At 35.0% G+C, this 139,320-nt stretch overlaps 3 protein-coding genes and 1 long non-coding RNA gene across 6 annotated transcripts; all 4 read right to left on the bottom strand.

The window, feature by feature from the left end:
- Nucleotides 1–17,957: 17,957 nt before the first annotated feature.
- Nucleotides 17,958–21,499, bottom strand: LOC143247500 (uncharacterized). The gene is made up of 2 exons (XR_013026587.1): nt 20,160–21,499; nt 17,958–19,960 (listed from the first exon to the last, which is right to left on the bottom strand). It is a non-coding gene; the product is annotated as an uncharacterized LOC143247500 (long non-coding RNA).
- A 5,333-nt stretch (nt 21,500–26,832) lies between these two features.
- LOC143247499 (uncharacterized) lies at nt 26,833–65,522 on the bottom strand. Of its 2 annotated transcripts, none has more exons than XM_076495737.1 (7): nt 65,153–65,522; nt 60,918–61,031; nt 44,732–44,834; nt 42,672–42,864; nt 29,854–29,982; nt 28,467–28,762; nt 26,833–27,844 (listed from the first exon to the last, which is right to left on the bottom strand). In XM_076495737.1, exons 2-4 carry the CDS (start codon nt 60,981–60,983, stop codon nt 42,674–42,676), a joined length of 360 nt encoding a protein of 119 aa, XP_076351852.1. In that variant the 5' UTR covers nt 60,984–61,031; nt 65,153–65,522; the 3' UTR covers nt 26,833–27,844; nt 28,467–28,762; nt 29,854–29,982; nt 42,672–42,673. The 2 variants fall into 2 exon arrangements, with proteins under 2 accessions (XP_076351852.1, XP_076351853.1); XM_076495738.1 differs by having other exon boundaries at nt 28,467–28,546.
- A 1,333-nt stretch (nt 65,523–66,855) lies between these two features.
- On the bottom strand, nt 66,856–96,344 carry LOC143247498 (fatty acid hydroxylase domain-containing protein 2-like). 2 transcript variants are annotated; one of them, XM_076495735.1, is made up of 6 exons: nt 95,797–96,344; nt 87,405–87,508; nt 83,537–83,664; nt 71,919–72,124; nt 70,012–70,284; nt 66,856–67,549 (listed from the first exon to the last, which is right to left on the bottom strand). In XM_076495735.1, the coding sequence occupies exons 1-6, from the start codon at nt 95,805–95,807 to the stop codon at nt 67,429–67,431; spliced, it is 843 nt and encodes a 280-aa protein (XP_076351850.1). In that variant the 5' UTR covers nt 95,808–96,344; the 3' UTR covers nt 66,856–67,428. The 2 variants fall into 2 exon arrangements, with proteins under 2 accessions (XP_076351850.1, XP_076351851.1); XM_076495736.1 differs by having other exon boundaries at nt 83,537–84,389; nt 95,797–96,341.
- A 4,046-nt stretch (nt 96,345–100,390) lies between these two features.
- On the bottom strand, nt 100,391–116,510 carry LOC143246137 (uncharacterized). Its single transcript, XM_076492349.1, has 3 exons — nt 116,300–116,510; nt 110,042–110,325; nt 100,391–100,659 (listed from the first exon to the last, which is right to left on the bottom strand). The coding sequence occupies exons 1-3, from the start codon at nt 116,441–116,443 to the stop codon at nt 100,440–100,442; spliced, it is 648 nt and encodes a 215-aa protein (XP_076348464.1). The 5' UTR covers nt 116,444–116,510; the 3' UTR covers nt 100,391–100,439.
- Between the last annotated feature and the right edge of the window lie 22,810 nt (nt 116,511–139,320).

The following is a 139,320-nucleotide window of genomic DNA, read 5'->3' as shown; positions in this document are numbered from 1 at the left end:
TTTTATTTACAATAGCTGGAAAAAAACAACAACGTATAATTGTTATGTAACGCTAGAAGTAAACTGGTTCAAAATATCCAGAATAATTGAAATGAATCCCACGCCCAGAGGTCAGCCTTAAAGTTAAGGTCTTTTAATGCAAAACATCGGAGTTCAATTTCTGTACTGAGCATATTAAGCAAATTTTCCGCTTAAGAAACACCAAAAGAAAGGTTCTATAATTATACACATTAGAAGAGCAGAGAAAGTCAAATATAATTACAAAATTGAGTGAAAAAAATACAATGTACGTTTCACAGAATTTCACATTTGTGAAGTGAGCACTTGTCTTACTTGTACTCAGTTACTGTAATTACTGAGTTTCATCAAGTTCCAACAGTTACAAGTATTAATTATATCAATTATAATTACATGTGTAGGTGAACTGGGGACGTTGTTATTGATTCACGAAACAACGTAAAATAACCTGCTAAAAACACACACACACAACGTCGGAAAAACGAATTTATTTGTATTTATAACTGTGTATGCAGCAACCGGAAGACCCGGCATGGCCGGATGGTTAAGGCACTCGACTCATAATCTGAGGGTCGCGTGTTCGAATCCCCATCACACCAAACATTCTCGCCTTTTCAACTGTGGGGACGTTATAATGTGACGGTCAATCCCACTAATCGTTGGTAAAAGAGTAGACCAAGAGTTGGCGGTGGGTGGTGATAACTAGTTGCCTTCCCTCGTGTAGCTTTGCGCGAAATTCAAAGCAACAGGAGAGTCATCAGTTTAACCACACTTATAGGAAGTTAAAGGCAAGACAACTTGCTTAGTTAAATCTTTTTACCGTTTTTTAATTGAAGAAGAACATTTGTAAAACATTTGTAGTGATTTGAAAAATATACACCCTTGTGCAAATTAATTGAAACAAACGGTCATTTTACAATATTTTCAGCATGGCGGCCGGTGTAGGCTCTTTGGACCCGCTGATTTCCTTTAATAGTCATTTTTACACAGACGGCGTAGTACGGTCGATCTATTTTTGGGATATATGACGAAATTTTAAGGAATATTACGTCATTTGAAATTGCATTAGAAGGGCAAGGAGATCTGTCAAAAAACAACTTCTTACCAATTCAATGAAGAAAAAATGGTATCAATAGGGTCTGAAATACAAGAACTGGACGCAAGAACAATGGAGGAAGGTGCTATTCAGTGACGAGACTCATTTCTTCGTACAGGGTAAAAGAAGTCTGCATGTTCGTAGATCTCCAAGAGAGAAACTTCGAGAATCTCACATCAATCAGTTTGTAAAACATCCCTTAAAGAAGATGTTTTGGGGCTTTTTCAGCTACTATGGCATCGGAGGCTTACACATCATAGAAGGTATGATGCGAGGACCACAGTACATCGAAGTTTTGCAGAGAAGAGTCGTTTTAGAATTGAAAAAGATTTCCAGATGGATCTGGCATTTTTCAGCAAGATCTGGCTCTGTGCCACACATCGAAACTTGTGAAGAAGTTTATGACTACAACCCGAATAAAGGTGCTGGACTGGCCTGGAAACTCTCCGGACGTAAATCCTATTGAAAATCTTTGGGCGATTTGTAAAGAAGGACTTAGGGGAAAAGACTGTACTACGAAAGATAAGTTAATTGAGGCCATAATTGAGGTGTGGTAGCGTGATGCAAAAATTAGTGAAGATTGCAGTCAACTCGTGGATTCGATGCCAAAGTGGAGTAGTGATCTTCTGAAAAATAAAGGCAGTCATATCATGTATTAATTTGTGAGTAATGTTTGGATTCTCAGAAATAAAACGCAAAAAAATTGTAATTTTCCGTTTTGTTTCAATTAATTTGCCCAAGGGTGTATATAAAATGTGGTAATACGACAGAAATCAGGCGTATTTAATTAGAGGATAATTGAAAATCTGTTCGCACATGCAACAATGAGGAAAAAACAACTGTGATTACATCAGTAACAACAGAAGGACACTTGTAATAACGGAAAAACAGTATAATTACATTTGTAACAATGGAAAGAAGCTATGTTAGTTATATCTATAACTAGAAGGAAACTAATGTAAGTGCATTTCTAACAATGGGAGGAAACTGCTGATTAGTGTTTGGTTTGTTTTGAATTTTGCACTAGCCGGCCCTAATTTAGCAGTGTAAGACTAGAGGGAAGGCAGCTAGTCATAACCACCCACCGCCAAATCTTGGGCTACTCTTTGGCCGTCACCTTATAACAACCCCACGGTTGAAAGAGCGAGAATGGTTGGTGTAACGGGGATTCGAATCCGCGACCCTCAAATTACGAACGGATTGGGTTAACCACCTGGCTATGCCGGGCCATTAATTAAGTGCAGTTATATCTGTAAAAACGGAAGATAGCTAGTATAATTATATTTATAACAACTATAACTTTGAGGAGAAACGAGTAATTATAACTGTATCAATTAGAACTAAACCGATGTAATTACATTTCTAGTAATTTGAAGAAAAATGGTTTAATTTCGTGTGTAATAATAAGGGGAAGATGGAGTAATTATCCTGTTACTACTGTTAGAAAACCAATATAATTGTATTTATGGCACGAGAAATATAAAAGTAGATTTTCTTTTATATCATTTAATACTCTTAAAGTCGGGATTTTGTTATAATATGTTTTGTTGGATGTGGAAAGAATCCAATATGATTGTTTGCAAGGACACAGGACAACACACTGCATAAAGCCATTAAATTGTAATGTAATTACGTAATATTTTAGCGGCAGTAAGGCAAAAGAGCTGTTAAAAATAATTATATTAACCTATGCAATTCGTTGTTATTCATATCAGGCTTACGATCTAAAATGCAAGTCTTTGATTATTCAGCCTGCCCTATGATTAATAAGTTGGCTTTACGTTTGTACAGTTCATGACATTTCAGTATGTCTGTTTATAATTAAGCACAAAGCTACACAATGGGCAATCTGTACTCTGCCCATCACGGGTATCGAAACCAAGTTTTTAGCGATGTGAGTCCAGAGACATTCCGCTGTGCCACTTGGGGGCTCATGTCAATATGAAGCACACTCACCACGAACAAGAACTACGTGACACCGATGCTAAAATCGAAAATGTTATTAAGGTCATAAGATTACGTTATTTAAAACGTTATTAATGTCATAACCTAGAATCCATTTCACGAGAAATTACTTGCCTCCCCCCCTTAAGATCCTATTATATGTGATCGAGTGGAATAAAGTTTAGCCAGCATGGAAGGCAATCTAAGTAGTCACTTCCTTCTTTTACAAGAATCCTTTCAATTACTTTAGCATGTTGTGGATAGGCATTACCATTGGTTAGGCAAACATCAGGACCAATTACACCAACGTAGACAGCAAAAGGAAAAATGAAGTCCCAAAGATTTACAATGTCACTAATAGTATCATCTCACAAGATATAGAACATGACGTTTACACAAATACTTATTTGTGCCCACACCACATTCTACCAAGTGGATAATTGTCTGTAAAAACAAAATTCATATTGCTGTACACACCGTTGGTTCCGCTGAAGATTGTCTTGGAACTCGATCACCCTTTTCTTTCATCTATTGAGCGTCTATCATTCAGGTCGTAATTGTTTAAGTTTGCTTTTATAACCACCTGCTCACTAGGATTTGAATTCAGAGGGAACAAACCATTATAGTTGTAAGAATTCATTGTAAAATCGCTCCTTTTATTAGGAATGTATATTAAAATGTTCCTGTTGTAGAGTGTTTAAGGACATGTGTGTGTTTTCTTATAGCAAAGCCACATCGGGCTATCTGCTGAGCCCACCGAGGGAATCGAACCCCTGATCTTAGCGTCATAAATCCGGAGACATACCTCTGTAATAGCGGAGGACGTTCAAGGACCTCCGTAGATTTAAAGATAACTTATAACAGTTTTACCACTTCATATTGTTCATGTAGGCCTACCTCACTGTATACCTATTTTTCGACATTACATTTGAATCAATTTTCTGAATTAACATACATTGTGATGTCATCAAATAATCAAAATAAGATATTTCATAGGCCCCCGGACCCCTCGCCTCATATGGGCTGTGAAAATGAACTACACTTGATAACTTTAGATAACTCAAGCTTTGCTCCACACAGCACCAGTTGAGTCTTTAAATATCTAATTCATTTTCGAAACAGGTACCCTACAACCGTCGAAAGCAATATAATAGTCGTCTCTTTTGTGGATGATGTTGTCTGAGTAATTGTTTGGAAGTGGTTCCTCAATCTGCTAATGAGATAGCTAAAGCCACCCACGTGTCATGCACTCAGACATCTTACTAGGGACTAGTCGTGATTCACGAACCATGAAAACACTTCAAATCCTGTGGTTTATTTCAAAGCAATAAATAAAGTGAGAATTCCTGAGACGTCTTCATGTAGAATGAATGGCTAATTATTCACAACTTAAAAACTACGATTAATCAGCAGATGCTTGATTTAAATAGAAATAAAATGGCATTATTTTAAAACAATATCTTTGGACTTATAATTACTGCAATATTACAAATGAATTTGCGGCTTTAATCGCTGGGAAAAATCAAAGGAATATAAGAACTTTGCAATAATGTACACAGGTTGCAGGTTAGCGTTACATACGCAACAACGGAAAACAAACTCATGTAATTACTTGTAGCAAAAACAATGAAACCTAATGTTTCGGAAGATTTTTTGTTTGTTTTCGAATTTCGCGCAAAGCTACTCGAGGGCTATCTGCACTAACCGTCCCTAATTTAGCAGTGTGAGACTAGAGGGAAGGCAGCTAGTCATCACCACCCACCGCCAACTCTTGGGCTACTCTTTTACCAACGAATAGTGGGATTGACCGTCACATTATAATGCCCCCATGGCTGAAAGGGCGAACATATTTGGTGCGACTGGGATTCGAACCCGCGACCCTTGGATTACGAGTCGAACGCCTTAACCCACCTGGCCATGTTTCGGAAGAATAATATATAAATAAGTGTGGTTACAGTTTCAGAATCATTAACAAATAATCAAGAACCAGAAATAAAGAATAATAGTCTCAGTTATAGGAACCAGGAATATGTGAACATTATTACCTTTGTAGGAACCAGGAACAAAATAGCATAGATACGGTGATAAGAACCAGGAATAAGGAGCAATACTACCCTTGTAGAAATCAAGAATAAACTAGCATTGCTACAATTATAGGAACCAGGAATAAGGAGCAATATTACCCTTGTAGGAACCAGGAACAAAACAGCATGGGTTCAGTCGTAAAGAAATATTACTTCAGTTGTAAAAAAGCAAGAAAAAGTATAATTTCCAGTTATATCAACCATGACTAAGAAAGCATTACTACAGTTGTAATATCCAGAATTAAAGAAGCATTACTACAGTTGTAATACCCAGAATTAAAGAAGCATTACTACAGTTGTAATACCCAGAATTAAAGAAGCATTACTACAGTTGTAATACCCAGAATTAAAGAAGCATTACTACAGTTGTAATACCCAGAATTAAAGAAGCATTACTACAGTTGTAATACCCAGAATTGAAGAAGCATTACTACAGTTGTAATACCCAGAATTAAAGAAGCATTACTACAGTTGTAATACCCAGAATTGAAGAAGCATTACTACAGTTGTAATACCCAAATGAAGAAGCATTACCAGAATACCAAAGAAGCATTACTACAGTTGTAATACCCAGAATTGAAGAAGCATTACTACAGTTGTAATACCCAGAATTAAAGAAGCATTACTACAGTTGAAATACCCAGAATTAAAGAAGCATTACTACAATTGTAATACCCAGAATTAAAGAAGCATTACTACAGTTGTAATACCCAGAATTGAAGAAGCATTACTACAATTGTAATACCCAGAATTGAAGAAGCATTACTACAGTTGTAATACCCAGAATAAAAGAAGCATTACTACAGTTGTAACACCCAGAACTAAATAAGTATAGAAACGTTTTGTTTTTAATATAAGAGAACAACTAAAGTTACGGAAAACTGAAGAAAGTGTTACAACGACAGCGCTAATCAGAGGAAACACAATACATTTTTTAACAGCAGAGAAGGCAGTAAGAATATATAACTCGATAAAACACAAACAGAATTTTTATTCTTGAAAGAATAATGTAATTAAATCAAAACAGTGAACTAACTCAAGAAGTAGTGTTCTTATGTAGGTTGACCAAAAGAACAACGATTTTATAAATTCTCATCCTGCATCACAAAGAATAGATCCGGATTTTATTTTTTATTGCTATTTCATTCTGAAAAAAAAAAAAAGTTTAACTTCTACTCCATATCAGAACCCATTAGTCTGAAGTCTGCCAAATGAGTTGTTTGGGCAAAAAAGATTTCACTTTACTGACCACTAAAAGCCTAACGTAGAAGTCATATTTTCTCGCACCGTTAATTTCGGACCAACAGCATAACTGTCCTTAAGAATTAATGAATGAATGGCCAAGCGGATGTGACTTGTTTGGACGGTGTGACAGCATAACGTTAGGCCCGCCGAAACCATTTATTTCCTGACAAATTGGACGTCATCATTTAGACACGAAACGTTCATGGTGGTGAGAATTCTCATACGTTCACGTGTGGCGCGATATTGAAGACTCAAAGCAGAGTTCACCTCGAGTTGTGATAAATTCGTGATTAAACGACAGGAAAAGCTATCACGATAAAAAAAGAGAGAAAAAATACACCTCAGAGGTAAAGCATAACTGACAAAGTTCAAATAATAATAATAATATATATATTTATTTAACCATCACATCACCAGCAAGTTTCATACCACTGAGATGCATACTATAATCCTCAAATTACTTGCATGATTTTACACCGATCAGTACAAATGGGATCCATACTTTAATAATATTTAACCCTCAAACCAACGACATGTTCATATATCATTCAATACCAGTGTGATCCACACATGAATAATTCTTAATCCTCAAATTAGATTCATTTTTTCTTACCGTTCTGTGCCAGTGAGATTCGCACTTAAATAATTTTTAACCCTTAAATTATTGATTAATTTTTATATTAGTGGAATCACACTCGAGTAATTTCATCTTACAACACTCTATGCACAGAACTGACCAAATTCAAGTAAATCAAATCTTTCATTTTCTGTTTGAAATACTAAAGGGGATCCTAGCAATAAATAGGTGAGATTCATTGAAATACTGATGTTACTTTCAGTCTTTTTAATGTTATAACCAATGAAATCATGGATCCACAAACAGTGTGGTGTAATTATAAGTTAAAAATACGATAGTTTTAGGGTTAAAAAGACACTTCGTTACTTCTATCAAACAAACAAATGATGTAACTTTCTGCACAGCAATATTTTAACTTCAAAACACAGAACTGTTTATCCGTCCTTTTTCACCAGTTCTACCTTATTAAAAAAAAAAAAAAAAAAGTAGGCTGAATTTGTATTTAATGCCATTACGAGTGCGAGTGGTTAACCAGCACTAAATTGGAATGGCGAGGTGGTTAAGGCACTTGTCTCGTAATTAGACGGTCGCGGGTTCGAATCCCAGTCACATCAAACATACTCGTGAGGACGTTATAAAGTAACGGCCAATCCCACTATTCGTTGGTAAAAAAGTAGCCCAAGAGTTGGTGGTGGATAGTGGTGACTAGCTGCCTTCCCTCTAATTTTACACTGTTATATCAGGGACGGCTAGCGCAGATAGCCCTCGTGCAGCTTTGCGCGAAATTCAAAACAAACCAAGCACTAAATTTCGTCTCCAATTTTTACTCAACAAACTTTTCAACATAAAAATGTCTTATTCTGAATGTTTATCATTTGCAATGTCATGTGTTTCCGAAAACTTGACTAATGGGAAAATATTCCATGAATCTGTATTGCTGTGGAAAGGTTGTTCGCACATAGCCGTCTCTAAAGTCCTACTGATAGAGTAGAAAAAAAAGCAACTAGTCAAAAACATCTGCGCACCAAGTGAAAACAATTCTAACCTGACCGTATAGTGGGATTTGAACATTACTCTTATAACGCACCCAAGGCATCTAAATGTGTATCGCGTTTTCATTGCAAAGGCATTAAAACGAGGATCTTTAGATTTATTGTCTAGACATGTTAAACCTTTCGGCCACACCCGGCTCTCGTCTTTGGAAAGAATACATAATACTTAATAAGAAAGCCGAGACATATAAACTTATTCAACCAGCATCGAAAAACTAATTCGTTCTCTAATATCATTTGAAAAGACCCATATTCACACATTTTCAAGCTTCCTTTGTTGTTTTTTTCTTTTCAGAAATCTTTATTGCTACTTGCCCAACGTATCGATTTACTAAGCTGCTTAGATATTAATCAGATAACTTTATTGGCCATTATTCGCTGAATTATTATTACAAATGTGAGAGAAACTGGATAATTTCCGGTTTTCTGATCAGGTAATCAAATACTGTTATCAGTTACAACAATTAGGAGGTCATAAAATGGCTCCCGACGTCAAATGTATTAGCATATAAAGAAACATTAACACGTGAATGTAACCAAAAACAAAACCCAAACTCCTAGATAAAGCATCTTCAACAAAAGCTGTGGCATCACTTCAGTTAGAGAACCATTAACTAATGAAATTACATTTCAGGCAACTCTAATTAAATTTGAATCATATAATAAAATCATTCCACACGAGCGCTCTTAATGCAGACTAGCTGAAAACTAATTTATTAAATGTTATAAACATATATTTTTAAACCACTGACAAAGATTTTACAAAAAAATTGTAATTTGAAAACGGTATCTATTATAAAATGTAAAATTCTTAATGCAGAAGAAATAGACTTGAACAACATAATGCACGTTCCTTTACTAGTATTCTCCCATTTCAAGCAACATTCACAGGTCAACAAGTTCTTAGAGAAATCAGAAGAATCTTTGTTGTCATAAAGTTTTTGTTTGCACAATGTGCTGTCTGCACTCTGTCTACGGCAAAGAACCGGATCGTGAATTTTAGTATTGCAAGTCCACAGGATGTAAAATAATATAAACATTCAAAAGAGGTATGGCGCACTGGCTTTTATAATATGGTGAACAGGGTGTAGAAATATGGTGCACTGGCTTTTATAATATGGTGAACAGGGTGTAGAAATATGGTGCACTGGCTTTTATAATATGGTGAACAGGGTGTAGAAATATGGTGCACTGGCTTTTATAATATGGTGAACAGGGTTTTGCAACTGGCTTTATAATATGGTGGACAGGGTGTAGGAATATGGTGCACTGGCTTTTATAATATGGTGAACAGGGTGTAGAAATATGGTGAAACTGGTGCAACTTTATAATATGGTGAACAGGGTGTAGGAATATGGTGAACAGGGTGTAGGAATATGGTGCACTGGCTTTTATAATACGATGGACAAGGTGTAGGAATATGGTGCACTAGCTTTTAGAATATGATGGACAGGGTGTAGGAATATTGTGCACTGGCTTTTATTGAACATAGAAAATACTGGTTATAATATGGGAACAGGGTAGTGGCGCACTGGCTTTATAATATGGTGAACACTGGCTGGCTTTATAATACGATGGACAAGGTGTAGGAATATGGTGCAAGAATATGATGGACAGGGTGTAGGAATATTGTGCACTGGAATACGGCAGACAAGGTCTAGGAATATGGTGCACTAGCTTTTAGAATATCATGGACAGGGTGTAGAAATATGGTACACAACTTGTAATGGTGTGGTAAGTATTACAAGAAAGGTTTGTGGAACGCGGTATGCAAGGTGTTAAGTATGCGGTAATGGAGGTTAATTATATAGTATTAACGAATGATACCGAGAATTCAGCTGTCTACCCGCAAATTAATCAACGTTTGAAAAGGCAAACCAGTAGGTGGTGGGACGTGGTTTTAAATAAAGTAACCTGCTTGGACACTTACGTATATAATAATAATTAATTATTTTACAAACCACACTCGGGATCTCAGGTGAGTGAACAACAGTAAGGACAACTGTTAAACAAAATAACATGGCTGTTACCGTAGCTGGTAAAATAAAGCACTGTAATACAAGAGCTGGGAATTAGTCAAGAGCTCAGGAACTGTGGCAACTGATGGAGAAGATAAAGAAATGGTTATATATATGTAGACCACACATGACGATATGTTTTGAATGGAAGATTCGCACCACAAGTTAGTACAAAAAACAATCATAAACAGAGAAACAATACTTTGTGGCACTAGAATTGGTGCAAAGAAAGAAGAAAAAGACAGCCAATCAGAACGTTATATCTTGCAGGGCAACAGATCCCACAATACACACAACATACAATGCCGGCATGAGGGATAAGACGTAATTCTGTTTTTCCTTGTTCGGATCGTCTTCCAGTAGCTATACAACAGACGCTAGACCTCAGATTTATCATTCTCATTTAAATATTGGAATAGATAACACTGAATGTGGAATAACATTATAACACAGAATCATCCAGGTAGGTTAATGGTACCTATGTGCACCGAGTATATATGGTAAACAGGATTAAGAAAATTTTACATACTAGGCTAAGAATATGATAGTGGAGTTGCAATAACACAGTGGAAAGATTTTAAGAATATAATAGCATAAGAATAAAAAAGAAAGGCCGCGGGGATATATGAAGCATGTTTCATATGGTTTACAGGTTTGTAATTACGGTGTACAGATTATAAGAATATCATTTAAAAGAAGTGAAATAAGACGGGTAATAGACTAGGCTGTCCTAATACAGAAAGCGTGATTAGTCAATACTACTAAATCTAAACTGCGAAGTGAAACGTGGGATAAAATATCTCACGATCCAAAAAGTGTTCTCCTTATAAATTCGGTTATTTATCATTATTTGTTCACATCTTACATTCTTGAACATTGTAAATAAATTACCTTTATTTAGGTTTTAATAAAAGCGTAACATGTTCCTGAGATGCCAACTATTTCAAATGAATTAGCGTAATGATTGTATACAGAGCCCATACAGATATCGTACAACCACTGGATACATTTTTGAGTCATCCATGTCTGTGGATCCATCTGTGGCTAAACTGTAAACACTGTTAGTAAGTATGCTTGAAATCATTTTGTCATCTTCACAACCCAACATTTGTACAATGGCTGTAGTTTTGGTTCTAGCACAGCCATATTTTTTCGCTATATCAGAGTCTGAGAACGTTTTTCTGAATAGATGTCCTGCATGATCGGCTACAGCTAAGGGTAAATTATGAGCAATGACGAATTGCGTGAACATCACTTCATATTCTGAATTCGTACTCATAAATGTCGTTCTCTGCATCGTTTTTGTCTTCGCCTCAGCCTTTTGTTGGTGAGATGCAGATTTTGTATGTCTGGAACAATCGTTTATCCCACCATGCGCTACAGAAAAATCGATGTGACAAATTGTATAAAACGCATGACTGTCACTGACTTTTGATGCAATGACTGTATATTTTGCACTATACTCTTACCTAAATTTTTGATTCACAGTTTTAGTCCTTTTAGGTTTGCTAGAAACAAGACAATCTGGTGAACGAGGCCTCTTTTTTTCCAACTTGTGAACGCTCACATTGGTGTTTCTATGCCGCTTAGAAAACGAGAAATACCCATCCACGCGAGCGCTGATTGGCTGTCAAGCACTGATGACGTAACTATGGATTCTCCCACGTACCCAGTGTGGAGAAGTACCGCACTCAAACTATTGGTAGATGTCAGAGATACAAATAATTTTTATTATTTCAAGCACAAACATAATTATCGCAAGTAGCCGTTTGGATTATGTTTTTTTTTATTTATAATCAAAATTTATTTGTATCTCACTAGAAATTTATCACTTTATTGTATAGGCCTATATAATATATAATAATTCAGCGGAACGAATTTTTACACTGATTTAAATGTTCACATCATACAGGCTTTCTTCAGTTTTATGTTCTTTATCAGAAATATTTTACGCTGTTACTTTATTTATGAAAAACAGTTGTTGCAAAAAATAGCTTATACAAGTTTTAAATAAGCAAGTTGTTATTGTTGTTTTTTGCCTTTTTGGGGGCCCGGCATGGCCAAGCGTGTTAAAGCGTGCGACTCGTAATCTGAGGGTCGCGAGTTCGTATCCCCGTGGCGCCAAACATGCTCCCCCTTTCAGCCGTCGGGCGTTATAATGTTACGTTCAATCCCACTATTCGTTGGTAAAAGAGTAGCCCAAAAGTTGGCAGTGGCTGGTGATGACTAGTTGCCTTCCCTCTAGTCTTACACTGCTAAATTATGGACGGCTAGCAAAGATAGCCCTCGAGTAGCTTTTGCGAAATTCCAAAATAAACAATATTTTTTGTCTTTCATCTGTTGAACTTGAAAGGTTAGGCCTAAACCTACAACACGCTTTTCGTTTGTTTTAAGCTTACGAGTAGTATTCTAAATATCAAGTTAAATATTTTAGATAAAAGTATCCGATACATTTTATTGTATAATATAATTAATTTATCTGAATATTGTGTTCAGTTTCTTTACAGAAAATCTGATCTTTTCAACATACCAGTAAATTTACTGTGTATAAGATGTCGTCATGCCGTGTCGGTGTATGTTATAATAACAAGGTTTAGATACGTAATTTTACTCTCGATCCATATCTTTAAGAACTGCATAAATTCAAGTAGCTATATTATTTTAAAATATGATAAATATATAATAAATTTTCCAAAACTTTGCTCAGCATTTTAAAAAATGTAACTGGAGAAGACGCTATTTTTTACAAAGTTTATTATTTTGTATTTCAATATCTGGTTACAATTTAACAAGTCAGTAGAGTAAATTACATCGCTGGTCGAGGTATTTTTTGCTAAATACACTATTTTTATTAACAAGTCTCTTTTGTCGTAAATTCAAGAGTGCTTTGTTCAAGTTCTCCTTTTTTTATTTGTAGGGTTAACGGGTTGTCTCTGTTATTGCTTTTTACGAGGTGGTAAAGCTGACACACACACACATAACGTCTATAGAGTCAGGTACATAAACGAAATAGAAGATGGGTTTTTCTTTATTGCAAGTTATACAACGCAAGGTGAAGAACTAAGCTGTCGTAAAAATAAAACTTTCAAAATGTGTGCTTATTAAGTACGGCAAAAATAAACAAGAACCAATTTATATATCAAAGTCAAACTTGGTTAGTATAAACTAACTTGTTGAAGAAGAATGGATTACAGATTAATTTTGTTGATAAATTACAACTCAAATGTGAATGAATATAAAGTCAGCTGTTGGAACGCTGCATACAACGATACTTCAAAAAATAAACCAGTGAGGAAAAATGTTTTCTATAACAAAATATATTAGCTATAACATATATACTATATATATGCATACAAGTAGATTGTCTTATGGTTAATACTGCGTTTGTTTATGTTTCAAGTTCGCACAAAGTTACACTAGGGCAATCTGTGCTTGCCGTCCCTCATTTAGCAGTGTAAAACTAGAGGGAAGGCAGCTAGTAATCACCACCCACCACCAACTCTTGGGCTACTCTTTTACCAACAAATAGTGGGATTAACCGTCACATTATAAAGTCCCTAAGGCTGGAAGGCCGAACATGTTTGGTGTAACGGCGATTCGAACCTGTGGCCTTTAGATTATGTTTTACTCCAACTACGATTTCGAGTTTTTTTCGAGTTTATAATTTAATAATTTTAGAATAATTCTATAATCTGCACATGCACTGGTTTTTCAATATTATTTTTATTACATTGGTTACAAAATTAACTCATACTACAAATTGTATTTGTAAAATGTTCGCTTACATGTAGTCATTTAAAATTGTAAGACTATTTAGGTTACAAATCCCACGGGGTTCTACTTGACTTATAATGTGAGAGTCGCGGGTTCGAATCCCTGTAAAAACAAACATGGTCTCCCTTTCAGCCGTGGGGGTGTTATAAATTACGGTTAGTTCCACTATTCGTTGGTAAAAGAGTAGCCCAAGAGTTGGCGGTGGGTGATGATGACTAGCTTGCCTTCCATCTAGTCTTACTTTGCTAAATTATGAACGGCTAGCGCAGATAGCTCTCATGTAACTTTGCCCGAAATTAAAAAAAAAAACAGTAACTTTGTTTTGGTGAAGATAACAAGAATTTTTGCTTAATCTATATATATTCCCGTTCCTCTTTTCATTACTAGTTTCATGTTATACTTTTTCCAAGTAATTCTCTTGTCTGATTTCTGCTACATTAGTTTTTCTTGCGATCGTACTTACTACATGTTAGGTGCTTAAATCGACTTAGTTTCTAAGAATTTTGGGCCAACAATTTTTTAATTATTTCTTTCTTTGTTTTTATTTTTAAAATATTTCTATAATCCTCCCCTATTTTAATTTGTTTACATCCACACACTTCCTTCATCCCTCATTTCTCCTTCCTTTACATTCAAAATTCCCACTCGTGCCACGTCGTAGTTGATAATTCCGTTTCATAAAGTCACAATTATACAGCAAGCCATTACTTCCTGACTTCATCGGCCGTCATAAAGAAATATCTTCTAATCGAAAACGTTTCTGCTGGCTAATATCTTTGCTTCCATTTAATTTTATGCGCTTCCAGTGTAGCTTCAACTTGAAATGTGAGTACCATTGTAGTAAAAAACAATAGATGGTTTTAAAATTCAGTTTTTAGAAACTAAAAACAATAGCTTACTTATTTATCTTTTTTTTTTTTCGTGTATGTGTGTACATAGACCAATTTTGAAAGAAAATAGTACCAACAGATTGTTAATACCTTGGAGACAGATTCTTCCTTCCATTAGTTAAACCATATTTACGGCGCCATCTATAGGCGATTGTGTTAATCAACTATTTTCATTAAACATTTTAGCAAACTTTTAACGCGAAGTAAATTTACAACATATGTCAGGAAATATAACTTTAACAACGATTAGCTTATGACATTTTAAACCCGTTTCGACTAATATTAGTATAAGAGGTGTAGCTATGTACTGAACGTAAAATATTTTCGGCGTTTCAGTATGATCATGTTTTTCTATTCAGATTTCTCAAGATACCAACTGGAGGCATTGTAAAGTAGAATTGGGGCACGGGCCTCGAGTGCTTGTGCCTAACGATGGTTCTGATTAGTATTAACTTTCATCTCTCATTGAAAATAAATGCACTAAAAGATAATAATTCTGAAGCAGCGAAACATAGTAAGAACAAGCACATGTAACTCATTATTAAAATGTAAAATTTTTTTTTCTTCCACTCTGAAGTGAAAACAAGACGAAAAAAAAACAGTGATTCTCAAGCACTAATGAGTGCTTTGAATTTTTAAGTTGATATTTATATGGTTGACTCATATTTATTTTTATATTTACTTCAAATTCGAAATATATTAAAAGAAGTTTGTAGGAAGAAGGTATGGTCGGACATGCATGCCTGAACAGTTAATACGAATTATATATAGTTCGTGTCCATGTCTGAGCTGTTAATATAAGTTATCGATCGCAGCCCGTTCCCGTAAAACCCCCTTCAAACTTTAGGGCCGTAGATTCACTCTAACAGTGATGGCCAAATCCCATTATTTGGTTAAATAATAATAGCTCATAGGTTGGCGATGACCAATCGCCATTCCCCAAGTCTATAAGTTCAAAATTAGGGACGGGTAGCTCTTATGTGGATTTCTGCACAACTTTTGAAACAAACATGAAGAAGGTACTTAATAAACACTGTTCAAGCACTGTATAGAAAATGTCCAGTCAGAGAGCTTAGGTGCTGCCTATTTAGTGCTGACCTGCGAACTTTTAATAGTGGTTTATGAAAGCATGCAGTCGTAACACATCTATTATGTATTTACGTGATACCCACGTGACACACCAGGTCGATTTCTGTTTCTGAAATAGTTTCTATTTTATTTACGCTTAAGTTGATTGTTTTCAAGTGAATATTACAATGGTTTAAGAATCTCTGGGTCTTTGGTTTTCAAAGCCTTAACTCTAGTGATCTGAAATAACCAATCTTGTTGAGAGGTTGTTGTGAAAGTTAAAACACACGTTTGGAAATTATAAACGTTCTGTATTTTTGACAGGTTAAACCTGGCAAAGAGCAAATGTGCAAAACGTAGCTAGTAATTTTTATTATTATTACAGACATGGGTTTTAATTTTTCATAATGTCTCTTTCCACATACTGCAGTCTACTTTATAATATTCTACAACACTGCCAAACTGCTTGTCAAACCTAATAATTTACTTACTTTATTTTTAGCTGTAACAAACTTAACTTTAACTAACGAAGACACAATTGAGGAGAGAATCCTTCGTATATTTTTAAGTTCCATTTGAAAGGTTTATTTGAGTTTACTTTCACTTATGAACATATTTTAATATGCGTTTTGTTAAAAATAAATGTAACGAACTTAACATACTACAATTGAGCTAGCACTCTTTCACTGTTTTTGTGCACATGAACCAACTTTTTAAAGAAAATAGCACAAAAATATTTCAACAACAATAAAAGCATTCAATTTAAACCAGCAAAATGAAAACAACAGCGGCTACAAATGTTTCTTCAAGGTCAAGCTACTGCAAAGAAACAGTTTAACACTAGAGGTATTCAGTGCAACATATACTGTTAGATACGCATGACAGCAGAGTTTTGAAATCTTGTCAAAGGATACTAGCCAGTATTGCCTCCAGATAGCGTGGCGCCGTCCATAATATCGATGAAACAACTAACGTAAGACAACCTCCTACCATATTTTATACGTTATTTATTAGTTTATTTAGCTGTATTTGATAATCTATGAAGTGTAATTTTCCCATTTTTTTAAAGATTAAAATAAAAATGCTAAACATCTCTGCCAATATAATATGATACTTAGCAAGTAGGCCTGGCATGGCCAAGCGCGTAAGGCGTGCGACTCGTAATCCGAGGGTCGGGGTTCGCGCCCGCGTCGCGCTAAACATGCTCGCCCTTTCAGCCGTGGGGGCGTATAATTTTACGGTCAATCCCACTATTCGTTGGTAAAAGAGTAGCCCAAGAGTTGGCGGTGGGTGGTGATGACTAGCTGCCTTCCCTCTAGTCTTACACTGCTAAATTAGGGACTGCTAGCTCAGATAGCCCTCGAGTAGCTTTGTGCGAAATTCCAAAAAAACAAAACAAACTTAGCAAGTTTTGGTTGTATATCATTATTCAGGATTGATAGAAATGTATAAGGGCCCGGCTTGGTCAGTAGGATAAGACATTCGACGCGCAATTTGAGGGTCGCAGATTCGAATCGCCGTCACACCAAACATGCTTGCCCTTTCAGCCGTGGAAGCGTTATAATGTGACGGTCAATCCCACTATTCGTTGGTAAAAAAAGTAGTCCAAGAGTTGGCGGTGGCTGGTTATGATTTCCCTCTAGCCTTTCATTGCTAAATTAAGTATGACTAGCACAAATAGCCTTCACGTGCATTTGCAGGAAATTCAAACAAATAAACTCTTTAGTATAAAATACACCTTAGTAATTCAAACTCCCAAGTTGGTCAAATTTAAAATAAATCGGAAAAGTGGACTTTACACTGTCGATAATAGTATATTTCTGACGTAGTGATCAACAAGCCTTTCAATAAAAGCAAACTACAAGTAGCAACAAAGTTAAGGTGTATCACTGAAACAGTCGACCACTGAAAATATGCAAAGTGGCCTTCACTGTGTTAGATATGCATGTATGACAACAAAATTAACGTTCTTATTGGACAGTACGCTGTGTCTCACCATCCATGCTTCTAGTATAAGCTTCCAAACTGTTATTCTAACAAAGAAATATATATATAAAAAATTTCTACTTCTCGGCTGTTTAAGAAATAAAGCGTTAATTTCATATGAAACTTGTTTTATAATACATATTTATATATTGAAAAATTGAGGTGTATTTAATATTAACGTTCACTTCTGGTACAATATGAAAAGATTTCTGAATAATTATTTTATTTGATATCAGCCTTTCAACAAAATGCAATATTGAGTACATAGTTTATAAACTGTTAACCTGACCTTTTAACTAAGTAAAATATAGAACACGCACTTAATCAATGGTCATTATGACCTTTCAACTAAATAATAAAATAAAGAATACACAAATAATTAACGGTCAGGCTGGCCTTTCAGCTGAATAAAATACAGAATATATAACTCATCTAGGTTAATCTGATATACAGAAACTTAAACGCACAACCTACAAACTGCAAGAAAACATCTTCAAAACACATCAGGTTCCGGCACTTGTTTCATGGCTGAATGTCTTCGTTACGAACTTGCATACTGTTTTTAACATAAAGAATGTTTTTAGTTAAATTTTTAAATCCCAAAAAATGAAAGCGTGAAACATGTAATTTAAATTCTAGTTTTAAATCGCTAAAACTAATTACCAATTCTTTCTTTAAAATGATTATCTCGCAGGATGAACGTCAGAGTTTCATTCCATGATTTATGTGCCTAATGATAAATATTTCACACGTGGCAATTGTTAAACGACAAAAACACTAATAGCAATCATTATCCACATCTTGCCGTTGTCGTTTAAAAACTGTAATAAGCAAGTACAACTGACACTGGCATACAGACGGGTCGATGTTTGTAATGTAATTTAAAAGTAAGGAAAATCTAGCGTCAAATCATGTGTATAATTTTGGATAGATTACATTTGTTAACTATTATCAATTCACTTATGATTGGCGAAAATGAGATCAGTTAATATGTTTTTTAATATTCGAAGGATTTTGAAACATAAAGACATTAATAAAAACTTTAAATATATTTAAAGATCATCAGTTATTTAAGAAAATTAAATGCCTGAGAACTTGATATACCTTTTAAAATGAAACGAATGATAATTACCCAGAACGACTTACGATATTCATAAGTAATGTTTTATATATATAAAAAAAGTAAGTTTGATAACAGATACGTTAAAACATTATCCAAGAGAACTACAACTTCATATGTGATCAAGAAATTATTCTATTTACTGCTGGCCCAAGAAATGTTTTAGTTGTTGTTAAGCACAAAGCTGTACCATAAGGTACTTGTGCTCTGCCCAACACGAGTATTGAAATCCGAAATTTAATGTCGTATCCCTAGAGACTTGCCACTTGGTGACGAGTAAGCGACTTGCAGAAACTTTTGAACTTTAGAAATTTTTAAGAGGTACACACATAAAACTTTTGGGATAAATAATGCCAATAGATGGCTGTCACTGTATTATGGATTAATAGATTAATGCGAAATCTACCATTTAGTTGGAAACAGAAAATTATGCAGCCCTACCTATATACAAAACTTACCACAAAATATTGTTTTAACGTGTACAGAAACCTAAATACAAATAAATATGCCATCACTTTAAGTATTACGGTGCACTGCTTTAATAATGATACTTTGTACTCAATATCTAGGGGTCAGCTAAGACACACAGAAGATCCGAACTCATTAAAATTTGAAACTTTCCAGGTTAGAGATTTGTGAAAATTATTGGTGCATCCACGTTAAAATATTTGTTATAGAGATTAAGCGTTTTGCTTTAACATATATTATTTAAAATAATCTGGCCATAAGATATTATATATATATACTACAATATACATACATTTAAAATTCCATCTGAAAACACTTATAAAAATCATAAAAAAAACTATAATTACTTTTCTGTTTTTATTTCAAATATCAATCCGTATAATTTAATTTAAAAACAAGCACAAACTGTTTCACACTTCTAATTTTTGACTTTTTCTTTGTTATAAACTCTCACCCAGCCAGTGTCATCACAGGTCAGAAATAATTTAAAACATCTGAAGCACAAATATTAAATATGCATACAGTCTGCAGCTTCCGGAGTATCCGAAGTGCAGCAACTTTCCTGGAGTGTGCATCACATCAACAACGTAACGTTCTGATAATGTGTACGGCTTTTCATCCTAAAATATTACACCAAAGTAAGTTCAACACTTTGTATTAAAAAATAAGTCAATAAAATATTTGCCAAATTTCATGTTAAAGCTTATGATAGAAACTTCCTATAAAACACAAATTTCATTTGAATGTTTAATTACATACTTCATCGATGCCTGTTCCAGTACATGAATGTAACTCAAATACAATATTGAACTTTCATACCTAATTCGTCAGGCCCAGCACGGCCAGGTAGGTTAAGGCGTTCGACTCATAATCTGAGGGTCGCAGGTTCGAATCCCGGTCGCACCTAACATGTTCGCCCTTTCAGCCGTGGGGGTGTTATAATGTTACGGTCAATCCCACTATTCGTTGGTAAAAGAGTAGCCCAAGAGTTGGCGGTGGGTGGTGATGACTATCTGTCTTCCCTCTAGTCTTACACTGCTAAATTAGGAACGGCTAGCGCAGATAGCCTTCGACTAGCTTTGCGCGAGATTCTAAAAACAAACAAACTTAATTTGTCACTTAAAATATGTCGAATATTCTCTCAAATACCACATCGTAAGACATAAGTTTACCTTTTCCAATAATCCATCTTCTATTACATCGGCGGAAAAACAGCAATTTTCTAATAGTTTTAGGTCTTTATTAAATAATACCATCTCTGATAACCAGTACTCGATGACTGACTCAATGTAACTCATAAAAATATCACACTGAAAAAGGAATTCAAAGAATAACCAACAGTGTAGATATAGAGGTATTGTTAACTCAAAGAATGATTTTATCTATCAGATAGTACTAAGAGAATGAAATTTTAAATTTGTAACCTTCTAATTACTAGTTAGTCATTGGACTGTTCTTGGAGCTTTAAACCGGCATAACTTATAGATTAAAAACATTAAATATTGAGATATCATTTTATAAGCTATTAACAAATCAACAGTTTTTAAAATTATTTACATATCTTAAAAAAAAAAAAAACTTAAACACAAGAACATAAATATTCTTCATTTCTATAGTAAATTACGAAACCCCAAACAATAAAATTGTACTTTATAACATTTAAAACTTGAACTGACATACTTTAATTTTCTACTGAAATGAAACGAGATAACATTTTAGAACAGAGCGATTTAATAGATCACCTTTGAACACTGATTTAATTAATTAGTATCTTATAAACTAATCCAAATTAGTTTACGATTATTACTTTTTATTACAATAACTGACTAATAAAAAAAAATTATTCCAATTATTACATTTCTGATTATTCCAACAATCGATTAATCCAAATTAAGAACAAATCAACTGTCACGAAATTAGGATTTCAGGTTGTTTACTATTTTCGATTATTCCAGCTATCCAAATAATTAAATACTGCCATTTTGTTTTGCTTGTTAAGAACAAAGGGGGACACACCTTATACCTTGAAAAATGACTGTTTATTTGTAATAAAGTACAAAGCTACACAATGGGCTATCTGTAGTTTGCTCACTTCGGGTACCGAAACCTGGTTTACAGCGATGTGCCACTGAATAGCAGAATAGCTAATCCGATATAAATGTTTCAATATTAAATGTTTCGGGCTGGGACGCCCTTCCTCTGGTGAGTTTAAACTGTAATGGAAAAGAAAGTTTGATACCACAAGGAATATCAAACATTGAACGTTCGAAATTAACATGTGAAATACTGGCAAAACAATGCTTTTATAATAGAACAATAATACATGTGTTTGTGTATATATATATATATAACATTATAAATGAAAATAAGATTTAAAATAAGAATGATAAAAAATATGTGTGAATTATATTTTAATGTATTTGACAAAATGTCAGTATCCTGGACCTCAGTCGACAGTCAAGAAAAAAAAAAAAACACAGGATGACTTATAAATTAATATATCGGCTTTATAGCATTCACCCAAAGGGAATAAATTAAATATTTTCTTTTCTATAACTCTGCCTATGTTAGTGTGTGTCTATGTGCTTGCATATGTTTATACACGCTTGCTCGACTAACTAACATTTCATTCAACTTTCCTTGATAGACCTGAGAGCACAAGCTATTTTTCGAACTGTAGAAACGTGACTTTGTTGTTCTTCCAGTGTAAAACACCTGATTTTTAAACTTATTCCCGTTTAGACTATTAGTTTCATTTATAATGATATATATTATTCTATTGTACAAATATTGTTTTGCCAATGCTTCACGTGTATGCTACGTTAGATCAGTTGCATTATGTTAATCTCCAACACGCTTTGTTTGATGATCCTTGTAATATGAAACATTCTATTCCTTTACAGTTTAAAATCACAAGAGGAAGTGACGTCCCAGAACAAAACGTTGACAATTTTAAAACATCTGTTTCATATTAAACGTTTCTCTTGGCCCAATTTTTTTTTCATTTCTTTGTTTTCGATTTCATCAACTGATTTTATGGCACATTTTTCTTCTTACACAATGATGTTGTTGTTGTTTTGAATTAAGCACAAAGCTACACAAAGGGCTATCTGTGCTCTGACCACCACTGGTATCGAAACCCGGATTTTAGCATTATAAGTCCGCAAGCATACTGCTGAGCCACTGGGGGCCTTACACAATGAGGGGGCTTGACTAGCGATATGGGGGCCTCTGGTTTGATTCCCCTTACTGATAAACTTCTTCACCCAAACACGTTGGAATAAAGCTACTCAGACTACCTGCTGCTGTCATTAATTTTGAACTGTTAATTAGAGGGAAAACAAATGACAAGCAGCACCCACCGTCCACTCTCTAGTTACTTGAGTATTAAATAAAGTGTAAATTTATTGTGTGTGTTTTTACATTGAGTTATGTTTTCAATTTACAATTTGTTACGTATTTTAATTTATTTCGGACGAGTCTCCGATTAATTATGTTACGTACATTACTTATTACGATTTGAAATAGCCGAAAATTTTAATTTAGAAGCTAATTAAATGCTAATGTCTGTCAAATTTATTATATTTGTCAAGAAGATCGATACATACAATTTTCTTTCTCAACATAAATATATATTAATATACAAAAAAATAAAAACTGTACACTTCTCTTGACCGCTAGCTCGCTTGAAGCACCTTTTAAGTTTTCAACGACAGCATCGTCATCCTCAGATCGGCTCATTATCCATCTTGGCTCAGCAGGAACTTTACTCCCAGCCAAATTGTTTTCCAACAATAATAATACACCCTTTAAGTAGCAGAGTGTGTCTTACGCAAGAACAACTGGTCCCAAAATTAAGTCTGTTGCTAAACAAATGTTATGAAGAAAACATTAAACCTCTCTCAATACAACTGAGAAATAATAGACTCACCAGAGGTAGAACTCGAATCTAAAGCCAATATAAAATTTAACAATAATGATTAAGTCGTCCCAGTATGACGTAAAATACGTAGGGGTATGGGATTAGCAGTGTTATTTGTCAGACACCAAAAGGTCTGAATTCCTTTCTAATTACATCAGCTTTTTTTATCAGTGGCTAAATGAACAACATCATGTCATCTGGTGAAAGTACGTTCAAATGTGGAAAATAATGGATTGAGTGTTGCTTTATTTTGTTATTCAGACACCAACAAACATGACCAAGGTTTTTACAAAAATTGGAGACAGGCTTTGATATTGATGAAGTTTTACCCCGTCTGTAAGAAGATTCTGAAATGGAGAAGTTCGATTTTATAGAAGAATCCTGAACTTTACTGAACATGTACAGAAGTTTGCTGAGCTGGCAATAATTTTTTACGAAAGGTGATTTTAAATTTTAAAAGTGTAATCATAGGAAAGAGCAGCTGCTTCCTGTAACGTTTCAACCTTATTTTCATCCAAGTTTCAGGTCGTCACTTGTATAGTGTTTAATTTCCTTAATCAGACATAATTGTTCTAGTCGGTTGAAACTGTTGCCAATATACATATAATTACACCATCGATCAAAACAAACCTCTTTTTCGTGAAAGAATTCCATACAAGTTTGAATATCTTGCTTGTAATAACCTCGAATCTTTGGCGATAAGCTTCTGGTACTAACTTGTATGCTTTGAGGACACAGATGCTTTAACCTTTCAATAATCCATACAATCCTACAGAAAGATATCAACCTAGGCGTGTTGAGGTTTACCAGTCAAGCAATCTGTAATAATAATGCTCACTTTCCAGTGAGCCATTCCACAGTTTGGGCAACTTTCTCAAAATGCTGAAAATATTTATAAACTTCATTTTCTTAAATGGTGGTACTTTAATACGTCAATTCAGTTCAAAGTTGTCATTTTACTGTGGTGGATTGGAGTTTAGTCTAATTTCCATTTCTTTCAGCCTAATTCCTTTTTCGACTTGGATGTGGATATGTTCAGCCTCAAGATGTTTACTTTCTCATTTCTCAACATTCAATAATGTTGGAAAACACGCTAGCGGTTTCGTAAAACAAATATTGTTGATTCTTACTTTCAAGAATCTTTCACAAATTTAGAAAACAGGCGGGCTTGTGCAATACACATCCAACAATATACGTCACATGCATCAAGCTGAAACAAACGTAGCTATTAAAATAAATGTATAACAGTAAATACGTTACAAATTGCAAAACCTTAACATTATATAAGCATGCACGTCTCTAGGGGAGGAGGCCTAGAGACTTGGAATCCCTACTTTATTCTGTAATGAACAAGCTTTACTAAATATTGTATAAGCAGGCAAGAATATATGGAAGGTGTCAAGAATGGCTAAACCCTTTTCTTTAGTTTATTCAGGTTGGTTGTTTGGCATTTATTGGTGCAAAGCAGCAAGGCTATCCGCACCAAACAATCGGTAAAAACGAAATATGAAAGAATTATAAAAGGTTAAAAAACTCAAGTTAAAACAAGACTATACAAAAAAATTGAACGAAGGATTTAAACAGAATTAAAAAGGTCAATGGCTCCTAAAATGTTAAAAAATCGGCAAGTTCAACAGTGTTACAATCGCCAATGACTCTGTCCAACGTCAGAGGTAAGTCAATTAAAAAAAACCGTACAAAATTGTGCCGTCGCTCAACAACGTAACGACGGCACGACAATAAAACGTGGACTATTGTGATTGAGTGTCACAAAGGTCACATACTGCTTGATCAGACCCAGATAAAATAAAACGAGTTAAAAACTGTGATCAATGCGAAGCCTAATTACGATAACTTCCTGCTTCCAATCATTACGAAAACAAAAGAACGAAGAACAGAAGCTTTGATCTGGAAAACGATTGTTAAGACGTTGCTCACTTTTTGGAATCACCTATCAAGTAAAAAGTTCCAGATAAAAATGGGTTAATGGCAACCCATAGGAGTGGAAGTCCCGCAAAATGTCATACCTCCAAGTAGTGTCGTAAGTCTTCTCAAGTTCAAAGAACTCGGAAACAAGATGATATAATGAAAATAACTCAATGTCAAGAGCACCCAAAATATAATAATTTAGTTATTTCTTTCTTAATATTTTTACAGGCCTAATCACTTGTACACATCTCTAACTTGTATTTTTTTTCAGTTTCGTTAATTACACCTAACTAACGGAAAGAATAAACTTACTTGTATTAGTTCACAGCAGAAATGAAAATTTACTATCTTTCTCTTAAATATCTTCTTTTTATGGTTCACTGAGCCCCATGTATATAATATACTAGAAAACTTCACATCAATACTTTAAAACTTTCCATTCCTAGCCTAGTACCATCATCTTGACATTCAGCTCCCTTTAGCTATCAAACAAATTACAACATTATAAACATATAGGTTATAAAGTCCATTGAACAATCCTAATATAAAAGTAAAATACTAAACTGTTCATTCACCAAGTATTTTTAGTGGTTTTCTCTTGGGACTTCTTATCAGATTGAAGTTCTGGTCTGAAGTCCTCTAGAGTTAGCAAGGTAGCCATTCTCTTGTTGACCTATTTCTAAAGATTGTTGCTGTAGATGACTTTCAGATTGGATCACCTGTTTTACTGGATTTTGTACAGCACATAACTGATTCTTTTCAACACAATGTACACCCCCTCCAAGCACCTGCTTATCTTTGGTGCTCATTCCACTTAATGGTGGGGATTATACACCCGTACTATATCACTTTAACAGAATCCAGCCTTATCAACATTAAAATCACAGCAAAGTTTCTTTTTATCACCAGCTGACTTGTGTCATTCCTGTGCAATGCCATTTGTGACATAGATGGTGTTTTTCAATTACAATCCTGTGTTTTCTAATGCTCAGTCATATACACAGATAACTGATTTAAGAGTATAATTGTATCTCTCCATGATGCTATCATAGAATGGATTAATGCTATCATTCTGGTCTTTTTTTTTTTAATCACAAGGATCTGACATATTTCCACAAACAAGTCTGATTCAAAGTCCTATGGCTGATGGGAGTGGAGTTACATTGGCTCACCAAATGTTGAGAGAAATTCATTAACAGGTTTCCTTACTAAAGTTTCTGCTTCTTGATTAGGAACAGAATATACATCTGGTTGTATCATGTAATAGCTCACTATAACCAAGATATATCTATTCCCATTATTAGTCTGTGGTAGAAGACTAAACAACTGGCATCAAACAGTACTGTTGTAACTGCCTCTTCTGTTTTTTTTCATGGACCTTTCTGTTCACAATTGAGTTTGCATGTTTTACACCAATTCTCCACATACTCAAGGCACAAACCCAGTAGAAGCGTGCTAAAAAATTTTTTTTTTTATTTTCACTTTTCTTATTTTCATCTTTAGAAGCTCTATTCAAATAAGTGGTTGAGTCTAACTACACAAAATGCATATTTTTCCTTATGTTCATTGGCCATAAGATTTTGGCCAGCAGTGCATATATATATATATATATATATATATATAATTTATTTTCAATAAGAACTATATACATACTTGGAAGAAGCCACCAAGTGCTAGTATTTCATTTCAAGCCATACCATAAGTTCCTCCAACCAGTGAGCACAGGAGTAAAACTTTACTTACATCTGTATACACATAATATACTCATCTGTACATCAAGTGGAAGTAAATACACATAGCATGATGTAATGCTCTTTAAATAGGTAGCTAAAGAAAAGACGTATTACAGCTTTTTAATACATATAAGAACATCAGAAAAACAGCAACTCTAATAAGAATGAACAAACCAAACATTTAAAAAATAACCTTTTACCTTTAATACTTTTAACCTGACAAATATTCAATTTACAACTTAAAATGAATAGGTTTTGATTCACCTATTTAAAGAAGTACCTGTTAACCTGTATCTAATTTACATTCTTACACAATAACTTTGTGGCCCAAAAAACATTAAACAGAATATCTGGCAGAAAAAAAATGTTCCACATGCTTAAATGTCCTATTATAAACAAGGAGAAGTTTTGCAAATAAAGTCTAATACTTAAAAAAACATTAAAACTTTGATGGTTGTCACATATAATGATTATATAAATATTGCATTGGGCATTAAGTTATCTAATAAATGCTTTTTTAACAAAATAAGCTGCCTGAAGCCTAAACATGTAATCAAAGAACATATTCAAACTCCATGTATGTGTGAAGAATAAAGTTCAAGTAAGAATGAAAATATCTCAATAAAAGATACAACATCTTTTTAACATTTTAATTTATTGTATACATCATAGGTACATTATTTTTAAATGCATGTAGCAAATAATTAAATGATAAGTGGCATCCATTAGAATCAACAAACCCTTGTTCATAACATTTGTGATGTTAGAAAACCTACTGTGCTAACACCTGTAGCTGAGATTTCATGTCAGGAGCTGAATCCATCAAGTTTTCCACGTGATGAACAAAAGTATGAAGATGGGGATCTGATGGAAGATCAGTGACAGTGAGATCCATTACTGAACCAGGTGGGCTGGATGGTCTATGGAAACATTATACAAGGAAATAAAAGAAATGTACAACCCTTTCACATTACATCCAATTTGTTGAACTCCTTCGGTCTGACTCAAAACTCATTTCATAGTTTTTAAAAAAATAAATCAACTTTCACTAATTCAGTCTTACAGTTGTACCAAATAAAGTTATTAGTAAATATAAGCATGCTACATGTTAACAGTTGTTTATATTTGTTCAATCAAAGAACAAATCAAGAAGGAGGTATTTAATTTTGAAACCATTAGGTACACACACATTCTTGTATCATTGTGCAGTTTGGTTTTCATCTTAGGTGAAACCTGTTGTATTTTTCTCACTAGACAATGACACATTTGCTCCAGAACTAAGGATCAAAACATGCAACATTTTTTCCAAAACAGAAATACTAAACATTCAAGAGGTACTTATTAAATTTCAACATCAATAAGTCACTTTTCTTAGAGAAATATCGCATGCTAATATTAAAACTGGTATTCACATCAAAAACCTATATCAAAAAGTAATATTATCTGGTTAAGAATAAATTGTACAGAATTGCTTCAAACAAACTAGTTTAAATATGAAACTTATCAAAAGCTATATACGTGCAGAATGAATCATATTCTTACTTTGATGTACAATGAGGAAGTGAAGGAGAGATGGTTGTGTTCACAATCAAAACAGGCCATCTTGCATCAATGGCCTGGACCTGTAATATTTTAAAGTACCAAACGTTTCTCCTATTCTCATAGCTCCAGTATCATAAAAACCATCATAAATGTTATCACTTGGCTCTAAAACACCAAGAAATGCATACTTGGCTGAAAGGTGGTGAGACAAAATATTTTCTAATGCCTTGTTGGCAGCCTCACATAACTCTAGACAGGACCTATCCTCAATTAGTTTTTGAAGTTTGCCGACAGCACTGTTTAAAATAAAATTAAAATCTATTACAAGCAAATTAAAAATTTTTACAGTTACAAGATGAAACCTATTTAGAATGTATACTATTAAACCATTAACTGCACAAGAAATGGGCAATAAAGAACTCATGGTTTGATATTTACTATTTGGTCTATGTCATTTAAATGTTGCATTTAGTAAGCTTCAGTATTTATGTACACTATTACATCTATTTTAAATAAAACAATGTTCAGAGTAAGCAGGTGTGGTAAAAAAATATCCTTTAGAATAATATTTTTTTTAACTTAGGCAATACTTGATACAACCACTTTTTGCCAGATGAAAATCTCAGTTTAATTCTGATGAGAGATTGCATGAAATGTAACCTGGATAAAAAATATTTTTTCACAGGTGAAATTATTATATGTATTATAATTGGTGTGTTTCAGTGTTTCTGCAGAAGTTTGCTGGTACCTTTATGTGACTAGGAAATTTACTTTTGGTGATTAAAAGAAATCAAAAAGTATGGTTAACAGTTATGAACACAGCCATTAAAATAGATCATAATTATCAGTGTAATTACAAGGAAATTTCTCACTATTTTATATCCTTTCACTAAAAGGCCTCTATGTTACAATTGACTGAAAGTGAGCTACAACAAGTTTACAATTCTGTAATTTCTAAAAACTGAGCTTTCACACAATTATGGCTATACCTGTTTGTCAAGGTCTAAAAAAATATATCAATAACAATGATGAATATTGGTCATAAAGTTTCATAATATTAAAATAAAAAATAAACCATGTCTTGAACTGTGACACAGAATCCTGAAAGAACATGAATATATATATATTTGGACTTCCTTTTCATAGTAAAGTGTGAAAAAAAAACACCTTTAAATACCAGGTAATTATAAGAGAACTTTTATTTTAGCTAATATTTTGCCTTTGTGGTTTCTCCAGTTCTATGTACTAGCCATGTTTAAAGGTTGTTTTTATCTAACTTTATTACTGAAATGTGTGAATCTCTCCAATATGCATTACAAATTCCAAAAGATAAAAGAAAATTGGAGTTTTCGTTGTTAATTTTAATGTTCTAGTGGTACTACCATACCTAAACTCTTGAGCCACCACTGGAAGAGATTGCTGCTGACTGGATCAGCCAACAGAGAACAACAAAAGGATTCCATGAAGACAGTAAATTAAGTAATGTTGAACTGGAAGAAGATTCTTCATCAAGAAGCTAAAAATTTAAATGAAAACAAAATTTTGGTCGTAGTTATCGTATTATTATTACCAGCTAGACTGGAATAACGCGTCTCATCATAGTTAAATTCAAAGTTTTACATTTCAATTTTTAAATAATTTAAAACAGATTTCTAAAGTTCAAACAGCATACATACTAGATGAACCTAGATTGATCAACTGGGTAATGTTTTCAAATAATCAGCAGTGTCATCTAAATGCTAAACTAACACTATTTCTCAATCTGCTGTGCCACTGACATTTAAAACTATTTTCTCTCAGACATTTCCAACTTGGCACTATCTTTTCCATAACTTTCCAGTTTTAAAACACAGAGAAATTATGTATTCTTTGCAGCATTTATTCTTACAGAAAACTTTCACTCATATCAGACCAGCTATTCTAAGAACATACGAGTGAAAGTAAAAATAATGTATAACAAACCCGTCAGCCAAGTCATATCTGCCATATTCATATCTGGCTGATATAAGACAAACACAATACTACTGAGATGTTATCTACACAACATAACACTGAACAGGACTAGGAATGTGTGAAAACAGTTTATTTTATTAACTATGTTTTTTATTAGCTAGTTAAATTACCAAACTGCAAGGGCAATGACCATTATGATGCAAACCATATAAATTGGTGAAGTGTAATTATCATCAATTTTTATGAGTCATTTAAAAACCAAAATTAGGCTGTTAGGCTAAGGATTAATGACACAATATTATTTATTTACTTATTTTCAACATCAATTATTTGTTATTGCTATTTATTTTCACTTGAATTAACTCATAATAAGCAAGATGTGTGAATTTGATAAGAATTTAAAAAGTTCTTAAAGATAATACTAGATCAATGCATACTAACTATATACATGTACAAAAACTATGTTTTAATATTTCACAATATCTATAAGAAGATATGCATAAATAAAATAACAAATACCCTCAATCTCTCACATTATTGGGTAAATGGGTTTGGATGACATCATCATCATAATTACCTAAAGACCAGCTAGGTACAGTCACAATCGTATTGGTATTAATTACACTATGTAACAAAATTTTACGTTTTCTCGTTCCTGGGCAGAAAGTGTTATTTCCCAATTGCTTATGCCTAAAGTAAATGGGAAAGACCTATTTTTCTCTTCAAACTTTGCTTTTGTGACCTGGGAGTGCATAACAAAAACATGACAGGAGACTATATTTGGGAGTTGATAGGCGAAAGTCACAAATCTCGAAAAACTTCTAACTTCTGAACATTTTTGTGTAACTTTAGTATAAATACATGTAAATCTCTATTCATATGTTGTTTTATTCAGACCTTAGGTAAATGAAAATGTGCAAATTTGCCCATTTTTACATAGAAAATAGGTTAATTTCTAAATTTCATTATGCAGGTCACAAAAGCAAAGTTTGAAGGGAATAATGGTCATTTTCTGTACTTTTACAACATAAGCAATTAAGAAATAGCACATACTATCCAGGAACACAATTTGTGTTACATAGTGTAATAGCACATACTATCCAGGAACACAATTTGTGTTACATAGTGTAATAGCACATACTATCCAGGAACACAATTTGTGTTACATAGTGTAATAGCACATACTATCCAGGTACACAATTTGTGTTACATAGTGTAATAACACATACTATCCAGGAACACAATTTGTGTTACATAGTGTAATAACACATACTATCCAGGAACACAATTTGTGTTACATAGTGTTATTGTCATATTTTTACCCTTTTCAACTGGAAACAATTCAGTAATTTTCCTAAGTATCAATTCTGGTTATGCATATATGTAGTGTTTTCCAAGTAAACATATTAAGAGGTTGTTTTGTCATACATAATCCTATAGTTAAGTAAAGACTGCAATTGCACAGAAGCTTGTACCAGCTTTGAGTACCTCTCTGTTTTCCTCTGAAGTTATATTCATTTCAAGAGGTGATACACTGACTTGTACCAGTTAGCATTTTCTCTCTTATATATACTTAAAATGTTTGTTGACAAAGGTAATCTAAAGATTGTATGTACAGTTCCACCTATCCTTGTTCTGTGTAGAAATGTTCTGAAATCTTTTCTCCATCCTCATAACCTCTGTAAGTTTATTATAATATAGAAGCCAGTCAGGCGGTAAAACTCATACACCTATCATGTATATACTGTTTAATTTCTTATCATTTACTATTTGTGCTCAAACATTTTTCTTCATAATAATTTCCAGAACCTGCATATTTCCTAATACTAGATTTCTCACCAGTTAATACCACAGATTATCTGAATAGCTTTAGTTTTAGGTTTACATGCAACAAGTGTCAAACTTAGTAAACAAACTTTTGAATAGATGACAACTGTTTGTTTTGAAGTTGAGCACAAACCTGCACAATGGCCTATCTGTGCTCTGCCAACCATGGGTATTGAAACCCGGTTTCTATAACTGTAAGCCCACAGACAAACTACTGTCACTTGAAGGCTAACAGATGATAAAATAGTTGTATAATTACTTTTGTTTTACAAGAACTCCAGTATAATAAAACAATATAATAAGAATGGGTTAAGTTGGTAGTTTTCTTTTCATTTTTTAAACAGAGATAGCTGTATATAGTAAATATTGTTATATTTTAATTATACATAAACAAGACTGCAAAGTTACAGATGAAAATGTTAAGCTTATTATTATGATAGTTCAGAGCCGCTTTGTTTTAACTATGTATAAGGAATAAATCAGAAATATTTTCTTTGTAAACCAAAATAAATAACAGATACATGAAAAACTTCAACTCTCCTTAATCAATACATGTGCATATAGAAAGACTACATAATGAGCCATCTGTGTTCTATCCATCAAGGGGGAGACAAATCCTGGATCTTAGAATTATAAGTCTGTGAACTAAGCACAGACCCCCTGGGAGACCTCCAATTTTACTAAACTGTATTAAATATGTTTTCCAAAATTAATAATTTGTATGAGACAACTTACTAAAACTTTAAATAAAACATTACAATTAATAATTAGTCTTAATCATGACTTACAAACCCCTTTCGACCACTTTGCCTCAGATAAATTAATAATTAGTCTTAATCATGACTGACAAACCCCCTACAATGACACTGCCGTAAATTAATAATTAGTCTTAATCATGACTGACAAACCCCTACGATGACACTGCCTTAAATTAATAATTAGTCTTAATCATGACTGACAAACCCCCTACAACAACTTTGCCTTAGATAATCAGTTAGATATCCTCTTTTTTTGAGGCCAGTTGGAAATTAAATGCAATTACATTTAGGCACAATATTATAAAGCATTTATTTACATACAGAATCATGGATGTTTGGACAAAACATTCCCATCATGCTGATGAAGCTAAATCTGTAGGATCCTTCAAGAAGCAACTTAATGAGCAGGTTGAGCCAAATGGACTACTTGTACCTGTAACGTTTCTTATATTCTTCGTTGGTAGTCTTAATATGGTCAATAACTGAGTTAATACTTAGGACTTTGTTGAACCTGCTGGTAACTCCCAATCATTTAGTGAAAGTAATCCTACTTGTTCAGTACTTTTATTAAAATAAAAAAATAATATAAAATTTATAACAAGTAAAATGGGCAAAATTAATAATTTTTATCCCAGAATTCTTTTCAGTGTGATTGAAAAAATTATAATTCAAATAAGGAAAAACTCCCCCCCATAAAAAAAAAAAAAACAAACGAAAACAAAGTGGAGGAAGGTGGCTGCACGTGGGGATTTTAAACAAATTTTTTTAAACTTGGCCTGAAGGAAAATTGACAGATATGATGTCTTCCAACTAGTAATTCATTATAAATTTGTTCTATGATGTTTATATGCAAGTAATACAAGAAATATTCCTTTTAACTATATGTGAATTTCCCAAAATGTAAGATCATCTATAAATAGAAAACTCCAGCCCCTACAAATCACTACAGACTGTTTACACATTATCACTTCAAAAATAATTCACTTAAGATGTAGACTGGGCTATAGATCTTATTGCACTTCAAAAGAACAGGTGATATATTAATGTTTGTAATGAAGAAAGTTGCATGACCTTCTGGAGGTGTGTGCTCACACTTAACTTTGTCCTTAAGTTAACCATCTATTCACAACCTGTATTTGTGAAGCTCTACAGAATACTGTGAACTATACTTCTAAACCACCATGTGTATTGTTACAAAATTTTACAAAACATACACAACTGTTCAAAAGTGTTAGGACAAAGTCAAAAATTAGATTTCAGGCTACTTTCAAAGAACAACAAATGATAAATCACAAGTGAAACATCAAAATTTTATTAATATTCATATTTAGTGCAACAGTGACCCAGTTGAAGTGCAAACACTTAAAACTTGTGCATCCCCCTTCTGCTTTAATAACTGCAGACAGTCTTTCAGACATTGTAACATATTCAATCAAAGCGTTGTTTGGAATTTTACTCCAGATGCCTCTCATATATTCCCATAAAGTTTCTTTGGAAGTAACTTTTGATTTGTTAACTTCTCGATCTGTCAAATCCCAGATCTGCTCAACTGGATTGAGATGGGGCTCTTTGGAGACCATTGCATCACTTGAATGACTCCAGCAGTTTCTTTCTTAGCTAGATAATTTCTGCACAGGTTTACAAATAATATGCAAACAACTGAGTATATCATAACTGACCAGTATCTGATGGTACTTGTCTGGTCTATTATTCTATCTACTTTGCATATATCTTAGTGGTAAAACACTGCCTCCCCATGATCCATGGCAGGTGTTATGCATTGAGGTAAGTATCTTTCATCCTTCTTACACTGGATGTACAACCTATGCTTTAAACCAAATATTCCAAACTTGGACTCATCCATCTATAACCTCCTTGTTCATTTCCAATTTTCAAATTTACCTCTCTCGGTTTCATGATCTAGGGTGTAACTGACAATGTTTGGGAAACATTTTAAGTCTGTAGTAATTGTTGGAGAGTCCAACCAGCATGACAAAGCTTTTATGTGAGCTCTCCACTCTACTGACAATTCTCTATCATGTTTAGGCTGTGGCATGAGAACAAAACTTGATATACAGTGTTAAACAGTGTTTTTGTGCTATTAAATTAATATCTTCTAGCATATACTGATATCATATGCTAGCTTCTTTCCATATAGTTAAGACATTGCATAGGACACTATGAAAGTTATTTCAGACCCTAAATTTGATAAGTCTGTTCATTCTAGCAAAATCCTTATGACATGTCTTTGGTACAAGTATATGGGAATTCTATGAACTGATAAGTATCTTCACCTTGGTCCATTCAGTTGTCAAGAGGGATCAGTGAAATATTATCAAAGTGTTTAAATTTACATTCTGTAATGACTTGGAAGAATTAACCCCATAAAATGGAAAGAATGGCAAAATATTCTCTTTCCTTTACATTTTTGCATAGTGCCGCATAGTTTGTTTTCAAATAGTTAGAAACCACAGCAGCCATTTTTGAAGTTATATATTAAAGCTCACATATATCACACAATACATAAAACTGATAAACATTTAATTAAGCCTGTTTTACATAAAAAAATCAGATTTTTTAAATTTTATTAAAGACTTGTCTGTGAACTACAAACTTTTATGTATCAGTTTTAATGAGTTTTTTTTCATGTTAAGAATATAATTATTCTTTCATTTTACACTTTTTATATTTCACCTGCATGTCTTCTAGAACCCCTAAATGAAAGATTAATATTTATCTTAACAGCTTCAACTGTTAACCTGCTTTTATTGCTGTACTTGGAAGGACTAGGGAAGTAATCTTCCATCAAAAACATATATCACAATGGGAGCCCATTAGCTGTTTCCCATTGTGAGATTTTATGTTGCACATGCAGTGCAACTCACGGAATTTTAACATTTTAATAAAGCTTTGTTAGGTTAAGATGAGAAGTTTATAATTTTATCTTTCTGTTAGTTTTGTTCAATAATATATTGATAAACCCCAAATTTACACAGAAACAAACACTGGTATCACTTTTTTCTCTTCACATTCCACACACTTCTTTTCTAAATCCCAAGTCTTACAAAATAAGTAATTCATGTAGTTTTCAAATATGCATTTAAAACAAAACAAATAGATTAATTACTAGAATAGAAAGTCCCACAACTGCTATAATTTATTCAGCTTTCTAAGTAGGTTAAAAACATTCTGTTATCCACTTAAAGCAAAAACACAATGATTATTAATGAAGAAATTATTATCACGTAAATATTATACACATCAAAACAGAAAAAAGCAATAAGTTTCATGCTCTATCTATTAGCTATAAAAATGTAAGTTTGATTAACAAACAGTCTTGAAAGTCAGAGATATGAAGAGGAGGGGGCTTCTCTGGTGGGTTTGATAAATGTTATATTTGCAAGTCAAGAATTTAGAATATCCAAGTTTTAGCTTATTGCTTTTAATTATGAATATTTTTGTTATTAAATTGTCAGAAATTTGTAACAACCTATTTCTGAAGTGGAGAAATCAGAGCTCAGATGCATCACACAACACGGGAAACTTGTATACTATAAAAGTTTTGAATTACAAACTACGTTTTCTCACAGTTCATTGACAAACACTGAAAACAAAACTGTTTAATTAAATATTGGGTATAACATTGTAAAAATTGTTACATGAGCAAATGGTCCCTAATGTACTCATATGCAGTGAAAGTAAACTTTTCACCTTGATGCAAATTACAGTGACAATATCTATGAAGATTCAACAGTAAGAAAACATTGTTCATCACTAAATGTGATGAAGACACAAAGATTAGAACATTAAGATAAATTACAATATATACCTAACTGAAAACATTTTATTATAATATATGAAGGTTTAAGATAAAAAGTACTTTCAAAGCAACAAATGAAAGATTAATAAGGTTGACCTAGTGCAAAAAAAGGAGAATAAAGTATTGTAACAAAAACAAGAAACAGTAGTTACAGATTTTATTGCAAATAAATTAGTTGTTTTTCATATTCTTTAAGAGTTATTTCAAACCAAGACAGGAGGCTATGAAAGCTAACTGTACATTTATACCATTTTCTAGATAAAGCAAGTGCAGTGGCAACAGTGGAGCAGTTTTATAGTTGATTTACTTGTTTCTTAAAGAAAAACACTGCCCTATAGTCTCCTCAAATTCTCTTGTTCTTACATTTACAGATAAATATTTCTGATGTAAAAAAGGTTTAAATATAATACCTCAAACACTTTAGAGCATGTATTTTTTTTATATACTAACAGAATTTACGGTTAGTATATTAATGGCTTTTATAACTTTATACAGAATATACCTCAACATCAAGGAAAAATGCACTAAATGCCTGACATGATTTAATCAATGGCATCATTCTTAACAAGAACAAAAAGACACATTAGTGAAAAATGTATTTACTGAGCCACAGATTTAAGTTTTTTTTAAATCAGATTTCAACATGGCACCTCTAAAATACTTCCATTTACCTATATGTCCATTTACAGTTTAAAACAATCTGCTTTGGTTCGATATTTTTTACACTCAAACAAACAGAACTATTATACTTGTAACTGTTAATTATTTGCAACATACGTAAGAACCAGAAGATTAATTTGAACACCAGCATATTGTTTTTGGTAGACAGAACTTTCACAACTGTCTTCTAAAGTCATTCCATTTTTTCATTTAATTTTCACAGACAATTAACCTCTTCAGTGCCATAGATGAGGTAACTCGTCCAAGCCGATCGGTAACACAGTGCCACAGACGAGTTAATTCGTTCTCAATAATGCCTAACATCAACGCTAGATGTCAGCACCATACATGCATTTGACCTACTTACAAATTGTTTCACTTTCGATCCAAAATGGCGTCACGAACAAAGTTACAAAATGAAAAAGCATAGCAGCTGCCATAGCAGCTGAAATACTTGGCAGTCAACAGGTTAAAGAAGGTAATAATACTTAGTTCAAAATAGGGGTCAAATCCTACCAGCATGGATTAACAGAACTTACTGTTTAAAGTGACAATAGATTTAGACTTATCTGAGCTGCTTTACTGCTTTTAATGTTTGTGCATATATTTTCTTCTTCTTTTTCAAAGACAGGTCAACTCCATCCAGCTGAGCGCTTCTAGGTTTTTTTTGGGGTTTTTAAAATTTCACTGCTGCTTAAAAAGCACGATTCTTTCTGCATAATTAGCTTACTGATTACTTAAGATGTGATATTATTGAACTTTCAGCATAATATAAAATAAAGCTTGCAAGAAAGTTATCAATATAAACTGTTCCAAAAGAATTATGTTTCATTATGACATAGACCTGTGATATATATAAAACATATTAACCTTCTTGCAAACAGTTAAGGAATTTACAAAGTACAAGAATCACCCCCAACACTGGACAGCTTTTTCTCTTGTTAGGTAATATATGCCAAGGTTTCTCAAACAAGTCAAAGACAATTATATAATTTCATCACACACATCTGTTTTAAGCACTTCTACTAAAGATGTCATTCCTCCAGTTTCAAATAAAGCCCTAAAAAAAATGAAGGATAGAATGATGATGGTACACAATAGCATGATCTCTTTATCAGTTGTCTGTGGAAAACTGATTGTATACAATGTATTATGCAAGAGAGGTGTGATCTGTTTATGAGTTGTTTGTGGGAAATTGTATCACAATCAGAATAACAATAATTTTTGTCAAAACCTATCTGTACTGGCCCTATCCATCTCAGTACAAATAAGTTAATGGTTTTTCAACTGTACCCCCTTATGTAATACATGCTGCTGTAGACTAGGCTCTTTTACTCAGTACTAGAGCTATGAAAAATAATGCTGAATCATTTTAAAAAAAGGGTCTGTTAAAAAGAATTATCAGTCTTACAAAAGCAATAAGTTTGACTATTAAGTAGCATTACGGAACTTCAAATGACCAATATGGAAAACTAAGTTCTGCTTAGATTATTTTACTGAATAATGATCAGACAATTATATGAACTATTACAATACAACTTATATGTATTATACTAATACACACATAAAGATCAACTAACAACCAAAGACTTCAAGACTGATTCTTGTATAACATTGGAGGTTGTTATACAAATCAAATAAGTTATACCTTTTTGTAGCTACTTTCTCTTCTTCCTTTTAATTTTCATCCTAATTCAACCACTAACATGGTTCAAGCTTCTATTGTTTCCAGCCTTTGATATGGAACAACTTTTCAGAGTTAGTCACACTTTATAAGAACATTACTTCAGGTCCTACGATGGCCTTCACACTATTTCCTCCTTTGTTAATTGTACTCAATATTGTTACTAAGGTTACACACTACACAGTTTAGGACAATGCATTTTGATCATAACAGGCTTCTGCAAGGGATGAAAAGATCATCATTATATATCTTGATAAACACTACACAGTATATAATGTTGATTTTCAAGATTAAGTTTAACCACACCGGAGGAACAGAAGTCCACTAAAAACCAATAGGGAACATGCCAGGCATGTAGTAAATGCAGGTTGTACACCCATCTTTCACAAGAAAATAGCTGATAAATTCAAGATGCGACTGAAATATTGTGAGGCTTTATCAACTTCATATCCTTCTTCATCAGGACATTAGTGGTCCTAGAAGATATGCCAAGCTTCAGAGCAGTGTATGTTTTGTAACTGAAGGTTCTTTTTTCATTTATTTCATAACTTTCACTTTATAGACAGTGAAGCTGCTCTGGACCAGCCTTCTCTAAGGCTCTCCATTTTTCAAAATGTTGCATGCTCCAGTTCTGTATCTTTTACAAAATTTCACTGTGCAAATAACCCTTCTTAGAAAGGACTGAGAAATATTCCTTCAGCCATAAAACTACTGTACTGTTGCACTATTACCTTGTTGGGAATTCATGGTGAACCAAGCATTAAAGTGTTTAACATGTCAGCCACGATGCCATAGCTCACGTGTCTTAATATGCTACAATTTTAAAATAAGCAAATGGTACTGATATGGTGTGAACTACTTATTCTCTATAAGTTCAAACTATGAAGATAAATTAGCAATATATATTTAAAACTGTCAGTGTTTTCCTGAGGATGCTTTTCTGGTGCACTCTCTTATCTTACAAAACTGATGACTGCACTAAAAAAGTTCACTTTAACGGTAAACTTTTGATCCAAACACACATCTGTGTCTGTAATAACTGTGAGAATAATAATGTTAATAATGATTTAAAATAGAAGTTTGGTGCCTTTTCTGACACACATAAAAAAAGCAACTTGTCCTTAACACAACAGTGCTTATTCTTAGATTTAAAAAAAAAGAGCAGTTTTGGTACACGTAATGGACTGTAATAATATATAGAGATTTCACTTTGGTTTCATATTTAATTAGTTCACTCGCATCATTGGTTCGTCTATGAAGATTGCATTAACGATATTTTCAGCTTTAATGTAGTGTACATAGCAGTGGGCTACAGAATCATCTGTGCTTTCAACAGGTTTAGTACAACTGTTAGCTCACCTTCCTACAAAGACTTCGGTGATGCTGATTTAAGAACAGATAATAATGTGATTAAAGCTTGCAGAAAGTTCACATCATCACAATTAGATTTCTGCAGAAGAGTTGAAAGCTGGTTAACAGTACCTGAATAGTAGGAAAGCAGACTATAAATGTTAGCCCAGAATAACTGTAAGATACTTGCGTAACTTTCTCTGTTAGATGAGAAATTCAGATATGTACATTTACAATACCTGCTCTTATGATATTACATTTTATTTTCAAAATATGTTTGTTAGAGCAGTTACTGAAAAGAAAATACAAAAAAGGCTTTTTTAAATAATTACTCACTAAATTCACATATGAAACTATGCATAAAAACATCAAATGCTAAGGTTTCTTAAGATCATTTATTGAAATAGATGTGTAGATGTAAAAAAACTATATCACCAACTCAGAAGTTATAATGTTTTTTAGAACCAGACATTATAAAATATTTCATGAATTTGACAAAGGTCAAGAAAATCTCATGCAGAGGTTAAAGTACCTTTAAAAAGGAACCAATGAAGAAAACTCAGAATGATAACACCACAACTATAAATCTACCATTTTTACAAACTGAATATAACTTTCAATGCACACTGATTTCTTATATAATTACTCTAAATAGATACTCCAACTGAAATAATGTCATATGTAGCAAGCCAAGACTACAAAAACTGGATACAAATTCCACTTTCAACTTGTCTAATGAAAAAGCATACAAGAGGACGATGTCAGTGCTAATCTCTTAGTCAAATAGAAAAAAAGTAAATAATTAACATAAGCCAAATAATTAACGTTTGTATTACAGAAGCTACAAGAAAAGATGCTATACCATAAACATCTCTGACAAGAAAGATGACTATAATAACAATTTCAGATATGAGCTGATAACATAATTAGAACAGAAAACACTGCCAATCATTTGTACGTGGTCTTGTATTAAAAAATTGGAAGTAATTGAAAAATTAATATTGTATCACATGATGTCCTACAAGATACAATCACCAGATGGATACATGATAGATGTTTTACAAGATTACAGCTTGTATGAGGTGGGAATGTGATAGATTAATTTCCATAAAATTCCATCATTTTTACTTATTTATTTCAAATCGTATTTCCATGCTTTAAGTTGTAAAGACCCCATAAGAATAGTTCATAAAAGCTGGTATGTTAATTACTGGACAAAAGATTCAGCCTTAATTCCAGATAGGAACCAGTCTGTTAGTGATTCAAGTCCAGCTAATGGAACAAAATTTTACTACCCCTCCCCCTTTTTTATGAACATACACACCACATACACAAAAATATATATAAAATATACATATTAATATGAACAGAAGTGATTAAAAGTTCAAGCTTAAAGAAAAACCCTTGAACAAAGTTCAAAGGTTTTGTTTCTGTTAGAATGACCAACAGTATCTACTTTAACATTTAGCCATCTACAAAATGTTTTCCAGTGCAATACAAGGAATATCCATTTCCATAAAGAAAAACATCAAGTGTTTACTAAACAAAAACTGGACTTCTTTGTTGCACAAACATTATATGTTGTTTCCATATATTGCATTATAGTGTATTAACAACCTGTAAAATTTATAATTTATATACTGATTGTGAAATGCATTCACTAGATGTTTTATACACTGAAGTCATTACTGTTGGATTTAGTTCTTTCACATAAGCTCAAAAAGTCAAACAAATCTACAAAGCCCATCTGTAACTTGGTACTTACATAAACACTGCTTGTAACAGTTGCTAAGATAAGTTTCTCCCTCTTTCAGTAATGTCACTGATTACCTAGCAATTTTTAAACTAAAAAAAATAATTTGTTTTAATCAAAAGAACCAATGATTTTCTTAGTAATGAAACTACTAAACCAAGAAGAGTTTTGCTAGGTGCTTAATAGATTTAGGACTCTGGCCTACAGGCATAGGAAATTTCAGCATTTTGGTATGATGTCATTCATGGTTTTCTATTCTAATTTTTCAAGACACCAACTAGGATTTGTGGTACTCTCAAGAATAATTGTGGTATAGCACTTGTGTGCCAGTTTTTAGTGAAGTATCTGGCTAAAACATAATCACATGCATTTACAATTTTCTAAGCAAAAAGCAACGTACCTTTACTCGAATGAACATGAACGTAACAAAAATATTGTACTGAGATTAAGAAAAGATTCTTTGCTGGAGTGACCAGCAGCCATTTCTGTTATAACTTTAACAGCAGCAGCTTGAACACTGTGAGAGTCATAATTAAGATGATGATGCAGGTTTTCTTCTATCCTGTCACTATGAAGAAGATCTCGAAATTCACCTGAATGGATAAAATACTTATGTATCAATAAAATTAGCATTATAATTAATTACTTTAAAAATTAATCAAATATAGCCTTTAGAGATAAATAATAAAAACTGTTTGTAAAATGAAACAAGAATCACCTTTTTTGATACCATAACAGATATTTAAAGTAGCAATTACAAATAAAATAAGCTATATCTACGAATACTTGATATCTATAGTGCTATTTCTGGGCATTACTGATTTACATACCTGCAGTATCTGATTTTCTTCTCTTATTTAGTGATAAATGTACTTGAATAATTACATAGCAAAATCTGCAACATTAACAAAATTATTTTATCCATACTGATTACATGATAATGGAGGATTAAACTATATTCAAGGTAAGTATCTGGTAATAAAATGTATTTATTTTTAAGTAACTCTATTAGATAACACACTCCAAAAATAAGAAAAATCAGATGTATATAACTCTGACTTTTTATTATTTTTTGGGACTTAACACACTTTGATACCACCTAAGTTTGTCATCAGACTAAATTACTTAAAATAATTGTCAGAAATGGAAGCATCATTAAAACAAAGCACACACATTATCATGGGAACTGATACTAATCATTAATAATGTTACATACACAAAGCACACATTATCATGGGAACTGATACTAATCATTAATAATGTTACATACACAAAGCACACATTATCATGGGAACTGATACTAATCATTAATAATGTTACATAAACAAAGCACACATCATCATGGGAACTGATACTAATCATTAATAACGTTACATAAAGAAAGCACACATTATCATGGGAACTGATACTAATCATTAATAATGTTACATAAACAAAGCACACATTATCATGGGAACTGATACTAATCATTAATAATGTTACATAAACAAAGCACACATTATCATGGGAACTGATACTAATCATTAATAATGTTACATAAACAAAGCACACATTATCATGGGAACTGATACTAATCATTAATAATGTTACATAAACAAAGCACACATTATCATGGGAACTGATACTAATCATTAATAATGTTACATAAACAAAGCACACATTATCATGGGAACTGATACTAATCATTAATAATGTTACATAAACAAAGCACACATTATCATGGGAACTGATACTAATCATTAATAATGTTACATAAACAAAGCACACGTTATGATGGGAACTGATACTAATCATTAATAATGTTACATAAACAAAGCACACATTATCATGGGAACTGATACTAATCATTAATAACGTTACATAAAGAAAGCACACATTATCATGGGAACTGATACTAATCATTAATAATGTTACATAAACAAAGCATACATGATCATGGGAACATTAATAATGTTACATAATCATTATCATAACTGATACTAACATAACGTTACAAAGCACACATTATCATGGGAACTGATACTAATCAGTAATAACGTTACACAGCCAATAAACGAGCTGAATTACAACAACACACTAAATAATGCATCATTATTCAGTAAAACTGATATTACATATAATCACTGGTGACACTAAAATGTAATATAAAACAGGTCAAGCACAATAAAAATACAAAATAACAAGTTACTGACCAATGATCACTGGTTACATTATATACTCAAATCAACAGAGACCTGGTTCTTCTATTAAAAATAATGTGAAATGACACATTACTTCTCAGTGAAAGTAATACTAAATTCATTGACATACTGAAAAGTTTATAGCACATGCTGGAAGTATTTTTCACTTAACTTTGTTAACAGTCTTGTGAAAGTAATACAGATATGAAAGTCATTCTGTTATACTTCTATAAAATAAATACTATTGTTTTGATAATTTAAAACCAATGGTAAAACTTACTTTTCTGGGCTATTTTAGCTGGGAAGCTTGGGGATAACTGTCTTATTTCATTGCTCTTTGTTTCTTCCACAAGAAACAGAAATTTGTTTACTGCTGACACTTTCTGAAAGTATTGTAAAAAAAAAAAAAAAAAAGTTAACATTTTATACAAAAGAAGTGATCAGGGAAAAAATATTCATAAAAGCTTTACATGTTATAGAAACCCAGACAGAAAAATATCTATATTAAATTTACAGCTGCAGTGTGACTAGCAATGTATTCATCTCTGGTGATGACACTACATTTTAAAAAACATGCAAAGAAGGATGGAAAGTGATATGAAAAAAATTACATTTTGAGAGAAAAGTTATAACAGTAACTGATATAGGAGATCAGGTATACTACTAGTGTATAATAAAAGGTTTTGTTAGTCTTAATTTAATCATACCTAGAAGAACCCCTAGTGTGAAAGCATGAAGATCAGAAAATTCATCATTATCGAGAATTTCCATTAACTGATTTACTTCATTTTTCCACAATATCCATTTTCTGCATAATTCTGGTCACAGAAATAAATGTTTTACTAAACAACAATAAGAATTACATTCTGATCTAGCTTTAGAATTTGCATTTGAAAAAGCAGCAAGTACCTTTAGAACATTAGTCTGAAATTTTTTATCAGAAAAAAATGTTTTTAAAAATTTATTTACAGATAATAATGTGAAAATAACAAAATATTACACCTAGTATTCATCTTCATTATTTCAAGTAACATTATTGTACAAAAACAGTCATTATTTTAATCACAATTAAGAACAGAAAATTGATTCTTACTGTAAATAAAACCATGTGGCTGGTACTTTTTTAAACATCCTACAAGTATACAAAATCAGTCATTGAATATCATTATCTCATACATATCCAATGAAATGAGCTGATTTTTCATTTCTTAAATTTTTTTATGTATTTTGAAATGTAAAATGCTTTTATATTCTATTCATATTTTATTTTTAATTCTTAAATATTTCAGACACCCCTGCTGGTACAGCAGCCAGTCTACAGATTTACAATGCTAAAATCAGGGGTTTGACTCCCTTTAGAGGACTCAGCAGATAGCCTGATGTGGCTTTGGTATAACAACACACATATTAGTTCTAAGAATAGTTAACCCATTTCAGTAAGCTAAAACAAAAAAACATTGTGAACAACATGTTGCAATTAAAAATATGTAATATGAAGCACAGAATATTATTATTTAGATAACCTAAAAATATTTTGTTTTATATGCTATCAGTTGTAACAGAAACAACATGATAAAAACTTTTCAACTGTAGATAATATAACTTGTAACTATTCAGAATAATACAAAATATTTAAAGCATGTGTTTGAGACACACAACTCCACTGGAATAGATATATCTGAGCATAGCTATTGAGCATACAAAAAAAAAAAACCCTCAAACTGGACAACAGGTGACATGTCTGAACAAATTTTTGGTGTGTAACAAAGTTGTTTTTAACTAGCAACTACTATAAAGTGATGAATTTCAAGAATCCAAATTCTCGAGTTCCTTAAACTTCCTTATAAAAGGAAGTACAAAATAGCAAGGAAAAAACATCAAGACATTTTTCTTAATGCATTGTAACACAACAAATAATCAAATTTCTACCACAACTGTAAGCACAATACAAATTTTAGAAGACATCAACATTCAATAATTATATAATACCTAACCAGAAGTTTATAACTAAATATCTCAATCTCTATTCTCAAACACAAATATTCAATAATCAATGTTGTTAATAATTCACACCAAATAATATAAACACATTTAGACAAAAAATACCTAAATTCCCTAGACTGAATAAGAGAACATCAGACACTTCTTAAAAACAATATTAAATCACAGATATTTAGACTAATCTATTTATTGAAATAGTTTGAACATATTTTAAGCCTTAAGTCCAAATACTCTGAACACTTTCACTTAACTTCAAGTGTTTTTACTCCCTCTCCAGATCAAAGGATATTATATTATATGATTAACAACTTAGCATCTGCTTACCATAACATACACAGACTTAGTATCCACAAGTCTTTGACTGAGAAATCTAGTGTTGGTATTTTAATAAAAAAAGAAGTACTTAATATTTAATACTTACTAAGAGGCATGTAAGTGACCCTTTAAAGAAAATGAAAATATAGCTGAACTAAACAACAGAAATAAAAGATACACAACTGTTAATTAACAACAAAATAAACAAATAAAATGACCTTCATTAATCACCACACTTGAAAATAAATATTCAGTTTTTACTTTTCAAACTCTTCAGCAAAGTTAAAAAAATAAGTTATGAAAAAATACAATTTATATTACATACCAATTTTATAACTTAGAGTGCTTGTTTAATTAAAGATACTAACTTTTAAAGTAACCCAAATTCAAATCAATTAAATAAACTATTTTCTATAAAACAAAAACACTAAATCTGATAATTCAATAAAGATGAATGCTTAATATAGAATAACACTTCACCTCTATACACCTCATCAGTACTATAAAGGGCTTACAGCATTAAAATTCGGGTTTGATCCCCACAAAATTCCTACTGTTTAACCTTGCACTAAAGTAATCAAAATTCACATGTTGTAATTTTGAGTTGTTTACCATTGTTTTACAAATGTTGAAAAAAAAATCACCTCAATTATGTGACAAAACCGAAAACAAAGTTCAAATCTTCTAATAAAAACACTACACATAAAAGTGAAGTTCTATCCAACTACTGTAAATAGCTTACATGGAATGCTGTAAAGTAGAGCTTTAAATAAAAATATAAGAACACCAAGTACCATTTTTTCCACACTTCTGTAAAACATTTAATGTTAACACCTGGATGACTAGAAACTGAAATAACAAAAAAAAATATGTCAGCCTCAAGCTTCATAAAACTGACTGACAGCATTCAGATTCTGAAAACACTGATAATAAAATGTTAAATTAAATAATAGTTTTCAAGAAATAAATGTCTGATACATTCTCTAACAGAATATTTACAACTGTAGAGAAGTTAATGCAAGTTGAAGAATTATACAAAAAGGTATACAGTAACAAGTTTTAGCTTAAAAACACTTAACTTTCAAAAGAAACAAAATTAATCATAAACTGCCTTTGCAGAAGTATCTGGGCACAAAGTCAAGGAGATAAGTTAATGGTGACTTTAATAATGTAAAGCACAAGAGGTGTGAGTGCTCTGTGGTTCAGATCATAGACTAATTGAAGCAACAGAATGCATGGATTGTTGGCTAAAAAAACAATTCAGTGTAGTCTACGAAATACACTCAGTAAAGTTTTCTTCTAATGACTACAGACACTTCGCAAATAAATATGGCTAACGTATGGCTCTTGTGACCTATGAATGTCAAATACCTGCATTCATAAAAGGGAAATAACACAGCCCTCACATGAGACTACACTGAACAGCAGTAATTAGAATCAGCTGCCTAAGTGTTTCTCTTCTGAAAGTAATCTAATTTAAACTATTTTAACATCTTACTTTCATTTCAAGTATGCTACAGATCTGACTCCCTGGTATGGTACTACTTACAGAGCATGCTGGATGGGTTATGTAACCATACACTGTGAACAGATTAGTTTATACTATTTCTTTGGAAAATACAGGAATTATTTAAATTTAAGGTAAAAGTTCATAACATAGTAAAAACATTTTGTAAGTAAACTATTCATGAAATTCATAGCATTATTATTACTTAGCTTTTGAAAATTCATACAAAAGTCAAATTTTATATAATGACAGAAATTATGCATAAACTAAAAAACAGAAAAATGCATTATGGAACTAATTTTATTTGTGTCACTTAAAAATTCAATAAAAATATCCATCACATGAACAGTAAAATCAGACAGAAAATTAAAAAAGCAGATGCTAATGCTGAAAGTATTCAGTTCAATTCCTTTTAAACATCAGTATGTTTTCTTTCTTCTGTTTCAAAATCAGTGTATATAAAAATGAATCTACATTAATATAACAGTTTAAGAGGATCAAGAATCTTGCTTCAAATAACCTGTTTCTGCTGAATTTTTCTGAACATCAACATCCAGAGATGCCAACTATTTCAAATGACTGAGAGTAATGATTGTAGACAGATCCCCTTTATCATTTGCGGCTACTAGGCCTGACCAATGTCTCTAAGCCATTTATTATTATGTTATTATTATAACTGTTATTTATTACTGCTATAGATTGTTCATTTATCATGTGTTTTGTGTATTTAATAAATAAATTTAAAAAAATTCTTTTGAAATTATGTCTTTTATTTAGCTCAGAGTAACAAACATACTGGTAAAACAACACTGAACATGCACAAACAGTAAGCAGAAAAAGCCTTTGTGTAAGGACTAGTTTATATCATGTTTATGACACTTATTATAATAGTTTTGCAGCTGTTGCAGCCTTTGCTTTCATGAGAATGTATCTGGATGGTTGGAAGTTACAACAACATTGTCCATTTGACTGCACACACATCTTGTGTGTTATAATAGTGCTCAAAACTGAGGTGCTCAAGTTTGGTCTTGCTTTTGTTTTTAGTTACTAAACTAAATATCCTTTCACTGTCAGTATTAGAATGGAAGATTGTAAGAATTCCAAGCATAACCCTACACAGAATGTCATACTTCAGGTTGCCATTTCCATCCTTAACTGTAGACAGCTGAACCCAAAACTTGTCAACATTCAACTGAAGGACAGTTTCTGAGAAAGTATCAATTTGATAGTTCAAATATTGCCCTTCCAACTTGTCAACAGTGTCGTGCTCATGCGTATTGACAAAAACAGGATACCTGTCTGTGAAGAAGCATAGAGAAGAGAAATATTTCAGTTTTGGATCAGCAACATCTGCGTGAATCAAAAGTTCATCATTTAGAGGGAAATGTTTCATCATGTAATTTGTAGCTCCAATATATTATTTCTTGACACTGGGGTAGAAGCTGATCAGGTCTGGGTCCTTTTCATATTTAACAATGTATTCCTTGGCAGCATTTCCAATAGAAACTGCCTCATCAGATTTGTGTAAGGATTCATTGTTGTAGTCAAGTTCAGTGATGTTGCCTTCAATATATTCTGGTTTGATGTATCTGACAAGTATATTTTTAACTTGTGTAATCAGAGTTCTATGCATAATGTGTATGCAAGGTTCTTCTCTTTGCAATATCAAATTGGCTTGCTCAAATAGAGGAATTGCAGACTGAAGAAAAAGACAAAATAACAAGTTCATTTTGTTGTCCAAGAAAACTGTTAACTTATCTAACTTGCTCTGTGCATAACTTTTCTTGGTTACTTCCTTGCTAGCTTTCGTTTTCTTCTCTTTTATCATTGATTGTCTCTTCTTTAGTTCAAGGTCAAACTACCTAAACATATATTGAGTTACATCAAATGTTTCTTTGTCTGCTTTTGGAGACTGTTGTCTTGTGTTCCTGTGTGGCTGGGAGGGTTTTGACTTTGACTGTGGCTGAGAGGATATCCTGTTAACGTCTTGCTGCCTGACTGAGCTGCACATTTAGATCCTTTTGAATCTAGCTTTTCCTTTTCACAGTGAAAATACTTCTTCAATGGTTTCCACATGTCCAATATTCTGTTGAAGCACACCCCAAGTGATAGCCATCTTGTGTTATCAAGTTGTAAAATTTTTCTTCTTTCTTTGTCATACAATCCTTGAAACTCTTTGAAATTTTGTTTTCTGCTAGCACTTTTGTCCAGAAAATAGTAAATATCTATCAATATATCAGAAACTGGGAAGGAAAGGTCTCTAGGCAGCAATATTCATGAGGTGACAGGCAAGCCCATGAAGTAAATGCTAGGCTGTCGTCTTGAGATGTGTCCCATCACACCTTTACCTATATCAGACATAACTGAGGCATTGTCTGAAAAAAAACTAAGACAGTTTTCCCATGGAGTTTTCCTCTTTGTCAGTTCATGGTCCAAAAGCTTGAAAATATTCTCTCCCATTGAAGCTTCTTTCCATTCCACCATTGTCAAAAGAGAACAAACGATTTTTCCAAGCAAAGGTTCAAGATATCATACAACCACTGGATACAGTTTTAAGTCATCCATGTCTGTGGATCCATCTGTGGCTAAACTGTAAACACTGTTAGTAAGTATGCTTGAAATCATTTTATCATCTCCACAACCCAACATTTGAACAATGGCTGTAGTTTTGGTTCTAGCACAGCCATATTTTTTTGCTATATCAGAGTCTGGAACATTTTTCTGAATAGATGTCCTGCATGATCGGCTACAGCTAAGGGTAAAGTATGAGCAATGACGAATTGCGTAAACATCACTTCATATTCTGAATTCGTACTCATAAATGTCGTTATCTGCATCGTTTTTGTCTTCGCCTCAGCCTTTTGTTGGTGAGATGCCGATTTTGTATGTCTGGAACAATCATTTATCCCACCATGTGCCACAGAAAAATCGATGTGACAAACTATACAAAACACATGACTGTCACTGACTTTTGATGTTTTTTTTTCCATGTTGTGAACGATCGCATTGGTGTTTCTATGCCACTTAAAAAACGAAAAATACCATCTACACGAGCGCTGATTGACTGACAAGCACTGATGACGTAACTATGGATTCCCTCCCCTACCCAATATGGAGAAGCACTGCACTGAAACTATTGGTAGACATCAGAGATACAAATATTTTTTTATTATTTCAAGCCCAAACAAGATTATTGCAAGTAGCCATTTGGACTGTGTATTTTATTTAGTATCAAAATTTATTTGTATCTCGCTAAAAATTTTCTTTTCACCACTTTCAAGGCCTGGGGGAACAATTTATCACTTTATTGTATAGGCCTATATAATATATAATAATGTGGGAGTTGCAACAAGTCGTAATATTTGTCTGTATGAGCATATAGTCGTAATGTATACACCTAAAACGTAATGATTAAGCTTAAATTGTAATGGTTGGCATCTCTGCTATGGCAGGGTCTCCATAGGGACACACCTGTAAAAGATTTCATCTCATTCATGATATAATCTTTACCAGGATAAAGAATACAAAGAAGCAAGAAAACTGAAAGATGTTGAAAGGATGACCAAAAAGGTACATTATCATACACAGCTGGCAAACAAGTTATCAGACAGTTAACATGTACAATAGGGTTGGGTATGCTCTGAATGTACCATGAGTACTCATCTCCTCAACCATCAATCTCTACAGATTGGTAAAGAGTAAACATGAAAATATCATACACCAAGTATCCACACCAATCACTGGAGGAGGACACCACAGCAGTGTGAATAAGAATGCTTGTGAAACTGTCACTCAACCATCATACATTACAGGTCATTCACCAGCTGTGAACGATACATCAAAGTTGGACATTAAAAAATATAAATTATTATGCAAGTATACTTGGTGAATTCATGATCTTGCAGCAGTAGATAAAGGAGATACAGGGAGTAAGTGAATTGTGTTCCAAATCCTTACAGATTGTCATATATCTAAACGAGGTTGGGGTGATCTACACTAAACTCCAGGAATACCTTGCCCCACTTCTCAATATAGAGACCCATTTATTTGGAACCAGATATTATGTCCCAGTCAGTAAGGATTCTCCATGGTCCACTATCTTAGTGACTGAGAGTTGGTAAGTGCTTCACTCAAGGAGAGAGAGAATTCATGTGGGGGAGACTCAGAAAATTTGCTAAGATTCCAAAAGATCCTTCAGTCTGGAAACATATTTTAATGGAGAGTATGAAATGGGTAACAATGAGACCCATTTTCAAAACCCTGCAAGTACTGTGTAGAGAAGTGAGCAGGTGAATAACTTTGGTGCTAGCTTCTTCCATGATAGGTGGAATGGGTACAGTCTAGATTGGACTGGAAAAATATTTATAATTACCAAAAGTATAAATCCAGTAGTCTTATTGAACACTCCATCTCAAAGTGAGGACTGATTGGGCCATGGCAGATGGTCTGAACACTTTCTTTTATCATGGTCTGACATGGAAGTCGGGGTTAATATACACTGTGAAGCAACACTAGCTGCCTATTGGAACTTAAACACGGAAGAAAAGTAAACTTAGGAAATAATAAGGAAATAAATACCTTCACCCATTAAAGGTACAAAGTTAATTGTATAATGGCCACTGGTGGAAGTCTACATGTTACTGTAGCTGAGGCAGGCAGATGGTGAAGATCATATAAAGTGGGATAAATGATTGTAAGGTAATCCACATGCCAGCTTACAGAAAGAAGAAGGGTGAAAGAAACTGGGAAGAGAAAAAATGGAAAGAGATAGCCTATGAGAGCATAAAATCAACTGCCTACAGAGAGGTATGCAAGTTACGTTTGGTTTCTTTTGAACTTCGTGCAAAGCTACACAAGGGCTATCAGCAGTAGCCGTCCCTAATTTTACAGTGTAAGGCTAAACAGAAGGCAACTAGTCATCAACACCCACTACTAACTCTTGAGCTACTCTTTTACCAATGAATAATTGGATTGACCATCACATAATAATGTCCCCATGGCTGAAAGGGTGAGCATGTTTGGTACTACAGGGATTCAAACCCATGACCCTTAGATTACAATTCGAGTGCCTTATGCAAGTTAAGGAAGAACAAATTATATTGAAATATTATCTCCTATCTGCATATGTTAAGGACTAATTAAGAGCCAATGAAATAAACAGAGAGTAAACAATTTACAATAAATAACGACTTTTTAGTAGAAATAGATGAAAAGTAGATATTTTATTTTTTAAAACCACATAACTTAGGAAAGATCTTGTTCAATTTCAAATAATTTCATCTATAGTTTTATTTTTTCAATGAAATCTAATAAGAATTATGTAACCTACTCCCAGTGCCTTGCAAAAGTATTTCACCCATACCCATAATGTCAGATTTTGATGTAAATAATGTAACCAATGTTTTTTAATGAACTTGTTTTCTTCAAAACTCTTATGATTAAACTTAACACTGTCATGTATGAAGGAGGTTTAATGCTAACAAAAACTGCAAAGAAAATATATAAATCGAAATTTCCTGATTGTATAAGTATTCAGCCATCTAAGTTAGTACTCGGTGGAAGCACCTTTATCAGCAACTACCGCTGCGAGTCTTTATGAATAGATCTTTACTACCTTTGCACAATGGGATGGTGTAATTTTTGCCCATTTTTTCCAAGAAAAATTGGTCCAATTCTGAGAAGTTATTGGAGGATTACAGATGGACTGCAATCTTCAAGTCTTGCCATAAATGTGAGTTGTGGCTTGAACAGATGCATTTACTCTGAAACCAAGTTAAACCATTTTGAATACATACAGGCACAGACCATTACACAAATTTTGTGACCTTTCACATTAATATTTTGCACCTGAACTGATTTAGGGCTGCTGTAGTAAAGGGATTGAATGTTATTCAACTGAGAATATTCTAATTTTCTTTGAAGATCTGACGTACATAACATCAGTGTATTTTTCAGCTTTCTCAGTTTGCAGTAGGTTGTAGGGATTTTAAATATAAAGTCTCATTTGAAAGTTTCACGATTGCAAGCCCAGACAGTAACAAAATATGGAAACTTTGCAAGAGGATGAATACTTCTGCAAGGTGTTTTATGAAACAATGAAACGTGTAAAATAAAAACACATGAAAAATAAACACACCTTTTAGTTTTTCACTGGATAATGTTAAAAGATCTTTTGTTTATAATCTTAACTGTATGTCTTCATATTTTCACATGTAGTTTCATGTTTTAATTTCCTTTCCTGTCCTTTAGCACTGTTATTTTGCAACACATCAATTGGCATTATGATATTGTTGGCAAAGAAAGTTTAGGTTTTGGCAGAATGTTGTCACAGCAGTTTATTACACTATAACTTGTGAAATAAAGAGTTGGGTTTTATATATATATAAACTGATCATGAAATTTTTCATATATGTATCTTAAAACACAAACAACACACAATTAACTTCAATATAAAATTAAAACCTAGATACAATTTAATTTTTTATCTAACTCATATATTTCTATGTTAAAAACAATGCCAATATGCTAGCAATGACAAAAGCAATGCTAAAAGCGGTTTGAGGAGTTCTCTATGGAAGTTTTCAAGCCAATTTTAAAATAAATATTAGGAGATCATGTTTACAAATACTATTAGTTATAGGAATCTAGCTCAAATAAGTGTAACTGACTGAAAAATTGCAATTCTGTGTGTTGAAAGTTGGTGTGGCTTCTGTCAAAAGTTCCAAGAAATATATTTCTCCTTTCTTGAAATATGTTCTTAGCAGCACAAAAGAAGATTATGTAAACAGGACAATTATCTTAGTTTCTGTCTATACAGAGTACAAGAAGTCATAATGTGGACATGTTAAAGTGAGAATTAGAAGTAAACATTAACATGAATGTGTATAAAGACAAGATTTAATCAGCTAAAAAGAAGTGTTATCTTCGATGTGGATGTGTTAAGCAGTAATCAACCAGGAAGAAACACTAGCATCTACGTGTTACATGTTAATAAGCAACTAACTGTAACTAGACGCTAACATTTATACTTACAAGAAAGAAATAAGTAAATCTAACTAATCATCAACTTCTATATGTATACATGAAGTGATTAACTGTGACAAAATGCGATATACTAAGTGATATATGTTGAGAATTAAGTAACTATGACTGAATGTTATATTCTATGTGGTATGTGTTAAGGGCTGACAAACTAGATTTAAATGATACATCATATGTGGAAATGTCAAGGAGTTATAAATCATGCTTAAATTAAGCTCTCTAAGTTATGTGTCAAGGAAGAAGTATCTATTTCTAAACAGTAATTGCTGGAGGTTAACTAGTAGAACAAAGCATAAAACTGCAGAAATTAATTTAAACCTGAAGGGAATGCCAGGTGCAGAGCTAACTGGTCAGAGTGAAGAAAGCAAACCACAGGTGGAAGGTATACATTAGATGGGTGAACTGGTCAGAGTGAAGAAAGTGAACCACAGGTAGAAGATATACATAAGATGGGTGAACTGGTCAGAGTGAAGAAAGTGAACCACAGGTAGAAGATATACATAAGATGGGTGAACTGGTCAGAGTAAAGAAAGTAAACCACAAGTAGAAGGTATGCATAAGATAGGTGGGCAAAGTTAAGAGATAAATCAAGTAGAGAAGTGTTGGAGGGCAAACAATCCCTTCATTTTACCTTCTTTAATTTCAGCTTCAAAATTCTCTAAAGGGAAATGTGTGGAAGAGATGAAAGAAGAGGGTCCAGGTGGTAACATAGACCCTACCACATGTTGAACAATGGCTGTCACAATCATACTGTGAATATATACTGTGAAATACTGAATATATGTCTAAAGAGGTTATAATATTACTGTATAGGTCATTGGTTAAGACACATTTGGAGAACTGTGTTCAGTTTTGGACTCTTTACCTCAGAAAGGACATTGAATTGTTAAAAATGGTTCAGAGGAGGGTTACTAAAATGGTACCTGGGGTGGAGGGGTTGTCATATGAGGAGAGATGAAAATCCTTAAAATTATTTTCTCTTGAAAATAGAAGAGTTAGGATCTGACTGAATTGTTTAACATTATAGAAGGAATTGATAATATTGATTCATCAACATTTTTCATACTTAACAGGGAGAATTATGGAACTAGCTGATGCATAGGTAAAGTAGAAACCATCTTCAGCTAAGACAATTTTATATTTTAAATAGAGTAGCTGGCCTATGGAATGGGATGCCTTTGAATGCTATGGAGGCAGCAAATCTGAGCGAGTTTAAATAAAAACTTGACAGATATATGAATGATAAGGGCTGTCTTTAAATTTTGTTGTTTTAATTTATTTATTTAACTGTGTTAGTTTTTAGTTTGACTTAGAGAATGGAACAGCCAAGGTCAACCAACTGGTCCATTGTTGTCCCTAAGCATTATATTAATAAACAAAGCAAGAAATCCCTGAAAAAAAAAACATGAATATATACTTACCAAGTCAAGTCAATATCACACTGAAGCTTGAAGAACGGCCATAAGTGGAAGACAAAAATCCAACTATAAAAAAACCACAATGCTGTGTAAATAATTGGAGAAAGCATATTAGGTGTAATCCACATCTGACTGTAGGATTTCCTCCAACGAAAATGAAGACGAGATAGGAGGGAATAAAATGAGGTGTCAAATTTGATAAGAAGATAAGAAGAGTACAAATTCTTGGAGGAAGAAGATTAGGAGAAACAAGCCGATCAGATCAAAAGTTTAACTCAATTAGTAAAGGTAGAAGGAGAAACATCCTGAACAGAGGAAGACTGCCCAAAAGATAGAGTCAGAAATGGGTACCACAGTAGAAAGTCATGCAGACAATATAATTAAAGAAAACTGACTGGGCACAGAAGTCTATTCAGATCATGAGGAGGCTAAAAGTGAGAAACAGTAGTAAGAAAAATGAAAAAAAAGGAAAAGTTACCCCACCTTGCTGCTGAAGTCTTTGAAAGAAGGAATGATCCAGATAAAGGAGGAGATTGGTAAGATGGTAAAGCAGATGTGAAACATCAATGGCAAATAAATCAGGCTAAGAGAAGGAAATATATTTTAAGGGAAAGGTGAAACATGGAATATGGGGAAAATATCTCAAATTAAGGTAAAATGAGGGAATGGAGAACAACATTAATATCTCAGTCTGGAAGAGTAGGCCATTTGGGGTGACAATGAATCCAGAAGGAACACATTAACATGGCAAGAACAAGGGAAGCAGAAACTTGGCAGTATCTGGAAAATTGAAAGGTATAGAATAATGTATCCTGATAATTCAAGAGTGAGGAGAATGGAGATCCCCAATCAAAAAGCCATGTGAGAAACTCTGTTTCTCAAGCCACAGTAGGTCAGTCAGTCACTTTTCATTTTTCCTGATGCATCTCCATTGAAGAAGGACACATAGAATGAGCTAAAAGGAAAACTAATTGATGGGAGAAACCTATCTCCTCACCACAGATCTGACAGAAGTCAGGCTTGAAGAAGGTTGTGAATGGCTTGGATGTACGAGCAGTGATTGAGGCTGATGAAGAAAGGAGGGAGACAAAATAAGAGGTTCCAGAGAGAAAAGTTACAGTTGTTGTGACCATGGAAACAATGAATGAGCAGAGTGATTAGAATTACTTAACATGGAGTGGTATGGATGAAAGAGATCAACTAATGATGAAATTAGATAGGAGGATCAATGTAAAGGAATGTGGGATCAATCTTGGCTGAAGATATTAACAGCCAGCACTTGAAGATAAGATACCAGGGAGTAAAAGAAGGGGAACTTGTGACTGAAATTTGTTGCAAATGCATCTACATGGGGAAAACCCCACATACTGTAAAACCACCAGAAATGAAGAGATCTAAAAACCATTCTGCTAATATATTTGGTCAGGTTTGGAAAGACAACTTGTTATGAGATTAAAAGCCCCATAAAGCAGCACACAGTGAGATGAATGTGATGCATAAGGATCCAATATAAAAGATCCAACATTTGAAAACAGAAAAATCTTGACTGGGTACCCTCTTAGATGTTGTATGTGCTACCACAATAGAATTATCAAAATGAATCATTGCCAGATATTGTCTGACAGGAGGAAGGAAGTGATTCAAAGCCCAATATAAATGAAAAAATGTTAATCCACATAAGGAGCAAGAAGTAGGATGCCAATGGATGTATGGGCTTTATTCAACAACCCAATACAGATCATTCATCAAAGTAGAAGGAAGAGTATGGGGAGCTGACAAGGTTCCATTGATCATGAAGAGACCAATGAAAGAATCACATATGCGTACAACACTCAAAAAGGGCCAATTGTGTCACTGAATACCACATTACAAAAAAAAAAGAAATAAAACCTTGTAAGCGAAGAATAAGCAAGCTGAAAGGGTATGGGCAAGCTTACAGTTCAATGGAACAAAATCATGAGAAGGTTGGGTCTGAATGAGATGAGTGTCAAAAAAGACACCCAAGTGGAAGGGATATTTGGTAGGTTTAAGGAAGGACTTCTCCAATTTGATTAACCAGCTCACTCAAGTAGCCATTAGAAGGAGTTGACCAGTATGACTGGCCAACTTCAGTTTAGAATGAGCCAAGAAAAGCCAGTCATCCATATAATGGTCAAATCACAACCTCAAAACCTGCAAATGTTAAGCTAAAGCTCTGACCACCTGACAGAAAACAAAAGGGGCAGAAGAAAGCCCAAAGGATAAGATGTAAAATTGATAAATAATCTCAGAACAGAAAAACCAAAGATACGGAGCAGATCACGATAAATATAGGAATATAAAGATGCACATCAACGATTTCCATCTTGGTCATCCATAAATCCTGAGAAAATGCCCACCACAGGGTGATAAATAAATCCATGGTAAAATTTGGCAGTTGAACAAAATGATTGAGGCGGGAAAGTCAATGACAAACCTCCAGTATCCAGTTTTCTTGATCAGTCAGGAATAAAAACATGGTAAAAAATGTAGAAAAGATTTGATTGCCTACTGAGATAGCAGTTTCTAATTTGCCTTCAACAGATGCTGGTTGGTCCTGGAATCCCAAGGAGAAGGGAAGGAAATAGGTACAGGAGAAATGGTGAAAAAATGGGATCATGAATCCTTTTAATAAAACTTGAAGAACCCATTCATCCTTGAGTAAAGAATGCCAGTGATAATGAAAATCAGCAAGCCAAGCTCCCACTAAACCATAACCCACATAGTAGTCACCAATACAGTTGGCAACATTACATGTTGTTGAAGAAAATGATGAGATAAGGCACCCTGAGAATGGACAGGTAAGAGTTAATAAAGGAGAGATGGGAAACAGTAATAGGTATCATATTGGGCTCTTGCTTAAGGATAGTGTAAAAAATGTGTTTTACCAAAAATGGGGCTATACATAAATCCCAAAGATTAGATGATGGTAAATGCATGAGAGTTGAGGTCACATCATAATCTAAAAGGTTCCAACAACAGAGAAACCATGTATGTAAAATCAGAGCCAAAGATGATAAACAAGCCAATGTAAGGGAAAGAAGGGTAAGATGTCCCAAGAAAACTCCTTAGGATTTCAGTATAAAGTTTCATAAAGGAGACAGATGGTAGAGAAGTACCAGTAAAGAGTTGTGAGCATAAAACAAAGGCAAGAAAATTGGGTGTGAGTCAAAATGGAACCTAAGAAATGCTGGGGACAGTCTGCACAATATTGTGCAAGAGCAAACTGATCTGAAGCCAGTGGAGGGAAAGGCATGCTAAATGCCTCACTTAATTGTGAGGTAAATGCGTTGGCATATACCCAAATATCTTGAGAGGGGGGGGATTAAATAGTGATGGGAAGATTAATCATGTAATAGAGAAGGATGCAGTTTATGGAAAATAAGGAAAATGGATGAAAAGTTACACCCTTGAGAAACAAATTCCAAAAAGATGGTATTAGACCAGACTGACTCTTTCAGGTGGGGCATGGGAAGTCACAGAAAAATCGGGAAGTGGAAAATGGCAGTTAAAGTCCTAACCCATCTTAACAGGCTCAACTTGTTTGGGAGAAAATGAGATGAGGTCCAGAGACAGAAGTTGACCCATATAACATTCAATTTCCTGACAAATAAACATAGATAACACCCCCCACTAGGATGCTCAAACCCAAGGTGTGGGACATAGTGCTAATTGTTGGTGTGACCCCTGAAAGGGCAATGTGAATTTCAGAATTCATAATGAGAAAAAGTAAACTTATACTCAAAACCATAAATAATGAAATAACAAACAGAAGTTAAGCTTAGAATCAGTCTTAATAGAAATTAAAAATGAAATAAATGAAGACCACTTCGTAAGTAAATTAAACACAAATGTAGAGCTTTAAACAAGTAAAAAGGAAGACCTCCAAGCACAAGCAATGTCAAACAAAAATTGACAGTTCAGTGGAGGAGTCACATGCATCATGTCTGAAGTGACTCATGATGATTTACATGAGAGACATGTTGAAATCATTTATTTCCATTTGAGGGAAGCAAAAGGCTTGTGGCATGCATAAATAAAACATTTGCATATAGAGGGCAGTAGTGAACAAGAACAGCTAATCTTATGAGAGGAGGGAAGTTCTGTGCTGGAGATAAGTATTTTTATTTCATAATCTTAATGTACACATCTTAAAATGTAATTACCTTTGTGTGCCACTTTGAGGGTGGAATCAAACTATACAAAACATTTTCTTCTTTGCTTTCTAGCATTAGAATGAAAGTTGTGATACTTTTACTTTCTATCAGCACTTTCTCAGTCTGAAAATATAGAAAACATTTAAAGGCCTGAATTTTTCAATAATGGCTTATGATTCAAAATGCATACACCACACCATATAACCAAAAAAATAGCTATGTTGGTATCATTTATTTAATTAGTGTGTGTGCAGAAAGTTTTTTCCAAATTAAGATGTATTAATAGAAGAATAATAGATTTGTAATGAGACCTTTATATGGATAGTGATAGTTTAGAATTTATTGATCTTAACAGTATTTATTTAATACCTAATAGTTGGATTAGGTTTGGTGATAACATGTACTTCATATGGTGGAATGGAGACATTGAGTTAAGATTATACTAACAATATAGATCCTTCAAAGTCTAATCAGTTTATATACGAGATTAAACAAGATAAATGCCTACCATTCCTACACATGCTTATTAAATTAAAACAATACTGTCTGGTACTAAGGACAAAAAAAAGGCATTTTATATAAAAAGCCATTTACCAAATTAGGTGTGAATTCAACAAAAAAATACATTGGTTGAACTAAACAAAATCTGATATGCTGTCTTAACAATGACCATAAAGGTTATGTACATAACAAAAACTGTTAATTTTTCCACTTGTTGAACATATTACTCAAACAGTTAATTCAGTACAGTGGCAAAAAACAAAAAACTTTAAACAAACCTAACACTAAACATAGTTGGTTTAAAATGTAGTCGTAAATAAAAACGGAAAATTTTGATTATCGAGAGTAAATATTAAACGTGTTGTAATTTAAACAAGAATGTTCTTTAAAAATCATTCTTGAAGAAATAGTTTAAAAAATCTGAACATCATATGGATTTTTAAAATATTTTTTAAATAAATTATTAAAATATCAAAACTATAAAATGAAATAATAATGTTTTAATAAACTGTACAGCCCAGCATGGCCAGGTGGGTTAAGGCGTTTGACTCATAATCTGATGGTCGCGGGCTCGGATCCCTGTCGTACCAAACATGCTCACCCTTTCAGCTGTGGGGGCATTATAAACCAATGGTCAATTCCACTATTCGTTGGCAAAAGAGTAGCCCAAGAATTGGCAGTGGGTGGTGATGACTAGCTGCCTTCCCTTTAGTCTTACACTGTAAAATTAAGGATGGCTAGCACAGATAATCCTCGTGTAGCTTTGTGCAAAATTACAATAAACGGTATATTTCATTTTCACAGTATTTTGGTTTATTGAACAGCAGATATCCAAAGCATAGCTAAGAGAAACTTGTTGTTTCAGACTATGTCAATGCAAAAATATTTTACCACAATCTAAAGCATCCATAATAACAATGTCTAAGAATGCCAAATCTAAACTCACACATGAAATTGTCTTCCCTATAAAAATAAGTGATCTGTAACTTCTCACTCAGATAACATGAATATTGTATAGATATAGCTACAGTGATATAATACAATTTGAAACACACACATAGAAGAGATAAAATAGGTGTAAGGAAAATAGAATTATGAGGCCAAATGACCTTCAATATTGGTAGTACAGAATTGTTTCTTCATTTCTATCCAATAAAAAACAACAACAAACAAGCCAATGTTATGCAGGAATTAAAATTCCACATACTGGAAAAATCTTGTTAGGAAATAATGAACATAAATTAACTATCATATATCTAATATAACCTAAAAAAGTTATTTGTAACTTAATCACGTGGAATAAACCTTAAAATAAATGCATTTAATGGTTATTTTAAATTATTTTATAAAATTTATGTTAAATGAAAATCAATTATTTGCAGCTCTCACCAACTGAAAACTGGAAGTGTTTAAATCACCTGGTGTTTGTAATATAAAACGTATTTGCATGAAGCACTGAAAAGGAATGGCCAGTAAATAACAAATTACAAAAAATGTCAAAAACAACTCTCAACTCCAATGTGCAATAGCTGCAGTCTTTCTTCCTTCTTTCCTTCTCTTAACTGCCATTTTCAACTTTATGAAGTAACACACACTTCAATAATCTAGTTAAAAATATTCATACTAGTTTAAATTCAATTTACTTTATATCAGATGAACAGATAAAAACTAAGCCTGAAATATAGTACTAAAGATTTTCAGGGAATTAAACTGCATGATACCAGCCTATCTGATACCTGAGAAAATATGTTTCTAAACATTTCTCTCTTGGAGTCTAAATCTAAGTGGTCTTAGAGCAATTAAACCCTTTAATAATTAATTTAAGGAATTGTTTAGAAGAGGATGTGATGTGTGCTAGGTCAGTAAAATAAATTTATGGACATAAAAGACTGAATTTAAAACTGATTATTTTTTTGAGTGTTTGACAGATGGCCTTCACAGCTAACTAGTCTGTTGTCATTCACTTACTTATGTAATCATTTAAAAAGTAAAAGAACTATATGTTACGTGCTATGTTACAGTGCTATTAGCAAAAAGAGGTAAAATATTTTCAATTCTATAAGCACTGAAGATGGCAAAAAATGGTAAAAATCTAGGCAAAAATACCTTATTGTATATGGCTAGTTCATTTACATGTCATTATTTCCAACATCTGAAAAAAAATTATATTAACAATTTTAAAATATAAATAAATTATATGAAATTAAGTTGCTTCTACCATCTTCAGAACAAAACAAAAAAAATCCCAAGTCCTATCAGTCTTCTGAGTGATTCTGTAAACTTAATAAAATTACCTCTTACCCTTTGTTTTTTCTCAGGAGAAAATAAGATAAGAGATTTTAACTTAACCCTAAAAGATAACCATCATATTCATAGAATCATCCTAGCAGTTTCCATCATAATTCTTTCTTAGGTAAAGAGACCAAAACCTTGCAGTCAGATAACATATACCTACTTCGAGAGAATCAAAATCCAATCCAATATTATTTTTATTAATACAACTCAAATATCAACAATGAATGTCTGCTGTGGGATGAGAGAAATTGGTACATTACCTGATTTTCCATCAATGCCACTCACCAAATTCAATATCATTGAGCATGAATGGGATGTACTTGGATGCCAAATTATATCCTGTAAGTTAATTCCATCCATTAAAGATACCCTGAAAATAACTCTGAGAACTGGTCAAGGACATATTCAATACACTTCATTCTAAGTATGAAGTATAAATATCATATTCACATGCTGTTTGTGATGACAGTATTTCATCCTGATCAAAATATTATGAACAGTAAATATGTAAATTCATTTAATTTTATGAGCTGCAGACTTAATAGACCAGTCACTTGCATTTCAGATCATTTGGCAAATTACCTTTGATCAGCAGAAACTTTAATTAGTTACATCCTAAAAGTAATAGAAATACAGTCTTTGAAAACAATTTATATTTGAGCTTATAAAGTAGCACATACTTCTTTTCTTTTATGTAAACGTCAAACATCAACTGAATATAAGTTTATGACGTGGGTTGTGTGATATTTATTGGATCTTGTCCTAACTCTCTAGGCGTTGCTAGAATGTTAGGGTATCTTAAAGGAAACTTATCCAGTTCTCTTTTTTTTTTAAATTCTACTAAAGGAAATGATAGAATTGCACCCATTAAAACTGAAAACTTGCCATTACCATAGATATGTCAGATTCTAACTCATGGTTACTGTGCATGTATAAAAATGTACCATATTCGTTTTACAATTCCATTTACTGATTCTTAATTGAAAGTGGCACCGCAAACAAATCATGGCAACAACTGAATCAATAATCCGTAACAAAACTCGAGCTCAATGAAAGTATTGCACCTCATATACAATTTGCAGGAACATTCTGAAATAAATGGCTTTTTCATGCTTGATTTATCACAGTATTTCTTTTCCTGGGTTGTTTAATTCCAGTTGCCAAGTGCATTCGTCTGCCAGAAGTAAGATTTTTTAATGTACATATCACTGTCTAACTTGTTACAATGTTCCTTAACTTTATGACTATGTCTATGGACTCACACCGCTCGAAACCGAGTTTTGATATATGTGTTGGGCAGAACACAGATAGCCCATTGTGTAGCTTTGTGCTTAACTCCAAACTAACAAACATTTACGCAAATAAAGGTAGAAGTTTTGAGATAAATTTATATTTTAACAGAATGTAATGATCAACATTTTATTTCTGAGTAACAATCGAAAGTTTACCTATCTATCAATGGTAGCTTCTTGTACATCCCTCGCTAGTACAGCGGTAAGTCTATGGACTTACAACGCTACAATCAGGGGTTCGATTCCACTCGGTGGGCTTAGCAGATAGTCCGATATGGCTTTGCAATTAGAAAACACACAGCTTCTTGGACAAATTATTCTTTCGGGAAATGTAGATTTGTTTGGATTTTTAAAGGTTTTCAGTTTTGTGTTTTTCCAGATAGTTATAATTCTTTTCTACATAGGTTTCTCCAAGTGTTTTTACCAGTTTTATCTTATAGTGCAAAGACTTTCTGAGGCAACAGGTGCAATAACAGTTGTATTACAATATTAAACAATAGCTGTTGTTTTTTCAAAAGATTCCTCATTAGCCAGTGGGAGGCAATTTTGTTGTTAAAGAAACTACCCAGTGCGGTGTTTTGATTGGCTAAAAAGAAGGAAATTTTCGCACTCAATTACGTCTAGTTACGTCCTGCTTCATCTATGTAAAAGATTTGATAACTAACACTGTATTTTGTAAACGTTTCATGGTGAGGTGGGTTCTTTATATAATTTTCTTAATGTGTGTTTAATTTTGATTCCAGGGAAGAGAATAAATTTAGGTGTTATGTTAAAATTATATTTACGTGGTAGTATGTTTGAAATTTCTCGCAGAGGTATGCTAGTACATTCTTTAGATGGGTTGTTGAAGTAATCAGGTTTTCTTTTTTTAAATAGTGATTTTGATTGTTTGTTAAACGTCTCTTGTTTACTTTGTTTTGTTTTAATTTAGTAACAGTTTCTACAACTACTTGAGTAGGGAAAGGGTTACCTTCAGTGAAACATTCAGTCAAGTGCATAACTTCTTTATCCCCCGTCACACCAAACATGCTGGCCCTTTCAGCTGCGGAAGCGTTATAATTTGATGGTCAATCCCCCTATTCGTTGGTAAAAGAGTAGCTCAAGAGTTGGCAGTGGATGGTGATGACTAGCTGCCTTCCCTCTAGTCTTACACTGCTAAATTAGGGACGGCTAGCACAGATAGCCCTCGTGTAGCTTTGCGCGAAATACAAAAACAAACTTCTTTATTGATAAAAGGAGAGTTATTTGAAAATTGGAGACGAGTTTGAATTTCTATTGAGGCTTGAATTTTCGTTCATAATATGTTGACTTTTTTTAACAACAGTTCGTGATCATTGCATCCAGAAGTTAGAACTGAAAACTTCACCTAACTCTCCTATATATTCTCTCAACGAAATGCCATCGCCCCTATTTTTCAGAAGAATTTTAAATTATAACTCTGAATGTAATTATCACGAACTGTTGATAAAAGAGTATACATATTATGAACGAAACCCCAAAGTTTAAGAGGAATACAAACTGTTCGCTCTCGCTTTATTCAAATAGGTCTCTATTCTTTATTTAAATTGATGTTTAATAATTTCTCAACCATATTTATTGTTTTTTTATATATTAGTAATTATACTAAAATATTGTTCAGTTTCTTAGTTTCATAGATTTGCTAAAGATGAAATATGTGTATTTCTGAAACTTCCATTAAAGATGTTTACAACTGTTGCTATGGCTTCAAATGTTCAGAATAAGATACATATATTATATAAAGGAGATTCGATCAGGAAATATTGTGAAATAATTCTGAATTTTTCTGTAACTAGCTGAGGTTTTACAAAGAAAGAGACTAGACATAAATATAAGCAAAATGAAATTAATCTTTATTTTCTACGTGAAACAACAGTGTGATTTAACATTGGAAAAAACTGTTTTCCACTTTTAAGAAAATATGTGCAGCTTTACAGTTATCTTTTCTACAACTAGACCAGTTGTTATTTCCATTAAACGACATAGAACAATAAGTAACAAGAGTGAAAGAAATATAACTTTCTTTATTACAAGTTAGGTAAAAAATGCATATACCTAAAACAAACGATATTTTAGAATTCCATAAGGCGATAACAAATATGATATATCACAAACCAAAATAAAAATTAATTATTTTGATGAATGAAGATTAGTATTAAACGGTTCTCTTAATTGAACCACTACATTTCTGAAAAGTTTAACACAATAATAAATGTACAACATTTCAACAAAGTTCTTTCATCACCATCAGTTGTGTATTTGGTAGTTATATACAAGCATCTGAATATTTTAGTTATTTCAACTCAGTTTTTAAATCTTGGTGTTGTTCGCTGATGCTTCTGTCGTTTGGATACAACAGTTTTAATGGAACTAAACCCAGAAGGACAATATGGCTCGTACAAGCAGGACGTTTCTTAAAGAGATGGTTTGTTCAGAAGGGCAATATGGCGTGTATAAGCAAGTCTTTTCTTAAAGAGATGGTTTGTTCCATGAAGTACGTCCAAAATTCCAAAGATTCCATAGTTGACAACGAACCTTTATAAATGGACATGCTTTTTTTTTAAATAAAAAATACATAACGATATACAGGTACAGTTAAACAGAGAAAAATATCCATTTTTGGTGATCAAAAGTGTATTTTTACGTATCAAAATAGCTGATACAGATATATTAGATTTAAAATATTAATTACCGATTCCAAAATAGATAATAAAGAAAACAGAGTTTTACGAATTTTGGTAATTTATATACCTATGTATATTGCTTTGACCTCTTGAGACTTTTTTTTTTCTGAGGGGTTGGGGCTGCTACGAAGATTTGGGTTACAGACATTAAATAAACAGTAAACAAATGACGTGGGATAAAGTTATTTAAAACATCTCATAGTAAAATAAAATCGATTTTCAAAGTTTTAGAGAATTACAATACGTTTATGTACAATTATTAAAGAAACAATCTGGTTGTTGTTTATCTTCTCCACAGATAAAAGTAGAGTAGCACAGTAAACTTTGTGCAAGTCATTTTACGTTTTTGGTGTCTATCTACTCATGTAAAACACGATTTTGTAAACGGTTACAAAATATACTGTGTTTCTACATCTATTCAATGCCGACGACACCAACAAAAATTAATAATAATATTACACATAAAAGATTTGTTTATATATTACTTAAGCCTACTTGTACAAAATGTTAAATGTACAATTCAGACCCGTACGCAGAATATTTGAAACCGGCGATCTAACATGTAAAATCAAAAACGAACATATATTGTGGAAAGGGCAATTAGCATGTAAAGTATGCTACAATCTCCCCCCCCTCGAACATTTGTAAAAGAAAAGTTTTGTTTTTTTTTTCAATGCCACGCTAAGCCATCTCTAACCGTCCCTAACTTAGCAGTGTAAAATTAGAAGGAAGGTAGCTAGTCATCACCATCGACCGCCAACTCTGGGGATACTCTTTCACCAATGAATAATGGGACTAAGTGACACATTATAACGCTCCCGCGAGTGAAAGACGAGCATGTTTAGTGTAACGGGGATTCGAACATGCAATCCTCAGATTATGAGTCGAATGCCCTAATCACCCGACCGTGCTACATCTCGTAGAAAGAAAGAAAAAACAGGCGCTATAAAATTAAATCTGTAAAAAAGTTGGCATGAAGCATAGTTTACACGAATGAATGTTTGTTCCCTTAAAATGTCTCCCGCTGGTACAGCGATAAGTCTAGGGATTTACAACCCTAAAATCAGGGGTTCCATTTCCCTTGATGTACTCAACAGATAATCTGATGTGACTTTGCTATAAGAAAACACATAAACCTTCACGTAAAATATACAAATATCCAAACTAAAGTCAACGAATCATCTTTTTGTTGTAACTCTGCATGAGAAGCTAGACTTTTTGTTTGTTTTTGTATTTCGCGCAAAGCTATTCGAGGGCTATCTGCGCTAGCCGTCCCTAATTTAGCAGTTAAGAGGGAAGACAGATAGTCATCACCACCCACTGCCAACTCTTGGGCTACCCTTTTACCAACGAATAGTGGGATTGACCGTCACATATAACGCTCCCACGGCTGCAAGGGGCGAGTATGTTTGGTGTGACGGGGATTCGAACCCGCGACCCTCAGATTACGAGTCGAACGCCTTAACCCACCTGGCCATGCCGGACCTTGTAGAGAGTCGTTCTACATAAATGTTTTCTGGAGTTACGTTAATATACTACAATAAAGTTTTGTTTTGAATTTTGTTCAAAGCTAATCGGGGCTAAGCTGCGCTAACTATCCCTAACTTTGAATCGATAGTCGAAGGGGAAGGCAGTTTGCCAACAACACCCACTGTCAACCCCTTACCTAAATATTGTGGGATTGACAGTGCATTTTCGGAGACGGAGCTCGAACCCTTGCCCTTCAGATTGTGACTCAAGTGCTCTTAACAGCCAGAGCCACTATAATAAACTAATAGGCAAGATTTAAGATGGTTAATCTAACTGACTCATTTTAACAATAGATACAAGCTTTGATATATTAATTTTTTTTTTAATAAGGAATATATTTCATTTATAACCCATAAGTATTTTAAAGGTAAATCAAAATTTATAACTTTAATTTAGTCAGGATTCCTTGTGTCATTTTTTTTGCTAACTTTAGAATATAAAATATTTTTAAAAACATAAATGTTCATAATATCTATCATAAAAAATCAACCAAAAATAGAATATAATAAGATAAATGGAAGAAAGTTTAACATTACAATTCTGATTCGTACCAACTTTTATGACTACCGTTCTCAAGAGGTACTGTGGTATCTCTATGAACTTAATACTCTAAAAACTAGATTTCGATACCCATGGTGGGCAGAACACAGAGAGCCTATTATGTAGCTTTTTGCTTGATTCAAAACAACAACCAACTTTTATTTATTTTTGCTTTGTGTTGAGAAGTCTGGGTTGTTTTCTTTTGAAATTACAGCTTTACAAATATCGATTTTTTTAACGTACTTCAAATGGTGCAAATCGTGGGCTCCCGGAGACGGCATGAGAGGCAAGTGAAATCCAGAATGTAGAAATACACCGTAAGGGGTAGCTAAGATCAGCCATATCCACTGGGTGACCACGTGTGATCCCAGGATGACAGGTCCCAGGTATGTTGGAAGAACATTGGAGAAAACGTGCTCCACAGGGTGACAGTATAGAGCAGAAATAGCGATAGGCGATGTCCATTCGTGATGTCTACTATGGAAAAACTTAAACAACAAGTGATGGTGCAGGGCTCTGAAAATACGTGAGTGAAGTCAGAAGATGTGAGAACTACACCTTTGTGTAACACGTAATTATTCAAACATGATTATTACATACACACTGATAATCAGAGTACTATTATTAGTAGTACTAGTATTAATCGTAAAATAAAGCAGTTTCATAGAATTGGTTTGATTTGTTTTGAATTTCACTTCAAAGCTACACGCCAGCTGTTCCTAATTTAGCAGTGCAAGACTAAAGGGAGGCAGCTAGTCATCATCACCCACCGTCTACTCTTGGGATACTCTTTTACCAACAAATAGTGGGATTGACCGTCACATTATAGTGCCCCCACGGCTGAAAGGGTGGGCATTTTTGGTGTGCCGTGGATTCGAACCCGCGACCCTCGGATTACGAGTCCAGTGCCTTAACCACCTGGCCATGTTCATAGAATTCAAGAAAACAATTCACATTAATGTCAGTTTGTCATTTGCTAAAGTGAACGTTTAAGGATTCAATACATATCAACCTTTTTTTTTTTTTTTTTTTGAAATTCTGATGTATGAAGTGGCGCCACCGTTCAAGCAACTCCATATTACATAGAAATAAAATAAAGTGTCTTACTCTATTCAAGAAAATACGAAAGAAACAAAAAGTGCTAAACATTCATTGTGGCTATTCACAACTAAATAAAACACCAATCCTTATATTATTTCTATGTAGCACGTACTATGATTTACAAAAATATCACCAATAAACATCAGTTTTTAGTGTCGCACATATACCTTAAACTCTCAACTTTAAATTCTGTGTACCTCAATTATATGTTTTAAAACTCATAATTACGATGATATAGCTTTAAATAAATGAGGTTTCTAAGCTACCATGCAGAGCTGAAGTAAAATAACTGTTTTTGAGCGCCTCCTGTCGTCTCTCAAGGCTCTTTAGTGATTATTATATATACAGTTACTGGACCGTTAATTAATAAGTTACATGTAAGTTACGATTCAACTCTAAGCAAAATGGTAGATTTCTGAAAAAGAACAGTGAAGAAGATTATTGGTAAATTAAACAGATAATTATCTGATTAAGCGCACCGGGGGCGATAACCGTTATATTACAGATTTGAAGACTGGCGTCGCTATTATCTCAAATTAATCTAATGTGAGTAATGAAAAACTTTGTGACGAACATTTTTATTTTTGTTCACAATATAAAATATGAATCTAAACATCATTATATCATACTTTCAGTATAGACTAACCTAAATTATTGCATGGAAAACATGGCCAGGTGGGTTAAGGCGTTCGACTCGTAATTTGAGGGTCGCGAGTTCGAATCCCCGTCGCACCAAACATGCTCACCTTTTCAGTCGTGGGGGCACTATAAAATAACGACCAATCCCTATATTCGTTGCTAAAAGAGTAGCCCCAGAGTTAGCGGTGGGTGGTGATGAATAGCTGCCTTCCCTGTAGTCTTCTACTGCTAAATTAGGGGCAGCTAGCGAAATTCAAAACAAACCGTACCTTAACTGTTTAGTGTTAATATTCTATCTACATAAATACGTAGGATTCGTGAAATTATGTATATTTTTCTTGTCTTTCTCAGGTGAAGATGGAAAGGTAAAGAAAACATATAGAATTATTATAGTATATTCTAATCCATACCTATGGGAATAATAAAAGAAAACTTCATTTATTAAGGCGCAGAGAATCAGCTCCAACACTAATCTGGGGAATGTTGGTATTGTCCTACTAACATCATACCCTCTCCAAGCTTTCAAGTAGTAACACACAATTATCACTGGTACTGCCACAACAAGCTGGTTGAACAATACTTGTGCGGCAACCTCACCGACACGTTTCAGTGACACCTGGTGTGAGAAAGATAAAACGTTTTTATTGCTTAAGGAATAATTAACACACCAAGAACTTCGATGAAAGACTAACAAAAAACAAAAAACTAATTGTATGAAAAACTGACTTGATTATTTCGCGTGTAGTAGTTTTTTTAAACATATTCCTAGGATTTTAGATATCTAAACTTATACATAAACTAATTTCAATAATCAGACGAGAAAACCTCTGTAATGAGAGACGATACGTGAGACGTCAGAAAAATTGTGAATGCGCTGTACCTTCAACTTTAATAGAACGTTGGAAATATTTATCTTATCGATTCTATAATATAATCTGACATTTTAACTCAAACATATTCCTATTGCATCTATAATATAATCACGTGTTTTTTAACACATTTAATTATTTTCTTTGTGTGTTGTGACCCCCAGTGGCTCAGCGGTATGTCTGCAGACTTACAACACTAAAACCCGGGTTTCGATACCCGTGGTTGGTAGAGCACAGATAGCCCATTGTGTTGCTTTGTGCTTAATTCAAAACAACAACAACTTTTTTTGTTAGTTTGTTCTAGAGCAAAGCCACGTTCGGCTATCTGCTATGTCCACCAGAGGACACATTTAGTAAAGAGGTTTTGCAAAATAATTTGACATTTTTGAATATTTGAAGAATTCATCACAAAACTGCTCGAATAATTTATGTATTTCCTTATTACAGAACTCGAAGTTTACTCGAATCATTGAAATAATTGTGCTGAATGCAAAATAAACAGAAATAACGAACCAGACCCAGTTTTTAATCGTAAATTGTTTATTTAGGTTTTTAGTCTCACGTGTCATCGGAGAATAAAGTAGAGTAGCTATGACTTGCACGCCATGAATGTTTGATTTTGTGAACTCTAACCTGCAAGAATACAGGCTCGAGTCCCGTCACCGAACATGCTCGTTCTTCGAAACGTCATAAAATTGTTGTCAGTCGCATTTTTCGTTTGTAAAAAGGTAATTCGAGAATTGGCGGAGAGTAGTTCTGACTAGCTGCCTTCCTTCTTGTCTATTGCTTTTAAGCTATGGACAGACAATGTTTTGTGAAATGTACCAAAACTTCCTGAAACCGACCAGATTTAGGGAAGATCAAACTTTGATTTTTTTTTCACCAAGCCGTTTCTTTAACTGGTTGTTTATTTGTTGAATTTCATGCGAAACTAATCGAGGGTTTTCTGTGATAACAGTCCCTAATTTTGAAGTCACATAATGGATGGTAGGAGACTTGTTATCATCACAGCCAATGAGGTCTAGGGTTACTCTTTACCAACGAAAGGTAGGACTGACCTATATAACATAACGCTTCCCCGGCTGAAAGGGTGAACATATTTGGTGACGGGACTCGATCCCCTCAGTCAAAGATTGTGATTCAAGCACTCTAACCATTAGACAATGCCTGATGGTTTTCTTTTTAAAAAAAGACGTTTCCAAAACAAATGTTACAAGAAACTTCTAAAAAGTTTGTTTGTTTGAACTTCGCGCCAAGCTACACGAAGGATATCCACGCCAGCCGTTCCTAACTTAGCAGTGTAAGACTCCAGGTAAGGCAAGTAGTCATCATCACCCACCGCCAACTCTTGGGCAACTCTTTTACCAACGAATAATGGGATTAATCGTTACGTTATAACGCCTTTACGGGTGAAAGGGCGAGCATGTTTGATGCGACGGGGATTTGAACCAGTGACCCTCAGATTGCAAATCGAGCACCCTAACCACCTGGTCATGCTGGGCCTTCTGAGGGCATAATACATACCTAAGTATAAACATATTTTGTAAAAGGAGAAACAACAAACAATTCGTGAGTTCTTTTAATTTACTCTGAGTTTCACCTTACGGCTTTCTCCTGAACCTCTTCAACACAATAGTAGTTTAGAAAACTTAATTAACAGTTCATGTTAATTGGCGAAATAAAATTAATAATATTAACAATATTCACCTTACAATAGTATCTAAAACAATACATATAACAATATCAGACTCCAAAGGGCCTTAATAAAGAACATAGCGATGAAAAAGTTAATTATTTGTTTGTTTAGAATCAAGCACGAAGCTACACAATGGGTATCGAAACCCATGCTGCTGTGCCACGAAGGGAGGGGGCAGTTTGTTTGAAGTTAGGCAGAATGCTATGCTCATCATGGGTATTGGAACCTGGTTTCTAGTGATTGAAGTTCCCAGAAATACCACTGTGCTATGGAAAAGCTAGTAACCTAATACCATTGTTTTATGAAAGGTACAATTCTTTACAATTATGCTTTACCAGCTATGAAAAAATAGTCATACTGTAACAAGAGGTATAATAATACAAGCATAAATGTCTACGAGCTTACATACACAGTTGTATCTACAAGTATTGAAGTACATGTTAAAATACACATGTAATCAAGAAGTTGTTCTAATATGCAAGTGTACTAATGTATTCCTATACATACTGTTGTAAATTAAAGAATCACTTCATATCTTTCACAACGCTCCCCCAGTGACACAACGGTATGTTGGTATGTCAACTGACTTTCAACGCTGGAATCCAATTTTCAATATACTTGGTAGGCAAAACGCAGATAGCCTACTGTGTATCTTAGTGACTAACTTCAAACAACAGCAATCTTGAATAACGTTTGCTATAGGCTAAGTTCACTGGTCAACGTAACTTCATTAATAACGTTTCAGTATAAATTTCGAAACCAATATGCATTTTACTTACAAATAAACTTAGTTGCAAAATTTCCTGGCTAATCAATCAAGAACGAACACGTTTAGTGACTCATCTGCTTAGCTTATTAACTGAATAATGGTCTAAATAACTAACTGACACTGAAATAAATCATTCATTAATCGGATAACCCATTGAATTGTGTATTTATAATCAATATAGTTTTATATGTAATACAAAAAAATTATTGATTCTACCAAAGTTTTAGGCCCGGCATGGCCAAGCGTGTTAAGGCGTGCTACTCGTAATCTGAGGGTCGCGGGTTCGCATCCCCGTCGCGCCAAACATGCTCGCCCTCCCAGCTGTGGGGGCGTTATAATGTTACGATCAATCCCACTATTCGTTGGTAAAAGAGTAGTCCAAGAGTTGGCGGTGGGTGGTGATGACTAGCTGCCTTCCCTCTAGTCTTACACTGCTAAATTAGGGACGGCTAGCGCAGATAGCCTTCGAGTAGCTTTGTGCGAAATTCAAAAACAAAACCAAAGTTTTAACCTTCATGAAATTTCTAGATGTCGTGTCATCATGACGTAATGATATGTTCTACCTTATCTAATAACTTCTGAATTAAAGTACCAAATATACAACTTACAGTAAAAACAATGCTTATAATTAATTTGCCAAATATCACAATATAAATTTGCATAGTCGTCATTTAAATTCAAAATGAAATAAACAGCTTAACGCAACCATAGATTATTTCTTTTAATTACTGGTACCTGAGTTCTCTTATTTTTTTCTCAAGGTAACCGTTTCTGTTACCCCAATACATCTTACATCTTTTTTTGGAAAAATTCCAAGAAATACTCCAAACCTAACTTTAATCACACATTTATTTTGAAGACGTAGTCAATAGGTAATGCACTTAAGTTTGTGGGAGTTACTTACAGGAGGAAAGGGGGCAAATGTTAAATGTTCCAAGCGGAATTGTCCTGCGTTTTCTGTTATCCTTATTGGCATACTATATCCCTTCACAGCATTCCTAAAGATATAAGTACTCTCAAAGTAAGAAATGGATTGTTATTGTAAGAAAGGTAGGTGGGATGACCTTTCCCCTTCTTACAGGATACCGTAATGGCCTGCGACACATTCACCCTAGGATAATTAAACTCTGACCACTGGCCTTCAAGTTAACAAGGACGTTTTCATTAACAATGGAGGCGCGAAATATGGGTATATGTTGGCTAAAACCAGATTCTCTAGGCATATAGGGTTCAGTGGCGTTACTAAGCACCTCATCTAGGAAAAGAAAATATCTGATTATTAAACCTGAGAAAATAAAGTTTTATAGTCCTGGTAGTCAATCCATCTAAAAGAAGGAATTCTGAACCCAAACCTAAGGAGACATCACACATTAATTTCAGTTTATCAAACATTTAGGAGTAGAACAAACACTCCAAATTTACATCAGATGAGCAGACAGAGCTCATTAGCCCCATAAGACAGTCTTCATATGGGAGGAGGACCCGAATTACAAATCTTATTTATCAAAATAAGATGATACCAACCTCTTTTATCACATAATCAGATACCTCCACATCACCTGATAAACAGCCATTAAAGTGACTTTAGCAAGTTGATGTGCCATTCCTATAAGTCGTTGCCAGTGGAAACTGTACCAGAATTTACATTTTCGAATGGGTCTACTCAATGCTATTTGTAGTTCTGAAGTGACTGTAGGTCTCAAGGTCACACGGAGTAAAGACATTTCGTATCATTATATGAATAATGCTAAGTTGAATGCAAAAACGTTTGAACCAAGGTAATGAATCTAAAAAACGTTTTAAAACAACATAACATCGATGTCTCCTGTGTATAAGAGTCCAATCTTACAAACAGTCGCCAGTTCTATATTAGAGAGTAGGAGAGCTATCATCAAGATAGGAGAAAATAGTGCCGGGAGAGAAATTTCGACCACTGTCCAAAACAGAATACCAGGTGATTTAGTTCAAAGGTCAGCCACAGAGGAGTCATAGTATATTGAAGCGAATGTGAGGATTAAGGGTTCGAATCTCCATAACACCAAACATGCTTGCCCTTTCAGCGGCGAGGATATTATAATGTGACGGTCAATCCCACTATTCGTTGCTAAAAGAGCAGCCCAAGAGTTGGCAGTGGCTGATGATGACTAGCTGCCTTCCACTAGCAGTCTTACACTGCTAAATTAGGGACGGCTAACGCAGATAGCCCTCGTGTAGCTTTGCACGATTTCAAAAACAAACAAACAATGAAGCGAAGCTGACCTTAAATAATCAAAATATTTGTACTGTCTATAACATCTACTTTCTTCGTGACATGTCAATCCACCTACAGAAGGCAGATATAAGTAACAACAACTAGGCTATCCCGTTTGGCTTCAACAGCCACTTCCTAATTTGGAGTCTTGCTAAACTTGATGAGAGAAAAAAAAAGATGAGGTAGAAAACTGGGTTATTAGTAACTAGTTAGTTTTGACTAATCACCCAAATTATTATTACACATACTGTTCAATAGTAAGAAAAACCATTAACATCCAAAATCTTGCTATTGCTACAGATGACACCAAAGCATCAGGTCAAGAGAGGTCTGCCAACAGCTAGAATGGCAGTAACCGCAGGATGATAATTTCTCATATAAATCAATAGCCAACTTGAAATTAAAATAACCAAATGAGATCTTTTCCAACAAATACATGAAAAAAAGTGTAGCATGAAAAACTGACATGGTGTTCGAAAAGGATATTTTAAATGTAGCAAAGAAATTTATTTGTTCAAGAAGACATAAGAAGAGTGTGCAAATAGAAATAGAAAATTTACAAAAAACAAGTCAAAAATACTCAAGAGACAATGGAAGAGGATTCCACAGATTGAAATATTATCACTAGAGAAAATAACAGCTTAACTTAAAAGAGCTAAAACTGAACATATTTTGAATAGCTAGTATGAAAAGATACAGAAACCATACTCTGAGAAAGAGATGCTTAGTTTCTGGAAGCTAACTGTCTGATTCTAACAGAGCCTTTTTTGATATCAACTGAGTGAGAAATTTACAAGGGAAAATTGACAGCAAAAACCTTTGCCAAAGTTAAATATAAGCAAAGCACTGTACAGAAACAATTCCGTGAAGTAAGAGAACACACCCAATGCAACCCAAACACCGATATCTTTGAGGCGTACCTGGCACACAAGCTGACAGTTCAGAGAACTCAACATCGTCATGAGAAGACTGAAACACAAAAAAGTGTGTTTGCTGATGAAGTCAGCAAAAACATGCTCAGGTACCATGAACCAGGTACAAGTGTATTCTATTCTTAATCTTCAATGACAACAGGAAGTCAAGGAGAGTATACGAAAAGGCTCATAAAATCCACATTCTGAACAGAAAGATAAAGAGCAAATTACATCCAGGCAGACCAAGGCCCATCAATTTGCTGAGCTGTGTCAGGAAAATGCTTGAGAATATGATAAATAAGCACCTGTTCTGGTATCGTGAGTCCAGAAATCTCATCAACACAAACAAATTCAAAGCAACACCAGAACACGGAAGACCAGTTGTCCTTTTCTATTTTAAACTTCTAGGCATTTCCTACCAGTAGAAAATAAGAAATACCTTCAACCTTATCCAAGAGCCTCCTATTGTCAATATTGGGAATTGGAGTTGTAGGTCAAATGTTCAGTTGGATAAAAAAAAATTACTTTTTTACAGAACAACCAAATTCAAAATTTACTGCTTTCTTAGCCATTGGAACTAAATAAGAGGAGAACCACAGGGTGAAGGGATCTCCCAACTTCATTCCTCATAAACATCAATTATATTACTTCATGTTTAAAGTGTTATTATTTTGACATTTTTGATGTCCACTTTAAAAGCATGAATATATAGGAATAGTGATATAGTCATCAGAGATCTGGAAAACAACCTCCAACAGATCTAGCCCCATTTTCTTCAGAGAAGCCAAAAATCCTTACTAAAGCTGAGATTAAAAAGTGGCTGGTACTCTAGTTAGTGGACTACAACCAAAAGCAAGATCCATTCATATTCTCGGACAGAAGGCAGGCTACAACTATCTGCCATCTATAAACCATCTACTGTGGTTTTTGTGGCCTTTTAAAGAGAGTCAACTTTACAACTGTGTGCTTGCACACGGACAGACTAAAACTGCTTCTTTTACATAACCCAAAAACTTGATTCCTGGCCAGACGTACCACAGTTACATACTAAGTTCAGAGAATTAGTGGTGGACATCAGCCTTTGACTTCCAAGTTTATGACCTTCATTGAGTTGAAGATGTGATGATCACTAACATAATGAATAAGAAAAGTTACTTCATATTTTTAGTTCTGATTTTATCATACTTAATGAAAAGAATCTTTAACAATCTTTTGGTAACCATTCTATTTTAAGATCTTTAGAAGATTTCTTCTTGCAGTAGTCAAGTTATTATAGTTGCATTAAATGCAAAAATAATCTTGTTAGATGGCTAAAACTCATACCACGCTTCATGGCTCAGGAATAATGTGAGAGGTCACATAAAGGAGTTTTTTAGACTGGATTTTTTGAAAAATATATATTAATAATATTTTTCTATCTGCTATTTTCAGAGATGTTCTAAAATCTTCGAATTCTCTAGGTATAGCATATTCAAAAATAAATTTGATTATTTGGTAGATTTGATCAAGAAAATTATGCAAATAAATTTAAACATCCTGTTGTAAAAATAATAGAAGTAATTCGGCCAGAACAAGAGATACTATAAACCTAGAAATTAGCAATCGTAGAGAGATTCTATTTCTAACGAATGCATGGAAATACTACAAATGTTATAGTTACTTTATTATCCACAGATACTCCTCGTATTTGAATACAAACGTGATGCTGAAACTTGAAAAAAAATTATACAAATGATATTTCAAGAACCTCCATTCACTGTTTAGGGAAAACTCTCTGCAGATCTATTTGAGCTTTATTGTCTTAGGAATACCAGAAACGGACACATAGGCCAAACGGATATTACGGATTTGTAGTCCTTTGGGAGGCCATAAAAATCAGGCTATGGAATAATTTGGAAACCTTTTGTATCTTACAGCTATCTCCCAAGAGAGTGAAACTAATATTTTCAGTTTTCTTTCTAGTGTTAAAATTGAAGTATTCACAAGTGCTACTATCATTAAGATATTCCAACTTAATGTGTTGAGTGTTTACAGTTTCCAAAAATGTTCCTTTTATCTAAGGCTTTAAAATGTCTTCCATATTAAACTCAGTTATAAAATTAGTTCTTACAGGACTTGCAAATTCATGAAATTTGGAAGGTAGAAACAATGTACCTCAAAATACTGATTTTGTTCTCAGTTCACAAATATTTTCATTTGATAATTCCTCTTCAGTAGATTCTACTCTATCGGTTCAAAGTAGCAACTATTTAGATATAAAAATAATAATTTTTTAAAAGGTTTATTCTTCAAAATTCTCTATTCATTAAAATCACCATCATTAAATTGTTAACAATAACTTTAGAGTTTAGGACATTGGTATCGTATTCTTCTTTTCTAACAAGGTTGTCTGTGACGTCATAGAGAGTATACTATAGATAAAATGCTGACCCTACGAATGGGATGGCTTAAACTAATGATGCAAAAATGATAAACTGTTTTGCAATACCTTAATATACGAGATACTTTAACAGAAACTCAGTTTGTTTCATATTTTTTGTTTAGCTGAAGCGCTGTTTCGATGTTGGCTGACGTTTGAACATTTCATTAAATTAAAGTAGTGTAATACACACTGACATGTAAATGTATTTAGTGAAAAGAAAAACTACCATAAACCAGAGAAGGTCTTTCCTTAACATATTGTTGTATGCCCTTTTTGCAAGAAATGCACTTACTGAATACATTCGTAGTCTCAGCAACACAAACTGCTGACGTTACCTAAAAGTAAAATTAACAGTATCTTCCTGGTTTGTTTTGAATTTCCGCTCAAAGCAACGCGAGGGCTATCTGCGTTAGCAGTCCCTAATGTAGCAATGTGAGACTAGAGGGAAGGCAGCTAGTCATCACCACCCACCGCCAACTCTTGGGCTACTCTTTTACCAAATGATAGTGGGATTGATCGTCACACTATAACGCCCCTACGACTGAAAGGACAAGCGTGTTTGGTGTGACGGGGATTCGAATCCGCGACTCTCAGATTACGAATCGAATACCTTAAATATCTGGCCATGCCGGGCCCAATATGTTCTTAAATATCACCATACATACAGTCATTTTCAACAGCGTGCAGTTTTTAAAATGTGATATCTAAGCCTAACTTACGCTTCTTATTTCCTTAGTTGAGTAAAAGTGTTAGGACAAGCCCAACCAGTATCATATAAAGCTTTTATGTGAATTCTCTACTCTACCGACAATTCTCTACGCTTTAGTGGCTGTGGTATGACAACAAAACTTAACATATAGTGATAAACAGTGTTTTTATCAAAAGTTTATTTGTGGAGTGCTATTAAATTTATTTCTTTTAGCATGTACTAGTACCATATGCTAGCTTCATGTACTAGTACCATATGCTAGTTTCTTTCTATATCGTTGGACACCACATAGGGTACCAAGACAGATATTTCAGATCCTAAATTTCGTCATCAGAATACATATGATATTCCCTTGTTATAGCAAGATATCTGAAGATAGATAGGTATTCTATCTTTGGTTCATTCAGTTATCAATAGGAATCATAGAATTGAAATTTACATTACGTAATGGTATGGGAGAATAAGCCACACGAAATAAAAACAGACAAAATACTCTGTTGTAACATATTTAAACAGTACTGTACATATGTATATTAAGATTTCTCTACATATTGTCTGTATCCTTAACACAGAATACCGGTCAAGAGAGCCAATAAATTCATCTCAGTTTAGTCACTTATGGAAATAAGTCGTTCCGCAGGCCCCCCCTAGTGGCTCAGCGGTATGTCTGCGGACTTACGACGCTAAAAACTGGGTTTCGATACCCGTGGTGGGCAGAGCACAGATAGCCCATTGTGTAGCTTTGTGCTTAATTCAAAACAACAACAACATCGTTCCGTAGGGATGTTACATGCCCTTTCTAGTGAAAAATATTACTATAAAGTAAAACATATTATATTGAAGAAGACTGGAAAGTGAGGCCATGTTCCAAGGATACGACATCCTCTGTTTAGTGGTCATTGTAACAGTTACCGTGTTTCTCCGAAAATAAGACAGGGCTTATATTAATTTTCACTCCAAAATATGACACTAGGGCTTATTTTCGGGGGATTTCTTATTTTGATATATTAAAAAAATGAAGTTACAAAGTAAAACTATTAAACTAACCATTTAAAATAAACTATTATTAAACTATTAAACCAGCTGATTAATACTTAAACAAACTAATTAACTAACTATTAAACTAATTAATAAATTAATTTTTTTTATTTCTTTCCTCTTCCTGCCACTCTTAACTAGGGCTTATTTTAAGGGTAGGGCTTATATTAAAACTATCCCCAAAAATCACACTAGGTCTTATTTTATGGGTAGGTCTTATTATCGGAGAAACACGGTAGTAATGTGAGCAGTATTTTCACACCGAACAGATGATATGTTTGTTATTAATTCCGTGTGTACTCATCTGAAACAAGATTATTTGAGACTATTGCAGACATTGATTTTTTACAACACATTGAATAATGATAAGACAAAATATATTTGCCTTAAAGGCTTATTATATTTGTGTTGAACTAAAACCTGTTTCATTGTGCTGATCTTCTGTGGGTTTCTTTCATTGTTGGTGCCCGGCATGGCCATGTGGTTAGGGCGCTCGACTCGTAATCCAAGGTCGAGGGATCGAATTCCCATTACACCAAATATTTTCACCCTTTCAGCCGTAGCGGCGTTATAATGACAGTCAATTCCACAATTCGTTGGTAAAACAGTAGTCCAAGAGTTGACAGTGGGTGGTGATAACTAGCTGCCTTCTCTCTAGTTTTACACTGCTAAATTGGGGACGAATGGCACATACATACAGTCCTCGTGTAGCTTTGCGCGAAATAGAAACTAAATCAAACTTGTCTTTAAGTAGAACAGATTTTGCGTTTTGTTTACCTAATAAAAGAACTTGTCAAAGAATAGGACATGTCACAAAAATTAAATACTTGTAGTGAAATTAATAAAATGTTTTTACTGTCAGTAAATAAAATGCATTTTTTAATTTAGTTTTTTGTCGAATAAACCAAAACAACTCAATTCCCCAAACAATAAAAATCGTTGAAATCTTAAAGAATAGGACAAAAGCACGCAGCTGATGAAACAGTCATTTCAGAAATACTTTATTCATAACTTATTGTTAATAATATAACCTTTTAATCTTGGTTTATAGGTATTAAAATACGATAACTCAGCAAACTTACATAAACTAAACATACATCGGTTCCCCGCTGGTACAGCGGTAAGTCTACGGGTTTAAAACGCTAAAACCAGGGGTTCGGTTCCCCTCGGTGGACTTAGCAGATAGCCTGATGTGGCTTTGTCATAAGAATGTTTTCTTACATACTAAACATACAACTAAGATACTGATGAGATAGTAATCTCGCATATTTCGCCAAAACCATCGTTAGTTTCGTAATTTACCACATATAATGAACGATTAAAATTTATTACACTGTTTTCAAGCTAATGCACAACCTACCGGATAAGAACTTGCCGAAAGATCTTGAATTTTGTACTGAAGAAGAAAAGCAGGAGTTCCTGTGGTGTCCACATAGGTAAACAATAGCCCAATACCCCAGTAAACAGCCATCATCAAGTAGAGAGAAACTGGAACGCAGACAACTGTACATCACATTCACGGCTACCAAATGTTTACTTGAGTACTAGCCACGATGGAGGCCTGGCATGGCCAGGTGGGTAAAACACTCGAGTTGTAATCTGAGGGTCGCAGGTTCAAATCCCCATCACCCCAAACATGTTCGCTCTTTTAGCTGTGGGGGTGTTATAATGTTACTGTCAATTCCTCTATTCGTTAGTAAAAGGATAACACAAGAGTTGGTGATGGGTGGTGATGACTAACTGTCTTCCTTGTAGTCTTACACTGTTAAATTAGTGACGGTTAGCGAAGATAGCCTTCGAGTAGCTTTGCGCGAAATTTAAAACAAGCCAAAAATAAACAAACAATCATAAAGATTAAATCACGCGAAAAAAGTTATCTTATAAACCGCCAACGCTTGGGCTACTCTTTTACCAACGAATAGTGGGATTGACAGTTACATTATAACGCCACCACGGTTGAAAGGGCGAGCATGTTTGGTGTAACGGAGATTCGAACCTGCGACCCTCGGATTACAAGTCGAATGCCGGCAGCAAAGGGGACCAATTTTATTTTGAAGAACAAACGCATGAATGCATAACATTTAGTGAAAAATATCTGTTTTTATTACAAATGCCCCCCACTAGTGCAGCGGTAAGTCTACGGATTTACAACGCTAAAATTATAGGTTCGATTCCCGTCGGTGGACTCCGCAGAGTAGCCTGATGTGGCTTTGCTATAAGAAAAATACACAAAATATATACACAATTACAAAAAATAGCTTAATTAATCTAAGATGAAAAACATCAGTAATAATGTATTGCGGCGTCATCTATTGGGCTGGAAAGGTAAGTCGTTTTTCATACGTTACATTCACTGGTGTTTAATATGTGATGTAACAACTATAATGAAACGAATTATACTTTAAAAAGACAAGAAGAGATCGAAATATACGTTACCTTGAAAGTTTTAATTCTACGAAAAGCAATGGAACAGGAAAGTCAAAACTTAATTTCTGAAAATTTAGAACTATTTTCCCTAATTTGGTAAATCACTGTATTTACTTTAGTTAATTTTATTTCTTTTTTAATAGTTACATTTTTGAGCGTCAGCAGTTACAAGCGTGAGGATTGCGTGTACTCGATTGGATTTTATTTCTCAGCAAGACCTCTACCAATTTACTCTCAAATATAATTATATGCCCAGTGTAGAGCATTGTCCGTTATATATATCTGTGTGTGTGTGTGTGAGAGAGAGAGAGAGAGAGAGAGAGAGATAAAGATACACTAGTACGCCTTTCGATAGAGAAACGAATTACTGGGACCCTAGACAAGTGAGTTCTGTGAAAGAATAAGAACAAAAAGGACTATTATTTTCTCTTTACGCCTGTCTGGAAAAGTCGCTTACTTACTTACTTGGTTATGTGAAAGTTCGCTGAAATAGGAAATTCTGATTCACTCCGCAAACGCGTGTATAGCGATTTGGTTATATTTATAACTATAACAAGCTTTAGTTTTGCTTAGTCAATGCTATTGTTAATATTCAGACATCTTAAACGCAGTTTTAAATGGGCAGTTTTATGGCTGACATTTTGAATCATCACAATCCCTATTATTAAGTACTACCAATTTAATATATAGTTATATTCTTATTTTTCTGAACATTCAATAAGCTTTTTTTTTAAATATAATAATAAATATGCAATGAAATATAATATAATATAATTTTGGGGGTCTCAGGTTTGTTTTTTGGTATTATTATTTTAACTTTGAACAAAGATACATGAGGGCTATATGTGCTACCCTTTCCTAATTTGGCATTGATAGACTACAAAACAATAGTTAGTCAACACCACCCACCTCAGTTACTCTTTTACCAACGAATAGTGGGATATACCACCACGTTGTAATGCCTCCATGGCTGAAAGAAGAAATATGTTCACTGCCAAGGAGGTTCAAACCCACGACCCTCAGATTATCGAGCAACGTAATACGAAGAAATGTTGAGCGCACCTTATGAATGGATACGAAAATTTACCCAATAATGCTAGATCAAGAAGGGTATATGCCAAGTATAAACTAGTATGAATTTCAGGTGATATTAAAAATCAATTGTTTACACTATCTATAAACCAACATCACCGAAGTAGAGAGAAAACTAAGAAAAACATTATGTTAGCTTCATCAGAGATCGGTCACAACTTCCATATAAGGAATTAGAGAAAACAAATCAGACACTCCTGGCAGAACTTCGATCTGAAGAGGACAAGAAGAAATACATACAAATAGGCTGCAAATTTACCGTCCTTGATGATAACTAAAAGTTCAGTTAGTTTTGGTTCTAACTGTTATGATGAGTCAACAAAATTCATCCATTTAAGTGACAGACCTACTTGTGAGTTGACTATGTATACACTTAGAGAGTTGTTAGAATATAGGCCCGTCCTAGCTAGGTTGTTAGGGTGCTTGACTAGCAATTTGAGGGTCCCGGGCTTGATTCCCAGTCTCACCAAACATGCTCGTCCTTTCATCCGTGAAGGCGTTATAATATTATGGTCAATCGCACTATTCGTTGGTAAAATGAATAGTTCAAGAATTGACGGTAGGTGGCGTCTTTCACTGCTAAATTACGGATGGCTAGAGTAGATAACTCTCAGGTAGCTTTGCACAATATTCAAGACCAAATAAACTTGAATAAAAACACATATTTTGGGCTAAAAGTCAGTTTTCTGACTCGTATCAAGACACCAAACAACCTGATGCTGCCTGATCCAGTTATGACTGAACCCAAAACAACATTTCTCACTCAAACTCCATGTATCTAAGTGACTACTGCTATCTTTTTCTTAGTCGAATGACATAGTTAGAAGTTGAATTCAGAGTGTTTAACATTAATGAAAGATATTTCTGAGGAGTTTTCAAGCAGTGTGTTAATTGTTAACTTACTGGTAATATTAACTATTTTTAATGGACGTTATAGACAATTTAAGTAATTAATTAATGTCTGCTCATGTTGAATAATTTAGTGATTTTAATAGCGAAGCTTTTTAAGACACTTTTGGTAATCTTGATGTAGTCAGGTATATTAATACATTGAATTAAAATATTGTTTGTGTTCATAGACAGTTCTTTACCCTAACTATAAACTTCCTCAAGTTATTGATTTTTCTACTCCACTCGCGATCGTAACATGGATTTTAAATAAATCTATTATTAAAAGGATTAAGTCAAAATTAAAACGACTAGCCCAACATGGTGTCCACTTTTACAATAATAGTACTGGATTTTTTTCATTATTTTTATTGAATAGTCTAAAACACTCACCTAACAACAGAAATAATTACAACAATGGTTTCTTTGCTGTACTGCATAACTACATAATATAATGAACAATGTGAACCCTGCTCACTTTAAGAAATCAAACCATCAAACTCCGGATTTTAGCATTATAAGCTGTAATAAAAAGTTCTTATTGTAAAAAAAAAAATCGCCCATAAGATGAGACTTTAAGCCACTTGCAATTGGAGAATCTTTGCCACATCTTGGCTTCTAATAAATACTTGAACATTTTTATTTCGTTTTCGCGGCAAAGAATTATTGGACGAACCTCAAACTGTAATAAAAGTCACTTATTTGATTAGTGAATCCCAGCTTACCTAAAACAAAAGAAAGTTACATTATGATAAAATATTCAACTGAAATATTATTTTTTCAATGACGCTACAGAGGAAAACAAGACAAAACATACTCACCCCAAACTGACATCACAAATGGGTCATTATTGAAGAATTTATTCAGACTTTCCCATCTGGTTTGTAGGTGATCACCTACTGCCGTCCAGATTTCATAGAATATTCTGTAAGCAAAAATACTTTTGTGTGAAACCATGTAAGTTGCTGTTTAAATTTTAGTACATTTGTAGTTAGGAGCTAAAGTAACTATTTCAGGGGTAACCAATGCCAGCGTTAATAAGTGCAAAGCTTCAAACAGCAGGGTAATAAAACCATAACATATAATAATAAAAAAGAGGAAAGTTACAGGGACTTACCCTTCAAACTAGACATCTGTTATTATGAGAAGTTAAGGATCATATATTATGTTTCAAGTCCACAATGGAGGGAAATAGTTTATGTATTTTAGACAAAAATTAATTAGTACAAAGAAACATTTTGAACATTTGTCAGGCATAACAAACAAAGGATCTATTGTTTCAAAATTTATTTTGAGTATGCTACTTTTCGTTTAACTTCCTGTAATGTTTGGTAGTTGTCATCATGAAATATCCCTATTATAATCAATGGTCAGTTTTATGGGGTTGAAAGGCCATGCTTGTACAACAGATTTCATAAGTTAAATTAAAATAGTAATTTAACAGGTTTTACACTCAATAATATTTAATAATTGACATTTTTAATTATTTAGAATTTAATTAGTGTAATTTGCAAAGAAAAAAATGAAATATACTTGAACTTAGATCTTTCTCTAATTCTAATAGATTTTACTGTAAAAAAAAACACACCTTATACAATTGTTAGACTTTTTCTGGTCATCCAAAAGTATAAGTTTATATTTACTGTGGTCTCAAAAACAAATTTATTCAAGGTTTTGTTTGTCACGCAAAGTTTCTTTCCTTTAAGTGACTATAACAAGAGACCTGTTTTTAGAGGATTTTATAATACCAAATAGTGTGAATTTAAGAGCAACTATCAAATCTAAGTCACTAAATTAGATGAGACCAATGATTAAGCACGATTAGACAGGAAAAACACTTATCTAGCTATGTCATTGTAATGTAGGTAATACTTTGGTAAGCAGTAGTACATGACTTCTGAAAATATGACTAGCGTAACTTGAATTGTGAGAAACGAAGGATTTTAATAAGAAGCGTAGAAACTCAGGAACAAATTATAACCTAGAGTTTTTCATGTTTCTTTGTTCCTAATATTTTTTCCCTAATCAAGTGTGTTTTAAACTACATGAACACTGCTTCAATAGGTAAATATACCATAATTCAGACCTTGATGACTTTCTTGACCGGCTACAATTCTCGTTCGTTGGAAATTTTAATTGACACAATCTCTTCTGGGTTGGTACTTATACTGATGAGAGGGTTCGTTTTGTGAAACATATGATCTCGAATCTGTCATGCTCACTTTTTCTCATTTTTCTTGGAGGTAATCATTTCCCGAATGTTTTGTGGGAAATTAACCATGGCCAATATCACCTGATCCATGTGCCAGGGTGGATGCTGGAGCAAGATGACTAGCTCTCCATCACAGGTCTTTCCGGACTTGATTCTGCTCTTGTTAATATTCCATCTCTTAATGATGGTGGGAAACTAGTAACTGGTTCTATTCTTCAAGTATCTGTTCGTTCTATCTCTAAAATCTCTACACGTTTCCCATAATATCTTCATCCATGGTGGCCTCTTGCCTGCACGCAATCACAAAAGCTCAGAAACAGGAGGCCTGGGATAAATTTTACAGGTATCGCACTTTTCCTGATTTCCAGCAGGCTCATGACTGTATTTAGCAGGTCAAATATTAAAACCAGAAGGAATCCTGGATTAAGTTCACTACCAGCATCTCTAAGTCATCTGGAACAAAATTAAGAAGGATAGAGAAAAGCACGCTTCTCACTTTCTTCCTTCTTGCTCCCCAATGACTAGGAAGTCAATGATGTATAGATCATCATCAATACTCTTGGATAGTGCTTTTCTCACCTTTTCAGCCCTTCTGTTTCTTCTCTCGCCTTACTGGCTATCAAGTTTCGAGCTGAGAAATTGCCACTTTCTTTCCTTCAAGCAGATATTCAAACATCTAATACCGCCCTCTACATTTCGACACACAGTTACACAACCCCTTTCAAACATGTGGTCAGCTTCCGGTCAGTTACCTCTTTCTTTGTGAACCTGACGATGACCGAAGAAGATCGAAACGTTGTTCGCTCTTCTATGTAAAATATTTTCTCAACCCAAACGAGCCGTTTTTGCATATAAATAGACTATCTCTCTGCTCACAATCACTCATTTACATTGGTGTAATCTAGGCTTGCCTTTCATCAGTCTGGCAGTACATTAGACGGATCTAATGATGTTCACTATGAAATACTGCACCGTATTTCTCCTGCCTGTCTTTCTCTTTTTCTGACTATTGTTCTCCCTTTTCAAAGCCATGAAGGATCTCAATATTCCTTATGATTATAATTCAGTTGCTTTGACTAGCTGTCTCTGTAAAATTTTGATGAAGTGTTATTAACGCACGTCTTATTTTGCTTTCTGGGATCAAATAATTTCCTTTCACCATAATGTGGTTTTTATTAAGTGTGCCCCAACGCAGACTACTTATACTGACTTCCTCAAGATAGAGCACCTTGTTTGATATTGATCAGGCTTATGACAGTAAATGAGGGTTTGATGTTTTACATGGCCTCCATTCTTATGGATTGCGTGGGCATTTCCTCATTTTTATTTGTAACTTTTCACTTTACTGCAGTTTCCACGTTGATGTGGTTTTAACCCTTTCTCAGTCCTTCACACGGGAACTCGAAGTCCCTCCAGGTTGTGTCACGAGTGTCAAACTTTTCAGCATTAAGGTCAATGCCATCACTCAACAACTTCTTCTACTGTGCTGAACAGTCTCTATGTCAATGACGTCCACATTTTTTTGTCGGTTGTTAACTATGAGATTTATTCAGACACAGCTATAGACTGCTCTTACTCTCTTGTTAGGGTGGGGCAGAGCAATCAGTTTCACTTTCGCTTCTTCTAAGACTGTTTGGATCTATTTTTTCTGTTAGCAGGGTTTGTATCCTGATCCAGAATTCTTTCTATCTTGATAGTGATGTTTTGCCTATGGTGGCTAAAACAAAGTTCTCGAAACTTATCTTTGAATATAAGCTTAATTGCATTTCTCACATTAACCTGTTTACTATCAGTTAATAACATTCCGCATAGCCAATGCAATTGTCTTAATGTTTTGTTCAAACAATAGAACTAGTGGACGAAATAGTTTGAAACTTCACAAGAACTTTCATAAATGCATGAAGTTTAAGAAATATAAAGCCTGTTACTTTTGGTTTATTTTGTGTGTTGTTGTTTTTTGTTTTGTTTTGCATTATCATTTTTAATATCTTGTAAAATTGCATTGAGAAATGGTATTTATAACATATGATTGAGATATTTCTATTTGATCCAGCTACGCAAAGGGCTATCTGTGACGTGCCCATCATGTGTATGGAAACTTCGTTTCTACTGTTTGTAAGTTTTAAAATCTCTGAAGCAGATTGTTTTAAAATCTCTGAAGACAGTATGCCACAATAGATTGTTTTAAAATCTCTGGGGCATTCATTCCAGATTTGAGACATTCTATCATCCACAAAATACAATAGAATTGTTTTAAAATCTCTGAAGACATTCTATCATCCACAAAATATGTTTCAGTAGATTGTTTTAAAATCTCTGAAGACATTCTATCATCCACAAAATACGAATTTTGCCTACTTTTATTTTTCTTTTCAAACTTCTTTAAGTAATTCAACTTAGTATAACTAATTAAATGTTAAGTAGTATGTATAAATATAAAATCTGAAAAACCAATAACATATAAGTTCTGTTAACTGTTTTTTTTTCAATTCACAAAAGCAATTTTAACATAATGGTCTCAGTAGGAACGTGATTAAGCAGCTTTGTGTCAAGTGTACAAGGGCATTGAACCTCCTCCAAGTTCTCTCTTCCTTATCTTGGGGAGTGAAAAAGTGTTCCATGCTCAAGATGTATCATGACCTTACACGATCCAAGTATGATTATGGGCCTCTTTCTTGAAGATGTCGGATCCTATGCACCATATGAAGTTTCGGCTCTGCATAGGTGCTTTTTTGTACTTCACTATTCTCGCGTCTGTACACTAAGTTTTCTGCAATATATTATCAAGCTTCAATCCTCACCACTTGGGACTGTCTTCCTTCCTTGGTGGACTTTGCACTTTCAGAATGGACAGTCAGCCACTCCTCCAGCTGGCTGAGGTGGGTCTGTAATTGAATAAAGTTACTGAATCTGATAACCAGAATTTATTACCCACTTGGGATCCTTCAATCTGGTTGAAAGCACCATTTTATCTTTCTTTGGCTCCACCAGTTGTATGTCTGCGGACTTACACATCAAAAACCGGGTTTAGATACCCGTGGTGGGCAGAGCACAGATAGCCAATTGTGAAGTTTTGTGCTTAATTCTAAACAAACAAACAAACAAATTATCTTTCCTGAGCATTTTTCAAACAATACTTTTGTTCCTGTTCTTACAGATGGTTCGAAATGAGGTGAGTCTGTGGGTTTGTTGTTACTCAGTGATTAATCACAGGATATCCTCTAGAGTTTCTATGTTTACTGTCGAGTTATATGCTATTTCACTTGCCTTGGATGACATAAAAGCTACTATTTAAAACAAGTCTCTTAGCTTTTACTGGTCCTGGAATCGCGTCACGTAAGTTCTCACCCTGTTCTCTTATATATTCATAAACAACTGTCCATTTTGTCTCTGTCATCCATTTCTATCCAGCTTTTCTGCATATTTAGTCATGTCAGTATTCTAGGGAACAAACATGGTAATATTACGGCCAGGTTCATGCATCTGGTGCTATTACAGTTGCGTCTTTTACGTATCTGAACTATGATCCTATCGGCAGTCGATTTGAGTGAGCAACTTCATTACAGGTTTTTCCAAATGAAACCTATTGCTGTTGTTTGGACGTTCGGTTTCTGTAATGATCGAAAGGAAAAAGTTATCTTGTCTTGGACGTATATTCTCCACAATCTTTCACTCGTCGTTTTCTCTAACATGGTACTGATTCTCCACTGTGTGCCCTTTATGACACTCGAATTACAATTAGCCAGGTCTTGTTTTCGTGCTGTTGTAACTAATGTGAATGGCAACACCACCTTTATATATGTTTGGGGAGGGGGCAGGGAAGGGTTACCCCTAACCCTTGGACATTGTTATTAGCTGCAATGACTCTGTCCAGTTTCATTGTTTCTATATATATTTTAGGGACCATTTGTTTTTTAAATTCTTATTTAAGTTTTATCGGACTTTATTTGACTTCTTTTTACTTTTTATAGTATTTTAGTTCTTGTTCTTATACTGATTGTTTGGCGCAGACAGCCCTATCGCTTTACGCCAAAAACCTTCAAAATACCAATCAATCACCCTTTGAAAACTAATTTATAATATTCCTAAAATAATCATAAATTTCAGCCCTTCATAAGCATAAATATACTGTACCTTTATTGTTCGTTTTTTAATTTTGGTAGCAAATGAGAATCATCAAGATCCAATTAAATATAATTACTGTAGCCTGAACAGTAAGAGAAGCAGTTGTACAACATATTAATTGGGTGTTTTTTTTATTCGTGTTTGTTTACTTCTTTTCTCAGATATTCGAGTTCGATGCCTATTCTCTATTGTGTGCTACATTTCGGAAATTTGACGGTTACCAGCGTATTCGAACATTGTAGCAGAAATTAATGTACTTGCAAAACTTAGAACAATAATTCTAAAGGCATACTTCATCTCGTAAATAATAAAAGAAGGTATTTCGTTAACTTCCTTCCCTTTGGCGTAATTTTAAACATAAGCTAATGTCAGACGAAAGTTTCCTTATACGTTTTTTAAGTGGTGCCTACTTATAATTAATAGATTTAATAGACATTAAAATATATGGTAATGATAGAATATTTATAAAAACTGGTTAAAACAGAGCAATAATGTTCTTAACCAATATCTACAATTAAAAACATTCAATCTGATTATGCATTTTATTATGATATTATTATTGTATTTTATGAGTATTGTGTTATCAGTTTTAAGTTAATTTCATTTTGAAATTTTTCATTTACATTTTCTGCAGATACGTTTTAAGCTTCGTAAAATGTAGTTTGAACACACACACACTCAATAAAATATTATTACTATTATTATATAACTTAACTTATGAAGAGTACAATGTTTTGCAATAGCTATTTGTTGGATAATAGGTATATTTCTGTACAACGTTTCGTCTTTACACAAAAGAACTTGTACCTTCAGTGTCGTGCGTAATCAAGTCTCACTGTTATAAACGAAACGCGGCCCGGCATGGCCAAGCGCGTAAGGCGCGCGACTCGTAATCCGAGGGTCGCGGGTTCGCGCCCGCGTCGCGCTAAACATGCTCACCCTCCCAGCCGTGGGGGCGTTATAATGTGACGGTCAATCCCACTTTCCGTTGGTAAAAGAGTAGCCCAAGAGTTGGCGGTGGGTGGTGATGACTAGCTGCCTTCCCTCTAGTCTTACACTGCTAAATTAGGGACGACTAGCACAGATAACCCTCGAGTAGCTTTGTGCGAAATTCCAAAACAAACAAACTATAAACGAAACATTGTTAGAAATAAATCTATTATTCAAGAAATAGCTGCTCAATGCTTTATATTATTCAAAAGTTTTTAAACTTCAAGCTAAGATAATATTGACACTGTAAAACTAGAGGGAAGACAGCTAGTCATCACCGCCCACCGCAAATTTTTGGGCTACTCTTTTACCAACAAATAGTGAGATTGATCGTAACATTATAACGCCCCCACGGCTGAAAGGGCGAGCATGTTTGGTGTGACGGCGGCAACTCATTTACAAATAAATTACAAACTTTCTTAACTTGCAACGTTTCCCAACACCTCAAAGTCTGAGCTGTTGTCGTTTTTGTTCCAGAATGAGTATTGTAAAGTAAGTGTTAAAAATTGACGAAACACCAAAACAAATTATTTACATAAAGAAACGTACATGGGGTTAAGAGTTTCGTTTGTTTGTAGGACGAGGATTCGAAGCAGCGACCCTCAGATTGCGAGGCAAACGCCTTGACCCACCTGGCCATACCGTGCCGCCTGAGAAAGGAAAACTACTTGAATATTTGAAAATTGTATGTTATTAATAGATCAGTAACTATCTTAGTATCTTTAGAGCGAAATCTGAAAGTTATGTTTCTAAGATTATTTTTAAATATCTAAACGCGTAGTTTGTTTATCACCTTGTATTTAATCACAGAAATACACAATGGGCTTTCCATGCTGTGCCGACCACGAGTTTTGAAACCTGATTTTAAGCGTTGAAAGTTTGCAGACTTGTCTCTGAGATGTCAGGCGACAAAGGTATGGTTACAAATCAGTTAACGATAAATTAATTGGTTGAGAAACGATTAAAATATTCAAAATTAAGGTATCGATGACAATACATTTTATTAAAATTACAGTATTGTAATTAGTTGAGCAGATTTACAGAAGGCACGTTATTCGGAGATGAGAAAACAACATTATTTTAGGTTACAGCAGTTCATGTAGTTAGCCCACCAACACGTTTCAGTTAAGTTAATGCCTTTTAAAGTGTGAGCCAGTAACTGTATGTAAAGTACAGAAACACGTTTTTCGAGTACACAGCTGCAACTACATGTTTGTCTGTAGTTCTTAATTTAAGACATCAAACGTGTTTGTACACCTAAAATCGCATGTAACAGACAGATGTTTTAGAATACATGTTACCAGAAGCGATGGGGTTTATGAAGTAAGATATTCCACAACTGTTGTTGAAGCACTCTAGTTTCCGTTTTATTTCTACAGATGAATCCTTACAATAGGTTCATTTTACACCAAAATAGTTTTATAAATTAATTGTTCACGCCTCCTCAATAATAGCCGTGAACCACATATTTATAGTTACTTGAGAATAATGTAGTATTGGTTACAGTTCATTAGAGATTATTTCAGGTTTAATATCCACAAAAGACTCCACAAAGAAATATTGATAGTAAAGTCTGTTAATTAGAATAAATTAATATAATAATGTTCCCATTTATAGAAACCGCGTTTGTTGTTTAAGATAACAATCATATTCTTGTATCAGCATTGAACAAAATAAAGTAGATAGATTTACTTATTGTATCAGCGAGAGATAATAGTTTTGGACTGCGTGCTCTGTTTGGCAAAAATGATATAAAAGCAAGCAGAGACGAAATCCATCAATTCTTTGAACATTTGCGAAATAAATAGATAGCACATTTCCCATAGACGTGATGTCTAATGTTAAATATAACATAATTTTAATACAAGTTAACGTTTAATACTTACTTGTAATCCATCGTGACTTCTTAGCTTTTAACTCCAAACTGATCTGCGCGTGTAATTACAACCAAAACGCTTGAGTAACGCGAAGTCACGTGATCCAAACACAATGCTTCCTGGTCGCTGTAGTTAAGAGAGATTAAATACGGGTACTAGGCTCTAGTACAGAATTATACCATGAATATCACCTAGCATTAGTTAAAGGTACTGCTTGCCTTTGTGTTCAGCAAGGATGTAAGAATATAGTTTGAAAAAAAAAATTGAATTTCGCGCAAAGCTACACGAGGGCCTCAATTAATTGTCTTTAATTTAGCAGTGATAGACTAGAAGAAAGGCAGCTAGTCATCGCTACCCGCAGCCAAGTCTTGGGATTAACTGTCATAAACAAATAAGACGTCTAGAAGGAAAGCAGCATTTGACAGCTTCAGTCATCGTCAACTACTGAGACAATTTAACAAATAATAGGATTTGGTTGCCACTTTATAGCTCACATACACAGCCTAGAAGTGTTTTGAAGTTTTGTTTATTTGTTTGTTTTTAATTTCGCACAAAGCTACACGAGGGCTATCTGCGCTAGCCGTCCCTAATTTAGCAGTGTAAGACTAGAGAGAGGGCAGCTAGTCATCACGTGCAACAAACAAATCATCTTGAGAGTCATATGTCTGTCTGTTTTGTTTTAAATGCAATGTCTACATAATGGGATACCTACAAAGAGAGGGATCGAATCCCTGATTTAAGAGTTATAATACCTCGTGCTTACCATTGAACAGTAGGAAAAATGACAGTTGGTTTTAAACACAGTAGCAACTAATCCATCTTCATTTAGTTTAATATAAAACGTAATTAGTTGATCGCTTTGTTTTACGAAAGAGACGATAAGGACATGTTCCTCATCGTAATGATGACGAGTGACTTTACCTACTAAGTACAGAGTAAAGGATAAGGATATAGAAATAAGATATAGGAAACGGACGTGAACAGTGCAAAAATCAAAGATACCTTGTAAGAAAATAGCTTATTGGTTAATTAGGTGATGACGAGTTGAGTCTAATACAAGCCGTCTATAGGAAAGTCCCTCTTAAGGGTTAGCTGGTATCATCTTCTGTTTTTTTTTATATTATTCTATTATTCGTTTTAAGTCGTATCTTATATTTCGTATTACCAAACATGGCCAAGCGTGTTAAGGCGTGCGACTCGTAATCTGAGTATCGCGGGTTCGAATCCCGGTCCCACCAAACATGCTCGACCTTTCAGCCATGGGGGCGTTATAATGTTACGGTCAATCCTACTGTTCGTTGGTAAAAGAGTAGTCCAAGAGTTGGCGGTGGTTGGAGATGACTAGCTGCCTTCCCTCTAGTATACACTGCTACATGAGGGACGGCTAGCACAGATAGCCCTCGAGTAGTTTTGTGCGAAATTCAAACAAACAAACCTGTTACCGACAGACTAATGTGTGAACTATGATCCTTCCTAAACTTACGTCAGCTAAGCAATGGAAAATTATATTATAAAATCGACTGTCAGGTGTCAACAAGAATAAAAACATAACTTATAGCTTTAAAGGTTATTTCCTTATTCCAGCAGCACAGAAGATGTCGTGTGTGAGCTTGAGGCCTATCCTTATGTCTGGTAGCAGCTGATTTAAGTAATAATATATTACAAAAACTAATGATTTCAGAAAAACAGGAATGTTAAAAAAATCTTAATATAAAATGATAAAAACACTATAACCAGAGAATTTTCGAAAGGTGGACCATTCTTTCTCAGGAGTAAACAGAGCCTCTTTGCCCCTGAAAAAAAAAAAAAGATTTGCTTTTCGAAAGCGCTTGTATTATGGTGTTTTTTATCACTATTTATTATAAATATTAGAAATACATCTGGCTATTTTCTGGTACCTTCTAAAGGAAAACAACATCACATTTGTTATTAATCTTTCCTTGCGCCAAATTAACAATTTAATATAAAATAATTTATTTGCAAGGGCGACAGAGAGGTTCAGTACGTCATGTCAAAATAATTTGAATATGCTAATCAGATCATAAATATTTGTTCAGATCGTAGATTTAGAAATTTCAAGACGAAGATATTCTTTGCACTTTGTGTATATGGATCAACCCGCAGTGCTACCAGGACTACCCAGAAAGAGACTTGAAACTCGGGTATGACAAGCAAAGTGCAGCGCCTTCTAACACCTGAGAATCCAAGAACCAAAGTACAAGTGGCAAAAACAGGAAAAAATTCTTAGTCACATAATAAAGGATTTCTGTCTGGAAAAGCGACAAAAATCACGTGGAGAAAATATATTTCCACGACAGTTACGTCCAGTCGTTAAATACGTCAACAAGCTAGAAAACGAAACGAATATTCATGCTATTTCATTTGAACTCTTAAACATCCTAGTCACACTTTGCCCCCCTTTAGTACAGCGGTATGTCTCCAGATTTACAACGCTAAAATCAGCGGTTCGATTCCCCTCGGTGGGCTGAGCAGATAGCCCTTTGTGGCTTTGCTATAAGAAAAACACACAAAACACACAAAGACACCTCCTAGTCGTCAACTGTCGGACCCACTGCATATGTATTTCTGCACAATCTGACTGTTAAAATGTGCAGTGAGAATCCAACTTCCTCGTACACTAGACAATTATGGAAAGCATACATAGAGGATTACTATTATATGGGCATGACAACATTACGATGGAACCTTTTGCAATGGAAACTAAGCTGTAGGGCTATTGTCAAGGTGCTTAGTCGTCAGATGGAGTATAACCAGACGTGAAAATATGGACTGTAACAATATGGTGATGTTCCGAAACTGTTTTAAAATAACATATTCAACCTCTGCACTTACTGTAGTGGCAGATGTCATAAGCAAACCTTAATCTCAAGACTTATCTGTCAATGTTTCTTTGTGTTAAGCGGTAGATAAAAAAGGTGTATCATATTTACGCTTATTTCTTACTGCTAAATGAATATATAATTTTTGGGATATTTTTACATAGTTTCTTACTGGAGACAGGTGCATAAATAAAACTATTTGTTTGGGTTACTTTGTTTTTCATAAGTATATATCGTTCGTCACAGATTCCTCGTGGCAACAGGTAGACCAAATTAAATGAAACCATTCTAAAATAACACTACACAATTCCTCATGAAAAGGCCCGCCATGGCCAGGTGGGTTAAGACGTTCGACTCGTAATCTGAGGGTCGCGGGTTCGAATCCCCGTCCCACCAAACATGCTCTACCTTTCAGCCATGGGGGCGTTATAATGTGACGGTCAATCCCACTGTTCGTTGCTAAAATAGTCCAGGAGTTGGCGGTGAGTGGTGATGACTAGCTGCTTTTCGTCTAGTCTTACACTGCTAAGTTAGGGACGGCTAGCGCAGATATTTTTTCTTAGAATTGTGTTTCCAAACATATGGTGCGCCTTCCACTATGTAGCGTCTTGTGAGGTGCAAAATACGGTAATCACGGACCCACATTTCACAGTGCGGTTTTTAACAGTTTACACTCTCACTTTACCCATAGTATCTGATAAAAGAAGTGTTCGAACACTAAAAGCTTGAGTCTGTAAAGTTTTAAATCTTTCAGAAAATACTAATGCTCTCTTATGCCTTCTCGTGCATTTTTAAACTTCTAAAACTTATTATATTGGCTCCAGAGCTTGTAATATTGGCAATACACATATAATATTCCCTTGATGACTTTCAGTAGTAACAGAACAAAAAATAAAACACACTTGAAAACTATATAATAATGGCGAGTTTTGTGGGTCATCTTTATTAAGAAAGGTCGAGCAAAAATAAAGTACACTTCAATCATTTTACTTCTTCAGTTTCAGTTATATAACTTCATATCTTTTGGACACTTTGGCATGTATATACAACTTAAGCCAAATACTGAATTCTATTTCTCGTTGTCTTACAAAACTGTCGTTCATTCAGAATTAAGTCAATAAACATTTGGCATCAGAGACATTGTTTCTCGATTGAATTCGCCACACTAAAATCGACAGAGACTCGTTTATACACGTGAGAAGCATGCTAAAAAAACCACAGCGATGTTTCTGATAACATGTGACAATTGTGTCCTCTTTGTGTTCTTAACACCCCCCGTACAATTTCGTCTTCTCTTGTCATACGATAAAATGTGACTTGCAGAGCTTCGAAATGTTTTTTGTAGTCACCTTGTATACTGTTTTGTGAAATGTAATTTGAATAATATCTTTAATAACCTTATTTCTATTGCATGAAAACTAACTTCAGCCAGTCTTCATTCGTTTACACAAATCAAAATTTTCTGACATTTGTGTCCAATAAAAATTACTAAGTTAAGATGTTATTTTGTTCGATAATGCCGAGCTCGAATCGAAGAACTATTATTCAGTCACGAACTTTCAACTTTATAAAACGAGATATTTTAAATATTTTTTTTAAACTTTAAGAAGGAACATCTTTCAATATTACCACGAATACAATAAATCGTGGCTAGAAAGACTAGTACATGATTTCCAAATTTCACTCACAAGACTTATTAATAATGTGTTTTCCTTTATAATAAATATCTATATATTTGATTCAGTTACACGATTTACTAAAGACTAAACTTCGACAATACTGTTTTAGATATGATTCAAAATAATTTACACTCTACTTACTACGATGATGTGTCATAAACAAAATACATTCAAAAATGAGAAAAACGCCAGCTACAACATTTCCGTAGAAGAATAATAGAAAGATACTGCTGAGATCCGATAAATTAATTGGCAAAAAACCGCTTCTTTGTTGTTCGAAACACCTTGTGAAGTTTGAAATTTGGCGGTAAATTCCTTGTTTGAAGAGGAATGCCTCGGTGAAGCCAGCAATTCTTTAAAAAATATAAATATCAATAAGTTCTGTTGTTTTAAATAAAACATTTAAACTCAAAATTGTTTCAATATTTTATAAATGGGGGGGAGATAAAATATGATAAGTAATATACTTTAATATACTTTAATGTAGGAATAATCTTCGGTGAAACTTTGTAGAATGGACGGTTTGCTTTTTCTTTGTTTCTTTGTTTTTTGAATTTCGCACAAAGCTACTCGAGGGCTATCTGTGCTAGCCGTCCCTATTTTAGCAGTGTAATAATAGAGAGAAGGCAGCTAGTCATCACCACCCACTGCCAACTCTTGGACTACTCTTTTATCAACGAATAGTGGGATTGACTGTCACATTATAACGCCCCCACGGCCGAGAGGGCGAGCATGTTTGGCGCGACGGGGATGCGAACCCGCGACTCTCAGATTACGAGTCGCACGCCTTAACAAGCTTGGCCATGCCGGGCCTAGAATAGACGGAAACTGTCTGTTGTGAAGACGCAAGTGTAGAGGACGACGTTTCGAAAATATTCCGCCTTTCGTCTTCAGACAGTTGTCATCCATTGTACAAAGTTTCATCATGTATACTCTGCCTGAACAATCTATCGAAGGAATAATCTTTCACACGTTTTTGAACTGTTAAACGATTTATTTTTTTATATTTGGTTTCAAATGCTTGACAGAAAATAAAACATATGGAAAATAACACAGGTTAAAAGTGTGTTAAAAACAAGAGAAAAATTTTCCTTGACAGTTTCAACTAAATGTGAGACAAAGAAAGCAGAACGGTTCTATTCTTGATAATTTGAATTATGTATTATATAACAAACAGAACAATACCATTTATTTTTTACAACTTAAACTATGTAGACAAAAAAACAGAACACTGCTACTTTTGATGATTTGTAAGCCATGTGTAATATAAATAAATAAATAAATTTGAGGAGAATGGACTCCTCAGTATGTCTGCGGAGTCTACAGTATGTCTACAATGTTAGAAATCGGATTTCTTTACCCGTGAAAAGCATAGCACAAATAACCCATTGTGTAGTTTTCTTTTAAACTTCAATAGACCTGGCATGGGCAGATGGTTAAGCCGCTCGACTCGTAACCTGAGGGTCGCGGGTTCGAATCCCTATCATACCAAACATGTTCGCACTTTTGGCCGTGGGGCCGTTAATGTGATAGTCAATCCCACTACTCGTTACTAAAAGTCTAGTCGAAGCGTTGGCGACGGGTGGTGATGACTAGCTACCTTCCCTCAAGTCTTACACTGCTAAATTTAAGACGGATAGTGCAGATAGCTCTCTTGAAGATTTGCGCGAAATTTAAAAACAAATAAACATTAAAGTAACAGATTACGTCCCTTTTACTACCATTGAAATCAAATGTGATGTATTTCATAACGATAAGACATTTCTCAGCCATATCTGTATATGTCTCTATGTTTATTTTAGAGCAGGGCCACATTAAGCTATCTGTTGAGTCCGCCTTGAGGAACTGAACCAGGGATTTTAGCGTTGTAAGTCCGTAAACATACCGCTTTCTCACCGGAGGACGTATATATGCGATATTTTTGAACTCCTCACAGAATTTGTGACAAATTAACCTAAACTGTCCAAGTAAGTTCTTGAATCCCTCATAAAATACAAAGAAAACATTTTCACAAACGTTAAGAGACATCTGATTTCCATCATCTATCAGAAGAAAATTTGAGCTGTTCTGATTTTGAATTTCGCGCGAAACCACAAGAGGACTTTCTACGCTAACCGTTCCTAACTTAACAATTATAGATTAGAGGTAAGGCAGCTAGTCGACAAAACCCACCGCCAACTCTTCAACTACTCTTTTTAGTAACGAATAGTGTGATTGACCGTAACATTATAATGTCTGCATGGCTGAAAGAGCAAGCATGTTTGATGTGACGGGGATTTGAGCCGGTGACCCTAATTACTTAGTAATGCCAGGCCAGAAAAGGAGGAACGACCTGTGGCTGTGTGTGAAAACTCCATACAAATAAGCACGATAACTGTCGTCAACTCCAATTCAAGTCATTCTAACTTCAACACTAAACCATACACATGCACGTTATTTTGGGAGTTTCTAACTATTGGCATTTAAAAACTAGAAAGATTACCCATTTTTTAGAAACTTCACAACTAAAATTAACTCTGCTAGGAATAAATTTAAACTTCTACGCCTGTGTATGTTTTGGGTTTTAACCCACTTGCAAATTTCCTTGATATGAAGAAGATAGATCTATTTTTGTTAAGTTTGTTTGTTTTGTTTGCTTGTTTGTCTTTTGAATTTCGCGCAAAGCTCTTCGAGGGCTATCTAGGCATTCCTAATTTAGCAGTGTAAGACTAGAGGGAAGACAGATAGTCATCACCCCACCGCCAACTCTTGGGCTACTCTTTTACCAACGAATAGTGGGATTGGCTGTAACATTATAACGCCCCCACGGCTGAAAGGGCGAACATGTTTGGTGGAACCGGAATTCGAACCCGCGACCCTCGGATTACGAGTCGAATGCCTTAACCCACCTGGCCATGCCGGGCCTATTTTTGTTAAGAACGTTAAAACAAAACTTGTGGAAGACAATAGTTAAAAGTGCATAGAAGTGTCATCTTTTAAGGCTCCTGTGTTTCCTTTTGGGTAGAACGTGGTTTACTGTTTAAAGATCCAGACCGTGAATACGACCATTTCCTTTCGCGTCCCTTTGCCGGATAAACCTCTTCTTAACTTCGCGGCCGTGTGTGCGCTATAAGAGTGACGTTCAGATCCAACTTTTCGGTCAAATAAGGATAGCTGAGAAGTTGGTGATAAGTGCTGATGACTAGTTTCCTTCTTTCTAGTTCATTAGGCCAAAATTAGTGACGGTTCTGCGCAAGTTACCAATCCGTTTATTTAGATTCGCGCACTAAGCTGGAAAAAAAAATGTTTCTTATAAAGGGATGTAAAACATATAAACAATTCACGTTGTAATTAAACTTATTCACGTTTATGGGATCTCTATTCTGTTTATATTTTCTTCTGTATCTAAGTGTAGGAAATTATTCACCCCAATTTTTTTAAACCTACGAGGCATACATAATAGCAATCGTATTGTTGTCATCAAAGTAGGTGTTAACTGGCCCAGCAATCTACGGTTCGAATCCCCGTCACATCAAGTATGCTCGCCCTTTAAGCCATGGGGGCGTCATAATGTGACGGTCAATCCCACTATTCCTTGGTAAAAAAGTAGCCCAAGAGTGGGCAATAGGTGATGATGACTAGCTGCCTATCCTGGAGTCCTAATCCCCTCGGTGTGGAATCCTGTACGTGGTGAGGGAACCTCCCAGGGAAGGTTCTGTTCTTTCATTTTACCTTCTCTGGGATATAAACATCCACCCACGTGTTTGCCGTGCGTGTCGATCCGTGAAGAGGAGGAGAAAATCCTGGTGGTTGAGGGGTCCAACCCTAACACACCATTTTGGCTTTGAATTCCTGTAGACGGGCGGCCTTGGGGTGGCCCCCCTTGGGTCAATCGGCTGGTCCACTTGGACTAGGGTCAACCAAGTACCAGTGTTGGAAGTTCTCAACAGGTGTTGTGGACATTGTATCTGATGCTGGTATTTAGGTATAGTGTTCACGAAACCCTGGCATTGCTGCAGTGTCCTTGTTTGACATTGTAGTGCGTCCCCTCGTAGGGTTCCATGATGGGTGGGGTCAGTGGGCACCGAAATTTCCCTTTTTATTATGGATCCTCCAAATAAAAATTTAAATAAAATAGTGAAAAAACAGTCCACAGAAATGTGACCATGTCTTGAAGTTTCTAAGCAGAAATCTTTAACATCTGTACTACCTGTTGTACCCCATTTTTTTATCCTACATTCTCTTTCAGACAAACCTTGAGAGCAAATGTCCCCTTTTTGTATTCAGAAGGGACTAGAGGGACTTGCTGGCTCTCCAAAGTCAGTAAAGAAGCTTCGATCTGGTGGCATATTGGTGGAAACATCCACATCTCAACACAATGAGCTCCTCTTCAATTCAAAGGCAATTGGGGATATACCTATTGAGGTTACACCTTATGCTACTTTGAATTCATCATGAGAAGTTATTGTTGAGAGGGATTTGAAGAACATCCCAGAGTCAGAGATTCTCGTTGGTTTCTCCACTCAAGGGAGTTTCTGCAGTGAGGTTTATCTCCACTTGCAAAGATGGAATTATGATGACAAACCAATATTCTCGTTCTGACATTTACATCACCACGTCCACCTGCCACCATCAAGGCAGATTATCTTAATTGCAGAGTACGGCCCTACATTTCAAACTCTCTCCGATGTTTCCAGTGTCAAAGGTTCGGTCACTCAAAGACGTCATGTCGTGGTTCCCTGACGTTGTTCGTTGTGGTGGCAAGGACCATGATGCCTATGAGTGTGAAGCAGACCTCATTGCGTCAATTGCAATGGATCTCACCCATCCTACTTTCGTTCTTGCCCTAAATGGTTGGAAGAAAAAGAGGTGCGCCGTTTGAAAACGATTCATAACATTACTTATCCTGAGGCTCGAAAATTGCTGTCTACCACCTCATCTCGGACGTATGCTGCTGCATTTCGTTCCAGAACTGCAGTGGGAGTGCAGACAAATCTCTCTGTGCCTCCAAAAAATCGTTCTCAAAACAAATGAAAAGCCGTTTGACCTTCATGGTTAAAAAGTTGATGAATCAACGTCAAAAACTCATCTCTATCCCTTACATACATTCCAACAAACCCCATGATCCACATCCTTTGAATCCGGGGTACAGGTATTTCCTCGGATACATCTTCTTCTCCCACCTCAAGATGCAAAACAATCATTCGTTCGCGTCCTCATTCACTGGAATCCTCTTCCAAAAGCAAAGACCTGCTCAATCGACCCACGGCAGGATCCGTGGAGGTCGATGGACCTCCTCCGAATAAGGATAGTAAGGAAAAAAGACGTGGTTGTAAACAGAAGGGTTCTCCAGCCACTTCGCCTACCCGTCATTAAAAATGGCCATCTTGATACAATGGAACTGTCGAGGTTTACCTTCTAATCTGGATGGCATCAAAACATCGATTGCTTCCTACCATCCTATATTACTTTCCTTACAGGAAACATTTCTGAAACCTGCCGATACAGTCACCTTTCGACAGTTTTCTTTGTACAGAAATGGCAGGCTGCATGATAGACGAGAGCATGGAGGGGAAGCACTGTTGGTTGATCAGCATATGCCCACCCTGTCTTTACCACTCAACACACCCTTGGAGGCCATAGCCATCCGTGTTTCCTTGGGCCATACCATCACTGTTTGTTCTCTATTCCTGTCGCCTGGAGAGACATATGATCAATCAGACTTTGATGCTCTCACTGAACAGTTGCCATCTCCCTTTTTAATCCTGGGGGACTTTAATGGACATCATCCCTTCTCAGGAAGTGCTGTTATTGATAGGAAGGGTCGCTCTGTAGAGTGTATGCTCTCAGATCACAACCTATTTCTTTTCAGTACTGGTTCTTATACTTATTTTCATGCACCTAGTCAGTCCTTTACTGCTATTGATCTCCCAATTTGCTCCTCTTTACTATTTTCCCATTTTTCATGGAGGGTTGACAATAATCTACGAGGCAGTGATCATTTTGTTATACTTTTGAGAGAAACTGGCCGTGGTCGATGCCACCCGACCCGCGTGCCCCGGTGGAAGCTGGCTCAGGCAAACTGGCCATCTTTCACTGCTCTCGCAGAACTTGATCCTGTCCTCGTCTGTAAGCCATCAATAGACGACGGTGTGGCAGCAGTAACGGACTGTGCTATACAAGCAGCTGCTCAATGTATTCCTAAAACCTCGATACGTTTTCCACTATATCCGTGTCCGCGGTGGAATCCTGCCTGCCACGTGGCACGAAAGGTTCAAAAACGAGCCTGGGATACTTTCCAAAAACATTCCCACTTTTGAACCGCATCGCTTTCCAGCTCTGTGGGTAAAACGTCAAAGCCAGAAGGAATCTTGGATTAAATTCACAACAGGCGTATCTTCTACTCCCAGTTCCAAAGTCGTATGAGACAAGATTCGAAAAGTCAGTGGGCAATATAATTCTGTCCTCCTCTCGATCTTACTCTCTGATGACCAGGAAGTAGCTGATACCCAGAGCATCGCCAATACTCTAGGTGAAAGCTTCTGCCGGGTATCTAGCACTTCTGCTTCTTCCTCCACCTTCTTAGCCATCAAGACTCGGGCAGAGTGATCTCCTCTTTCCTTTCAAGCTGATTCTCTCTATGATTATAATTGTCCCTTTACACTGGTGAAACTCAAACTAGCCCTTCATTGGTCTGGCAGTACATCAGTTGTACCTGATGATGTACACTATGACATGCTGCGCCATCTATCTCCTGCTTCTGTTGCTATTTTTCTAATTGTTTTCACCAGATCTGCCAGTAAAATTTTTTTCCTGATGCCCTTGTGCCAGGCTATTGTCCTACCTTTCTTTTAGTCTGGGAAGGATCCCAAGGTTCCTTCAAACTTCCGTCCAATTGCTTTGACGAGCTGTCTCTGTAAGACCTTAGAAAGGATGGTTAATGCTCGTCTTGTTTGGTTCCTCGAATCAAACAACCTCCTCTCGCCTACCCAGTATGGATTCCGATGACAGCACTCCACAATGGAACACCTGATTCAACTTGAAACGTCGATCAGAGAAGCCTTTCTCAAACGACAACATCTTGTATCAATATTCTTTGACATTGAGAAGGGTTATGACACAAAATGGAGGTATGGCATGTTGCGAGACTTCCATATATATGGGTTACGTGGCCATTTACCCATTTTTTAATAAAAAATTTTAATGGTCAGAAGATTCCAAGTTCGTGTGGGTTCAACACTTTCCCGTTCTTTTCTACAGGAACTTGGAGTCCCTCAGGGCTGTGTTCTGAGTGTCCCACTTTTCAGCATAAAAAATAATGCCATCACTGAAAAACTCCCTCTCACTGTTGCAAATTGGCTTTATGTCGACGACTTTCACATCTCACGTCAGTCGTCGAACATAAGGTATATTGAGCGGCAGCTACAAAATTCCCTCAGTCGTTTACTGAAGTGAACCATAGCAAACGGCTTTACCTTTTCTCTCTCTAAAACCGTTTGCATGCACTTCTGCCGCCAATGGGGTGTTCACCCTGATCCTAAACTCTGTATCGGTGAAGTTGTGCTGCCTGTGGTCTCTGAGACTAAGTTCTCGGGGCTTATCTTTGACCTAAGCTGACCTTTATACCACACATCAAGCAGCTACAGGTCAAATGTGCAAGAGCACTGAACATCCTCCATGTCCTTTCTACCACCACTTGGGGAGCAGATCGATGCACTATGATAAAGATATATCGTGCTCTTATTCGATTGAAACTTTGCAATGGATCACTGGTCTATGGCTCTGCCAGACCCTCAGCCTTAAAGATGCTGGACCCTATTCATCATCAAGGACTTTGACTCTGCACTGGGGCTTTCTGCACTTCCCCAATTTAGAGCTTATACATCGAGTCTCATGAACCTTCTTTGCACCTCCGCCGTTTGCAACTGTCTTTACTGTATGCTTCGAAACTTCGTTCCTTGCCAAAGCATCCCACCTGGGGTTGTGTTTTCCTTCCTCGGGGGGAGCCATACGTTTTCAAACCAGACAGTCTGCCATTGCTCCTTTTAGCTTTGTATCCAGGCGCAGATGGATAAATTGGGTCTGTCCTTGAATAACATTGCTGTATCCACTGGTCAGCCCATCCCACCATGGCTTATTGCAGTCCCCAAATGTGACCTTTCTTTAAGTCATCTCAGAAAAGCAGATACTCCCAACTGGAAGTACCATCTTTTATTTACTGAACATCTTTCAAACAATCTTTTCATTCCTATTTATACAGATGATGCAAAATCAGGTGACTCTGTGGGCTCTACCATGGTTTATTGCAGTTCGGTGGTTGCACACAGAATCCCCTCTACAGCTTCTGTGTTCACTGCTGAACTGTACACCATTTCTCTTGCTCTGGATCACATAGAAGCTAAGCAATACTCAAACTGCACTATTTATACTGACTCGCTTAGTTCTCTACTGCCCTGGAATCGCTTCACGTTAGTTCACACTCTGTTCTCACGAATAACCAAAACTGGCTGGCCCATTTCTCTTTAGCATTTATTTCTATCCAGTTTTTTTTGGATACCGGGCCACTTTTGTATTCGCGGGAACGAGCTCTGCTCTGGCACTATCACCACTGTGCCTGTTGCATACATGGACTATGGTTCTATATTCAAGGCTCGACTCCGTGTCAGTTGGCAGTCGACTTGAAGTGAGCAATGCGAAAACAAGTTGTTCCAAATAAAACCCTATATTGGACTTTGGCCGTCTTCCTACTGTAAGGATCGGAAAGAGGAAGTTGTTCTAACTAGACTACGCATTGGTCACAGTTTTTTAACTCATTGTTTTCTTTTACCTGGAACTGATGCACCAATGTGTAGTCTGTGTAACACTCGGATTACAAAAAGCCACATTTTACTTTCTTGCCTTCGTTTTTACTCTCAACGATGGCACCATTGTAAACGTGTTCTGTCCCAAGATTTGTCCATAACGTTAGACAGTGTTATTGGAGACAGTGTTATGATAACTTGAAATTACGACTGGAAAGGCCAACTTCAGGTAACTGACGGTAGGTTTTGTACTTACGTCTTAGTCTTCCTGGCGGGTTATGATAATTACAATTATGCTACAAAAACTACAAAAAGTCCTTTACGACTTCTATTAGTGTAGTTTTTCTCTTAACGTTGTAGACTAGATGTAGACATTGGTTTTATGCTCTTTATGTTTTTTTAAACTTTGTTTTGTTTTACCTTCGTTTTCTTTTATGAATTTTACTAAATTTACTTTAATTTTACCTTTTTACCGTATGTTTGGCACAGATAGCCGAGCTGCTTTGTGCCATTAAACACTAAACCAACCAACCAACCAACCAACCAATCTAGTCCTAAACTGCTAAATGAGGGATGGCTAGCGCAGATAATCCTCGTGTAGCTGTGCTGGAAATTCCAAAACAAACAAACTTCAAAACAAGTGCTAACTTTCAAGTGATCTTCACTGGGAAGTCTGGCTGGTACTTATGCACTGTTGTATACAAACTGATGTAGTACTAATTGAAACTATGATGACTGATTCTCATAAAATACGTTCAGTTTTTCTGACCGTATTTTAATAAGTCAGAACTGAGTTTAATGTTAATGTTAAACTTTTGAAGAACCTATGAACAATAATAAATGTTACTCTCTTCTCCATAATATTCAAAATTTGTTAAATGTTTAAAAATCATTTAGGTGTTTTTATTTTGAATCTATCATATAAAGTCAAGTTATGTAAACCATTCAAACACACCTTTCATTCAACGATTCCATGAAGACAACTGGTGTATCTTTCCTAAGTGCTAAGCAATAGGCAAATGATAGAAAAGCCTTCGTGATATGATAATTACAGAACTTCTTTTCAGCGTATCTCGTAGACAAAATGTTGTAAATCCTTATATTATCCGACAAGATGGCGGCCTTTCCAGCCTCGACGTCATCCAACACGGTGTCGCTGATGAGTTTGTCAAAGGTAACTAATCTTCCTGTCTTATCAAGCTGATTAATTAAATCTCGTTCTTCTTGGATTGGAGAAATCTAGACAGAAAACAATATTACCAATTCATTGACAAACGAACGGAAGAGAATGTTGGAGTGTTACAAACTTCATTGTACTCGTTACGAAGTTTGCAACATGATGTAACTTGAATCACGTGTACAAAAATTATATGCGTCTTAAAACACGAATTCACTCTTACCAACATTCGTAACCCGATTTACCGATTCGTAATTACTATGTAGTAAAAAACAAATTGACTTCAATAATCGTTCAGGCTAAAAACCACGACAATGATTTATTATTTTGGTAGGAGTTACAGCTTCTACAGTAAGGAAGACAACTTTTTAAAACAGGTACAAAGTTTCGGTTATTGTCAAGTACAGAAAGTTGTGACTGTCAAAAAACTTATTATTTTAAATCAAAATTAAATAGATTGATTCGAAATAATAATGCCTTTTCCCGTTAAAACTTTCTGCACCTAAGAATGATCCCACCAGAAATCTTAACTGTAAAACAGTCTAACTTTCCCACATAAATATTGTAAACAGCATAAAATAGCTTCTGAAAACCTTACATTTTCTTTATCTATAAATTCGCAGTATCATGAATATTAACTGAAAAACTTAATAAAATCGTTACCCAAGATAGAGTCGAATATCACTGTATATATAAACATGAGGCAAACAACGACCTGTATCAAAATGCAGATAATACAACAAATATAAGCGACTCTTTTGAGATACGTAGAGCTATTTAAACATCATACCAATACATACACGTAGGAAATTCACTTAAGAAACTAAAATCTCTCATCAGTTTTCAAAACCCTAAACGTACAGTAATAAACTTAAGTACACAACCAGTAGGAAAACCTAAATAAAGTACACTAAGTATGTAATTACAGTATACACTAACACATAACAAAATACCTTCTGTATAACCTTAGAAAACAGCCAACCAAAAGAGTAAAAAAAATAATTAGAAAATCATAAATTATAACCCTCACTGTAAGTATTCTACCACCAGACAAAGGTAATATTACTGGAATTATGGACAAAGATACCATATTTTGGTTGATAGTGGTCATTACACAGATCTCAAGTCTAACTCTACAGTTAATATAGATAAAACATTTTAACTAACTCCTATAAGAACATCAGAAAGAAGTTGCAACAGATATAGTTAATCCACTGACTCCTCAGCCAGTTGAATGTGTGTTCCGTATAAAAAGTAAGGCTTGCAGACGTTCCGAATGTGTGTTTAATCAACTAATAGTATATCAGATCACCGCTGCACTTATTGTGTCCAAGCCAGCTTGATGATCTCTGGACTGAGCGAAATGCGTCGTCTTTAATGTGCATAATAAAATGTGCTGTTTGCCGTATTAATATATACCATTCAAAGTACATATTTCAGTGAAAATAAATATGTACCATACCCTTCTGTTATAAGCATTATAACTTAGCAGTTATTCAGATATTGTAAAATTTGTAACAAATTACAATATTTTATTAATAATGTTGATATAATAACACGAGACTTAACAACAGTTAATGGATTTAATAAAGAAACTTTAAATAAAATTATTAAACTATTCTGTAACAAATACAAGAACGTATTAAATAAATATAAAGTAATAAAATTAGAAAAATTTTACTTAAAATTTCTAATAACTATTTTTAGCTAAGAATAAAGTCATCTAACAAATTGGCACTACTTTATGCTTTACATCTTGCCGCATATAAAGGCTTGTTTTTAGCATGATAGTAAACCTGGTGGTTGGGAGCTATACTCGTTTGTTTGGACAGCTGGATGGAACACTTCATGCTGGTATAGTTCGGTTGCTGTGCTGTCAGTTAGTGCCCTTTCAACATATTGGGGGCTGGAATGCTAAAATCAAGAGGTAAGTTTTCATCTTACTTTACCCCCAAATGGTAGTACCTTATTTCCTTATTATTTTATTTTTTATTCTTTCAATTAATTCTTTACTTAGGAGTCACCTTCCCACAACTGTCTGCAGGCAGTGAAGGGTGACATAGATGTGGGGCGTTGTGGGCTTCAGCACCCATACCTCGCTCTCCTAATTTTTATTTCTAATTCTATATCTATTGCTACTCTTTATTTCTTATCTGAGACTGGCGAATAGAGGTTAAGACTGGTAGATGGTGTACCACACCTTGAAGTTGTTTGACCCTGTTAACCCTCTGAGGCCTTTCACATTTCACTAGCACAGAGTCTGTACCCTAAGTCCCATTAGCCTCCTCTTCACCTCTGCCATTTGCAACTTTCTTTACAATATGGTTCAAAAGTTCGATCCCTCCACAATATCCCACTTGGGGTCGTGTCTTTCTTCCATAACTTGGATCTTCCATTGGATAACGTTGAAGCCTCCAATTATCATGACTCATTACTATCCCCACCTCTGACCTTTCTTTTGATCACCTGAAGGAAGCAGATAATTCCAGTTGGAATTACCATCTTATCTTTACTGACCATCGTCCAAACCATTATTCTGTCCTCGATTTTTTTTGGATGGTTTCAAATCAGATGCCTCTGTGGGTTTTGCCATGATTTTTCATGGCTCGGTGGTTAGTTGCAGGACATGACTTTTCGTGGCTCGGTGGTTAGTTGCAGGATCCCCTCTGCAGTTTCGGTGTTCATTGCCAAGTTGTATGCCATTTCTATAGCTCTAGATCACATGGAAGGTAACAGTACAGTAATTATACTATTCTCACGATGTTCTCGTCGGTATTTGCGGAAACAAGCTCGCTAACACTGCAGCTAAGTTCGTCTACTCTGGCATTATCACGATCCTACATGTTCCGTTTATGAAGTATGGTCCTGTGATCGGAGCATGACTTCGAGCCATTTCACAGCCGATTTGAGAAGGTAAGATTCACAACAAGGTTTCCAGATTAAACCTACTGTAAGGATCAGAATGAAGAAGTTGTCCTTGATCACAGTTGTTAACTCATTTTCTTTCGTGTGAAATTGATCCACCAGTGTGTGACCTACGTGACAATCAGTTCAGAATAGTGCACATTTTACTGTCTTGCCGTCATTACGACTGTGAGCAGCGCCACCTTTAAACATGTTCTTTCTACAGGTTTACCCCTGACGTTGGACTTTGTCATTCATGATGGTGATACTATCCAATTTGATTGGGTTTTTAACTTTTTACAGGCCATTGACCTTTTAACGTCAATGTGAGATTTTTGTTAGATTGTTGTGCATTGTGTAGCGTTTAACTTGTTCCGTTTTATCTTGTTAAAACGTTTTACATTTTATTCTTATGTTTATACCGGTTATTTGGCGCAGATAGCCATGTTGTTTTGCCCCAAACAACCAAAATAAACCATCTGAACAAAGAGCAACAGTGTTGACGTGAGATGATGGCAGTTAGCACATATCACAGTATAAATAAGAAACATATTCAGGTATTCATAAGCCAAAACATGAGATGATAGCAGTTAGCACATATCACAGTATAAATAAGAAATATATTCAGGTATTCATAAGCCAAAACATGAGATGATGGCAGTTAGCACATACCACAGTATAAATAAAAAAAGATATTCGGGAATTCATAAGCCAAAACATGAGATGATAGCAGTTAGCACATACCACAGCATAAATAAAAAAAGATATTCGGGAATTCATAAGCCAAAACATGAGATGATGGCAGTTAGCACATACCACAGTATAAATAAAAAAAGATATTCGGGAATTCAGAAGCCAAAACATAAGGTGATGGCAGTTAGCACATACCACAGTATAAATAAAAAAAGATATTCGGGAATTCATAAGCCAAAACATGAGATGATGGCAGTTAGCACATAACACAGTATAAATAAAAAAAGATATTCGGGAATTCATAAGCCAAAACATAAGGTGATGGCAGTTAGCACATACCACAGTATAAATAAAAAAAGATATTCGGGAATTCATAAGCCAAAACATGAGATGATAGCAGTTAGCACATATCACAGTATAAATAAGAAATATATTCAGGTATTCATAAGCCAAAACATGAGATGATGGCAGTTAGCACATACCACAGTATAAATAAGAAATATATTCAGGTATTCATAAGCCAAAACATGAGATGATGGCAGTTAGCACATACCACAGTATAAATAAGAAACATATTCAGGTATTCATAAGCCAAAACATGAGATGATAGCAGTTAGCACATATCACAGTATAAATAAGAAATATATTCAGGTATTCATAAGCCAAGACATGAGATGATGGCAGTTAGCACATACCACAGTATAAATAAGAAATATATTCAGGTATTCAGAAGCCAAAACATGAGATGATGGCAGTTAGCACATACCACAGTATAAATAAGAAATATATTCAGGTATTCAGAAGCCAAAACATGAGATGATAGCAGTTAGCACATATCACAGTATAAATAAGAAATATATTCAGGTATTCATAAGCCAAAACATGAGATGATGGCAGTTAGCACATACCACAGTATAAATAAAAAAAAAGATATTCAGGAATTTAGAAGCCAAAACATGAGACGATCGCAATTAGCACACATCAAACAACTTAAAGATCCAGTGGCTATAAAGTATTAAATAATGTTAAAATAATGGGATATGAATTATACACGAGAAAAGAGAAAGATGAAGGAAGCTTCTTACGTCCATCAACTGATGACACACTCGTTCAACATAACAAAGAGTTTTTCAAGGCTTGTTTAACTCATGAAAGCATGATAATTGTTTATTTATTTAAGTTATAACAAAAAAGACCTCGGAAAAATTAATGTTACATCAGTCTTTCAATCAGATAACATAGAATCCACTATTTCTTGGGATTAACCTGAAGATGGTGGTAAGTTAGCAGCTTGAACGTGGTTTATAAAGTTATTATTATTATTTATAGGTGCCTCTCGATTCCATGAAGGAACATAGGGCCGCAATCACTTGCGGATTCATTAACAGGCTGGTTTTTTAAGTGAGTAGACTGTTAGCCCACTGCACAATCCCCAACCAGGAGGAGAAACCTTAGCCGTCCCTAATTTTGCAGTGTAAGATTAGAGGGAATGCAGCTAGTCATCACCACCCACCGCCAACTTTTGAGCTACTCTTGTACCAACGAATAGTCGGATTGACCGTCACATAATAACGCCCCCACGGCTGGGAGGGCGAGCATGTTTGGCGCTACTCAAGCGCGAACCTGCGACCCTCAGATTACGAGTCGCCCGCCTTACGCGCTTGGCCATGCCGGGCCTGGTTTATAAAGTAGTTAGTAATTACTATCTAGTAAAAATAAATAAATAATAATTAGATAATAATTAACTTCATTGAACTCGTACCAAATATTAATTATGAACTAATCAAAATTCACTTGTTGCAGACACATGACTTTGACCAAAATTTGATTTGCATATAAAATATATATACAACACAACTTGAATAAACACACGCAAAAGAAAAAATAAATAACGTTTGTGATACAACTTGGATAAACTCGTATCTAAGTTTATCTGTATGAGTTAGTTTGAATCAATTTATCTTAGTGTTTATTTGTACTTCAATCAACTTGTGCCAAAATCTAAACGACTTAAATTAACTTCTACCACAAATAATGAAGTTTGAAACAACTCATGCCACATGTGATGTAATTTGAAACAACTTATGTCACATATGATGTAATTTGAATAAACTTATGCCACATGTGATGTAATTTGAAACAACTTATGTCACATATGATGTAATTTGAATCAACTTATGCCACATGTGATGTAATTTGAAACAACTTATGTCACATATGATGTAATTTGAATCAACTTATGCCACATGTGATGTAATTTCAAACAACTTATGTCACATATGATGTAATTTGAATCAACTTATGCCACATGTGATGTAATTTCAAACAACTCATGAAAAACATTAAATGTGTTTATTTTTCATTCCCTCATAAAAACAAGTGTTAAAATTTGTTTATATTTGCGAAACATGAATTAGCTGTGGTTATACCTATACTTACACGTAACATGTATTCTTCAATTGCACCTTTCTCCATAACAGCTTTTATTTCCGGATGGTTATGAAGATCTTTCACCGAGTTGATAGGATTAACTTGGACATACATGGACAAGGTGGAGATTAGAACCCCACTGTAAGCCGACATCACCACTACAACAATCAACCACCAGCTTCCCAAGAGGACACGGCTGCTTATTGGGTTTGGTGTTCTGGGGGAAAGCTGTATCATACAAAAAGACATTTGGTTTATTTATGCACGTAAGGTGCTCTAAATATTGAACAACACTTTCAGCTATACATACATAACAACCAACTTATTCTACAAGATAAATTAACCCTAACTTTCTTAAATATTTTACACAACGAGTTAATCCGAAATCTTTTACATAACAGCAAAGATATGTTTATCATCAACACCAAGCTTACATTGGTCAAAATTAATAAGACTGAATGCAACTTGTGCCATTGCTACATACAAAGGGCCTGGCATGGCCTAGCGCGTTAAGGCGTGCGCTTCGTAATCTGAGGGTCGCGGGTTCGCGCCCGAGTCGCGCCAAACATGCTCGCCCTCCCAGCCGTGGGGGCGTTATAATGTGACGATTAATCCCACTTTTCGTTGGTACAAGAGTAGCCCAAGAGTTGGCGGTAGGTGGTGATGACTAGCTGCCTTCCCTCTAGTCTTACACTGCTAAATTAGGGACGGCTAGCACAGATAGCCCTCGAGTAGCTTTGTGCGAAATTCCAAAACAAACAAACAAAGCTATATACAAAGTGACATAAGACACTCAACCATCACTAAAATTGGTTTCCTAGACATGCGCACATGAATAAGGTCTTAATTTGAATCACCTCATAACACAGTTCATCTATACTCTTTCGCTTAAAGTAGGGTTTCTAAAGTGACCTAACTTTCATAAACTTGTTGCAATAAATATTAAAAGGTTAGAGAAGTAGAAACAAAATGTTAGTCCTTATCTTATCTCATTTTGATTGTAAAACCACAAATGTTTGAATTGGACATGTTTGAACGACGGTTTATTGAAAACAAGACACCCCGCTGGTACAACGGATAAGTCTACAGATTTACATTGCTAAAGTCAGGAGTTCAATTCCCTTCGGTGGACTCAGCAGATGGCCAGATGTGACTTTGCTTCAAGAAAACACACACATATTAAAAACAAAATGTGATTCGTATTTTCAATTCCATGCTGCCACAAAATTGTTCACATTTGAGGTGTTGCACTGAAAAAGATAGACTCGTCATGCTCACCCTTTCAACCGTGGGATATTATAAAGTTACGATCAATCCCATTACTTGTTGATAAAAGAGTAGCTTAAGAGTTGGCGGTGGGTGGTGATGATTAGCTGCCTCCCTTCTTGTCTTACACTGTTACATTAGGGACGGCTAGCGCAGATAGTTCTCGCAAAAATTACACTTAGTGTAAGTGAAACAAAAGATTTAAAAGACCAGTTAATCATAACACCAACTAAAAATATGAAGAACAAAGACCAATTCCCGAATTTGATATGTTGAACTGTAACTACACTGCATCATCAAAACCTAGTTTTAATTATATATAAATGAAAGAAAGATTCGAAACAATAAATCATTGGCCCGGCATGGCCAAGTGTGTTAAAGCGTTCTACTTCTAATTCGAGAGTCGCGGGTTCAAATCCCCGTCGCATCAAACGTGGGGTCGTTATAATGTTACAGTCAATCCCACTATTCGTTGGTACAAGAGTAGCCCCAGAGTTGGCGGTAGGTGGTGATGACTAGCTGCCTTCCCTCTAGTCTTACGCTGCTAAATTAGGAACGGCTACCGCAGATAGCCCTCGAGTAGCTTTGCGCGAAATTCAAAACAAACAATAAAACCTTTCCCTTTCACTAAATAGAAAAGATGTCGGATACACAGTAACAGTGAGAAAATATGAGAAATATATTACTTGTTACCCACAGTGTTCATGAATTCAATTTCGAAAAAAGTTTGTTTTTTTTTTAATTTCGCACAAAGCTACTCGAGGGCTATCTGCGTTAGCCGTTCCTAATTTAGCAGTGTAAGACTAGAGGAATACAGCTAGTCATCACCACCCACCGCCAACTCTTGGGCTACTCTTTTACCAACGAATGGTGGGATTGACCGTCAGATTATAACGCCCCCACGGCTGAAAGGGTAAGCATGTTTAGCGCGACGGGGATGCGAACCCGCGACCCTCAGATTACGAGTCGCACGCCTTAACACGCTAGGCCATGCTGGGCCTTTTGAAAAAAAAAAATTCTTAGAAATTTCGAGAATAAACAAAAGAAGCATTAACTTTTGTTTTTATTAAGAAATTAGAGAAAAACTGTAAAAATGTACTATAAATATTTCATGAAAAATATATGACAATTGAAGTTAACAAAACGTTTTTCTTGTTTTACTTTACTCTGTAAAAATATATATATATATAAAATGTTTTGTCTACTTGTAATTAAGCACAAAGCTACACAATGTGCTATTGGTGTTCTGCTCTACAAAACTTGATTCGTAGTTTTGTACGTTCGCAGACATACCACTGAGGGATGTTTGAAAATAATTCGTTTCTAATAGCATTCAGTATCAAATGTGCTGAATGGAGTTTATCGAGAAAAAGAAGCATTTTAATTTAAATTTAAATTTATTAAATAAAAGTAAATAAAAAAGATGGTGCGCCATCTTTATTTAACTTTATTGTAATTTTTGAAATTTAAAGATATATTTTTAATACGCTTCAGAACAACACGTACTTTGAAGATAGATTAGCATAAGTCCCTCACCGATATATGGGAGCTGTTTTCAATACTATATCTTTAACAAAAATACTTTCTTATCTAAAATCTCCCAAATTGAATACCAAAATAGTACAATGGATTTCTCAAGCTCACGAAATATTGTGCGTTATAATCTAATTAAATTAGATTTGTCAGTGATAAACATGTAAGTTCAATTAGGAACTCACCTTGGTAAGCAATAGATCCTGCAAAATACCACAAATAGCGCAGCAAGGAGTAGACACTGTTGCCCTCTATCAGGTGAATGCTGAGAGTCAAAAGTAGTGTTGCAAGCAGAAGGGAAATGAATATTCCGACCCAAATCTAAGGAAAGAACTACTGATTAAATAACAAAATAAAATAAAACATAGAGAGTGTGAAAAAGATGGTAATAATTAGTTTACCTCAACTGCGAATTTCACCACATTTATCGGGTGGTAGCTGTGAGAGAGGGTTAGCTCGTCAGGGGTGACTAATATCTATGCAATAGATTCATTTTATTGAACCTCTAATAGAGCATTGTGAAATGTTTGTATACAATCTCGTTAACACACATGTTTTTACATCATATCTGGTTAGAAGAAGAAAATATCCTTACTGTATTTTCATAATATAACAAAACAACAGGAAAATACAGCTCTACACGTGTAATAATTGTATTCGTTTTTATCTTCTAATAGAAACCCCCAACTCACTTCCTTGTAAGTTTGTTCTTTCGTTTAACATGATATAATATCTGTTTATAAGTCACATTTACTAATTATTCCTTTATGAAACGTCTACGAATAAAATATTTTTATTCAATGTTGTCGTACGTCCGTTTCTGTAAGCTCGGTACTGTGAGATTATTGTTTCCATAGTGACTGCCCCATATTTCGAATTCTCGATAGTCATAGATTTTTGGTTTTTGCAATATAAGTTAAACTTGCATAAATAAACAATATTGTAACTCTGTAATGGACCCGGAATGGCCAAGTGAGTTAATGCGTTCGAGTCGTAATCTGAGGATCGCGGGTTTGAATCCCCGTCACACCAAACATGTTCGCCCTTTCAGGCATGGGATATCATAATGTTACGGTCAATACCACTATTCGTTGGTAAAAACGTGGCCCAAGAACGGGTGATGATGACTAGCTGCCTTCCCTCTTGTCTTGGACGGCTAGCGCAGATAGCCCTCGTGTAGCTTTGCGTGAAATTCAAACAAAAAAAAACCTCCGTAATAGATTAATGTGATTTTAACAGAAGAGTATAAAACTTAATGTTGGTGGGGGTTTGGAGGAACCAGCTACCCCTGACTGCTTGCTCTCAAATACAAACAACAGAAAGTGCAGTGTAAAGGTCATTGCACTGGCTCAATTTTAAGGTCATTTTTCTGACTGGAAGTAGAAACTTCTAACATGTTTAATCAGTCGATGATACAACATTTGTTATCAGAACACCATGGAGTAAAAACCTTAATTTCCCATTCTCTCAGAAGAGCTAGATTCCATCATCCAATCCCAGTGCGTAAATATGCAGAATCTGTAGCTAACACTATACATACATGCTGTGAAATAACAAAGAGGGAATGATCATAAATATTATTCGTCCATTCATAAAAAAACTGTAAAATTTTAGTTTTTAACATAAAACTTCATAAATTTAACCAAACAAAAAGTTTAGCATTTTAACTGTTAAAAAGAAAAGAAAAAAGTAGCAGGACCTAGGACTAAAGAGCCATCACTGGGGCTTATTTTTTCTTTGTGTGTGTCAAGGCTACTCAAGAGCTATCTGCGCTAGCTGTTCGTAATTTAGCAGTGTAAGACTAGAAGGAAGGCAGCTAGTCATCACCACTCACTGCTAACCCTTGGGCTACTCTTTTACCAACGAATTGTGGGATTGACCGTAACATTATAACGCCCCCACGGCTGAAAGGTTGAGCATGTTTGGTGCAACAGAATTCGAACCCGCGACCCTCAGATTACGAGTCGAATACCTTAACCCACCTGGCTATACCGGGCCATATTTGTAAAACTACACAATGAGCTATCTGTGCTCCGCCCACCTCGGGTATCAAAACCCAACGTCTCGCAATGTGAGTCCGCAGTCATACCGCTGTGCCACTAGAGAGGGGGGGTTGAATCATTGAGTAAAATATGGAGTAATAGAACTATACCAGTCAAATGTTAATATGTCAAATAGAAACTCTCTTAATTATGAAACAAATTTGAATATTGAAAATCTTCCTGAAGACACAAAAAAAAAATACTTGACTCGCTCTCTCCATATTTATCATGACTAATGATTGTTCAAAAACGATAGAATATTTCCTCACAGCACATTGCAAGAAAGCACTTATGTATGATATGATTTCGAAGATTTGAACTTTTTTTTCTGAAATGGGTAGAACAGTTTCAGTAAATTTTCAGACAATGAAGTAATAACAGTTGATATTTCAGGTTAAGTGTTCAGTTTAACTAGAAAAGGAAACATATTAACAAAAAGTAACCTTGTTTGTTTAAAGAACTCGACTACAAAATGTTATCATTATGCATTAGCAAGCGATACACGCACGCATGAAATACGAAAGGATTATGGGATTGATTTGCTTTGGGTGTTACATGCATTTGCAGATACGAACCGCAGCAAAAAGAATGGCACGTTTAGCTTCTACATAACGTCTAGAAACGATGCATGATAAAAAAACAAATTAAACGAATGATAAAATAAGACACTGATAATCCGAACAGAAGTTCTGTTATCGGATATCACAAAATAAGACACTGAAAACCTGAAAGAAGGTTTGCTCTCGGATATCACAAAATAAGACACTGAAAACCTGAAAGAAGGCTTGCTCTCGGATATCACAAAATAAGACACTGAAAACCTGAAAGAAGGTTTGCCCTCGGATATCACAAAATAAGACACTGATAATCCGAACAGAAGGTTCGCTCTCGGATTGAAAAGCTCCCCGTTTCATATTTGGTTCAAGGTAAAATGGGGAGGTCGCACAGTAAATCATTTTGGATTATAAATGGTTCTGTAAAACAAAAATTATGGTTAGAAGAAGGCCATTGCAGTGAACCTAGGTAAATTCCCTAGCATCGTTGTAAACGAGATAAACAAGTTTTTAATCACACCTCGAAATCAAGTTATTTCCATGCGAAAGATGGCCAAAAAAAACTAGAAATACAGTAGTGTTATTCAGCCATAAAACAACTCCGAAAATCATTTGTTATTTTGAACTTTTTAATATGAAACTGTTTTTCGCAGAAATTTGTTACAAAGTAATTGTGGTGTTTATTATGGACGGCTAGCGCAGATAGCCCTCGTGTAGCTTTGCGCGAAATTAAAAAACAACAACAACATCATCAGAAGTAATTGTTATCTACACAATAAAAGCAGTATTTACATATAATTAGAGAATGGTCAAGCGTAGCCTAGTGATTAACGTGCTGGACGGTGAATCCGATGGTCTGTTGTTCAGATCCCGTTGCTGTAAAATCGCGCTCCGTACTTTGAAGCTGTGGGTGCGTTATAGAAGTTAACAATTTCCACTAGTCAGTTACAGCAACTCAACAATTTATTTCAGAATTTTTACGCAGAGTTACACAAAGAAATGTCTGCACATAATTGTCCTTAATTTTTAATCGACAGACAAGGGAGAAGATGACTAATTGACAAGCATCCACCGCCAACTCTTCGGCTTCTCTTGTCTGAATAGAGGGATTTGTCCATAATTCTTGTAACACCTCTACGGCTCTAAAGTACGGAACTTATTTTGTGTGAAACATGATGAACCAATATACTCTTGGATTCAAAGTTCGAGGATGTCAGCCAATAAGCCACGCTCAGTCCAACATGTATTTTTTAAAGAAGAAACAAATAACATTTTAAATTACTTCTACGTCAAACGCTGAGAATACGCTAAAGATGGGGTTCTTCAACCCTGGCAGTCCAACCATAACGGAACTACTCTCCAATGAAATTGGAAAAGAAAACTGAACTACTTGAAATCGTTCAAAGTTGGCTCCAAATGGTCCAAGTCCAAGATCAGCTTCCTAATAAAACACAAGACTATTTAGATTTCATATTAATTCCTAAAGTCATTTATTATTTAAACGTTTTAAATTAACAGTGTCTTAGATATAAAGACTATATTTATGTTGCATCTTATTTTGTCAAAGTTACTAAACCTATCTGGCGACGATCCTTATTTTGAACTACTACTATAAGAAAAAAAAAAACCAACAATATGCAAATCTCTACCACTCACCACTCTTATAACGTATTCACAGCTTAAAGTGTGGGGAATATTTGGTGGTATCGCACGGGTAAAAACCTGGTTCGCCGCCTCTGGAATCCAAAACTCTATCGTAAGGCCCCATTGGTTCAGCGGAAAGTCTGGGGGCTTATAACACTATAATTGAGATTTCGAGCAACTCATTATGTAGCTTTGAATTTAACAACAAATACGTAAACAAAATCTTCCACAAGTCCAACCTACATCTGACACGAAGACATACTAAGAAGAAAACATTGGTCAGTGAACTTTATAACCTCGATTTCATTGGTGAGTATTTTATGTTGCATCATTTGATATAGCTACCTCCAGCTGAGGAACATGATATTTAAGATGGTAAAATTCCAACCCGATTGTATTAAATATACATATGGAAGAAATAAACTATAAATCTATTCACAATGCTAGGTTCAAGAAGTCTCACTAGAAATGAAATAGAAATCCTATAACCCGAGCACTTTCGAAAGGTGGACCTTTCTTCCTCAGGAGCAAACTCCTGGTAGGTTTCATCTATTATCCAAAATACACAAACGAAACAGTCTTGGCCGACCAATAATTTCTAATATAAACATGGCTACTAAAAGATGTCGGTTTTTGTTGATCAACACATAAACTGTATTCTCTGTATCCTCCTATCATTCACAAAAATATATTTCCCACTTCCTTAACACCATACAATATATTAATATTGAAAGACAGTTACCACCCAGTAGTCTTCTTTGCCTGATGGGTGTTTCTTCCGTTTACAACAAAATTCCGCATGGTCAAAAACTATAAGCTCTGAAGTCTGCACTAAACCTTTCTAACCCATCAGAATTTCAATCAATAACTGATCTTGCAAGCCTAGTTTTAACTCTGAACAACTACGAATTTAATAATGAGCACTTCATTCAGGTTAACGTACTGCCATGAGTACCAAAATGGCTCCCAGTTGTGCCAACATTTCAATGGATTATACTGGAAACCAGCTTTCAAACCTCAGCCTTGCAAAACCTCATGTATGGAAACGTTACATGGACAACACATTTTCATTTGGACAGTCGGTCTTAAATCACTTAGAAAATTTATCACTCATGCAAACTACAAACAACTTTACCTGCGATTACTCACCTACGCAGATTAACTTTCAATCGTAAATCTATTTATATAACGAGACTTTTAATAAAATAGTAATATACGTTCTCAGGTTTATTGCTTAAAAATGATTATAGCAGTTGATACATTCCAGGTGACTAAAAAAAGCTCACGCACACACACTTTAGTATTTAGCTCTCATCCGTACTAGGTAGTATTCAGTTCTCATCCGTACTAGGTAGTATTCAGCTCTCATCCGTACTAGGTAGTATTCAGTTCTCATCCGTACTAGGTAGTATTCAGCTCTCATCCGTACTAGGTAGTATTCAGTTCTCGTCCGTACTAGGTAGTATTCAGCTCTCATCCGTACTAGGTAGTATTCAGTTCTCGTCCGTACTAGGTAGTATTCAGCTCTCATCCGTACTAGGTAGTATTCACTTCTCATCCGTACTAGGTAGTATTCAGCTCTCATCCGTACTAGGTAGTATTCAGTTCTCATCCGTACTAGGTAGTATTCAGTTCTCATCCGTACTAGGTAGTATTCAGTTCTCATCCGTACTAGGTAGTATTCAGCTCTCATCCGTACTAGGTAGTATTCAGTTCTCATCCGTACTAGGTAGTATTCAGTTCTCATCCGTACTAGGTAGTATTCAGCTCTCATCCGTACTAGGTAGTATTCAGTTCTCATCCGTACTAGGTAGTATTCAGTTCTCATCCGTACTAGGTAGTATTCAGTTCTCATCCGTACTAGGTAGTATTCAGCTCTCATCCGTACTAGGTAGTATTCAGTTCTCGTCCGTACTAGGTAGTATTCAGTTCTCATCCGTACTAGGTAGTATTCAGTTCTCATCCGTACTAGGTAGTATTCAGCTCTCATCCGTACTAGGTAGTATTCAGTTCTCATCCGTACTAGGTAGTATTCAGCTCTCATCCGTACTAGGTAGTATTCAGTTCTCATCCGTACTAGGTAGTATTCAGCTCTCATCCGCACTAGATAGTATTCAGTTCTCATCCGTACTAGGTAGTATTCAGTTCTCATCCGTACTAGGTAGTATTCAGCTCCCATCCGCACTAGATAGTATTCAGTTCTCATCCGTACTAGGTAGTATTCAGTTCTCATCCGTACTAGGTAGTATTTAGCTCTCATCCGCACTAGATAGTATTCAGTTCTCATCCGTACTAGTAAGTATTCAGTTCTCATCCGTACTAGGTAGTATTCAGTTCTCATCCGTACTAGGTAGTATTCAGCTCTCATCCGCACTAGATAGTATTCAGTTCTCATCCGTACTAGGTAGTATTCAGCTCTCATCCGCACTAGATAGTATTCAGTTCTCATCCGTACTAGGTAGTATTCAGTTCTCATCCGTACTAGGTAGTATTCAGCTCCCATCCGCACTAGATAGTATTCAGTTCTCATCCGTACTAGGTAGTATTCAGTTCTCATCCGTACTAGGTAGTATTCAGCTCTCATCCGCACTAGATAGTATTCAGTTCTCATCCGTACTAGGTAGTATTCAGTTCTCATCCGTACTAGGTAGTATTCAGCTCTCATCCGCACTAGATAGTATTCAGTTCTCATCCGTACTAGGTAGTATTCAGTTCTCATCCGTACTAGGTAGTATTCAGCTCTCATCCGTACTAGATAGTATTCAGTTCTCATCCGTACTAGGTAGTATTCAGTTCTCGTCCGTACTAGGTAGTATTCAGCTCTCATCCGTACTAGGTAGTATTCAGTTCTCATCCGTACTAGGTAGTATTCAGCTCTCATCCGTACTAGGTAGTATTCAGTTCTCATCCGTACTAGGTAGTATTCAGCTCTCATCCGTACTAGGTAGTATTCAGTTCTCATCCGTACTAGGTAGTATTCAGTTCTCATCCGTACTAGGTAGTATTCAGCTCTCATCCGTACTAGGTAGTATTCAGTTCTCATCCGTACTAGGTAGTATTCAGCGCTCATCCGTACTAGGTAGTATTCAGTTCTCGTCCGTACTAGGTAGTATTCAGTTCTCATCCGTACTAGGTAGTATTCAGTTCTCATCCGTACTAGGTAGTATTCAGCTCTCATCCGTACTAGGTAGTATTCAGCTCTCATCCGCACTAGATAGTATTCAGTTCTCATCCGTACTAGGTAGTATTCAGTTCTCATCCGTACTAGGTAGTATTCAGCTCTCATCCGTACTAGATAGTATTCAGTTCTCATCCGTACTAGGTAGTATTCAGCTCTCATCCGTACTAGGTAGTATTCAGTTCTCAGCCGTATCCTTGAGGGGTTTTAACGCTAACACCCCTTGATCCTTAAGGTGAGTTTGGTACAAACTTCCCTTCGTACAGCCTAACCTTAAGAACAAACAATTAAGTTTAAATTTATATTACGTAATATTACAAACCTAGATTATTATGTAATGAGAATTTTAATTTAAAGAATAGTTTGGTTTGGTTTTTGAATTTCGCACAAAGCTCCACGAGGGCTATCTGCGCTAGCCGTACATAACTTAGCAGTGTAAGACTAAAGGAAATGAAGCTAGTCATCACCACCCACTACCAACAATTGGACTACTGTTTTACCAAAGAATAGTGCAATTGGCCGTCGCATTATAATGCTCCCTCGGCTGAAAGGACGAGCAAGTTTGGTGTGACGGGGCTTTCAACTCGCAACCCTCGTATTACGAGTCGAGTGCCATAACCACCTAGCCATGCCGGGCCATTTAAAGAATAAAAAAGGTAATTAGGCTTAATAAACTCCCTATTACAAGCAAGTATATAAACTAAAATTCAAGTTCAGGTTTTTGTCGCCAAATAATAAAATACGTTTTGTTTCTTAGTTTCTTCTGGAGTTAATAACATGAGTTGAAAAACAAACTTAACACGAAAAATAAGAGTAATATTTTATAAACTTAAACTTTGATTAAGTCGAATGAGGTTCCTGCATGGCCAGGTGGTTAAGGCACTCGACTCGTAATTCGAGGGTCGCAGGTTCCAATCCCGGTCCCACAAAACATACTCACCCTTTCAGCCATGTGGGCGTTATAATGTTACAATCAATTCCACTATTCATTGGTAAAAGAGTAGCCCAAGAGTTGGCGGTGGGTGGTGATGACTAGCTGCCTTCCCTCTAGTCTTACACTGCTAAATTAGGGACGGCTAGCGCAGATAGCCCTCATTTAACTTTGTGCGAAATTCAAAAACAAACAGACACAATAATTTTCTTCTTTTAAAAATGATTTCTACTGTTTTCAGTTTTTTTATACCAATAATCAACATCTAATTTATTTTTTGTTGGCAATGACTAGTTCGATCTTGATAAAATAGAAGTTAAGTGGTTTAAACCCTTGTGTGGCATTCTATTAAGGTTTAAGCCCCTCTATCGGAGAAAATATCTAACTGAAGAAAATGGATTTGGAAATTAACTGTTTAGTTATTTAGAAATATGTTTCACAATTTATGGTAAGTGTGTTTTTCTTATAGCAAAGCCACAGTGGGCCATCTGCTGAGTCCACGGAGTGGAATCGAACCCCTGATTTTAGTGTTGTAAATCCGTAAACTTATGGCTGTACCAGCGGGAGACTCTCTGGTAAAAAAGTAGCAGATCTTATATTTTCAAAAAATAACAGCAACAAAGACATCATAAACACAATGAAACAAGAAGTTATTTGTTATAATGACATGCAACCGAGGTTAAAAAAACACGTAACTTAAAAATGCATTTAACTATACATACACAAGTAAGGAAAAATTAAATAAACGTAGAAATGTTTACTATCCTTCCTTTAAAATAATGCAAACAAGATAGTAGAGAAAGCATTTCCATCATCTTACCTAACAAAACAGGCACACAATGCAGTAAAAACAGGATTCGTTCACATAAGTTATGACTAAATAGTTATATATATATATATACTTTCTAGCCTGTGTTATTATTTATGGGATGATCCAACGCCATCCCTACTATCTTGTTTGTATTGTTTTTGAAGGATCGATGTTAGCCATCTCTTCAGTTACTTATTTTATGAAATGTGTTTCTTTATTTCTTTGCTTGTTGTTTATTAACGCAGTGTTTCGATAGACATAGACATTTTGTTTGTTTGTTTTTGTATTTCGCACAATCCTAACTATCCAGTTCCCGCTAGTACAGCGGTATGTCTGCGGACTCACAACGCTGAAATCAGGGGTTGGTGAGTCTTGGTGGACTCAGCAGATAGCCCGATGTGGCTTTGCTATAAGAAAACACGCGCACTCGAACCATCAGTATATAGATAGTGCTGTCATCTATTGGCTTGTACATAAACTAGCGTCACCTATGACTGATCGACCAAATTATTTTACCCCTAATTTCATATATAATACATTCATTTATTAATTTCCCGGTGAATATTTATCTCTTGACATTTTTTGGATTTTTATACTTTATGTATTAAACAAACTACCAGTATAAGTTAACATCAGAGGCAAATTATATATTAAACAACATCAAAAAAGTGGAAATAGACGTACGTTACCTCTAAACAGTTCCAACTAACTGGTTAAAAACTGTCTTGTATGCTTTACAATAAAATTGTAATAGATACAACAAAGACAATGAATTAACTTAAATACTAAATATCTCCTTCAATAAATTAACAACAGGAAGGTTGGATGAAGAAGGTTGAACAACACAGGTTGGATTTGTGGCTACCGGTGGACATTTGTGAAAGACAATGGTGACCAGAGGAAGTTCGAGTTAGTTGAGCTCACTGTGCAATAAGACAGAACCTATGTCTGTCTTTTAGTAGGAAATAAACGAAGGTGGTGAGACATGGTGATGGGTTGGTTAGGACTGTTTATTATATGGAATATATGTGTGTATATACTGGAAAAAATAGAAGAAATGGGGATATAGAAAGAACTGGAGAAAATACAAAAGGAAAGAGGAGTTATAATAAGAGAAAAATGAAATCTAGATGAAATATAGACTTAATTACGCTGTTACAAACTGTTAATCACATTAGCTCATGATTAGATATAGATTTAAATACTCTGTTACAAACTGCTAATCACATTAGCTCATGATTAGATATAGATTTAATTACTCTGTTACAAACTGCTAATCACATTAGCTCATGATTAGATATAAATTTAATTACTCTGTTACAAACTGCTAATCACATTATCTCATGATTAGATATAGATTTAATTACTCTGTTACAAACTGCTAATCACATTAGCTCATGATTAGATATAGATTTAATTACTCTGTTACAAACTGCTAATTACATTAGCTCATGATTAGATATAGATTTAATTACTCTGTTACCATCTGCTAATTACTTTAGCTCCTGATTATAGATTTAATGACTCAGTTACCATCTGCTAGTTATATGCTTATATTCCATGAGTTTAGGTACTTTCTAGTGTTACCAACTGTTTCATTTCAAGCATTCTGTTTCTTATTAAGCAATAAAACTATACAATGGGTTATCTGTGTGGTGCCCATTACGAATAACAAAATTTGGTTTTTAGCGTTATAAGCCTTCAAAATTACTACTGAGCCACCAGGAGCATTTCAAGTAGAGAACTTATATGTTTTTTGTTTTATTAGATATGTTCACTTATAAGCATGAGTCCAGTAGTACTATGTGATACTTATATCTTCAGTGTTCTAGTTATAATTACATTTACTTTAAGCTAAATTTTAAGTAAAGTATAAAAATACAACTGAATTAATTATATATCAAATATTACAATTAGCTTAAGTTTAGGCTTAGTATATTTGAAAGCATGTCTAGCATGACCTGATGCTTAGAGCCATCGGTTACAAGTTCGACTCCTTCTCCATCGAAAATGGTCGTCTTATGTAGTTGCTGAGTGGGTTAATCACCCAGATGTAACAATTATGGTCTTATCGACTTATCTTACAACTTATAATTTGATAGGAGTAAAATCGAAACATAGAAATAAAACATTTAAATGCATAAAGTCTGACACAGCAACTAATCTACTGGTAAAATAAAAGGAATCTAGGTGTTAGCAGTATTAAAGGCAGATGCGCTTCTGAAATATGAGGTAAACCCCATAACAACTTAAATTTACAAGATGTACCAGAAGGGTTTTCATACGCTGGGTAGGTTGACAGATCATCATTTTGAGAGAATAATTCACCAAACTGAAGAAACACGAGGATGGATAATTACCAGTTATAAACAGAGATAATTAGTGTAAGGTCCTAGTTATAGAGGTTTCTCCACCGTAGAAAGGTATCTTTATATCTCATTGGCTAATGTAAGTCAACCTCAAGGATGGCGGACCATTTGATAGGCTATTGAACTGTTGCCAGTTGTCTGTCCTGTTATGGAAGACAGAGCTATAAACTGGAGTTCTGAAAATTGAGCGGTTAATCTACTGTATAGTATCAGTAATATATTAAAAATGAGCACCCAAGGCAATACTTGCTAAAACATCAGAGCTCGTGTACTCCATGGAGGACTTTGACTGACCAGCAGATGAAAGAGAAAAATAAGGTCAAAGCCTAAACACTCAGTTAGAAGATGATACATGTATAATAACTTTGTATTCTCCAAGTCTTCCATTGTAAAATATTACTGCAGTAATGAGGGGGTTTGGGATTGGAAAGCAAATACGGTTTTAAGAAGCTCTCTGACTTTTATGATAGATACTCTTTCAAGAAACTAAAGACTCAAACCCTGATGAACTCACGCTATTTGGCTTTAACTTTATGTCACATGCTAGCAGAAAGGCTGGGATTACCATTTCACTTCAGCACAACAGAAACATCGACAACTGTGAGCTTCGTTAAAGCAAGTCATTTCAGAACTGGAAATTCCCTTCTGAGCTGTCAAAAACACTTCAGTAAGAGTCTTCAGTGTCAGAAGTCTTAACTAGAATAAAGGAAAAAGCACTAATGGAAAAGGTTTATAGTATACTCTTAAAAAAAACGCAAAAGGGATATTTTTTATTTTAAAGAGAAATATATATAATAACGTTACAAGCTCAGAGTATGTGATGTTACACGTGTTAAGGCACTGATTGTCAGACCAAAATGACAACAAAAGTTGTGCACTTTGAAAACAGAGGAAAACATCGGATTCTTCGCCAAAACGCATTCGTGTCCAATAAATTTGTTTGAGAGATCTGCATATTCTGCAAGTGCAACATGTGCAAAATCCCTATAAAAGTGACGGGTTCTCGGTTTCCATAGCTCAGTGTTAAGCCACCGACACGCAATACAGTTACGCCAAGACTGACTGAAGCACAACGCAACAACGCCATTGGTCGATTGGAAGCAGTCGAATCTCGATCAGATGTTGCCTGAGCTGTGAATGTCCACCCAAGCACCATCACAAGGCTATGTAATCGTCACCAACAACATGGATCAACTCATGACCGTCCACGATCTGGCAGACCTCGTGTGACCACGCCCGCACAAGATCGCTACATCCGGTTACGCCACCTTCGGGATAGGACCACCACTGCAACGTCTACTGCCTCAACCATACCAGGGCTGCGTAGGATTTCCGATCAGACCGTACGCAACCGTCTACGAGATGCAGGAATCCGACCTCGACGTCCAGTCAGATTTGTTATCCTCACCCAGAAACGTCGTCAAGCACGGCTGCAGTGGACTCGGGCACATCGGGTATGGCCTCATCGACGATGGAGGCATGTTTGGTTCAGCGATGAATCACGTTTAATGCTTCGTAGGTAGGATGGAAGGACCCGTGCTTACCGTCGCCGAGGTGAACATTTTGCAGCAAACTGTGTGCAGAGTTGACAGATTTGGTGGTGGCAGATTTGGGCTGCCATCGCCTACAATGTCAGAACGGACCTTTTGCACATTCGAGGGAATCTTACGGCTCAACGATACGTCGACGAGATTCTTAGGCCCCATGTGCAACCCATCATGGTGAACGTCAACGACGTTTTTCAACATGACAACGCCCGTCCTCACACAGCCCGACTCACCACTGTCTTCTTGAGACACCACAACATCAACGTTCTTCCCTGGTCCTCCAGATCACCAGATTTAAACCCCATCGAACATCTTTGGGACGAGTTGGACCGACGTCAGCGAAGGCGACAACCTCAACCGTAGCTTTGCAGGCTGAGTGGACAGTCATTCCACAGGATGTAATTCGTCATCTCATCGCTTCCATGGGCAGGAGATGCCAAGCAGTTATTGATGCTCACGGGGGCATACTCGTTATTGACGTTGAGTGACGTTAAACTTCAACTAGTGAGTGTGGACTTCGCCTTTGCAGACTTTGAATGTTCAGCAGTTAATGTGCAAAGTTTCACACATGTCATACAAAACTACCCGGAATAAACTTGTTAACAATTTGTCTCAAATTTTGCCTTTTGCGTTTCTTTTTTTGAAGAGTATATATTCCAACAATCTTGTACTGCAGAACTTGGATTAAACAACGAGAGCATTACTTTTGATAACCCCACTTTGGGTGTCGTCTCTACCTGATATAATGGCAACAGTAATCACCTCATATGTGAGATGCATGTGAAGAGTGGTAAACATAGTGGTAGAAGACGAATTAGAAGCACATTCGAAAACGCCAAGCATCTCGACACCATTAAACAAAGTCGAGACAACAATGTCTTCAAAAGAAATATTGTGATATTTAATAAAGCCTGGATAATACACAGTCAAACTCCGGAAAAGTTCATGTGGATAAAGCATTACCCAATCAAGACAGAGGAGAGAAGAAGCACATGGAGTAGAGATCTGTTCTCTACAGGTAATCAGTTTCCATGGAAGAGGTAAGAAGTGACGTGTGCTGCAAACCACTCTCACAAAACTTCATTCTGTTACTTCAACAAGCTCATAGTCGCCACAGGGCCCAAAGATATCAACCGTTTACACTGATGATAGCACCACATTTCATACTGATGCATTAACCAATGCGACAATGGTAACCTGCAAGAGAAGTTTAAGCGACGCTAATCCCCATCTGAGCTGCAATTACATGCAGTTTGGAAACAGAACCATAAATCTAAAGACGGAACTCTATGTCTAGATGATGTAAAAATATACACCTTTAAGAAATTTACAGAAACCAACATTCAAGCTGGTGTCAGAGCATAAACATATCTGGAAATCAAGCAATATCCGTGAGATATGAAGTGATATGTTTTTTTTCAAATCCTTACCCAAACCTTTGAAGGATCATTTTCGTCATAAAATTCATCGAATCATCTTCCTTCAAAACATCACATGCAAAATCCCAGAAGAGACTGTATTTCACATTGAACCACTGTAATCCTTATAGTTAAGCAGTTATTGTAGTGGAAAAGAAACTCACATGAACATTGTTGAATTCACAGATGATAAAATGGAATGTTTTAAAACTGGAAAGAACATCGTGGAAGTATATTTAAATAAGAAAGATGATAAACATTGAGAGTTTATCTGCCCATTTCTGACGATAAAATGTTCAAAATAGCCATCAGTTGAACATGGAGGACAGTTCGTAACTGAACTAATTATCAGAAAATACATCACGAGGTATAGCATTTGGCAACGAAACTTAAATACCGTTACCAGTCTACATCAAGGATCATCACTTCTGCCAGTGTCTTAAACATCTACACCGTAAATCTATTCCACAAATACTCCGGTGCACAACACAGACATAGATAGCTAAATTTAAAAGCAAGTTACAGCCGTTTCTCAGTAGGGCGAATAAGTGGTGCAATCAAACATATATATTGTCAGTCAAAGTCAAACCATGTTCTGCATATTCAACAACAGAAATACTGGTTAGGACAAACAGGTACTAGCCTTTATGAATAATACTATTCATTTAGAAGAAACACTTCTCAACTACCTGTGTTTAACCCTTGGCAGACAATTGAACTTGATCAGACACATTAGCAGTTCCATTACCAGGATTACCAAAGGCTTCAATGCAGTGAAAATTGCTGTAGGAAACGTAACTGAAAATCACTACCCACTCATGCTTTACCTAAGTCTCATCTGTTCTACCCTGGTTTATACACTATCAATAATTATATAGCTAAATGAGATTGATAAAATATAAGACCGGCCATGTAAAGTGCTTCAGCTACTCACATAAAACACCATCAGCACTTTCAAAAAAATTCTCCCTCCTGGGTCTTGCAGCATAAACATTATAATTCCATTATCTCGCTGCAATAATTCCCAAAACGCCAGCCAAGACTGCTGAAAAAAACGCCTTCAGGAAACATTCATGGATAGACATATACTATATAGCTACCACTGTTGACGCACTGAGATCTGCATAAATCAGTCTAGACAGGAAATATAGAAAGAAGTAGATGATAACCTACAAGAAAAAAGCTTGTCAGAAGTCAATATTTTCATAAGAAACACAAAACTGGAAGCTATAAAAATATTCTTGTTTGTATTGCTGAAAGAAACGAGCTGTGAATAGAAAGTGTCACCCAGATAATATGTGCAATTGAATTGCAGGCAGAAGAACTGGCCTTCAGCGTGACATTAAAATAAAAAAAACATAATAGGAAGAACATCACCTAGATGTATGTGCCAATCTGCGTAGTAGTAAACTTCAAAAATGAAGCTGAAAGACTTACAAAAAAAGCCCTTTAACAAATTACAACTCTACTGGTATCATACCAGTAGATATGATACTATATCTACTATAGTAGATGGTGGTACAAACACCAAATCCTGAATCCACTTTTTCTCCACTGTAAGGTGAAAGTAATAACCATAAACTTAGAGGAAGTAAAAAAGTCTGAAAACAAAGTTCCCAATAGTGTAGCAGAACCTAAAGAATCAATAGCAAAGTATACAGCCAGAAGGTTTGGTTTTTGGTTTCTTTTAAATTTCACGCAAAGCTACTCGAGGGCTATCTGCGCTAGTCGTCCCTAATTTTGTAGTGTAAGACTAGAAGGAAGACAGTTAGTCATTACCACCTACCTCCATCTCTTGGGCTACTCTTTTACCAACGAATAGTTGGATTGACCGTCACATTATAATGCTCCCACTGCTGAAAGAGCGAGCATGTTTGGTGCAGCCAGAAAGCCACTGATAAGATTAGTAAAGAGTTCTCTTCTACTTCCTGTGTGAGGCTCGACATGGCCAGGTGGTTAAGGCACTCGACTCGTAATCCACCTCACTCCAACACGCTCGCCCTTTTAGCCGTGGGGGCGCTATAAGTGACAGTTAATCCCACTATTCGTTGGTAAAAGAGTAGCTTAAGAGTTGACGGTGGGTGGTGATGACTAAGCTGCCTTCCCTCTAGGTCTTGCAATGCTAAATTAGGGGCGGCTAGCCCAGATAGCCCTCGTGTAGCTTTGCGCGAAATTCAAAACAAACCAAACTACGTCCTGCGAGATAATCAATTTCCACATGCGGTTAACACCTGTTGACGCAACTCCTGAGATTGTTGTATAGTATTCTCAACGCAATTACAAGAGTAGAAACTGCTTAACTCAAACATTATTCATCCATAAAAGTACGAAAAATACGGTGCAAAATGCTTAAACTAAACCTTAATCACCAGTAAGTGTAAGTTTTAAGTATAAATTAAACGTAAACAATTATGGCTGGATATTAAATTCTGAACTATTATATTATCCAAAGAATATATTTCATGAATAGCCGTTTCGACGCGTGGATATTACACACACACTACTTTTCCATTAACTTCAGACAAATCATAAATTACGAGACACTTTGTCACTGTAGTTTACTGTACAACAAAATATAAAAGTATATTTTAAGTAGACGATTATAATTGTGCAGCTTTATGTAGATATTACGTTTTACCTTTCTTTGCAACATTCCAATCATTCCTGTCCACGAGCCATTTTCCAGAGGAACTCCCCATTGCTTGTCGGTAGGCTTCAAAAGTGTATAGCTAAAAATATAAAATAGAATAATTATAAAAAGCTTGAAGAATATCTTAACAAAAACATTTCGACTGAAGAACATAAAAAATGTTTAGAATTTTAGTACTGGCTTGTTTCTAGAAGAGACTGCTCGTAGTTCGTCATCTCAACTTTAAAGGTGCTCTTCTGACTGTGTCCAAATGCCCTCTAAGTAAAGGTGTCATTAATATAAAAAATGAGCCACTCAAAGCTGGATTTCATATCGACCTTACTAAATTTCGGAATGTTAAGATCCCCCATAATGTTTGGTGTATGCAGTTTATGGGTGTTTGTAAGCTGTAGGTTTACATGATATGGGGCGTTGTCAATTGGAGATCTTAGGAGTGGATTAGCTGTGCCACTTGTTTCTTCATTACTGGTCATCATGTTTTAAAGTACTTACTTCTCTTCAAAGTTTGAACTGCTAAACGTTTAAATTTTATTTTCTGTGTTTATTTTACTGTCAAAGACTGAAGTAGAAGTGCCACTGAAAATAATACATTAAATTACCACTTGCGGCGTTAAACTGTTTACATGACACGGTAATGCCATACTCTGGAAAACAACAAAGCATACATACAGAAATCAATTGACTTGACCTCTGCTCCGAGAACGCGATATGAATTTTATCAGCTTACGTACCCTACAATGTTTATAATAAGAATTGCCCAGAGTAATAAGATTGCACTTTGAATCTGTGAAAAAAGTTTATGATAGTACATGTTTCGGGGCCAATCCAATAAATGTAAATGAGACAGTTTAAGTTATCATGTAGAAAATATCACTCATATCCTTGTATTCTCAATACGGCTGGTATGAGTATTAGGACTTTAATTAAAATTTTAATACCAATACCAGCCGTCTTAAGATACATTTTTGCTTCAAGTTGAATTGTCATCATTATTTATAACCTTGTTATTTTGTTTGGAGTGACAAAGTGAAACAAGAAATTAAAGACACATTTTGTTACTAATATGTAGAGTAAAAAGACAGTTTTACCTTGTCTGGAAGAATGTAAAAAAGTCCTAATGACACTACAGAATTTTGATTTGCATGTAAATAGCAATATTATGTAAAATGTAGCGATGATATAAAACATGTTTGGGTTTTCTGAAAATAAAGGTGTACAAAGAGTAATGCCCCTGCACGGTCTGGTGGTTAAGGCACTCGACTCGTAATCCGTGGGTCGTTGTTCGAATTCTCGTCGCATCAAACATGCTCGCCCTTTCAGCTGTGGGGGCGTTATAATGTTACGGTCAATCCCACTATGCGTTGGTAAAAGCGTAGCCCAAGAGTTAGCGGTGGATGGTGATGACTAGCTGCCTTACACTGCTAAATTAGGAACGGCTGGAGCAGATCGCTCTCGTGTAGCTTTGCGCGAAATTCAAAAACAAACAAAGAAACAAAGAGTAATAATAACGTAAAACACTTTTATTGCATCAGAAAATAATAACGTATATAAATTATGGCACGAATGAGTTTAATTTCAACTAGAAATTGGTTCATTGTATAGAGAGTAATGATGATGTAAGATTGTTTTGGTTCATCTGGAAATAGTGAAGTGGATAAACACTTGTTTGTTTGAAAAGTGAGTAAAGGTCTTGAAAAAAATTAAAATACTCTTTTTGATGGTGATTAACAAGAAGCTCCAGGCTCAAAACAAGACTTCTTCTACCAATGTAGTCCTTCTTAGAACCTTTCTGAAGTCTCCAGAAGATTAACATCCAAAACTTGGAGAAAACTTGTGACGGTCGAACATGAACAACAGTTAGGGCTCAACAACAAAAAAGCAGTATCTTCAACAGTAACAACACCTAGTACTAAAATTAACACTTACCCAGCCACAGTTAATAAACACGTATCTGGCCAAGACTTTACACTAATAAATAACATATCATAAATATCAGTAGCGTTAGATTCATGATGGGGAAATCGAAGTTTAGAAGTGAAGTTAAAGACTTTTGACAAAACATACGACATTTTATTGAAAAGTTTGAACGTTTCGGAATAATTTATTCCATCATCAGTGAAATCTGAAAATTATGTTGTAATGATTATTACTACGATTATAATGTAATAATTTATTTATTCAGTTATTAGAAAAATCGGAATTGGACGGATAAAATAATGTTTTTTATTCATTTCTATCAAGACTTCTTGAACCTACGAGTGTTTCTAGCATCAACAATGTTCATATATATATTATACAACAGCCGTGGTATGTGTAAAAATTTAGAATAATATTACGTCCAAAGAGCCTTGTAAACCACGAAGGGTCGAACGATCTTTAATTATGAGGACACTTTCTTTAATGAAGAGTTCAAGGTGTGGAGATCCTGTGGTGATGATAGAGAATTCGTTATATGAGATATTGTGACCTGTGGTTTCAAAATATGAACAAATGAATGAATGGCTGAGTTTAAGTAGTGGATGACTGGTTCTCTTAGAAACTTCTAAATGTTTAGAGACTAGTTTTTAAGTGGTGCTTCGTGATCTTATGGTTACACTAGTCATGAACCATTCTGTTACCTTTTCGTAGCTTTGAGCTTAATAACAAACAACAACAACGATCGAATTTCTGAAGTAAATAATTAGATACCATTTTCCGTAATTCGTACAGCTTACTAAGCATCCATTACTCGTCAGATCGAGACAGGTATATTTCAAAATAAGAAAGGAAGAGACAAAATACCTAAACGCCATGATACTTATATTAAGTATCTTCGTTTATACAGTCTTTAAGACAGAAGGAATACTGCCACTGTTCTCGAACATGAGATAATCAATCATGTACCAAATGACAGAAAAGTGTCCAGGTCTATAGTATCAAGTAGAGTTAACAAGAATGAAATATTTGGTTGTATATCAGTTGATAGACCTTTAGTTTGATTTCCATATATTGCCAAGAGACTAAAATTTGCTAAAAACTAGACTGTTGATAATTGGAAAAGGTGTCATGGACGGATGAGTCCATGTTTGAAAATGTTTGTTTCAAAGC

The sequence above is a fragment of the Tachypleus tridentatus genome, chromosome 3 (assembly GCF_004210375.1).
Source record: "Tachypleus tridentatus isolate NWPU-2018 chromosome 3, ASM421037v1, whole genome shotgun sequence".
NCBI classification, from domain to species: Eukaryota; Metazoa; Arthropoda; class Merostomata; order Xiphosura; family Limulidae; genus Tachypleus; species Tachypleus tridentatus.
The sequence above is the reverse complement of the archived record's forward strand: the minus strand, read 5'-3'. Positions and strand labels throughout refer to the sequence as shown.

Coding starts and splice junctions, on each gene's coding strand:
- LOC143247499 (XM_076495737.1), bottom strand. CDS start 60,983: ATGCTAGAAAGCAAAGAAGAAAATGTTTTGTATAGTTTGATTCCACCC. Junction 44,835..60,917: donor CCTCAAAGTGGCACACAAAG/GTAATTACATTT, acceptor CAATACTTTCAG/AAAGTGTCAGCAGTAAACAA. Junction 42,865..44,731: donor AGCTAAAATAGCCCAGAAAA/GTAAGTTTTACC, acceptor TTATCCATTCAG/GTGAATTTCGAGATCTTCTT.
- LOC143247498 (XM_076495735.1), bottom strand. Junction 83,665..87,404: donor ATTTGTGATGTCAGTTTGGG/GTGAGTATGTTT, acceptor TCTGCGTTCCAG/TTTCTCTCTACTTGATGATG. Junction 67,550..70,011: donor CACGATTTGCACCATTTGAA/GTACGTTAAAAA, acceptor CCATTTATAAAG/GTTCGTTGTCAACTATGGAA.
- LOC143246137 (XM_076492349.1), bottom strand. CDS start 116,443: ATGTCGGCTTACAGTGGGGTTCTAATCTCCACCTTGTCCATGTATGTC. Junction 110,326..116,299: donor TTGAAGAATACATGTTACGT/GTAAGTATAGGT, acceptor TTTTCTGTCTAG/ATTTCTCCAATCCAAGAAGA. Junction 100,660..110,041: donor ATGGAATCGTTGAATGAAAG/GTGTGTTTGAAT, acceptor TATTTTTTAAAG/AATTGCTGGCTTCACCGAGG.